Source organism: Helicoverpa zea, chromosome 29, assembly GCF_022581195.2.
Source record: "Helicoverpa zea isolate HzStark_Cry1AcR chromosome 29, ilHelZeax1.1, whole genome shotgun sequence".
NCBI lineage: Eukaryota > Metazoa > Arthropoda > Insecta > Lepidoptera > Noctuidae > Helicoverpa > Helicoverpa zea.
Window position 1 is genome coordinate 2,188,080 of NC_061480.1, and position 101,506 is coordinate 2,289,585.

General features: G+C 38.5%; 3 protein-coding genes across 8 annotated transcripts; 2 read left to right on the forward strand and 1 right to left on the reverse strand.

The window, feature by feature from the left end:
- Positions 1-9,715: 9,715 nt before the first annotated feature.
- LOC124644062 (pantothenate kinase 3) lies at positions 9,716-50,422 on the reverse strand. Of its 6 annotated transcripts, none has more exons than XM_047183265.1 (12): positions 50,251-50,422; positions 43,121-43,221; positions 22,286-22,377; positions 21,710-21,822; positions 20,453-20,631; positions 19,738-19,911; positions 18,578-18,709; positions 16,567-16,718; positions 15,867-16,043; positions 15,313-15,448; positions 11,438-11,553; positions 9,716-10,377 (listed from the first exon to the last, which is right to left on the reverse strand). In XM_047183265.1, the coding sequence occupies exons 3-12, from the start codon at positions 22,375-22,377 to the stop codon at positions 10,287-10,289; spliced, it is 1,362 nt and encodes a 453-aa protein (XP_047039221.1). In that variant the 5' UTR covers positions 43,121-43,221; positions 50,251-50,422; the 3' UTR covers positions 9,716-10,286. The 6 variants fall into 6 exon arrangements, with proteins under 6 accessions (XP_047039221.1, XP_047039219.1, XP_047039220.1 ...); XM_047183263.1 differs by having other exon boundaries at positions 18,566-18,709; positions 50,251-50,421; XM_047183264.1 differs by lacking the exon at positions 50,251-50,422 and adding an exon at positions 44,053-44,071 and having other exon boundaries at positions 18,566-18,709.
- A 252-nt stretch (positions 50,423-50,674) lies between these two features.
- LOC124644259 (charged multivesicular body protein 7) lies at positions 50,675-66,389 on the forward strand. Its single transcript, XM_047183516.1, has 11 exons — positions 50,675-51,081; positions 54,372-54,591; positions 55,409-55,583; positions 56,041-56,207; positions 56,688-56,824; positions 59,627-59,714; positions 60,275-60,422; positions 60,852-60,995; positions 61,883-62,068; positions 65,214-65,358; positions 66,049-66,389. Exons 1-11 carry the CDS (start codon positions 50,810-50,812, stop codon positions 66,197-66,199), a joined length of 1,833 nt encoding a protein of 610 aa, XP_047039472.1. The 5' UTR covers positions 50,675-50,809; the 3' UTR covers positions 66,200-66,389.
- A 10,331-nt stretch (positions 66,390-76,720) lies between these two features.
- Positions 76,721-100,385, forward strand: LOC124644275 (endocuticle structural glycoprotein ABD-4-like). The gene is made up of 5 exons (XM_047183544.1): positions 76,721-76,971; positions 92,935-93,043; positions 93,488-93,594; positions 94,985-95,485; positions 100,350-100,385. Exons 1-4 carry the CDS (start codon positions 76,945-76,947, stop codon positions 95,123-95,125), a joined length of 384 nt encoding a protein of 127 aa, XP_047039500.1. The 5' UTR covers positions 76,721-76,944; the 3' UTR covers positions 95,126-95,485; positions 100,350-100,385.
- The last annotated feature ends 1,121 nt before the right edge of the window (positions 100,386-101,506 follow it).

Sequence of the window (101,506 nt, forward strand, 5' to 3'; positions counted from 1 at the left end):
AGTGTCAGACTCTTACTGACTAAAAACCGTCGTGTTCCGTCGTAGGCCTTTTATGTACCAGAACTGCGGTATCTCCTTCGAACAACCCGCAGCCCCGGCAGGCCTTGGCACTACTGGGCCCCGCTGGGGTTGCTGACATCTCTTTGAGGAGCGCGTGGAACAACGCGCGCCGTCGACACGGGTCTGTCGTCTAAGTAGACAGAGGGACGATGAGCCACGCCTATAACGGTGGCCGGGAGTCGTCTCCCGACACCCGGCGCCTGTATTGTCTACCTGGTCCAGCGGCCGGGATGAGAGGTGCGAGCTCTCTGTCGTTCCGCCTCCTCCTTCTCGATCATGACTGCTTCGCAGAAGGATGCGAGGGCATCCCGTTCCCTCTCGCTCCGGACCATGGCCTGAACCAGGGCCGGACGCGAGAGGTCGCCGCCGCCTAAAGCCTCGACGAGGACCCGGCGGTGCTCTTCCCACGCAGGGCACACCTGGACTGTGTGGTCCACCATGTCCTCGGGGCTGTCCGCACAGTGTTGATACTCGGGCGCCTCCTCACGACCAATTCGATGCAGGTACCTCCCGAAACAACCGTGTCCAGTGAGGACCTGCGTCATGCGGTATGGCGCCGTGACTCCTCCCAAGCCACTAGTCAAAGAGAGGAGTTACTGCCACTATGGTGGCGTACTCTGCACTGGGTTGCGACAGTCACTCCCTCCAGGCCACCATGAGATCGCGCCGGAGCTCCGCCCGCTGCGCGACAACTTGCCGCGGCAACGGGGTTTCCCCCCGGCGCTGATCCTCCTCGCGCCAGTCGTACAGGCGCAAGAAGACTCTCGCCTCCAGATCCCACGGTGGCAGTCCGGCGAGTAGGCCAGCTGCTTCGCGGGAGATCGTACGGTACCCCCGGATTAGCTTAATGGCTATCACCCTTTGGGGCACGTTCAGTTCCAGCGGCCAGCGAGGACGAGTCCTAGGTACTTCATCGCCCTCTCGACGAAATAACCAACCTCTCAAGTATGAGTGTAGTATTAGTTCGATTCCAGATCAGGAAAATACTAATGCAACTTGTCTAGCTTTATATGTACTTTCTAAGTATATCTTGGACACCAATGACTGTGTTTCGGACGGCACGTTAAACTGTAGGTCCCGGCTGTTATTAAACGTCCTTGAGAGTCGTTACGGGTAGTCAGAAGCCAGTAAGTCTGACACCAATCTAACCAAGGGGTATTGGGTTGCCCGGGTAACTGGGTTGCGGAGGTCAGCTAGGCAGTCGCTCCTTATAACACACTCAGCTGCATCCGGTTAGACTTGCTCTCTTTGATCTCGGCACGTATCAAATCAAACTAGCCCGTAGTTATTATGCTGAGCATCTAGTACAGGGCTTATATAATATTGAAGTGTACCGGAAGCCAAAAATCTTCTTAGTGACTACATCACAGAGCACGACGTTTGGCTACTACGTGCCCAAATACAATCAAGACATGTAAGGTCCAGAAAATATTATTCATACATTGTTGTTGATTGACAAATGCGCGGACGACAAGCTTTGGCACATTACTACTGCTCATGTCTTAGTGGAAGGCGGACGTTGGGATGCTGCGCACATGTTATGTGCGTGGTGTGGTATTTAGGTTGGGCTAGAAATCAAACTGAGGAGATTCGGTTACCCGCAGCGGACTTAAGTGTGATTTAGACCGAGGAGTAGGCTAAATAGTATTTTCCCCCTATTATGTTATATTCCTAGCCATTTTCCCGTGGTTTCAGCTGTGTATTTTAGAAACCGTACCGGGATTAATATAACCCACATGTTACTCGGGAAGACTGTACCTTTCCAACACTGAAAGAATTTTTCTAAACGCTTCAGTAGTTTTGCAGCCTTTAGGGTATAAAAAACAAACAAAAAAAAATGTTTCCTATTCATTATTAGTTAGTTTATTCATTTCAGAGATATTTTAGTTTATTTTATATGGAAGGAACCTCAAACTTGTATGTAAATAAATAAAAATCAATAGAATGTGCATTATTATAATAATGTAACATTTTTTAGATCATCTAGAACTGTTATTTTACCATCCTTCACCATTACTGCATTAAACAAAGGTGTTCTTACTGAATCAAAGTACTGAAAACGTATGACAACAAAAACGTATTTTTTGGGGGTTTGAAATACCCCACGGGGATAATACTTCTACACAGTAATAACAAGACTAAATAAGATCAATAAATCATAAAATCATCGCTGGCCGCTGATAGCCCAGGCTCCATACAAATTTGCCCATTGTCCTTTAGTTCGTTTTAGTTCCTTAGGGGTATAAATTTACACCGGGTATAAAACACCTTCATTATTTTGAAACCGACTCACACTTGACCATTTTCAGATTTTTCTCTTTACCCTGACATAAAGACCTACCTCCATGCCAAATTTCAAGTCAATACGACCATTGGAAGTGGTCTAGGTTTTTGATGAGTGAGTCAGTGAATAAGTGAATCAGTCAGTGAGTGTATAGTAAAAAAAAATAGCGATTTTCTGACGTCAATATCTCAAGACCTACAATAGGTATATTAATGAAATTTTGTATTTTAGATAAGTGAGGGGGTCTGAACAGATACTAGAAATTTGATATGCGTAAATAAAATAGATTTTGAGTTACAGGGGAGGGGGGTCGAATTTGGCCCGAAATGGTTCATGTAATATAACCCACGGCCGGTGTGTCGCTTTTTTTGCTCGAACTTGGCGGACACACTGCCGTGTGTCTAGATTCTTAGCGCTGTTGCTGTGTTCGGAAATATTGAAATCAAATCATTGGTAAAAAGATATTGTATTTTTTTTAATATTACGTGATAAGTCGCTCGATTTGCCGCCCCCTAGGACGTGCCGCCCGCGTGCGGTGCACGCCTTGCACGCCCGCTTACGGCGGGCCTGGGTTGAGGAGGTCAGATAGGCAGTCGCTCTTAGTAAAACACTGGCACTCGGCTGCATCTGTTTAGAATGGAAACCAACCTTAACATGTGTACGTTACCCAGGCCAGATGTTGTCGAAAATGGTCATTTTAATCTTATAGATAATTAGTTGTGCGGCTTCTGTAATTGTTGCACACATTTTTAAATTTGTTGCGCTTAGGCGTCGTCCTAATTGGCAGCGATCGCGCGATGGCGCGACGCCTAAGACGTCGTCCTAATTGACAGCGATTGTACGATGACACGATGCGTTCTCGTCGTTCGATAAGTTCAAACATACAGATTTCATCAGAGTGTCCTATTTGAACCTCGCAAGTGAGATAGTGAGATGAAAAACGCATCGCGCCATCGTGCGATCGCTGCCAATTAGGACGACGCCTTATAGTTTTTTAATTATTTCACAAAAACATTTCCTGCTGGCGTAACGTTACCCCAGCCAGACCTTTTTCTTTCTAATGGGAATATTTAAATAAATATTACCTATAAAATTAGTTGTCTAGATAAAGTAAATGTTGTGCCATATTTTGTATTTGTTCTTTTTCGGTTGCGAAGTTATTCGAGATTTTGCTGGGGTAACGTTTTTGGTTTTGCTAGATCTCTGAAATGGTTAAGCGGATTCTTATCATATTTTGTACATGACTTCCTAGGACTTAGTTTAAATTTGTTCGGCAATTATAAAACCAAAATAATGCATATCTTAAAGGTTATTTCGTTAAATGAAAAATCATTTCAATTGGTCCCAGCACTCTCAATAAGAAGTCTAAAGACTTACTTTAAACGTTATTTTAAAGCTTGTAATTGCCTTCAAATGTATCTGAAGTTTCATTAGCATCCTGTAAGTATTTAACAAGTTATGATGATATTCAGTTCTTCACGAGCACGGTCTTGATGCGCGCGGTATTATTTGGCCACTGGATTGGATATATGAACCGAATGTTATGTCAATAATTAGTTATTTAGATCAGTTGTATATCAGTAAAATTTCAGCTCAGTACATTGGATAATTAATGAGATAATACGATTAAAGTCATTAGGAAGTGAATGACCGTGGTAACCCGACCAAGTTTAGGTGGTTACGAAAAAGCGAAAAACAGAACATTATGGTACCTTCTAAAATATGTAGTAGTGTTACAAATTTAGTACAGACATGTACAAAAGTAAAAAACTAAGTACATGATTTTTTAAGATTTTTTATTGGCAGGTAAAATAATCATTTCAATTGAACTTTTAAAGTACCTATTATTATACTTATACTTAAAAACAATCACAGATAAAAATTACAGATGGTAATTTTGCTTTTTTTTTATTTTCTATTATTTTTACTTAAATTATAGATTTCAGTATGCACAGTACACAGTTGCCATTTTCGACAACATCTGGCCTGGGTAACGCACACCGTTCACAGTGTAGACGAACGCTGCTTATTATTTTAGTGTAAAATGGTTATTATGCACATGATAAGGCCACTTTTATTTTCTAGTTAATTGTGTTTTAAAAGATCTAACATAATCCATAAAAACATTTTAAAAATCCATGACATTTTATTTCCATATTTAAAAAATAATAACAGCATTCATGGACACTGCGAACGAACGAAACTTTTTTTTCCCGATGGTCAACAGTGTTGACGAAAGGGTGTTACCGAGCGGGAATAACCCAGTCTGACAACCAGTCTTATCAAGAGGGTATTGGGTTGCCCGGGTAACTGGGTTGAGGAGGTTAGATAGGCAGTAACTCTTTGTAAAACACTGGCACTCGGCTGCATCCAGTTAGGCTGGAAGCCGACCATAACATAGTTAGGAAAAGGCTAGCAAGTACCCAAAAAATAAAACACGAAAATTATAATATCATATATTTATTTCTAATCATATAAAATATTCATCAGCCCTTAATATATTTTCTACTCCTCGCACGCATTAAAACATAACTCAAAAAAAATAATATTAAAATACTGCGATCAGTGAAGTTATTGTAAAAATAAATATTAAAAAACAAAATGTAGACCGCAGAGAAACTTGGAAGCTTAACGTAACCCCGAAATACGTAGAACTGTCAAATTTGACATTTTTAAGACTAAGTTCACCGACAACACAAACGTCAGTTTTCTTAAAACCACTATTTTCTACGAACTTTCCAAGTAAACAATTGTTTTAAGAAAAAAAGACTCATGTTGTCGATCAGATAGGCAGTCGCTCCTTGTGGCACACTGGTACTCAGCTGCATCCGGTTAGACTGGAAGCCGACCCCAACATAGTTGGGAAAAGGCTAAGCAAATTATATGTTGTCGGTGAACTTGAGGTCAAGTGCCAAGTTCCTACAAATTGGGATTACGCTTCGCCCCCATATTGGCCTATAGATTACAACAACTTGGTCTAAAATTACCAGCTTTTTATACAGGTATGACGAAACATTATCAATATCTATAACATTGTAATTTTTTAAAGACAAGAGCAAAAGATATTACTCGTTTGTCACATAATTTAAGACAGTTTTGACAACTAAAGTAACATTTAAAAACAATATTTCGTCAAAACAACCAGTTTCTTTACAAATTACACAAATGAAATAAAATGTATTTTGTGTAAAAATACGATTCTTTTGCGCTTTCTAGAGTCTTAAAATTCAAGATATACGTTTCACAAGTATACCTTACTTTTACAGTAAGTTGCACCATTTAACTATAACGATAACCAAACCATTTCAGTTGTCAAATCGCCGATGTGACCAATGCGCGGCAAGTATACGGCTGGTTATGGTTAGGTTATGGTTATAGTTAAATGGTGCAACCCACCCTTAGTCAATTGGTTTTAGCAACCAAAGTTTGAGATTTTGTCAATCAAGGAATTGCCATTTATCAAAAAATGTTGTCACAAACAAAAATAGTATCTAAAACTATGATATTACCCCTCCTACCCAGGATAATATTCGTAAAATCATAATTTGAATAATCATATCACAAAAATAACTTTAAAGAGCTCGCATATTATTTAAAAAACTTAATTTCTTACAAAAAAAAAAAACATTTTATTTAAATAATGTAAATGGGTTTGATTCCAGGTCAGGCAAGTACCAATGCAACTTTTCTAAGTTTGTATGTACTTTCTAAGTATATCTTGGACACCAATGACCGATAGATGACAATTTTTTAAATAATATGTGTGCCCTATTACATATTAACAAAAAAGTCATACCCACCACTGATTTAAAAATAAACATAATTATATTAAATTAACATTGAAAAACAATTAAATAAACTCCTAATCACTATTCGATAAATACATGTACATAAAATAATAAATAATAATGTTTGTCACTGAAAATAAATTATAAATAGTTACATACTAGAAACGGCCATCTTGAAAAAATAGACAAGTATGAAAAAGATTCAAAACCGAATTCGAATATAAAATATTAATCTAAACATTTTGTGTTCTCAACATATTTTTAATAATCTTCTAAATAGGACATGTGTTTTTTTTCTAAACAGAAGAAAAAAAACTGAATAAGTAACATTAACATTTTTACACTAGCAACCCAAGCGTCAAACGCAAAATTTCTACTAACACAAAAACACTTGCATACAAAGAAAATAATATATTTAGGTCCTATTTTTCAATCACCCGATAACTTTTATATGAAAAATAAGTTTCGAAATTTTGACAGCTTTTGTATCGAAAATAAGTCAAACCGCCATATCTATTCCTCAGATAGAAGTTATCTGATGATTGAAAAATCGGCCTTAACAAAAAATACAAAAAATTATTTGTGCCAGTATATTTTTTCTTTATTTCTTGCAACATTGCTTACAAAATTACTAGCTTTCACAAGCGGTTTCACCCGCGTCTCGTGGGAACTACTGCCCGTACCGGGATAAAATATAGCCTATGTTACTCGGGAAGAGTGTAGCGCCCCAACAGTGAAAGAATTTTTCAACTCGCCCCAGTAGTTTTCTCTACATTATATAGTATAGATATTCTGTAAGCAATGTTTACAAGTCAGTCCAAACAAATTTTCACATTCAATAAATTTTAGACCTTATTCGTCGTACCACAAAAACATTAAAACGTCCGTTGAACACTTGTCTAAAAAATGACAGATTTTGACGTTGAAATAAGATCCGTTTCGCAGCCACACTTTCTAGACAAGTGTTCAACAGATGTTTAAGTTTTTGTAGTAAGTCAGTATGTGTATAACAAAAAGTCTAAATTTGTTAGTCGAGACCTACACAGGGGTAAAAAATACTAAATAAATGCTATTAGGAAGCTAAGGGCCTGAGAACAATTCGGGAAATACGAGTTCACAAAGAATTAATAGGTATTATTAACACATATTTATTTTATCTACATTTTATATTGAAATATGTTAGAGGGAAAGGCACGTAGCATATTTCTTTCTCTTTCAATGTTTGCATCTAAGGCCCACAAAATTAGTTTTTTAAAGGCACGTCTAGACGGACTATATTTGTATGCAATTTGTTGCTAAAAAGTCGTGGTGGCCTAGTGGGTAAAGAACCAACCTCTCAAGTATGAGTGTGGGTTCGATTTAGGTCAGGCATGTACCAATGCAACTTTTCTAAGTTTGTATGTACTTTCTAAGTATATCTTAGACACCAATGACTGTGTTTCGGCCCGCCCAGGTTGAGAAGGTCAGTTAGGCAGTCGCTCCTCGTAAAATATTGGCACTCAATAAAATTATATAGCACAAAAAATACCCCGTCTATACGCGCCTTAATAGGAATGATAGTAAATATCAAACTACCACAAAAACTTTCAAACCTCAGTTTAAGACTTGTCTAAAAAATTTCAGATTATGACGTTGACATATGGTTCACTAGCTTTTGCCCGCGACTTCGTTCGCATGATATAGTGACTTCCGGCATATTTTTGGTTTGACCAATAGATGGCGCTATATGTCCGTAATAAATTTTATTTTTTATTTTTATATTTTTTTTTTTTGAAATAAAAACTATCCTATGTCCTTTCTCAAGTTCCAAACTATGTCTGTACCAAATTTCACACAAATCGGTTCAGTAGTTTAGGCGTGAAGAAAAGACAGACAGACAGACAGACAGACAGAGTTACTTTCACATTTATAATATTAGTTAGGATTTTGCAGCCACAATTTTTTTAGACAAGTGTAAAATAGACGTTTAAGTTTTTGTAGTAAGGACGCAAAAGTCTAAAACATCCGGTCAAGTGCGAGTCGAGCTCGCTCACAAAAGAAAAACTGAAGGAATAATTGACATAAAAAAATTGAAAACTACTAAAAAAAGATTATCCGTATTTTTATGCTATTATCCTAAAACACTGATATTAAAAAAAAGACATGATATTTATTGTCATTTCAAAATGGTATTAATTTAAAAACAGTTGTCTGAAAAAATTAACGTAAAGTCAAACAAAAACTTTATAATTAAAGTTGCTTCAGCGTGTATATTGTCGCGCGTTTATAAAAACGAGTTTCACACTAGCGGAATTCCCGCTCGATTCATCACATACTAACAACTCGGTTTCACCCGCGTCCCGTGGGAACTACTGCCCGTACCGGGATAAAATATAGCCTATGTTACTCGGGAAGAGTGTAGCTTTACAACAGTGAAAGAATTTTACAAATCGGTTCTTTATTTCGGCGCCTTAACATCTCATATTATTAGATTATATTAGGTATCTGCCGCGCGGCAAATCCGCTAGTGTAAAACCGCTTATATTTTTTGAAAACCTGATTTTCTATAGGAACCAAAAAATAAATTAAAGGGCTGCAAAATAATTCCCTCCCGTAACAACAAGTCTTTGCAAAAATATAAACAACCGTCATATTCGAACTATTTTAAATATATATAATAAGTAATAATAATAATAAATATCTATAAAAACTGCTTTCTAGGTAATAATTATAATAATATAATATGATTTTATCATTTAATTTATGTTTAGAAAACACACTTTTTTCGCTTTTCCGTTTTTAAACCGCACATTACATTACAGCCTATAATTGTTTTACTGCGAATTTCAATAGGCAATCCGTCGTTGGCGATTACAGATTGAAATTTGACATAATTATAAGAAGCTTATGTCGAAATTCAATCGCCAATCGCAAAACAAGCGATGGATCGCTTATTGGAATCCACAGTTAGGACCTATCCTTCAATTGCCAGATAAGTTCTATCTGTAGAATATGTTTGACATTTCTCATGGCTTTCGTATAGAAAATATGTCAAACCGCCATATTTATTCCTCAGATAGAAGTTAACTGATGATTGACAAAAAAATCGGCCTTTAACAATAATATTTTCAGCAGCTTTCAGTAATTTCACACTAGCGGATTATTTGCTCGGTTTTTTGGCTCAGCAAAAATTGCGTCGTCCTTCGAACGGGTAAATGTCAATTGTTTGCTCATACACAGCCTGTATGATCCGCGTTGCCGCGCGGAAAATCCGCTGGTGTGAAAATTTTGTTACAGTGCGTTTAGTTAGACAATGGAGAATGAAAGATGAGCGCAGATGTCATAATACAGGTAGGTCAGATGCCTTTTTGAAGGTCAAATTCGTACGATGGGCATGACCAAAACGATCAGTTAGGAGTAAACTAACGAGATGTTATTTATATAAGTCACACATTCATGGTCTTACTACAAAAACTTTAACCCCTGTTTTACACTTGTCTAAAAAAATTTTGGCTGCAAAATGAACCATATGTCAACGTCATAATTTGACATTTTTTTAGACAAAGCTTAAACTGACGTTAAAAAGTTTTTGTGGTAAGACGGTTGTTGTTTAAAAAAAAATGATTGGGTCTTAAGGCCCTTGCCCCCGCATGTTGTCGCGGTACTTTCTTACAGCTAATTTCTTCATCAAGAGTAAACGATCAAATTTGTTTCATCTATTAGTTTTGCTGTTACTGTTGCCTTGAAAAAAACGAATTTGACCGTTACTTTTACTTTATGACATTAATTTGGCTTTTATATTTGATGAAGAAACTGGCTATTAGTAGATATTGCGTTATGACATCTCTGCTAGTCATTTAGTTTTCCATAGTCAAGTCACATGTAAAGCACTGGTACTCAGCTGCATCCGGTTAGACTGGAAGCCGACCGCAACATAGTTGGGAAAAAGGCTCGAAGGATGATGATGGTCAAGCTACATTGCCGCGGCGCTGGTACATACGCGGCCTACGACGGAACACGACGGTGTTTAGTCAGTAAGAGTCTGACACTCCCTCACCGCGCGTAACCCACAGCGGGAGGGGACATTTGATGATTTTTGATGTCGTCACAAAGTCACATGTTAGTTAGTTTGTTTGTTGGTTTGTGTGTGTGTGTGCGGTATGTACGGTGTGTACTCAGCTGTGTGCGGCGCCGTCAGGAGCGGCGGCCTTGCGGCGACGCGAGCGGGAGTCTAAGTGTAGGAGACAGCCTACGGCGCCGAAATAACTGGAAACAATACAGGATATTAAGTCTACTGTTTATATTAAGTATATAGTAGTCTATTATTCGTGGTTATTAGTCGTGGTGGCCTAGTGGGCAAAGAACCAACCTCTCAAGAGGGCGCGGGTTCGATTCCAGGTCAGGCAAGTACCAATGCAACTTTTCTAAGTTTGTATGTACTTTCTAAGTATATCTTAGACACCAATGACTGTGTTTCGGATGGCACGTTAAACTGTAGGTCCCGGCTGTCATTGAACATCCTTGACAGTCGTTACGGGTAGTCAGAAGCCAGTAAGTCTGACACCAGTCTAACCAAGGGGTATCGGGTTGCCCGGGTAACTGGGTTGAGGAGCTCAGATAGGCAGTCGCTTCTTGTAAAGCACTGGTACTCAGCTACATCCGGTTAGACTGGAAGCCGACCCCAACATAGTTGGGAAAAAGGCTCGGAGGATGATGATGATAGTCTATTATTTATTTCAACTATTTACATTAGGTCGCGGTTAAGTCTAGATCGTTTATTTTAAGAAAGCGAGTGAGCTTGTACTTAATACATGTGCTTAACATATTGTTATATATTGTAACTTATATATGCATGTTTTCTTGCTCAAGAGCGCTCGTTAGTGGTTAACTTCACACATATGTGGCTCAACCGCTTTCGTGAGATAAAACATTTAGAACACCCGAACGAATTGTTTCATCATAAGATTAAAAGGCAACACCGAGATTTTTCGGTTTGTAGATGGGTAACTATCTTGTCATAACCAGTTCCTCCGTACTTCGAAGGGCACAATAAATTGGTGTCGGATGTCATTTGAACATCTTTGACAGTCGTTTCGGGTAGTCAGCAGCCAGTAAGTCTTACCAAGAGGCATTGTAAGACCGGGTCACTGAATTGAGGAGGTCAGCTATGAGCTAGGCAGTCGTTCTATGTGGCACACTTGAAACTGACCCCAATATTAGTTGGGAAAAGGCTAAAGACAGTCCATAGTCCGACAGTTTTAAGAGCATATTTGCACTATATAATGTGCTGGCTTTTTATATCTTCAAGTAATGTATAATAACTTACCCCTCATGTTCTAAAAACAGTGCTTTGAGCGCCCCCCGCGACCAGTACGACATCGCGTACGATAACAACTTCATAGAGAGAGGGTTCACCCGCAAGAAGTTACCGCAGAACACCACCTGAGAAGACAAAACATAATATGTTATTTTTGGGGGATTATTCATGGGTATGGGTATGTGTGTACCTTCTAAGGGTCCGTTCAGATAGACCGGTTCGGAGAGCATCGGCGCGCATTTTTCTTTTCACACAGACCGGGGCGGATCGGCTGCGCGAGCATTAAAGAGCATGCAATCGGAGCCAAACGTCAAGAAAAATTACGCGATCGGAGCCGGTCGGCTCCTCTTATTATTTCACACCGAGCGGCTTCGAGCATTCTTAATGATAAAAGCAGTGCGCATGCAAAAATAAACCTTACTACAAATACTAAGTCGTGGTTAAGAATTTGCTCTGCTCTCCGAGCCGGTCTATCTGAACGGACCCTAAGTATATCTTAGAGACCAATGACTGTGTTTCGGATGGCACGTTAAACTGTAGGTCCCGGCTGTCATTGAACATCCTTGGTTAGGGGTAGTTAGAAGCCAGTAAGTATGACAACCAGTCTAACCAAGGGATATCGGGTGATCAGATAGCAGTGGCGAAGGGTGGTTTAATGAAATAGGGAAGTCGCAGCAAAAAAAAACTGGGGGGGGAGTACTCAGGGATGGGGGGGAGAGGTAATGGAGGTAATTTCTCAGTCCACCTTTTAGCACTGACTGAGAGACTGATAGTTTGAACATGTTTTCTCGAGGAATTCGGCAGATTATTAATATCTATAAAACTTTATTATCTTTAGTTAGGTATATTAACTACTAGAATCTACGAAAAGTTGGCACTAGAAACAATACATTTTAATTTACAACGGCCTGTTAGCCATTGATATTTATCGTAGGTATATGTTTCATAAATCCGTCAGGACGTTAGTAATTTTAATATTGACGTATTATTGGTAGGTAATTCACCCGAGCGGCGTGCCCGAGTTTTATAACACGTTTTTATTCTCAAAACTTAACCTTGAAAAATAAGTTCCTTCCTAAAGTTAATAATCTGTCGGAAAACAGTCTAATGCGATAAATGCTATCCTAGTTAAGTTTTAAAAGTAGGTACACTAAAAAGAAACCTGATGCAAACTGTCTACGTATCAAAATAAATAACTCATTTCAACGTAGGTCTTTCTATTTTCACTACACACACTGTACTCGTACTGAGTACCAGAGTGCTTAGTGCGAGTTTTCGTGAATTTTTTTACGGACTCACATGAGAGCGCGTATACTAAGATTTGTATGCAGTGTTGCCAACTTAGTGGATTTTCCACTAATACTGGTGGTTTAAGTCCCCTATTTATATAGTGGCGAAATGTTGAAAGTACTGCGGGTCAAGTAGCAAAATGTAAGTTTTGTGGTACAACTTTAAGGAGTTACTATGGAGATTTGAAGTCTCACGGAATGTCAAAAAAGCATCTACAAAACAAAAAGGTGAACGACTACTATATAATTATATTAAGTACTCATTCATTGGTCAAATGCGTAACTAAACAATTTGTGAAACTACTACGCCGATTATAATTTGTGAAGGATTCGGATCGGGTCGGATGAATTGCTAAACAGATGTAATGCTTTGTCTGTTTTAATTTTCTATCGTTGCCGAGTTACATCTTTGGATGATTAAATTGTTTTAGGTTACAATAAAATATAAACAATATTTTTTTAGTGGTGAATTTGGTGATTTTAAGTGTGGGATAAATTTTTGTTAGTGGTTTTCTGGTGGTTTTAAAAGTTGACTCTGGTGGTAAGCTTCTACAACTGTTGGCAACACTGTTTGTATGGAACAAAAACAGGTTCCAATTTTTGACACTAGGTGGAGCTGTTTTTGTTCCATACAAATCTTATAGTTCGGCCATTCAGAGAATGCGTTCCTGACACGTCGCGATTGAACTGACGACGTAACTTTGCAATGGCGTTGCAGTTACGATAAAAATATTTTTGCTGGTTGTTTACCGTTTTAACAATTGAGGAGCATTAAAACAACATTATTATATCAATAATCAATGAATGTTATAATTTTGTGCCAAACTGAGTGTCAAATAACTTGGTAAACAATATTTTTCTAAATCTATACTGCGCTATTACAAGGTTATGTCAGCGGTTTATATTTTGTAGTGCTGTGCTAAAAATAACAGGCAAGTATCGTAATCTGTTCTTATACAGTTATAATATAAAATAATACGTTTTGATTTTCTTTTTAAGAATTGGAAAATAATGGACTATAAGACTTAATTATAACTTTTATGAAAAATAAAAATAAAACTATGACCAAACCGCATTTTTATACTTAGATTAAAAATGGTAACCCCAAATGGCGTTATGGGCCGCCATTTTGTGACGCTAAAACAGTCGTCCGTTGTCGTTTCGTGCGCATAGACCACGTTTTTCAAGTGTTTTCGATCTGTTTTTATTTGATTACCCGGCTTTTGTTAGACCGAGATATCAGGATTGATTCTGTTATTGATAATAATATACTTATACATGTAGGCGAAGATGATGATGAAGACACCACCTCCTCAAGCAAATAGGAGTCTGATTAATATTCTGGTCGCACATTCAATTCAATGTACTTGTAACAAAGAATAAATAAAACAATTTTATTATATGAATATTACCTTTTTTTGGTTTCCACTTAAATAACTAAAATATAAAACAAATGATTCCGCCAATTTAAAACGAAAATAATCTTAAAATAATGCGGCGGTTCATTTTGAAGGAACGGTAACGAACTCAGTGTTATGTTGTGTCCATCACTAGTCGTGACTAACTGATAGGTGTCAGGAACGCATTCTCTGAACGGCCGAAGTATAGTATACGCGCTCTCATGTGAGTCCGTAAAAAAATTCACGAAAACTCGCACTAAGCACTCAGGTCACACTGGTCACAGTACGATCGCGGGGATTAGTAGGGAGTAATGATACTGCCAACTACTTAATAAAAATAAAATAAAAATTATACAGTTGGCGAATACAAGAAATTATAAATTCCCAAGTAGGGTCATTAAATCGCGGAGAATCTTAACTCCGCGATTCAGGATTTGCATAAAAATGCACAACGCCATCTATGTTGACATAATGTAACAACACTTAAACTAACATAAAATATTGTACACACACGAACTATGTTATTTCCAAATGATACACACACCAATAAATTCAATTAAGTAATACAAAGAAAAAATTGTTAATGGTATTATCTAAAACAAAATAAGAACAATGAGAGTGAATTTGTCTGATTTGTTTGTTTACATGTTTGAGAGCTCTAAGCGCTATCACTCGCGCGTAGACAGATATAGCTACTCTACTCGAGCCGGCTTACCGCTCGCCCATATGCCGCGAACATCGCGCGGCGCGGCGTGGATGACGTCACGCAAGCGTAGTTTTGTATGGAGGAGGAAGCCGCGGCTTGTTTAGTAGGAGCAAAATGTTTCAAGTAATTTATAGACAATTTTTTTACGGTGGTAGGCGTTTTGTTATACCTACATATTTCAATTGTGTGGTTTAAATGATTATATTAATTATACCTATACCTATATTATAACTTATACCTATGCTTCTTTCTTGAAATTCGAAAGGGAAGCCGACGGGAATCGGCTTATAAGGACGCCTCGCCACTGTCAGATAGGCATTCGCCTTGTGGCACACTAGTATTCAGCTGCATATTCTTAGACATAGTTGGGAAGCGGCTAGGCGGATCCTCTCGATATGCTCGTTGGAGGCACAGAGGCGGGCGATGGAGCCTATGTTGTTGGTGATGGTGACGGCGACATAGTTGGGAAGCGGCTAGGCGGATAGTTACCCTCTCGATATGCTCGTTGGAGGCACAGAGGCGGGCGATGGAGCCTATGTTGTTGGTGATGGTGACGACGCATGCGCGGGCGAGGTCGGCGCGGGACACTTTGGCTCGACGCTCCGCTGAACACATTTGGCCGAAACTGTAAAGAAAAAATAATTATATATTTTGGTACATTTTATACAAAACAAATATTAAAACAATATCAAATAGTAAAGTGTGTATATTTCTAAAGAAATTACAACTATAATAATTTGTATTGAAACAAGTCAAATTGTAGTTGTGTTCTTTGACAAATCTGCAGCCATTGGTATTACAGTTTTTGAAGGAAAATTCAGACTGAAAAACGATAGCTGAATTTTAGAAGCCTATTCAAGGATACCCCCACAATATATTAGATCGATATTTAGTTTTAACATTCAGTCCGAATTCAGCTATTTAATCAACATATTTTTTGTTTTCTGTGACTTATTTACAAAAGTGATGTAACCCCAAAGCAGTATACATTTAAAAAACTTCTTTTTACATTCAATTATCCGCCTAGCCGGATGAGGACTCACCTGCTGGCCACCAGGTCGCCGGGCAGGCCGAACCTGGCGTAGTCCCCGCCGTATATATCTCGCACCAGCTTGTCCACCGTGGTGTTGTCTCCGGAGGCAGCTAGCTGGATGGCTTCCTCGAAACTGCTGCAGCCGGTTAGGAGGCAGCAGAGACCGAGGAATGTGCCGCCGCCGAGGCTGGGGAAATAAAGAAAGAAAAATGAGTTTTTTGATCATATTAATATTTAAAAATTTGCGGGTCATGATGAGGTTCGGAAAACTAATGACTACATATTGTATGTACAAAGTGCCGTACCTGATCACATTAAATCCTATCACATATACTTTATGATATTCTATGGCGAATTGTAAAAAAAAATAACCTAATCCATTCAGTGGTTTAGCCACAGGAGTCATTTTTCGTTTTCATAATTTACAACATCATGAGTAAAGCTAGGAGTATCGAATGTTTTGACCAGTTGACAGCTGGGAATTTCAGTTGTTTGTAATGACTGACTCTGGTGTTCTAATTCTCGCACATTTTAATTCTATTTACTTTGATTGAATTTTTTTTTTTTTTTTTTTACATATTTTATTTTCTCTTTGTGCTAATTGACATATAATAACCAGTATATTAACGTGTTTGATTTAATGTGATTAGGTACAACACACCCGATATAATCAATATATTAAGGAAGCGGCTAGCCAAATAAAGACCTACCTGGTCCCGCTGACACGATAGTAGTCATCAGGCGCGTTAACCACCAGCACGGAGACTCCACTGCCGATATTCACGAGGAGGAACGGATAGGGCTCCGAGAAATCGAACGGCTTACGAACGTAGACGCTTAGGGCTGCTTCCGAGTAGGGGGGCTGGTAAGAAGAAATAATATACTTGGATGTATAGTTATCGGCACGAATCTTGAGCGCTGACCTTCATTTGTGCAGAAGTGATTTATTAGCAAAGAACTAATCCCGAGTGACGGCTATGACGCGATGCACTGCGGGCCAATCACCGCTTTAGCGCGCCCCCGCGCCTCACTTCATACCACAAAAGGGACCCAATAAATTATTTCTGCGCAGGTGAAGGTCAGCGCTCAAGATTCGTGCCGATGATTATAAAAAAATATTTCCAACATGTATATAAATAAAAAAAAAATATAAAAACCCTTCTCCAGAAAGCAATCAAAAGCAAATAAAAATGTTTAGGGGCATAGGTCTAAAAGTCGGTGCCTACTGGATGCAGCTATTTATATTTTGCCAATGAATTTGCTTTGTATGCGGAAAACTTTTATAAAGTTAGTTATAGAGTTTTATAATATAAGCACAATAGACTGAAAGTGCCGCGGTTTTTTTAACGACGTCAAAAATCATCAAATGCCCCCTCCCGCTGTGGGTTAGCAGCGGTGAGGGAGTGTCAGACTCTTACTGACTAAAAACCGTCGTGTTCCGTCGTAGGCCGCGTATGTACCAGCGCCGCGGTAACTCGCAAGAACAAGCCCGTAGCCCCGCGGTGACTATCTTGTTTTAACATGTTTCTCTGTGCTTCAGAAGACAGAATAAACTGGTGGGTACTGGTTGTCATTTGAACATCTTTGTAGTCAGAAGCCAGAAAGTCTGACAACCAGTGATATCAACAATATCGTGACCAGGTAACTGGGTTGAGGAGGTCAGATAGGCAGTCGCTCCTTGTGGCACACTGGTACTCAGCTGCATCCGGTTAGACTGGAAGCCGACTCCAACATAGTTGGGAAAAGGCTCGGGAAATGAGACTGGTCAGTATGAAGAGTTACAGAGAGGATATTATATTGCACCGATACCAAATAAAATTGGGAATAGGACAGGAGAAATTAGCTGGAATAATTGCGTGAAAACCGGCTGTCATGGTATAGGCATGTGATGAGGAGGAATGAAAGTCATGTTATGAGGAAAGTTTTGAGCATGAACGTGGACGGATATAGTGGAAACAGAAGACCAAAGAAACGATGGATGGCCGATGAATTGCGTGAAAGTCGATCAATCCTACGAGCCTTTTTTCCCAACTATGTTGGGGTCGACTTCCAGTCTAACCGGATGTTGCTGTGTTTCAGTGCTTTACAAGAAGCGACTGTCTGACCCCCTCTACCCAGTTACCCGGGCAACCCAATACCCTTAGTTAGACTGGAGTCAGACTTGCTGGCTTCTGACTACCCGTAACGACTGCCAAGGATGTTCAATGACAGCCAGGACCTACAGTTTAAAGTGCCATCCGAAACACAGTCATTGGTGTCTAAGATATACTTAGAAAATTGTGAGAAAGTCGATATGGTTAGAAAGAATGTTACTTGTGAGATGACGGCAGATAGAAGAGTATGGAAGGAGAAAACATGTTGTGCCGAGTACAAATAAAATTGGGATAAGTCGTGGTGGCCTAGTGGGGTTCGATTCCAGATCAGGCAAGTATTAAGTTTTTTTTTCTAAGTTTGTATGTACTTTCTAAGTATATCTTAGACACCAATGGCTGATAAAAAAAAGGTGAAGGAAAACATCTTGAGGAAACCTGCCACCAACCCGCATTGAGCAAGCGTGGTGATTAATGCTCAATCCTTCTCCGTGTGAGAGGAGGCCGCAGCCCAGCAGTGGGGCGATAAAAAGGCTGTAACAGTAACAGTAAGAGCAGAAGGATCATAATGATGATGATATTGGTGATGGGAGCAAAGCAGTGAATAATAAAATCTTACCGAATCACTAACATGCGTATGTACAGCGTGTTCATCTGGCGGCGCCCAGTAGTAGCACTCCTGGGAGTTCATGCCGTCCACGAATAGGACACCCGCTATGAGAGCGTCTAACTCGTCCATTTTGCTGAGACGCATGTTTACTTCCTGTGGAAGAGGAAAAAATAAATTAAATTTGGGTTTTTTGGAAAAAAAAAGTAAAAATATCCGATTTGAAAACCTGTGAAAGTCGGTTAAAAATGATCCAAAATAAAAAAAAATTTTGTATCCTCTGAAAGAGTTTTAATAAATAAATAGCGATTTATTAGTACTCATATTATAAAGCTAAAGTTTGTTTATTTAAACACAGTCTCAATCACTGGTCCAATTTGACAAATTCAGTACTAGAAGGGGTACAGGGTTCTATCCAGGTACGAGAAATAGTCCCCAAGTGAATCCGCTGGTGGAAACTTTTTTTCTGTACCTACTAATATTATCCATCTGCGAAGAAAGAGGAGTGTTCTCGGTACCTAGAAGACCACTTACCTTTGTAAAATCATCCTCAAACTTGAAGGAACACCCCCTTGTGGACCTTGTGGGTAACTACAGATTGTCACGTTACCCACATGCAAAGACACGTCATCCATCCTCCGAGCCTTTTTGAAAACTATGTTGGGGTCGGCTTCCAGTCTAACCGGGTGCAGCTGAGTACCAGTGTGCCACAAGGAGCGACTGCCCTATCTGACCTCCTCAACCCAGTTACTCGGGCAACCCAATACCCCTTGGATAGACTGGCGTCAGACTTACTAGATTCTGACGCGTTCTCACCTTAATAAAGTCCTCCTCGAACTTGTAGGCGCCGCCGCCGGTCGCGTATATAGTGTTGACGAGGTCCGCCATGCCTTTAGACCTGGCCAGCTGGAGGAACGCCCCCACTTCTGAGGTTGGGAACCTTATGAAGTGTATTGTTACGTTACCCATCTGCAAAGAGGGGAGTTCTCGGTACCTAGAAGACCACATAGCTTGTCCTTAGTACTTAAATGACCAATTACCTTGTTCTTGCCACCTAGAAGACCACTTACCTTAACAAAATCCTTTTCAAACTTGACGCAACCCACCATTTCTGCTGGAGAGAACCATATGAAATGTTACCCCGGTATGTCACGTTACCCAGCTGCAAAGAAACGTGTTCTCACCTTAATAAAGTCCTCCTCGAACTTGTAGGCGCCGCCGCCGGTCGCGTATATAGTGTTGACGAGGTCCGCCATGCCCTTAGACCTGGCCAGCTGGAGGAACGCCCCCACTTCTGAAGTTGGGAACCTTATGAAGTGTAGGGTGCCGCGGCGACCGCGGATTGTTACGTTGTCCATCTGTAAAAAAGAGGTTGAGAATGTTTATAAAGATGATACTGGCTTAAGCTGGCGGTTTCATCGCCCGCATCCCGCAGAAACTTTGTGCACTCGTATGAAAAGTCGCCTATAGATTTCTTTGACAAAAAGGTTATGTAGGTAATATAACACTGTAAGATAGTTTTCAAATCATATCGTTCATGTTTTTTTAACTGCCACCAATAGGCATGGAATCCATTATTACAACTTAAAAGTTGCCAACAAAAAACTGGAAAAATAGGAAACTCTATAATATTAAACAGAAAACTTTGTCTGCCTACTGAGTCTGCTGGATGACTGAAAAATAAAAACTACTTGACCGATTGATGAATAAGGGTCAATCCCCACTGAAAGAGCAGCGGCCGGCAGCGGCCGCAAATGCAAGTGATTGAGCGCGAGCGCGGCGCCGCGCTCTTACATTGTCCGTGCTCTTACGGCCGCCGCCGGCCGCTGCTCTTTCAGTGGGAATTGACCCTTATTCATGAAACAAAGATCGATATTTAGTTTTAGAAAGTCTACATACCTGTAAATGTACATCCCGTCTGCCAGTCTTCCCGTACGCCGAGTTCCTCGTAAGATATCGTCTGATATTCTTCAGCACTTCCGTTTCCTTGTCCAGCTCGCGCCGGTTCGTCTCCCGAGGCTCGAAGTAGACCAGCTTCGTGAGGGTACCGCCGATGTCCATGCCGAACCAGGGCATCGCTGTGGGAAATGATAGATAAACATATTTACATGTTATTTAGTAAAATTATACAGCAAAAGACAGGAAGTTCCTACTCAGCTATGTTCTATTAAGTAGGAACTTCTTGGGAAATAGGCTAGGTGGATAATGATTTGTTTGAATTTTTCAACTGGATCGATTTCAAAATATCTTTCACTTTTGAAAACCTGGACTATCACCGAGTAGGTGACATGGGCTATATTTTAACCGGGAATGTAGTTCCCCGGAACAGCAAGTAATATTATAAATAGGAAAGTTTGTATTAGGTTTCACGAGGCTCAAAGTAGACCAGCTTCGTGAGTGTACCGCCGATTTCCATTATTTCAGGATATTTTTTTCTTATGCATGCATAGAAGTTATTCATCAAAGAAACAAGAATATTAAAAGTGATTTTTTTTTGATGAATTTTGGCAGTCACGTGGACATTTGTAAATCTGATGACCAGTCTAACCAAGGGGTACTGGATTGCCCGGGTAACTGGGTTGAGGAGGTCAGATAGGCCGACGCTCCTTGTGACACACTGGTACTCAGTTGCATCCGGTTAAGACTGGAAGCCGAACCCGACATAGTTGCGAAAAGGTTTGGGAGATGATGATTTGCCCCCTTACACCCCTTGATGATACAGATCATCATCCTCCGAGCCTTTTTCCCAATCATGTTGGGGTCGGCTTCCAGTCTAACCGGATTCAGCTGAGTACCAGTGCTTTACAAGAAGCGACTGCCTATCTGACCTCCTCAACCCAGTTACCCGGGCAACCCGATACCCCTTGGTTAGACTGGTGTCAGACTTACTGGCTTCTGACTACCCGTAACGACTGCCAAGGATGTTCAATGACAGCCGGGACCTACAGTTTAACGTGCCATCCGAAACACAGCCAATGGTGTCTAAGATATACTTAGAAAGTACATACAGACTTAGAAAAGTTGCATTGGTACTTGCCTGACCTGGGATCGAACCCGCGCCCTCATACTTGAGAGATTGGTCCTTTACCCACTAGGCCACCACGACTTTTTCGATGATACAGATGACTGACTATAATTAATTTTCGTGTTACTTACGAGGAGCATCGTTGTCCGGCGGCGTGGGGGGAGCGTCCTCCATCTTAACACAATTGTCTTTACTCATCGGGGCGGTGTACGGGGCGCGGCGCGCTCGGTTTAATATTTTACTCCTGGAATTAAGAGAACATATACGATGTACCGATGTACGATAACATGTACATCATTTCTATATGAATGTGAACATACAATAAATTCTTATGATTATCACTCCCAAAAGATTCAAGTCTACAATTAGTCTAGGAGCTAACTTCAACATTTAGGGGTAGCCGCATAGTCATCTGACTAATGTCGTGGCTAGGTGGATAGTTACCAGGCTTAAGTCCTGGGTAAAGAAGATGCGACTTATTAGGACGGAGCTAGGCGGATAGTTAATTGACTAAAGTATTCAATAAGGGAGGGAACCACATTTTAGGATGAGGGTTAGATGGATAGTCGCTTGGCTTATTTTGAGACTAAGCGGATAGTTACCCAGCTAAGATCCGGTAAAGGACCGGGAGCTCTTGGTACATATTAGTACATAGCTGGCTAGCTGGATAGTTCAAACGCTAATGTCGAGGCTAGCTGGATAGTTACCTGGCCAAACTCTTGGGTACGGTAGGGAGCGGCGTGGAGCGGCGTTGCCGTCCGCACGCCGCTAAACAGCCCTCACACCGGTGCAATCGCATCTGAAACAATAACATTGTCAACATAAATATAAGAAAGATATACTCTTTATTATGCACAACACTTCAAATAAAAAATATTTTACTTGGCGTTAGATTAACGCTCAATCCTTCTCCGTGTGAGAGGAGGCCGCAGCCCAGCAGTGGGACGATAAAAAGGCTGTAACTAACTAGTTTAGTTGGCCCAATAGGCGGTCTTACAGACAACCTTTGGATGGATTGAGATTGAGACTCAACGAAATATCTGTATACAGTGGCTTAATCAGCACTTTTCTAGAAGTTTCCAGAAGAAAAGAAATTAGTCCATCTTTAAGATAACCCTAAAATAATAGACACGTATTTATTTTTCTCCCCCCTCAAAAAAACAACGAATGTACAACACGACTGAATTTTGTGTTAACTGTATTGAACACTTCTAATGTTAAAAAAATTACAACAAATGTAGATGAGGAGTCACGACCACTCTCAAACTTTGTTGTGTTGAATCTTAGTAATATTTCTTGCTCATAGGAAAAAACACGGATTAATACAGATCACTATTTCTTAACACTCCTAGTAAATTAACACCTTTTCACGTCAAATTACATTGGACAGTATCCCCAAGAACCGAGCCCCCCTTTCACCACTTCCTAGTGTTATGGCTGAGAAGAAGAAACGGTGACGAGTGCTAGTTAAATTCGGGCGAATTGACTACTAACCCTTGATTTCGTAAACTGCCTTTCCTTTTTAGACAGCATTTTCATAAATATTTAAACACTATAACACCCACAGAACATCACCGAACAAAAACAAAGACTTATTGATATTACGTATTACATAAAATATAATATTAGTATCTTATCTGTCGAACTTGAAAATAAATTGTAGCTTGTAAAGATAATATAGTTGGGGTTATATTAAAGTCCATAAAATATAACAACATATTGTATAATTGTTTTATCTGTGACGACGAAACACCTGTTTTTAGAATGTAGATACTAGATATAATGGCGTCCTAGCCAATAGTCGGTCACGGCGGCTGTTCTCATATAAGGAGATCAGTCAGCTGCGCAGGACATATTATAGTGTACGAGCATTTGCGCAGACACAGGTGCACTCACTATTCCTTCACTCTCATAGCGCGATGGGACGGCAATCCGACACCACCGAAGAGTTTCGAAATGGAGATATATTGAGAACGCTAACTGTCAATATGGGATATTAGCTGTTCCTGCATGGCAACTACACCCGGATAAAAACTATATAAGTCTATAGCCTTCCTCGATATATGGGCCATCTAACACCGTAAGATTTTTTTTTTTAATCAGTCATGTTGCTTTTGAGGTTTGCGCGTTTCAACCAATAAAAAATCTCTTCAGTTTTGTAATATTAGTATAGATAGATAACTGGCATCAAATGGCTGACTTTAAGGAGGCAGAATTATTTGTCATAAACTGTATGTAAGTGAAACCGAGGGGAATACGTAATAGTGTGTGTTGTTAGAGGTTTAGGACATATTCATTACATAGGACATTAACTGGGTTATTCATAAAGTAATAAAAATGTACAACAATGAATGGTCCCAATTATTATGAGTGGTGTAGGAAAAATAGATCAGATTACATTTTATTCACGGCTCGTGGCTAATGAACAACCGCTAAGTTAAGCAACGCTTGGCGCATTCGGTCAGAGGATGGGTGACCAACATCTGCCTAGCCTTTTCCCTACTATGTTGGGGTCGGCTTCCGTCTAACCGGATGCAGCTGCTGTACCAGTGCTTTACAAGGAGCGACTGCCTATCTGACATTCTTAACCCAGTTACCCGGTTACCCCTTTATTAAGACTGTTTGTCAGACTTACTGGCTTCTGACTACCCATAACGACTGCCAATGGTGTTTAAATGACAGCTAGGACCAATTTAACCGAAACATAGAGGAACTCATTATGACATAGATGGTCACCCATTCATAAACTAATCAACCCCAGCTTTGCTTAATCTTTGATTTATCAGTGGGGCCGTCACTTAGCCACGAGCCATCCTTTTTAAAATATGATTAAGGGTGCTATGTTCATAAGGTACACGACCTCAATAAAACAACAAATTAATGATTTGCCTTACAATGTTAAAACAATTGACAAAGGGTCGATGACCTTTGACTGTCTGGTCAAAAGTTCACTTGAGAACAATATAACTTTTAATTATATACTTTTTTTTTACAGGACTGCACACTGTGGACTAAACACTCGGTCCGGTACCGGCTAAATACCTGATCATTGTAATGTGCGCACTCCCATACATCTTTTAAGTACAAAGATGTATGGGAGTGCGCACATTACAATGGGCCCTGGGAACCCCTACTAGAGCCCTGGGAACTTCAGGGACCATAATTGTGACTATCATTTTATAATTTTCTAATGTACATTATGGAATGCAATAAACGATATGATATGAATGCTTGACAAACGGTGAAGACAATTATTATGAGGATGACCTGGACTTTCGAGTCTGAAATCACCAATGCGCCTTACGCGAGTATTGTGATTAACTATTATTCCTTCTCTGCATGAGTAGAGGCAGCTACAATAAAAATGAATACATCCTCAATATAGGAAAAGGCTAAGCAGATATTAAAAAAAATGAGGAAATTATTATAATGTCCTCCTAGTCGATTATCGGTCACGGCGGCTGTTCTCATATAAGGAGATCAGCCAGCTGCGCAGGACATATTATAGAGCACAAGCATTTGCTTGGACACAGGTGCACTCACTATTCCTTCACTCCCATAGCGAGATCCCGGTTAAGGAAATAGATATCAGATTGCAAAGATACGGTATCATTGTACAATGATGACCAGTCGTATGTTAGTTGTAAAAAAGATAAGTTATATAGGCATTCCACGATTATCTTACTTTTCACACTCGCCTTATCTAGAGATACCACACCCGAAGATATAACCAGGCCTCTGTCACTCGACGTACTTGCGCGCGATAAATGCCTACCGCTCGCTGGGTTATCGGTAGCCCCACGCGGCTCAGGGTTTTCAATAGTCACACGCGCCGCGCGCGCTCCAATATTATTATTTTTATTTCATGGCATGTTATGCTGTTGGTTTTTATTATGTTTTTTAAGCTACCTAACAAACTGATGGATTATTTTGAGTTGTGTTGGTTTATAGGTATGCGACTATTGTAAGATTTAGAAACATTTTATATTTATGAACATCTAGTAATTCTATTTTTTTAAAATAAATTAATACTTATCAACTTTATGATTTAAACAACAGAGATCATTAGGTACTTATTTTACTTTAGATACCTACTTAGTTATATGAACTGTATTGTGAGTTTTGTAGCTCAAAACACATCTCAAGTGTAAGTAGGTATAGTTCTGGTACAACTTAATGACGACTCGGAACATTACGCGTGTCGCTACGCAGAAACCAATTTTAGGTAAGTATGTATCAACACTCGACGGAGTTGTACCATATGGGGTATGGCACTTGTGCTCGAAAATAGTTAAAAACCGCCTTTGATTTTGACGAAAGCTTTGCTTAAGTACTAACCTATGCTTACGTATTAGGTAATATTTAGTAATATGTAGCCATACTCCATTTTAGTAGGCAATACAATAGTTAACTAAAGAAAAATATTCTTGATATTACTTTTTATTTAAAAACTCAGTTTTAAAAAAGGCTATCTTAAAATAAGCGTAACTTTGTTTTCCTACTTACATAAATATTAATAAATTGTAAGAAGCAACCCTAAGCGCGGCCACGGCACGGTTGCGGTCACTGAACTGTGCGCTATCGCATTGGAATAACAATCAAGCGCTCGAGCTTTTAAGGTTCATTTTATAACGCAGCTAGGAATTTGTAGGTAGTTGGGGAACTTGTAGGTGCTTATAACAGTAGGTATGGACTTTTTTGTATGGAGTGATTTATCTGTTACGTAGTAACTATTATATAATCTGTGATATAACTAGTAAAATTGATGTCAGAATTCCAAATAAATTCGTGAAAAGTTCGCTGAAGCTAAAATGGGCATTACACTAACACTTAGATTTTAATTGTTTTTATTTTTTTATCTATTAGTTTATACTTATTGTAATGGTAATTATTATTTATGTATTGTATTTCTATAGGCCATAGTTGCCTGAATTAAATAAAAAGGAGGAATAAATAAAAAAAAAACTGATTTGACTTATTTGTTGCCAATATTACTTCGACAAATATTTATAATATGTAGGTGCACCAACAACAACATATAACAGAAATATAAAATCTTAATAATATTACACAGCTATACTTGCCCATTAAAGGTGCACTCAGCACTTAATAAAACAATTAATTATTAAAAAGTTTCCTCAATAAAATAAAATCAAACGAATTTTATGATATTACTGACAGACTACTAAGAACGTACTATGTACCTAGATTTTTTTTCTAATGTTTTCAAGTAAAGTCTGACAACCAGTCTTACCAACGGGTATTGGGTTGCCCGGGTAATTGGGTTGAGGAGGGCAGATAGGCAGTCGCTCCTTGTGGCACACTGGTACTCAGCTGCATACGGTTAGACTGGAAGCCGACCCCAACATAGTTGGGAAAAGGCTAGGCAGAGGTAAATTTGAATTTCAACCTTGCCGTTATTATACTTCGACCAATATAAATAGCTTCGTAAGTATGTGTAAGAAGTATTTAAGTCGTGTTTATAAGTACAAATGGTAGTATTATAGCGTCTTATTATCTCAAGGTGAATGCCAAGGTCAGCATAAATGCCGGAAAATTTATTATTTTTATTTGAAAATCACTTAAACAGTACAATGTATAATGTGTAATAAATGTTAGACAGTATAACAATTTTATAGCTTAAATAAAATACATAGTTAAAAAACTAAAAAACACGCTTTTTGTAATGTTTCTTAGCTAGTCATGTATTGTCATCAGAACGCAGAGCGTGTGCAAAATTTCATCCTAATCGAAGACCGGGAAGTGGGTCAAATTAAGATTCGAAGATTTTCTTACATACAAAATTACAGGTAAAGCTCATATAAGCGTGTTCATAAAAACAACAGAACAACGCGCATTTACATAAACATACATAAAAATCATTACAAGACATTTCTAACAAGTCCAAACACAGCTATGATACGATGTTCCATCATGAAGTTCCAGTTCATCGGTTCCATCATCAGATCAGTTCGACAGTACCATATTATTGTATTGTCATCAGAACTACATACAGCTGCCAATATTCATGACGCTACGATCCTTGGAAGATGGTTTTATTAGTTATCTTAGATTCCATTACATAGTTACATACAGGTGGACCTAATGACAGCTTATTTAAATATAATGTAATTAGCTAGCTTCTGCCAGCGGTTTCACCCGCGTTCCGTGGGAACTACTGCCCGTACCGGGATAAAATATAGCCTATGTTACTCGGGAAGAGTGTAGCGCCCCAACAGTGAAAGAATTTTTCGAATCGGTTCAGTTGTTTGGGAGACTTAAGGGTAGAAACTAACAATAAAAAAAAAACATATTCCTCTTTATTTTATACTAGCTTTTGCCCGCGGCTTCGCTCCCGTCAACTGACTTCTCTACTTTACCCTATTTTTTTTTTCATAAGAACCTTCTCCTGACAATAACAAACACAACAAAAAAAATAATTAGCCAAATTGGTCCAGGCGTTGTTGAGTTATGCGCTTACCAACACATTTTGCGATTCATTTTTATATTATAGACTAGCTGACCCGGCGAACTTCGTACCGCCTTTTCCTTATTTGCTCACCGTTTAGACCTACCCTGGACTACGACAAACATTTTAAAACTAAAATCAGCTCAATCGGCCCAGCCGTTCTCGAGTTTTAGCGAGACTAACGAACAGCAATTCATTTTTATATATATAGATATGTCACCGGAAAATAACAAGATCCGTAAGTTTATAAATTTCCTAGTAAATTTATAAATTTCCTAGTCAATTTATAAACTTACGGATCTTGTTATTTATTAAACTTTCGTAAGATTCTAAACGGGAGATAAATTGTAATATTTTACGTCCACATTTTCGTAAATTTATAAACTTACTGAACTCACTCGTAAAATAATAAGTAAGCAGTAACGAAACGCTACGCGCGATCCGATTGGTTGGCTGTCACGTGTCACTTCTCCTTCCTCGCGGCCGCCCTATGGAGACAAGCATTGCCACTATGAACATTGACCAATCAAAGAGCAGTGTGTTATTTTACGTATTTCAAAGATCGTATATTTAAAAGAGTTTCTGTGATTGGTCGAACCATATAAAATCTTACGAATAGATAATCGTTAGTTTATAAATTTACCGTATGACGTCGGAAATTGATAAATTTACGAAAATGTGGACGTAAAATATTACAATTTATCTCCCGTTTAGAATCTTACGAAAGTTCATAAACTTCCTAGTAAATTTATAAACTTACGGATCTTGTTATTTTCCGGTGACATATAGATTAGTATACTTAATACCTATGTATTTGTATTTTTGTCCATCATTAATCGAATCGAATTCGTGGTGAGTTATCAATAATTTTGGTACATTGCCAATATATTATGCAATGTCCGCATAGCAATTTTAGGAATTTTATAGTGCATATTATATGCAATGTCACATCTTTGTGTACTTATTTATAAATGGCCACGATTATTTATTTTAATAATTGCATCTTTTTATTTCGGAGCTATTGTAAAAGATTGTATTTATTAGGATTCCGAACCCAAGGAGAAAATCGGGACCCTATTTCCAGGCTGTATATCATGCACTTTGATAGATAGAAGTACAAATATACATATATAGAATAGTAGAATATGTACTGAAAACTACAATAACGTAAATATTTTAGGGTGCTTTCATACAACAAACTTGATATTTTCAGCGTTTTAAAACTCGGTCTTTTTTTAAACGACGTCTAAAATCATCAAGTGACCCCTCCCGCTGTGGTTTAGCAGCGGTGAGGGAGTGTCAGACTCTTACTGACTAAAAACCGTCGTGTTCCGTCGTAGGCCTTTTATGTACCAGGGCCACGGTAACTCTTTCGAACAATCCTGCAGCGCCGGCAGGCCTTGGCCTTGCTGGGCCCCGCTGGCTTGGTTTTCTGATTTTAAGTTTTTACGGCCGTTCCCAATATATCTATCTACTGCTTTGCTTGCCTACTGGAGCTAGGCATTTGACATTACGTGTATGGGGCTAATGTCAAAATATTTTCTCTAGTGAGCAAATTAACAGATAGAATATTGGAAACGGTTTTTAGCCACATTCATAATCATCTTCCTGCCCTGTTCCCAAGTCATTTGAAGTCGGCGAAACATGTCTTTTTCTTCCATACCTCTCTGTCAGACGTCATACTTACATCCACTCCCTTCTGCTTCATGTCCTCTTTCAGACAATCAATCCATCTTTTCCTCGGTCTACCTCTGCCTCTCCATCCTTCCACATTCATACTTATTTGTTAGCCCTAATATATTTCATTATTTACAAGTACAACTCCATCCATTAAACTTTTTGATAAGTAGTAAAAATTTTCGACGTCGCGTCGCTGTGTATTTGCAATGATAATTTTCAGTAAATATAAATATTTAACAGCTTGAACAAAGGGGAATAAATCATTTAGAATAAAGACTTTTGAATGTGACGTCAAAATGATGTTATAATAATATTTGATGTTATCTCATTTCTGAACAAAGGTCTCTTTTCATACATAGCCCAAGAGCTAGCGACTGCAAAATGTATTTTATAAAGCATTTCATCATCTCCCGAGCCTTTTCCCAACTATGTTGGGGTCGGCTTCCAGTTCAATCGTATGCAGCTGAGTACCAGTGTGCCACTAGGAGCGACTGCCTATCTAAATGCCGAATTGAAAAAGTCTTTCAGTGTTAGATAGCCCATTTATCGAAGAACACTATAGGCTACTTTTTAACCGGGCTCGTGCAGTTCCCACGGGATGCGTGTGGAACCGCTAGCGGAAGCTAGTGTTGCTAAAGGTGCATGTAGCGGAGCAAGTTAACATGCGCAAGTGACAAGAGCACGCGGGTGGGTATTTTGCTTTGGTACATGCGCGAGTCGCTGGATCCGCACGTATTTAAAACTAGCTTCCGCCAGCGGCTTCGCCCGCGTGGTGTGTTGATAAAAAGTAGCCTATATGTTAATCCAGGGTATCACCTATCGACATACCAAATTTCAACCAAATCGGTCCAACCGTTTTTGCGTGATTGAATAACAAACATACATCCATACATTCTCACAAACTTTCACATTTATAATATTAGTAGGATGCATGTAACTTGCGCATGTGCCTCAACATGCGCAAGCTACTTGCACCGTGTAGACGCACCCTAACAAATAGTCGTAATGTTTGATAGTAACGTCATATATGGTCATGAGGTGATGTTATATTTACTCATTATATGTATTGTTTAACTTAATGGTTAACTCAAAGTTGAAATAAACATATGTGAGAAATATTATCTGTTCCGGGTTCACTTGATTGTTTATCTATAGCTTATAATCTACACTAATAAAATAAAGGAAACTTTGTTTGTTTGTACGTAAAGGCTCCGAAAGTACTGAAGCGATTTGAAAAATTCTTTCACTGTTGGAAATCTACACTGTTTCCGAGTAACATAGGCTAAATTTTATCCCGGTACGGGCAGTAGTTCCCACGGGACGCGAGTGAAACCGCGGGAAAACGGCTGTCTTATTGTATGTCTGACTGTACCAATTTGATAGAACTGGCATACAAATGATATCAGAAAAAATAATTTGAGCTACTTTTCGAGGAATTCCAAGAATTCCTATGGCGTATTAAATTTGCCTAAATATTTAAAGCGACATAAACCGCTATACAGTTATAAATTAAATTTAAATCCAAAAATAAACTCACTTGATGAATAGTAATCACTCCTGCCTGTTCCGTCGTCATTTTGAATTAAAACAATTAACTAAATCACACTAAATATCACAGGTTGAATAAATAAATAAATTAAACTAAATTGTTCTTGTAAAATCACAGCATTTTCACATCAATCATCTTCTAAGTCCAAATCCCATAGATTCGCGATACCACACAACAGTCTACGCAAAATAGAGTCGACAATTTTATTTAAAAATATGCAGTAATAAAATAATATCCACCAACATTCGATTAGAATACGAAAATCCGTCGCGATCATGGACAGGACCGTCCCGCGCGGCGGTCGAGCCTCGAATGAGGTATTTAGCGTACTTTATTCGTATTTGGAAGCGGCGCGCACGCATGTATGGCAGCGGTTATCAATGCTTAACGTGACGATCACGAACACATACTAGTTCTGTGCATTCGGTCAAGACAGCGATGCATGACTGGTTTGACATAACTATTCTTTGCGTATTTTTTTTCAGCAGATTTAGGCCGGGTGATAAGGTATATCTTTTTTAGGGTTCTGTATCGAAAAGGTAAAACGGTGCCCTCGTATTGCTAAGAATTCGCAGTTCGTCTGTCTGTCACGAATGGTGATACTTAGGCAGTTAAAATTTTCGAGTATTTCTGTTGCCGCTAAAACAACAAATAGATACCTTAAAATTCGTGCGCGAAACTGTCTCGCATTTGGCCGATATTTTATTTCATTTGTAAAGGCTTCAAACCAATTGAATACTAAATCATCATCTGCCTAGCCTTTTCTCAAACTATGTTGGGGTCAGCTTCCAGTCTAACCAGGTGCAGCTGAGTACCCGTGTTTTACAAGGAACGAATGCCTTTCTGACGCCCTCAACACAGTTACCCGGGCAACCCAATACTCCTAGGTAGGGCTGCCATCTCGAATTTCGCCAAACCCGGACAAACGTTTAAAAAACCCGGACATTTGGCGTAAATCGCATTTTTCCCCCGAACATGTACGATTTTTTTTAAACAAAATAATACCTAATTTGTAATCCATTTACTATTGACATACACTTAAATTCAATGAGGAGCTTCCTTACATGAAAAGTGTCCGGGTTTTCCCCGGACACTTCTTGAAACCCCGCCCGGACGGCCCCCGGACGGCCTCCAAACGAGGACAAATCCGGGGAAACCCGGACGGATGGCAGCCCTACTCCTAGGTAAGACTTGTTATCAGACTTACTGGCTTCTGACTACCCGTAACGACTGAGAAAGATGTTCAACGTCAGCGGATACAAAATGATTGTAAAAAGTCGTCATTCATTAAATATTTCAGTTTTAAATTGTCACCACCTTGCGAGTACTTTGCATAGGTAAAGAGTTGAACTCTAGACCCCGACGTGACGCCGAGTAGGACGTAAGTAATTCACTTAGTTTATATGTTAATGTATTGATTCAGTACTTAAAAGCAAGAGATACAACGGGAATTTTCGAAATTCTGTTACCAATTTTGAAACGGTATGAAAACGGCTGTTATTTGATCATCTTTAATAGTCGCGACGAGTTCCTCCGTGGAGGGGCACATTAAATTGTCGGGTCCCGGCTGTCATTTGAACACCTTTGACAGTCGTTACGGGTAATCAGAAGCCAGTAATTCTGACAACCAGTCTTACCTTTGGGTTGCCCTTGCCAGGCAGGGTACTGGGTTGAGAAGTTCAGATAGGCAGTCGCTCCTTGTAAAACACTGTACTCAGCTGCATGCGGTTAGGCTGGAAGCCGACCCCAACATAGTTGGGAAAAGGCTCGGTTGATGATAATTTAGGATAGCCACACAGGTTAATCTTAGAGCCAAAAACCGGCCTTTTATTTGGTTTACCCAAGACGTGGGTAAAACCTTGAGGAGCAACTAGTTTGACTACATATTTGCTTCAGAAATATCGTATTACCGGTATTTTTACACTAATTAACAGCAATTATAACTAGTAGAACTGTCAAGAAGCGCATTGTGCAAGGAAAAACAAAGAAATCAATAGTGACTGGGGTGTTTTCCCAGACCCTATTTAAAAACCCTGTCTTTATTGGCCGTATGTTCAATGAAGTTAAAAATCCGGGAAACCCGAATGACAGCTCTAACCTTTCCGAGTTCTACACGAGTATTTTGTTTTGTTGCGACGTCGTGTCAGTCGAAAGACGTCCACTGTTGGACAATTGTCTCCGCCGAGGTACGCCACTTTACTCGATCTTCAGCAACCCGCATCCACTGATGTATGTACATATGTTTGTTTTATTGAGAGCATGTAGTAAATAATACCTTTCTGACCACTACAAAAAACTTACTTCGTCCTAACTTTGACAGACCATCAAATGACTCTTTCCGTTGCAAACATTTTTACGCTATGTCGCGAGTTCATAGCTAGCATGTGTTCGCACACAAAGGTTGCAGTTGCACGGACATCTTACAAAATGTTCGCGCGCAATGTGTCACTATTTGCTAGAGCGAGTACACCAGAAGATACATTCGTGTCGCATGCTAGAGGAACCTCGCCTAGAAACTACTGAGATCTATCCATGTTCCTTCTGGGGCCCTTTATGAACCAGGGTCGCGGTCACTGGCCCGTAGAACTCTTCAACCCTGACCGATCTCTGAGGTAACATCACGTGTTTAGCAGATAAAGTTTTGTTCTAAGCGTGTGAAATATCTAACATCACGTGAAGATATCGTTGAAATTATCTATCGTCTATAATTGGATACGGGTGTAAAATCCTAAGGTGGTATAGAGGTTAGGTTAGCTCAAGAACGAAGAGGTGAAGTCAAAAGGTAACAAGGCCATTGACGTTTTTCAAGCCCATTATTGAGAGCATGTTTTTATCAATTTAAGAAAATCTTAACCTGGACTAGAATCAGTATTCTCATTGTTTCTCTACGGCAGTCTCTAAAGAGATCAGCGACCCGTACATGACATTACAATGCACAAGCATTTGCGTGGACACAGGTGCACTCACTACTCCTTCACTCTCATAGCGCGATGCGACGACTATCCGACACGACCGGAGAGAGATCAGGCACAGGACCGACATTAACGTGCTCTCCGATGCACGGGTGTATCAATCACCACTAACATGCAATCGAAGATTGGCTGCTTCTCAAACAAAACCCACAAAGCGATTCGACTAACCATTTTTAAGTATCAACGGGTGGCTGAGGTCATCATCTCCTGAGCCTTTTCCCAACTATGTTGGGGTTAACTTGCAGTCTAACCCGATGCACATGTGTGGGTGGCACACTGCAAGCGCGGTGACTGAAGCCTAGGCGGGCGCGGCGAGCGGTGGCGTGGGGTGGCCACAGTGAAGGCGCGAGCTCTTGTAGCGGTTTGACGTACATCAGGAGTGCAACACCTTCACTTCCAGGAAATTGTTCTTTTATTTCACTCCATAACTTTCTTGTTATTGTGCGATTATTGTGGTGTGGATGTTTGCTTTGCCAGATCGGTGGTTTAGATTGAATTGCGCTTATGAACGATTCAGTATTCACAGCCATTTTTTAGACAAACAAATATAAACGCACATACGCCGAACGACAAGATCGAACTGGTTTGTTACCCCCGCCGTCCGCGCATTGGGTCGCTCGATGACTCTAGGCCCGTAGTGTGGCCAGAACGCGAAGATAGAAGCGTTTGAAACTTACGCGCGCTGTCTCGCTCAGTCCCATCGCACTAGGCTTCCGCCTTAGTCACTACAATATGGACGCAAAGGCGAGTTTCATATGTTTGATACTTCGCGCCCGTCGTCGCAACCGCGCTAGGCTCGCAGTGTGGACCCACACCATGAGTAGCAGTGTTATACAAGGAGCGACATCCTATCTGACCTCCTCAACCAAGTTACCCGGTCTACAAGAAGTTAGTTGCAAAATATACTCAGTTTCATCCTAAAGTACGGAAGAGGCTAGGCGGATAATTATAGTCATGGTTTATCTGATATGACCTCAACGATGTAATTTCAACAATTGTTGAGATACTATGTTTAGTTAAGCGTCCAACAACAATGTTATTAGCATACGTTACATAGTTCAAATATACTAATAGAGCATAATAATAGAACGTCGAGTAAATAAATATATTTATTTTTAACCAAATTCCCAAAAGGAGGTTCTCAATTAGGATGTTGGTTCGCGCAAAGCTCCGGCTGTCATTTGAACATCTTTGGCAGTCGTTACGGGTAGACAGAAGCCAGTAAGTCTGACAACCAGTCTTACCAAAGGGGTATTGGGTTGCCCGGGTAACGGGGTTGAGGAGGTCAGATAGACAATCTCTCCTTGTAAAACACTGCTACTCTTTATCTGGGTACGAGAATTAATTCCCACAGGACGCGGGTGAATCCACTGGCGGAAGCTAGTCAGATATCCTACTTTTATTATAAATGTGAAAGTTTGTGAGAATGTATGGATGTATGTTTGTTATTCAATCACGCAAAACGGCTGGACCGATTTAATTGAAATTTGGTATGTAGATGGGTGATACCCTGGATATACATATAACACATAGGCTACTTTTTATCAACACACCATGCGGGCGAAGCCGCTGGCGGAAGCTGGTATAATCCATTTGCACAAATATTTGTCTTTTTATGGGTGTGTCTTATGACGTAGAAAATCGTGTTCCATTCATTAATATACGTCATGTTGTCAATTTGATTCTTGCAAAATATTTGCACAGACATGATGACCGATTGATCTGATAAACAAATGCCTTGTAAACAGGAATTCCCAATGACTGAAAAGTAGGAAAATAAGCTGTTTTCCGAGGGTATTTTAACGATGGCAAAAATCATCAAATGACCCTTCCCGCTGAGAGTTAGCAGCGTATGGGAGTGTCAGACTTTTACTGACTAAAAATCCATCGTGTACTTTCGTAGGCCTTTTATGTACAAAGGCCGCGGTAACTCTTTCGAACAATTCCGCAGCCTTGGCGCGCCTTGGCCCTGTTGGGCCCCGCTGGGGTTGCTGACATCTCTTTGAGGAGCGCGTGGAACAACGCGTGAGGGGTTCATATTTAAAAAGGGATAGAAGATGCAGCATGGGTAGGCCCTACACTGAACGGATGAAATGAACTATTTTGATAAAAACCTTATTAATCGTATTCACACCGGTTTTATTGTTCAAGCAATGAAAATATTGATGGCCTACACTTTTACGGATAAGGGTAATTAAAGTACTAATTATAGGCTCATAAATTGGCAAAGAATTACTTCATAGACAAGCATAATGGAATAGCGCAATGTGCATATTTTTTTATTTATGCTTGTATTTATAGAGCCTTTCGTAAGATATGTTAATATTAAAGTAACAGCCACATGCGTTGATCGATCGAACTCAAAATCATTTATTCAAACTTGGCTGCAAAACAGCACTTTTTGAACGTGTCTTACAGAAGTCAGCCCACCCTTCACCACTTCCTATGTGTTACTGCTGGGAAGAAGTGGCGCAACGAATTCCACAGCAGCACATATCTTTAGGTTAGAAGAAACTTTCAACGATGCTTTGATATACAAAGAGTGTATTACTTTATACAATATGCAATGCAATATGTAAATTCTTTTTAATAAATATATGAACCAAGATGCTATAGGGCAGGTCAGACTCCTTCTTTTAGCTAGAACAAACAACGTATGGTAGGCGTGCCCAAACTATAAGTAAACTAACGATTTGTTCGGGTTCCTTGAGACACCTGTCTTGATTTGTTGGTGATTTGGTTCAGAAAATGGGCGCGTTCCAAAGGCGTGGAGTATAACGTTCAGCGTCCCCCGAATCCCTGAATTTTGGTGACGCTACTTTCTTAGGAAATTGTCCAATACGACATCTCCGCACCAATGCCCAATTTCTCGACTTCAAAAATAGACTATGCCAATGACCAATGGGGACCAAAAAGTTCTCCAGTTCCTCATTATCATGACCCTTGAGAGCCACCACGTGATCCTGACCGTAAGGTTACCGGTTCAATCCCGTTTGCATCACGTTTGCTACGCATGTGTGAATGTGACTTCTGACCTTACCGTATCAGTTATATACATCATCACATCTGGTAATAGCTGATTGATTTATTATGTCAGATATCTGTACCTACATAATATTATAAAAAGGATTTTTTTTTTGTATCCTGTTTAGAAAGTCGTGGTGGCCTAGTGGGCAAAGAACCAACCTCTCGAGTATGAGGGCGCGGGTTCGATTCCAGGTCAGGCAAGTACCAATGCAACTTTTCTAAGTTTGTATGTACTTTCTAAGTATATCTTAGACACCAATGACTGTGTTTCGGATGGCACGTTAAACTGTAGGTCCCGGCTGTCATAGAACATCCTTGGCAGTCGTTACGGGTAGTCAGAAGCCAGTAAGTCTGACACCAGTCTAACCAAGGGGTATTGGGTTGCCCGGGTAACTGGGTTGAGGAGGTCAGGCAGGGCAGTCGCTCCTTGTAAAGCACTAGTACTCAGCTACATCCGGTTAGACTGGAAGCCGACCCCAACATAGTTTGGGAAAAAGGCTCGGAGGATGATGAGATATCTGTACCTACATAATATTATAAAAAGGATTTTTTTTTGTATCCTGAAGGCTCCAACCTCATCATCCTCCGAGCCTTTTTCCCAACTATGTTGAGTCGGCTTCCAGTTTAACCGGATTCAGCTGAGTACCAGTGCTTTACAAGAAGCGACTGCTTATCTGACCTCCTCAACCCAATTATCCGGGCAACCCAATACCCCCTTGGTTAGACTGGTGTCAGACTTACTGGCGTCTGACTACCCGTAACGACTGTCAAGGATGTTCAAACCGGGACCTACAGTTTAACGTGAAGGCTTCGACCTACTGAACTCAATTTGAAAAAATCATTTAACTCAAAATATGTACCTATTTGTTTGTAAAGGTATTGGGCCAGATTACTGTAACCTGTAGTTTTAGAGGTTGCAAATATGAGGTTTGTTCACTATTGCGTAGCTATAATATTATCCCAGAGCGACATAGGCTACCGTATTACCCGGGGAAGAAAATCAGTTTCGGCAGGACGCAGGTAAAGCCGTGGAAAGCATCTAGTTGGTTGCAGCATTTGTTGGTCTAACTGTGCACGGTGTCTCGGGTTCGATTCACGAATCGGGCCGAAATCACGTTGTGGCTCTTAACTTTCGCAAAGCAGCCCGGAGTCTGGAAGTCGGTGATCGATAGTTTTGTCATATGTTCGTCTTGAGAGTCTTTACGGGTAGTCAGAAACCAGAAAGTCTGACAACCAGTCTTACCAAGGGGGTTAACTGGGTTCAAGAGATCAGATAGGCAGTCGCTCCATGTGGCACACTAGTACTCAGCTGGATGCGGTTAGACTGGAAGCCGACCCCAACATAGTTGGGAAAAGGCTACGCATATGATGTTCTGTATTTAATACCTTCTAGATTATTACTAAGTACATCTTTATACAGATAAGGAGCATAAAAATATATCTTATTTCTTCTTGTTTTGTCTGTAAAAATTGTTTATAATTTTATCAACAAAAAGTAGGTACGTGATACATATTTTTTGGGCGTTGATTAAATATACCCTTGACCTAAGATCATTGACAGTATTTTAATTTAAATATCAGTATTCGATTCAAGTACACAATCCTACTAGTAATATAAAAGTCTGCCTCATTGGTCCCATAGCGCTATGAGAGTGAAGGAATAGTGAGTGCACCTGTGTCCAAGCAAATGCTCGTGCACTATAATATGTCCTGCGCTGTTGGCTGATCTCCTTATATGAGAACAGCCACCGTGTCCGACGATTGATTGGGACGCCGTTATTATAAACGTGAAATATTTCATGTAAGGATGTTAGTTTCTATATTCTTCTAACTATTGGATGGAGTGTAATGATAATTGATCGTCCTGTCTAAATTTACATACAGACTGCATCACCTACACCAGCGGTTCCCAAATGGGGTTCCGCGGAACCCTAAGGTTCCGTGACAGGCCCTCAGGGGTTCCGTGGAAAATTCAAGATTTCCATATGGAAAATCGTTTCACTTTTGACAATACTAAACTATTATTAATTTTCAATTAAATTGTATTAAATATTGCATTCCAAAATTCCATTTAGGCACCATGTAGGTGGGTACCACTCGGGAGTGTAAGTCTCGTACTTTCGCGACAAGTGGCGGGGGAAGGCCACGGCAGCAGATTTTAATTCCGTTTTTTACAAATTGTAGATTAATTTAATACCTCCAGGTCTTCGGCAATCGGCAAAAGTAGGTAGCGAGTAGGCCAAAAATCACCGCATTTTTTGGGCTTATTTCATCGCCAGGATTATACGTTTTCATACATTTGACAGGACGTGAAATGACACGGCGTACGAGTATTTCCAGTGGCTATTTTTACCATGAATCAAAGTGTGACATTATTTCCAATTTTTGCACCTCCGCGAATCCGAAAATTTCGCCATGTTACGTGTCATGCTTTTATGTTCGTTTAATTGCTCAAGTATCCAACACCAAAAAAATTTCGCGCTCTTCCGTCGAGGTTTTCTTTGATGTTTATTTTTTATTCCTCTGGTTCAGAAAAAGCAATAGCGCTTTCTTCGCTAGCTGCTTATTCATTTGCATTTGCTTTTTGTGTGGATATTGTACTTTTTGAGACCTTATTATTTTACAGTGGTTTTGTTCATTTTGTGTAGGTACTTAAACTAAAAAAAATTCGCGCTCGCTTCGCTCGCGATACCGGCTACCACTGGATATCTTTCAATGCTAGCGGGTGCTTGGAACTTCTTCTTTCAGTTAAAAAAAATCGCGCTCGCTCGCCTCGCACCTGTACAAACCCAATCTATTTCTTTTTGCGTTTCCTTGTCAGTCTTCAAACTGAAAACTATTCACATAAATAGAAAGTCTAGGGCGGCTAAATTGGGCTGCGGGTTGTTCGAAAGAGATACCGCGGCCTTGGTACATAAAAGGCCTATGACGGAACACGACGGTTTTTAGTCAGTAAGAGTCTGACACTCCCTCATTGCTGCTAACCCACAGCGGGAGGGGTCATTTGATGATTTTTAACGTCGGAAAAAAAAAGGGCGGCTAAATTGTTTTCTGGACCGTGTGGCAGATAGCCATGCTACGCCTGAGTATACTGAATATGTCTCTAACCATATAACAATTTGGTGCGCTACCACGCGCCACGAGCCGTACCTAAATTTATTTACGTCTTTAGTTTACTTCTTACTTAAGCTAAGGTTCCGCCGAAAAATTGTGAAACGAAAAGGGTTCCGAAACCAAAAGAATTCGGGAACCGCTGACCTACACAATGCAAGGGCAAGTTTCCTAACTACAATAAAATATGGTACCAACAATATACACTATCATCGAATCAAAATACTAAATACATGTCATGTAATACATGTTTCAGCTCACGAAAGCGGGTGAGCCATACTTGTGTGTGTGAGCGACATTGTTACGAACGTTAGTACGTAGTTTCACAACTGTGCGTATAGTTATCGGCACCAATCTTGAGCTCTGACCTTCACCTGCGCAGAAGTAATTTATTGGGTCCCTTTTGTGGTATGAAGTGAGACGCGTGGCGGGCTAAAGCGGTGATTGGCCCGCAGTGCATCGCGTCATAGTCACTCGGGATTGGTTCTTTGCTAATAAATCACTTCTGCGCAGATGTAGGTCAGAGCTCAAGATTCGTGCCGATAACTATACGTAACTGCTTGTATATTTACACACACGAGTTTACGTCACCCGCTTTTATGAGAAGTATTAACTACAAAATAAAGGTGAGTTCTCACAAGGCGCACTAGAAGACAGACAGAGTTTCTGGCGGACTTCAAACTTCTAATGTTTCGGCCCGGAAAGCCTGCGAGAGAAGGATACAGGATATTACAGGAAAGATAGGAGAAGACTAGGGCACTATAAAAGATACAAACAAACTATGCACTATATTCATATTTGATTATTTGGGCAACTAGAATCAAACTTAGTTATATTTTTGACGTTCAAAGTGCTTGTAAAGGTCTAAATGAAAATAAATGATTTGACTTTGACTTTAATGGCCTGAATCGACAGCGGGGAATGCATCGACTCTTTTATTTTATTTTTAACGATAAAAAATTGTGATTGTAATTAGTCCACATTTTAAAACGGCGAAAAATATTGTAGAAGTATTTTTTTTTTATTTTAACAAAACATAAAATATTTTCTAAGATATAACGCATAAAAGATTGAGAGTGGGGGCTCGTGACGTCACGTCTATGTAAAAAATGCACTCTACACGAAACGAAACTTTTTAAAGAATTTTTTTTTTTTGTACTAGTAACGCCATCTATTGCCTTATGTGTGAATTATAAGCTGATAAACTTATAACATATTTAAATATCGAACACTATTGTATGTGTATATTACATAAACGTTACTCAAGACAGCGCCATCTCTGAATCAATTTCGGAGTTTTTAGGAATTATAGCGAAAATCTAAGTAATGATTAACAAAATTACATATTAGTAATTTGATACGCAACCTTGATCAAACCAATTCCCAATTATCTTGTTATGAATTTCTTTGTTTTCCTATTATTATTATTATTCTATGTCAATATATATTCCGTTTTACGATCGAACCTTAACATTAACAGAACTAAATGTTCTGCTGCTAGTGTAATAAATACGCCGGCTGTTCTCATAATAAGGAGATCAGTCAGCTGCGCAGAACATATTATAGTGCACAAGCACTTGCGCAGACACAAGTGCACTCACTATTCCTTCACTCTCATAGCGCGATGGGACGACAATCCGACACCACCGGAGAGAGATCAGGCGCAGGACCGACATTAACGGGCTCTCCGATGCACGGGTGTATCAATTACCAACTGACTGCTTTGTGAGTTTCTTTCTAAAGTCCTAAAAACGACTTCCAACCTGACCCGGGAATCGTAACCGAGACCAAGTGCACAGCAGTCGCGCAATGCGACTGTTGGCCCAAAGATGCAGATTACTCTACCGTCAAATCTGTATTTTTAGCCCCAAATTCGTCAGTTTTCTTAAGAAAACCGTTTACTATCAATTTTTACGTTACATTTTCAATATAAACAGTAATTTTAAGTAAAACGAATGTTTATATTCTCAGTGTACTATGGGCCTTAGCTAAATATATTCATACTGTTTTTTTATCTTTATTATTGTAGGAAGAATGCTACCTACGATTTTTGTACCCACCTTTTGCTATCTTTATTTCTTACTAGCTTTTGCCCGCGACTTCGTTCGCGTGGAATAGTGACTTCCGGCAGATTTTTGGTTTTACCCACATAGTTCCCGATCTCGCGGGATTTAAGTTTCAATACACTAAACTCGTGTAACGATCGACACCATTGCGCGTAGTACTAATAGAATTATCTATACTCCGTTAGAGCATTTTCTTTGTAGTAAAACTTTTATTATATTAATATTATTTTTTTTTACACCTTTTTACTGTTTATTTACATTTTTCTGATGGATTTTCCGATGAATTAAAACAATAACATGAACCGAACACGTGTAAATGACACCATTGCGCGATTAACGCCATCTATCTACGGAGCATAGGAACAGCTCGACATTTGACCAATAGATGGCAGTGTATGTCCGTAATAAATTGTATTGTTTATTTTTCATTTTTTGTAATAAAAACTATCCTATGTCCTTTCTCAAGTTTCAAACTATGTATGTCTGTACCAAATTTCACACAAATCGGTTCAGTAGTTTAGGCGTGAAAAAAAGACAGACAGACAGACAGAAAGACAGACAGAAAGACAGACAGAAAGACAGACAGACAGACAGAGTTACTTTCGCATTTATAATATTAGTTTGGATTATGTACATTTTGTTTGTGCTGAATAATAATGAAAACTTACCTAACACCATACCGGGCGTAGTCCGCCACAGCAGACCGGTTTGACAGTTCTTCTTGGCTGTCAACTGTCAATGTCACCGCCTCGCTGTCATCCTGTGTGACCTGGGGGAGAAGGTGGAACATTAGGACCTGATACCTCATCATCAGCCTAGCCTTTTCCCAACTATGTTGGGGTCCGCTTCCAGTCTTACTGGATGCAGCTGAGTACCATCATGATTAGGTATACTAAATTCTCGTTAAATATCGACCAGTCCAACGTTAAAGGCTGGAAGTAAGTTAAATATACGAACACAAACAAAATACTGTTGCCAAGCTCAAGACCGCAAATGGCTGACTTCAGAGTGGCAAAGTTATTTGGTGAGATCTGTTTTGTAAGGCTTAATATCGAAGGAGACACGCTGTCGGGATTCCTTGGCAGTCGTTACGGGTAGTCAGAAGCCAGTAAGTCTGACAACAGTCTAACCAAGGGGTATTGGGTTGCCCGGGTAACTGCGTTGAGGAGGTCAGATAGGGCAGTCTTTCCTTGTAAAGCTCTTGTATTCAGCTACATCCGGTTAGACTGGAAGCCGACCCCGACGTAGTTGGGAAAAAGGCTCGGAGGATGATGACAAGCTGTCGGGAATTGACGATTTCCGTGCGTAATTCGATAGGGCTGACCCGGATGCGGAGCGAAACTGATAACACCCTTGTTAAGACTATTTCTCAGACTTGCTGGCTCCTGACTACCAGGACTGCCAAAGATGTTCCAATGACAGCCAGCAACGAAATACGGAAGAACTCTTCGTGATAAGGTCCATGGACTTCGTCCAGAGATGTTTAACCTTTTGACAAGATAGTTTCCTACCCTTGCTTAACTTTATAATTGATCGACTCATGAAGCTGTTAATTAGCCACGAGCTCCTTTCTAGAATACATAAATTTAGAAATACTTACAAGGAAAAAACTATATTTTTATATCCGCTTTTCAATATCACAACCGTCTCAGCTAAACTTTAAACCACAAATACAAGAAGATACGCCACAAAAATCCTCACTTTTGTTTGGAAACACAAAAAAATATCTAAGAACCTATTTCGAGCACTATTTAACATAAAAATTAAAATAACATTCTCTTCAGTACCGTCTTTAAGACGTTTCTGATTGAAACACAATGCAACACTGATATACTTATTTACGATAACAAAATGTTGTTCTAGTGATCTTCAAAATAATCTAAGTGGGCCCAAGATTAAAAACTGTGACATTGAATTTTACATGTTAACTGTGTACCTACTGAAAAGTCGTGGTGGCCTAGTGGGTAAAAGTCCAACCTCTCAAGTATGAGGGCGCGGGTTCGATCCCAGGTCAGGCAAGTACCAATGCAACTTTTCTAAGTTTGTATGTACTTTCTAAGTATATCTTAGACACCATTGACTGTGTTTCGGATGGCACGTTAAACTGTAGGTCCCGGCTGTCATTAAACATCCTTGGCAGTCGTTACGGGTAGTCAGAAGCCAGTAAGTCTGACACCAGTCTAACCAAGGGGTATCGGGTTGCCCGGGTAACTGGGTTGAGGAGGTCAGATAGGCAGTCGCTTCTTGTAAAGCACTGGTACTCAGCTGAATCCGGTTAGACTGGAAGCCGACCCCAACAGGATTGGGAAAAGGCTCGGAGGATGATGGAACTGTGTACCTACTGAGTTCATATAGGCGGTCGATCCTTGTAAAAGCATTTTTTTTCGCCATCTGCTCAGATCAAATTTTCGGAAGGCACGATAAACTGTAGGTCCGGTTAGACTGGAAGCCGACCCCAACATAGTTGGGAAAAGGCTCGGGAGATAATGACGACGATAAACTGTAGGTCCCGGCCGTCATTGAACATCTTTAGCAGTCGTTACGGGTAGTCAGAAGCCAGTAAACTTACAACAACTGTTTACTTTGAAAATTGAACGTAAAAATTCGTAAAAAATTGTTTTAAGAAAACTGACGTTTATTTTGACGGTAAACTTGGGCGTAAGTATACCATTTTTTAAATTTTAATCCTAAGATTTGTAAGAATTAAAACATTAACATTTGTTTAAATAACTCGCCTATATGTGATCTACCTTATTTCTGTAGTCATAAAATAAATAAAAAGGAGAAAACGTATACCTACCTGCATATACAAAAAATATTTGTACGATTGAATGAAATGTCACCTCTGCGTTTAAATTGGTCATTGACATAGTTAATAATTCATACCATTTTCATTGATTTTAGCGGTCAATGATATACTCAGAAATAACTTAATTGTGTTCTATGGAAGGAAATAATCCTTTTGGCTAATATTATAATGTGAACGTAGCTCCGTTTGTCTGTTTGTCGCACTCTGTTCAATGTATGGAAAAGGCAATAAAATTCTGCTAATACATACTCTATAATAATAATTGTAGAAATAAAATAACTTTCATAGTTAACAGCCCATACATTTTATTTAACGTAAAAAAAATCATCAAATGACCCCTCCCGCTGTGGGTTAGCAGAGGTGAGGGAGTGTCAGACTCTTACTGACTAAAAACCGTCGTGTTCCGTCATAGGCCTTTTATGTACCAGGGCCGCGGTATCTCTTTCGAACAACCCGCAGCCCCGGACATAGATAGAGTTGACCTGGAGAAAGAACATAGGATAGTATTCATCCCGAACTTTTGAAGAGTTCTCTTGGAAACGCGATATAACCGAACTCTACGCGGGCGAAGCCGCGGGCGGATGCTAGTACTGTAATATGATAAGTGTAGAAATAAAATAACTTTCATAGTTTTGTTCACATCAAGATATGATGAGGAAAACAAATATTCCAGAAAATGTTTATCAGACTAGCGCGCTTTTTCGCGCGATTTCTTTTTTTTTAACGCGTGTCAAAAACCTATTGCGCTGTTCCAGGGGTCATCAAGAGAGGCAAGATGCTTTATAAATTGAATGATGATGATGTCCTCCTAGCCGATTACCGGCTACGGCGGCTGTTCTCACATAAGCAGATCAGCCAGCTGCGCAGGACATATTATAGTATTCCTTCACTCACAATTCCTTCACTCTCATAGCCCGAGGGGACATCAATCCGACACCACCGGAGAGATCAGGCGGCTGATAAATTAAATACTACATAAAAAACATTATTCTTTGACGCTACCCGAATTGTTTGTAAACAGTAAACACCTATGCAATGAAGGATTTTTTTTTTTCCTAGCTGATGCCTAGACAGACGACCTTATAAAGGTCGCCGTCGACGCTGGATGCAGGACGCCTCCAACACGTATCTGTAGAGATCTAAGGGGGAGGCCTATGTTCAGCAGAGACGTCCTATGGCTGAGATGATGATGATGATGTCTAGATGGCGCTGATCTTGGTACGTGACTGCAAGGGACGGTTCGTAATTACTTATTAACGTTATATAATTTTCAGGTCGTATAACGAAACGTAATTCCGCAAGCTTCCGTAAGCTGAATCCGGTTAGACTGGAAACCGACCCCAACATAGTTGGGAAAAGGCTCGGGAGATGATGATAACGAAATGTAAATAGTTTTTTTTTTTCTTAAAGAAAACCTCCCAATTAAACACAAAACAGTGTCGCTTCCATGGGCGTAGCCACACTGGGGCAAGCTGGGGCACTTGCCCCACCCTGGGCCCTGGCTCTGACCTATAAGGTGTCTGATTAAAAATTTTTTTTTTTACTAACTCTAACTAACAAAATCAACAATCATATGTACTATCCGTAAGTAATTGCACAAAAAAATTGTCGACTTTGAAAAGAGCGCGATCAAAACAAAATACACGTTCGAGTTCCCTAACGTGCGCGGTGCAGGCGTCATTTGAAAGCGAGCCGTATTCCCTAAAAGAATAGTTGCTATGTGGCGTAGCGAGCCGAGCCGTCCATCTAATCCAAAAAATAATGCATTGAAAGAGATGAAATGGTAGACGTGATCAAAATTTCGGAAATACAATTTTATCCTAGTGTAAAAACCGCGCTCGCTATTTTGCTTGCCCAGCCATTTACGACCTGTACAATAGAACGATCGTTTAGCATAGTGGTTCTTAACCGGTGGTCCGCGGGCCACTGGTGGTCCCTGGAGGCATTCCTAGTGTCCGCGAAGCTTAAACTGCATCTACGCTAGAAGAGTCGAGCACGAGCGGAGCACGAGCCGAACAAAATTCGTCTAGAATGGACCGACTTACAAGCCTCTAACGACCACGCTCCGAGCATTTCGTTCGTGCTCGGCTGCGTTCCGCCTGTTGTCGGTTTTGCCCTTGTGACGCCCGTTATAAAAAGGGCTTGGTTGGCTGCAATAGCAGCGGCTACTGCAATATTATTATATCGTCCATATTCGCCAAGAGCCGCGAAATTACTGCGGAAAACTACGTTCGAGAACAGTGATCGTTGTAGGTTCGTTGTACGTCCACACTTGACGCCGCGAACGACGGCTCCGCTTGTGCTTCGCTCGTGCTCGGTTCGTCTAGCGTAGACCCGCCTTTAGGTATCTAACTTTATTTTTATCGACTTATCTATGCGAGCGAGGGGGTTTTCGTATGGACGTAAATCGGGTGTGTCGTACCTAGTCCCCCCATTCATGAAAATGTACATTTGGGCGACATTTTACGTAGTTTTTGGTTATGAGTCTTAAAAAATAATTAAAATTTCGCGCTCGCTTCGCTCGCGTATTCAAAAACGATATTATTTTTGTATTTGTCAAGAAACCAAAAGTTAAGTACGTTTGGGCTAAATTTTACGTAATATTTGGTTTAAGTTCGATAAAATTTCAGGCTCGCTTCGCTCGCGTATTCAGAAACTATATTTTGCATTTGTCAACAAACAAAAAGTTAAGTACGTTTGGGCTAAATTTTACGTAATATTTGGTTTAAGTCCGATAAAAATTTCGCGCTCGCTTCGCTCGCGTATTCAGAAACTATATGCCCTTATTTTTACATTTGTTAACAAACAAAAAGTTAAGTACGTTTGTTACGTCGTACGTTTTTACAATTTCTTTATTTAATCTTTGGCCTTTGTTATAGTCATGTGTGTACAGAGATCTGATTTGTAGATAAGATACTGTTCAATATGTCACTGTTATACTATGTTATCTCTAAAAATAAATGTGTTATATATGTACTAGAAACTACGCTTCATTTCAGTACTGATAAAATTAAGGAAAAAAAAATTGTGTTTGTTTCAACTACCAAGATTATGTATTTTCCAACTATGTTGGGGTTGGCTGCCAATTTAACCGGATGCAGATGAGTATCAATTTTGCATGGAGCGACTGCCTATCTGACCTCATCTATCCAGTTACCTGGGCAACGCAATACCCCTTCGTTAAGGCGGCAACACACTTAGATACGTGTCGTGTCGTGGCCTGACGCGACTCGTAAGTGTGTTTCCGCCTTTAGACTGGAGAGGCTAAGGCATCGAAACTACTGAAACAATTTGAAAAATCCTTTCACTGTTGGAAAGCTACACTCTTCCCGCGTAACATAGGCTATATTTTATCCCGGTACGAGCAGTAGTTCCCACGGGACGCGGGTGAAACCGCAGAAAAGCGGCTAGTATGTTATAAAAGTATGAGTAGTCAGAAAGATAAAGAATATTTAGTTTATGATGAATAATAAAGTATGACTATTGATTTATTTCTGAACTAGAGTTAGTCTGTGACTTTGTCCACATAAAATATTTACTGTTTCCCTGTGTTTTCTCCTGTGTCCTGTGGGAACTCCTGCCTGTACCAGGATAAAATATAGCCTATGTTACTCAGGAAGAGTCATATCATCCTCCGAGCCTTTTCCCCAACTATGTTGAGGTCGGCTTCCAGTCTAACCGGATGTAGCTGAGTACCAGTGCTTTACTTGGGAAGAGTGTATGTCCCAATTGTAAAAGAATTGTCCAAATCAGTTCGATATTTTCAGAGGCTTAGTGAGACAAACAAACAAATAATGTTTCCTCTGTATTGTATTAGTGTAGATTTGTCATAATATGTCATCATATCTGGCATTATTCATATCATGATTAAGTACTATTAGAGATAAAAAATTAGATTTGACCTGGGGGGCATATAAAATGCTTTTACAATTGACAGATTTGTGGGCTGTTACTGTTACAGCCTTTTTTATCGTCCCACTGCTGGGCTGCGGCCTCCTCTCTCACAGAGAAGGATAGAACGTTAATCACCATGCTTGCTCAATGCGGGTTGGTGATTTCAGACTTTATAGTCAAGGTTTTCTCAAGATGTTTTCCTTCACCTTTTCTTTCAGATTTGTGTGCAAAAAAGTTTATATCTAAATGAAAGTTAGATAGTGTAAATAATATGAGTTTGACCTACAGATCCTTTGATAAAATTAAACCTTTATTTTTAGGACTATACTGGTTGATTGTAGTCAGGGTGGCCCAGTGGATAAAGGATCAACCTCTCAAGTATGAGGGTTCGATTCCAGGTCAGGCAATTATCAATGCAACTTTTCTAGGTTTGTATGTACTTTCTGTGTATATCTTGGACACTATTGACCTGGGTTGAAGTCAGATAGGCAGTCGCTCCTTGTAGCACACTGTTACTCAGCTGCATCTAGTTAGACTGGAAGCCGACCCCAACACAGTTTGTAAAAGGTATAGAATATAATATTGTGTATAATAATGGTGCTTACCTACACTTTGTGTAAGTAATATTTAATAATAAAAAATCCATGAAATGAAAACAGGTCCCAGAAAATATTTGCAAAAAGAAAATCCTTAACAAACTAGTCCACTATGGTAAAAAAAAAGTATCTAGAACATCAAAGGAACTTATCTTACAGTCCAAGGTAACATTCATTCATCCTAATGTCGTTTTTATCTGCGAGAATAACAACCCGCCACTTAAAGTAGGTACACACTTATAGTAATTACTTAAAGTGCTCAGTAAAACCAGTTTCGCAACTCTCGAACCGAACAAATATAAGGATAAATAAAGTTTTCACACACTAACGTGATGTAATATACCTACAATGCCGACAATACTACTTTTTAAGACACGAAACTTGGTCAAGCAAAGCAATTTACGTTCAAGATGAGACTTTTAGATTATGTGTGTCGTGACCAACCAAATCTTATGTGATTTTCATTGAAAATATTTCGGTGTTTGCGTCTAAAACTTACCGGCAGAGAATAGAAGATAGTTCGCTAAGTTCACTAGTAACAACGGAACAGTAAAACAATGAGGATATATTTGGGAAAATAAATACCGTTTCCCGAAACGAATAACGCTGCGCGAAATAATCACGAACGCAGACACAGATAAAAAATGGTCCAAAATTTCGAATGTATCAAAATTTGTTGACGTTTCTTGTTATTGTTGCAAGTTGTAAATATAAACTTGAGTAGTATTTTTTATGTCAATATGATTTTTTTAAATCATTATTTAATGAAAATTAATTAAGACTGCATTTGTATTTTTGGATATTTTTAAGCCATTTGGTTTTCAATTAAATAATTAACATAGGAAATGGAATTTATTACTTCTACTGAAATTCATGCCAAACCTAAAAAATAAAATATTGCTTCTGTGGTGTCTGGCATCCCTGCTGATCAAACGTCAAAATTTTTCGCACGCCATCCATTGTGTGCGGAAGTCACCCATTTTTTTAAATCACAAAAATCACAGGTTTTCAACAACAAAATCAAAGTATAACCGTCAACATAGATTTGTTAAACAATAATGGGTCTACCAGGTTGTGGAATACCGGAGGCTGACCTCCCGCAGTGCTGGACTGACGACGTTCGTATGAACGCTTTATTCGCTCCGTTTCGTATTAAAGCTGCGAACCCTGAATCTTGGGATATGAAGATGAAATTCTGGTCTGACATGCTGCGGCAGTGGTGCAGGAGTAGGAAGGATCCTATAGTATCGGCTGCTGACGCTAAGACAGCGTTTAATCGGAAAGGGCGAACCCCAGCATGCTTGGACATAGTCGTCGAAGAATTGTATCGGTAAGCGTGTTTTTTTTTTCTTCAAGTTTTTTCAGCCAGTATTAATCCTCTAAGCAGTTTTTCGTACCATTTTGCCGCGTTTTTCGAGCTATGACTAGCTTATTACCAATGTAAACAAAGAATGAAAAATCTTGAAAATTAGTATTATTGATGTATGTTGCAATAAATGGTAATTATATTTTAGTAGTCTGGCTTTTATTCATATTCAGAATGTCTAAACTTTAATTTTAGTCATTTGTGACGTCGAAAACGTGACCATGACAACTTATAGTATTTTTAACCGACTTCCCAAAAAGGAGGAGGTTCTCAATTCGTCGGGATCTTTTTTTTTTTTTTTATTATTTTTTATGTATGTTCACCGATTACTCAGAGACGCCTCGACCGATTTGCAAAATTTTTTTTTTGTTTGATAGGGTTTACCTCCCAGGTGGTCCCATAGTCACCAGGTCAGGATCTGATGATGGAAACCCTGAGAAATCGAGGGCAACTTTCGAAAATCGTAGGCATACATAGGGTAAAAACTTGACACTAAGGCGCATGTCTGATAACACTATGCAATGGTGAAGGCTTGGAGCTGACCTGATGATGAAGACCAGAGAAGGTCGAGGGAACTTGAACAATGAATGTGTAAAAATCTACCTCGTGTTTGGGCTTATTTTGTTCGTATTGATGAGAACTTTCCACTGCGGATATGACATGCGGATAGTGACAACTATGCTTGTCACTGAAAAGCTAAAAATAAAAAACTTTTAACAAAAAAATAAAACCGACTCCCAAAAACACTGAAAAGCAAAAAAAAACTATTCTTAGGTGCATCGGCCTAGAAGTCGGTGGCGTTATAAACTTAGTTACATCCATTAGACACCGACTTCTAGGCCGATGCACCTAAGAATAGTTTTTTTTTGCTTTTCAGTGTTTTTGGGAGTCGGTTTTATTTTTTTGTAAAAAGTTTTTTTGTGTGATCAATATTTAAATGTAAATAAGAAAATCTGCATTATTTAGTATCTCACAGACATTATATATGATATCTTTAGAATAAGCTAAAGCTAGGAGGAATAGGAAGAGTCTATTATTACTACCTATACATTTATCAATCCTATTACTAGGTTTGCTATTCTTAACCAATTTTTTAAAATATGTCTTAACTGCACTGTCTTATGCACGGCAATGTAATGCACATATGTATCTTTTGGTCTACTCGCTATAATTGACTGCCTCGTTGGTCTAGCTGTCACTAGTGCGGCTGCTGAGCACGAGGTCTCGGGTTCGATTCCCGAGTCGGGCCGAAATCGCTTTGTGGGTTTTAGAAGACTTTCACAAAGCAGCCCGGAGCCTGGAAGCTGGTGATTGATACACCCGTGCTTCGGAGAGCACGTAAATGTCGGTCCTGCGCCTGATCTCTCTCCGGTCGTGTCGGATTACCGTCCCATCGGGCTATGAGAGTTAAGGAATAGTGAGTGCACCTGTGTCTGCGCAAATGCTCGTGCACTATAATATGTCCTGCGTAGTTGGCTAATCTCCTTACATGAGAACAGCCGCTGTAGCCGATAATCGGCTAGGAGGACATCATCATAATAAACTGTAACTAGTTATGTGCAAACATTACTAAAATGTCTAGTAATTGCAACCTTTGTGGATGAACGCATTCTAGCAGAGGATGTAAACCAACGCATACTCGTTTTATGTCTGTGAATTTGATGGAATCTTAATTGATTTTATTTATGTTTATTGGGTTACTAGACTCTGTCCCGGCTGTCATTGAACATTCTTGGCAGTTATTACAGGTAGTCAAAAGCCAGTAAGTCTGACACCAGTCTAACCAAGGGGCATTGGGTTGCCCAAGTAACTGGGTTTAGGGGGTCAGATAGGGCAGTCGCTCCTTGTAAAGCACTGGTACTCAGCTACATCCGGTTAGACCGGAAGCCGACCCCAACATAGTTGGGAAAAAGGTTCGGAGGATGATGATGGGTTACTAGACTTTTGTTGCTGACTGTATTTTTTTATATTTTAATAATGAAAACCATTTATTAATAATCAGAACATAGAAGTCACTGTACTTCTAAATCCTATTATAATGAAAACCATATAGCTTGAATGACATAATATTTTGAAAATACACCTTATTGTTCTATATTCACACAAATATCTATTGGAAATGGACATACATGTCATTGTTCAAGCAATAATATAAAATAACATTATGCCCTTATGTACTTGAAGGTTTCTATAGCTTATGGTACGTTCACACGCACGCGTTCAAATCGACATTCAACGGGCACAGTCACGTTCACGAGCGTGTAAACGGTACGCCCGAGCCCGTGAACGCGCCCGTGCCCGTGAATGCCGCGAATCGGGCGAGTGTCGGTTTTTTGGCAAAGTTCAAAGGATGAATGTGCGGGCGCCCGGCGACTGTTCACACGCGCGCGGGCAGTCAGTCTCACCTGCGCTTTCGCGACGATTCAACGTTCTAAGAAAGTCGCTACGATCGGAGATAACAACATGGACTAATGGTCAACGTCGTTCATCATTTTTTTTTCTTTTTCCAATAAAAATAAGTTAAGCCAAAGACTATGACAGCAACAACACCGAGATCCTCGCTGCTCGCCATTCTTGCACTGACTGACTCGACGGCGCGCGTGTGAACAGCTTGAATGTCCGCCTGCCCGCGACGGGCTGCACGCCGCGCAGCCCGCCAGGCTGCCCGCCGGGCTGCGCGGCGCGCGTGTGAACGTAGCATTAGGTTTCCATTTTCTAAGTTAGACGGTTATTGTATTTCCTGTGTCCGGGTAAAAAGCAGCTTAAGTTACTTTTTGTTTAGTTCTTTGCCTATAAAAAAATGTAATTTCAGAAAATAAAAAATAGCTTTGGTGAATGTACTAAATGTACATATAATCCATACACACAAACTTATGGTTTGCGATCATCTTATATATAAAAATGAATTGCTGTTCGTTAGTCTGACTAAAACTCCAGAATGACTGGATCGATTTGGCTTATTTTAGTTTTAAAATGTTTGTAGAGGTCCAGGGTAGGTTTAAATGATACGAAGTTCGCGGGATCATCTAGTTTTACAATAAAAAAGATGGGGAAAAAAGACAAAACCAATATATTTTGTTCAAATTACTAGGTTTTTGTATTCACTTAAATGTCTGGTTCAATTTAAACAACTTTTGCAAGCAGTAGATTTTTTTATACAAAATTGTTGAGTCAAAACTAGTACTAACATTTAAGTTAACCAACCTCACAACAACATTTTTACATTTTTTCATCATTTAATGTCTTTTCCACAGCAACGGAGACCTCTGCCCCCTATCAAAATACCAGCAGATCCTTCACAACGGACCAGAAGGTTGGGTGAAGTGGGGTGCCCGGCTGGCGTTCAGGCCGGCAGCCTTCGCGCTGACAGCGGTGGCGTCGCTCATGCCGGCGCGACAGACTGTGGACAACGACGGCCTGCCCAGAGCCAGCATCGAGGCTACGCAGCGGTTTGTGCTGGAGAGCGCTGTTAAAGTGAGTAGCATCATCATCATCATCTCCCAAGCATGTTGGGCTTCCAGTCTAAACGGATGCAGCAGAGTTCCAGTGTGTTACATGGAGCGACTGCCTGTCTGACCTCCTCAACCCAGTTACTGAAGCAACCATCAGCGTTTTGTCGTTCCACCGCTGGGGACAGACCTCACATACAGACAAGGATTTGAGCGTTAATCACCTTGTCTGCTAAATGCGGATTGGTGATTTCAGACTTTATAGTTAAGGTTTTCTAGAGATGATTTCACTGTTAATCAGTCATTGGTGTTCTAGGTATATTAGAAAGTCAGTATAGTAAGTATCATCATCCATCTTTTTATCGTCCCACTGCTGGGCTGCAGCCTCCTCTCACACAGAGAAGTACTAAGCATAGTGTTAGTTAATGAATTTGAGATTGGAGTAAGCCAGCAAAGTTTCGGTATTTCAGAAGTGATGAGATTTTTTTTTTAGTTGAACATGAACATGTTTTCTTTGCATGTAGACTATATTAAAAACTGCACCTACCACTGCTATTTCCCCACCACCCAAAGGTAGACTGTGAGAAAACGCCTAAGGCGTAAAGTCCGCCATTGTACTGTTTGTGCAAAAAGTAATAAAAAAATAAATAAACATGTTGATGGTAATCGAAAATATATTTTAATGTTAGATAGGATAACGTTAACATATAGCCTACATAGATATATGGGCTATCTAACGCTGAAAGAATGCTTCAAAACTAATTATTAGCTTAAAAAAAAGCTCTTTAACTTTTTAAGTAAAGATTCTGTGATCTAACTAACCTTCTCTTTTATTATTGCAGGAGCAAGCAACAGAATTCCTTCAAAAATATCCCCCCGGTGTAGAACGTATGGGTACCATCGAAGAGCTGATGAGGAACACAGACTGGGCACACGGCAGGGAGACGTTTGAGCTGATACTCGGGTACCTGGTTGCTCAGGGAGCTGCTGTTAAGAAGGGGGATGTCGTTAAATTGGGTAAGTTGGTTAAAAAGAGATATCTGGGTGTTGTGCACTGGATATCATAAGGTATATTTTTTCCGGGTGAGGGAAGTCGTTCCCTGAGAACCCAGGTGGCACCGATTGAAATATTTAGTGTGTAAAAATATGTAGTGTCAAGAAGTAGTAACTATTAAAATGAACTCTTTTCTTTCTCACCTATAATATTAAAGGCCTGTTTCACTGTCTGCTAGTTATCCGATAGTTAATGCTATCTACCACATAAAGACTAATTAAAATTTCTGTTAGAAATTGCTATCCGAGACCTGCAAAACCAAACGTTATACTTTAACTGTCAGATAAGTTCCTGATAGGCTATCAGAGACTTTATCAGTATGCAAATTGGCTATAACTAAACTATATCATTTATTATTTACTTACCGTTATAAAAAGTACATTTTATATACTATAACATAAGCTATTTCATCTCCAACAGCGGAACCCGACAAGAAAGTATCCCCAGTGACGGAAACAGACGAGGCTCTCGTCAAGCTGATGTGCGCGGAGACGCGGCTGGAGGGCGAAGCCCTGCGCCTGGCGCGGGACGCGGCGGCCGCGCAGGCCGATGCTAAAGCCGCGCTTACTGTGGGGAATAAGTTGGCTGTGAGTATCATCATCTGCCGAGCCTTTGCTCAACTATGTTGGGGTCGGCTTCCAGTCTAACCGGGTGCAGCTGAGTACCAGTGTATTACAAGGAGCGACTGCATATGCGATCTTCTCAACACAGTTACATGAGCAATTCGAGTCTTGGTAAGACTGTTTATCAAGCGTTCTGGCTACCCATAACACCTGCTAAAGATGTTCAAATGACAGCCAGGACCATTATGCATTCTGGAAAATGGTCGCCCATCCATAGACCACCGCGTCAAGCTTTAACCTTATGATCGATTCATCCGTGTGGATTTAGCCATGAGCTCTTCAGTTATTTTATTTGTTTATTAACAGAATTCCCAAAAATTAATTTTTCAGTATTTTTAGGAGTTTGTTTGTTTAAAAGCTACGTTACAAACATACACACATAGCGCTCAAACTTACAACATTCCTCTTTGTACATTAGTTATTCAAAAACCTTCTTCCTTCCAGGCCAAGAACCATCTCCGTCGCAAACACAAGACAGCACAACGTCTAGAGCGTTGCAACGCGGCGCTAGAGAACGTGCAACAGTTGCTGCAGCAGATGAGAGACGTGCACGTTAACGCTGCTATTGTGCATACTTACAGGTAAACAATAGTATCTTCCTCTGAGCCTTTTTCCCAAACTATGTTGGGGTCAGCTTCCAGTCTAACCTGATGTAGCTGAGTACCAGTGCTTTACAAGGAGTGACTGCCTTATCTGACCCCCTCAACCCAGTTACCCGGGCAACCCAATACCCCTTGGTTAGACTGGTGTCAGACTTACTCCCTCTTATTATAAAAACTACCGCAAGGGTTGGTTTAAACCAGACTGGAGATGTCTTGGTTTGTTACGGTACTTACGATAGTCTTTACATCCTTATTACAAAACGTAGACTAAGAGAAGACTGTTTGGTACTTCGATTTGTCTGTGGTTCAAATAATATCCACAGATTATAAGCAACAAATATTTAAATCATTCGTTCAATCGTTCCGAATTCTATGCGTATCCTTTTTACATTACTTTATTAAGTGCATTTTGATGAAAAATAAATAACTATGATAATAAAACAAATATCTATGCGATTGAAAATATTACGTTTTATTATTTAAAGGTAATTTTATATTTCTAGTATCTTTTAACGATATACACGATCCAATTATTCTCTTTTAAACAACTATCGAGTTTGCGCGTATAACGGAACGTCAGTTTATTATGTTTTGTTTTTAGGTTAGGAATAACTTGGATTACTTTCATCCCGATTTAAATGATTAAATAAGACGTTGTGCATCTCATTAGAACCTCTTCAAAATTAAATGCACAATAACTTATAAGTACACAGTATATCGCGAGCATTAAATTACCAAAAAAAGGAAACAACATAAAAGTAGAAAACTATCTTTTATTCCGATGTCTATTTATACAGTCAAACGCACTGATACATGTTGGAAACACAATCACACAATCTTGATCCGAATCTTGTTCGTATTATTTCGAAAAACGTAAATCGATATTTATATCGAAAATTGTCGTCAGGTAATTTGAAGAGATTTTCTCGATGACGCAATCTGTTGGGTCCCCGGACACTCTCAATAGTATTCTAACACATCCAAGTATTCCAAATCACACATATTTATATCCACTTTCGTTTTTTTCATCACAAAACAAATAACCTCAAAAGTAAATAATGTCGGAATTTGACGTTTGTCGACTAAGTACTGCAGTTAAACTAGGGGGCTCGATGGTTTATCTTTTGTACTACAGATAGTAATAGGACTTGCGATAAACTGCGTTTTGTAATAACGTTTTTTCAAGGTCGTACTTAAAGCTGGATTAAAGGTAGTACAAAAGCCGATACTTATTTGATACCGCGTTTTATAATAAGAGGGACTGGCTTCTGACTAACAGTAACAACTGCCAAGGATGTTCAATGACAGGTAAACAATAGTATATAATATATAATACTAGCTGAAGTCTGACACCAGTCTTCCCTGGGTAACTGTGTTGAGGAGGTCAGATAGGCAGTCGCTCCTTGTAACACACTGGTGCTCAGCTGCATCCAGTTAGCCTGGAAGCCGACCCCAACATAGTGGTGTTAATATTGAAAATCAGGGGTATTAACCTTTTGGTTGTCGACCTCCGTAATGTGCTGTTACGTGCAATGTTAACGCTTTTATGAATAAGGCAATAACGTTAGGTAGGCCTTCAGAAAAAGGAAGATTATACCATTAAATCGATAATAAGAAATTATAAATGATACCTTCCCGGAATCCTCATTAGTTTTTCTATCTAACAAAACGTAAACGTAGTGAAATAAAACTGACCTGACATTCCTGTGAGTTGATATGTTTTCATTTTAATAATATTTATTCACATCACCTTCGCACTTTATCACAATACGTCGAATCCACAAATATATTCACTAAAATTACACTATAATACGATGGCACATATGTTTACACATTCATAACATACTAAATATCACTACTAAATACACTACACAACACGACACAACAACTTATTCTGTCAACCGATAAAAATTCTGCGAACGCGGCGTGCGCCGGCGGCCATACGCCTGGCGAGTAACGTTAACGTTTTTACGACTTTTTCTCTTTGACACACAATTATGATGTCAATACGTGATGGTTTAAGTATATATTGCTTTTATTTTTTTTTATAGGTAAATATGCTAACTACTTAAATGTATTTCAAACTATTTACGAGAATTTGTAGCAAAACATGTCATAACACGACGGCCATTATGGAAAAAAAATGTTAAGTCTAAACTTTCGTTACTTTTTTCGCCTATATAATCATCACTTTCATCATCATCATTCTATAATCATCATATCTTTTTGAAAAACAATTACTAAATACGGAATCTACACTTATTTTTCAGTAATTCTATGTAGATTTTTATAAGAAAACTTAGCGTCTACTGCCTCTATTCATTGTTTATTTCGCTGTTTGATTCGCACAAATTTACACTCTTTGACGTCGGCCGTGACTGGAATGTCAGATGAATTTATTTATTTTTTAGTTCGTTCAAAATTATGTTGCTGCTATTGAAAAATATAAAAATTAAGAGTGAATGAACCATTTCTTTCATATAAATACAGAACATATTGCTGCTTGCAACACAACTACAGATATTTAGCGACCAATCCTGACCAAGCCCTTAAGTGTAACTGTCCGACTGAAGACATTTGGAGCATTTTTTTCTTATGTCGCACTGTGTAACATAAGACATTCAAGAGGTTAAGCTAAAAATACAGGGTGTATTATGGTGGAACAAGGTTTTCACCCGCGTCCCGTGGGAACTACTGCCCGTACCGGGATAAAATATAGCCTATGTTACTCGGGAAGAGTTTAGCTTAACATTGTATAAAAAAATATTGTATTTGTTTCAGATCCAGTTCAGATGCAATGAAGAAAAATTTGAAAGAAAATGGTATGGAGGAAGACGCTGTCCATGATACCATGGATGATTTGAAAGAGGTCAGTTTGTACTGTGCAATTATAACATTGTAATGAAATAATTTTATATTATTTGATAGACAGAACAAAGAAAGAAAGAAAATAAATTTTATTGCACAATAAAAGACACATACACACACTTAAAATTAGGCACATACAGAAATAATAATAGAAGGGGAAAATATGCGTCCTAAAGAGCGCAATATATTGACAGCTTTGTGGGTCACGGGTGGGTCCAGTTCTCGAAAATAGAATGAGCATATTGGATGATATATGGATTAAAATTCACATACTTAAGAGAATATATTTGTATAGGGCCTATAGGGGTAATACACAAGAGTAGATAGAAGATAAGAAAGAACAGGGAGAGTACATAAAGAAGTAAATAGGGGTTGTACATAAGAAAGTGACTAGCGGCAGTACGTAAGCGATTTTATAAGGGGAGTACATGGGGAGATATATCTATCAAGAAAACACTTCAAAACAGTATCATTTACAATATTTGACTTGCTCAAAGAAAATTATACAACACAAATAAAACAAAAAAAGTTACTAACTACAACATTAACTCATTTCCCTAGGTAATGGAGCAATACGGTGAAGTAGAAAAAGCCCTGGGCACCAACATAGAAGATTTCGACGCAGCCGAGCTGGAGGAGGAGTTGCAGGAACTCCTGGCCGGCCCCGGGGGGACCGGTGGAACTCCTGGCAAGGAGGAGAAGAAAGAAGGTAGGTAATCATCAACAGCCTTTTGGTGCAGCTGACAAATTTGACAATCCTCCTGAAAACTGACAGCTGTCAACTGCACAAAATATTTGTTAACCCTTTATATGATATTTCGAAAAGTGGTCTAGTGGTGTCTAATATTAATTTGATAAAATAGAATATCACTGACTAATTAATGGAAACTTATCACTATTGAGCCAGATTTTACAAAACTTCACCCCAATGGGGTAAAACAGAGGTTGGAAGTTTGTATGAATATCTCATATTTTTAAAGGTCGAATTGAAAAAAATCTTTCGTTATCAGAGCTTTGCGAGCGTGTAGCTCACTTAGTAGGTTTTTTTTACGGGTTTTTTTAATTACTTTGACATATTTTTCACCGAAAAACTATAACTAGCTTTTACACAATTTTAACTTTTTATTAATATTTCCAGCCCCCAAGCTGCCAGTAACCCCGTCTCCTGCCCCCGGACGCAAGATATCGGAGCGCGAGTTCGTGTTCGACGGCGAGGCTCGCATGCTGGCCGAACTAGAACTGCTGGATGATGACGACGCCAGGCAGGCTGATGATGCACCAGGTACTCAAATAGTGATGATTTATTTATTTTAATTATTTATGTACATACATTTACCATTACCGGTTACCCCTATGCGATAAATGCGCCTTAATTACACATAAATTATTTATACTCAAAACTAATATCTATACCTACTGTATATAAAGATAAAGATAAAGATAAATTTATTCGCAACGAATAAATTGTATATAATTCGTTTCATTTCTTGTGAATTCACTCGGAGAACAATAAAATAGGTTTCCCTAGCTATGAGGTTGAGCATGCGGAGTGCAGGCGTCAGAGACCTCCCTTGACAGGTCAGTCCGAGCGCGCGGCGCCACTAGCAGTTGCCTAGAAATGATGATGTCCTCCTACCCTCCTAGCATTTGAGCCTGAACGTGGACGGATATAGTGGAAGAGGACGACCAAAGAAACGATGGATGGATTGTGTGAAAGTCGATATGGTAAGAAAGAATGTTACTTGCGAGATGACGGCAGATAGAAGAGTATGGAAGGAGAAAATATGCTGCGACCACCATAACTAAAATTGGTATAAGGCCACGGCGGCTGTTCTCATATAAGGAGATCAGCCAGCTGCGCAGGACATATTATAGTGCACGCACATTTGCCTGGACACAAGTGCACTCACTATTCCTTCACTCTCATAGCGCGATGGGACGGTAATCCAACACCATCGAGAGATCAGGTACTCATAAAACAGTAGAAGAATTTTAAATTCTCAGAATGATATAAGACAGTAGCTTTTTCCTGCATTTTCATTCGTTTCTATTGCACCTCATATTATTTGTAATATTTTAAATGCCCGTTTTTTTCTTGTAATTAAAGACGTCAATCCAACAGATGGATGGATGGATATTTTCAAATCTCAAAATATTTTTTCTTTTCAGCACAAAAATCCAAACCAGTAGCGATCGCGGAAACAGTCCCGACCCCCGCCGTTACAAAGCCGAAACCTTCTCAGCCTTGGTACCCGGCCGCGGGAGAAGGTGTCCGCAGTAACGCGTGGTCAGCCAACAACAATGTGGATATCGCGAGCTTCGGTGAACTTAGGCAGGACGATAGGCTGCATCCTGGTAAGTGTTTTGACGATTGCTTCCCATATTTGTAAAGAATTGACGTCAGCAAGCGTTACGAGTTATTAAGTGTATATAGCTGTGATGTTAACGGGCTGAATGCCGAAATTGGCTTGTCTCAAACATTTTTTTGGCCAAATCTATACAGTTTTTGACAGCGAAAAAAATGTATATTAATCTTGAACATATTTCTGAGAACCCTGTTAATTTCAAAACACGTTTTCGAAAAGTTTTCTCGATACAAACATTTTTTAAACTTACCTCTAAAATGATCTTCCAACAAAAATATCTTAGTCCCCAGGCCGGCGAACAAATTTTTTTTTGATACATACACATTTAAGACTTTGTGAGTGCCTTCCGATCCTTGCGATGAGTCCGACAAACTTTTCGAATGCGCAAATTTTGGTGCCGCTGCGTTTTTTAATGCTTGACTCCTGGAATTGTTGATATGGCGTCACTATGACTTCGTACATACCTGTTTCATTTTTTGAGATTCGTTTAATAAATTTAACTAGAAAATGGTGGTCAACTTGTCCGATAAAGATCGTGCTGCGTTTGGAGTGTCCACCATCTTAAAAATGTCGATATGACGTCACTATGACTCTTCGTACATACCTGTTTCATTTTTTGAGATTTGTTTAATAAAGTTAACTAGAAAATTGTGGTCAACTTGTCCGATAAAGATCATGCTGCGTTTGGAGTGTCCACCATCCGAAAAATGTCGATATGACGTCACTGTGTCTCCCCATACATACATGTCGGACAAGAATAACAATGATAGATAACATTATTCTAAATGCAAATATGGACTTGTCCGACAAATACATTGAGTTATATTATGTTAAGGAATAATATCCCACATCTATTAATGGACTATATATCAATCAAAAGGTCTTTTTAAGCGCAACATTTTGTCTCAACATACCACTTATCAATCCTTAGTATTTTAGAAGATATAGCCCAAATAAGGCGCGTTATCGATAGGTTTTACTATGTTAGGGAATAATGTCCCACCTCTAGGTATGGACCATATGTCAATCGAAAGATCTTTTTAAGCGCTATATTCCGTCTTAACATACCACTTACCGATTCTTAGTATTTTGGAAGACATAACATACCTAAGGCATATTATTGATACTTTACATTGTGTTAAGGAATAACATCTCACTTGAAGTTATGAGCCATATTTCAATCAAAAGATCTTTTTAAGCGCAAGGTTGTATTAGCATAACTCCGACAAATTGTTAGTACTTTAAAAGCTAGAGCTTTTCTAAGATTATATTATCGGTAGGTTCTGTCAAGCTAATCCATTACTTCTTTAGTAACAAATTATATATTATTTGAAAAACCTTTCCAAATGAAACATTTCGTGTTAACATACTTCCGACAAATTGTTAGTAGTTTAGAAGCTAGAGCTTATTTAAAATTATAATTATTGATAGATGTTTTCAATTAAATAAATCCCATCTCTAGTAATGAGTTATACATCATTCAAAAGACGTTTTTAAATGCAACATTTCATATTAAAAAAACTTCGGCGAATTGTTAGTATTTCAGAAGCTAGAGCTTATATAAGATTATTTTATCGATAGGTGTTTTCGAGTTCATAAATCCCTCCTGTAGTAATGATACATATATCATTCGCAACGACTTTCTAAATGCAACATTTACTATTAACATACTTCACACCAATTGTCAGTACTTTATATCAAATCTTAAAATATCTATATTTTCCGGACGGTGGACACTCCATATGCAGCATTAAAAAACGCAGCGGCACCAAAATTTGCGCATTCGAAAAGTTTGTCGGACTCATCGTAAGGAAGGCACTCACAAAGTCTTAAATGTGTATGTATCAAAAAAAAATTGTTCGCCGGCCTGGGGACTATCTGTATTACTTATCAACGTACATTGATCAAAGGAGATGGCCAAAAAAACACCCAGAGTCGACAGAAACTTCATATGTACGATTGGATTCAGTATAATGTAAGGATTAAAAAAAGTATTTCATATCATCTAAAAACCATGGGGTTCTCTTTTTATAACGTTTTTTCGATCATGATTTTAGTTCACAGAAAAGTTTACTTTTACTGTTTCATGTTCATTAGAAGTTGAATGCAGACTCGTGATTGGACCGTTTTGCATCGCTAAGTCATTTGTTACATTTGACAATGTCACATGGCACGATTTTCAAAGACAATTTTTAAAAAGACGTTTCATAGCCAGTTGTGAAGGTTGCATATAACTGCGAAACCTTTCCAAGTAAGTAAGGTCGGTGCTTTCGTGTTTGGAGTTGTTAAATATAAGACCTTTTAATCTCCAATCAATCTCAGTAACTATGGGGATATTACTGTTGGCTAGTATAATCTTAGTGTACCTACATAGATTTTTTTTTATGTTCCTTGATGTAAATGATCTTTAAAATCAATATAAATTCAACGACCTATTTTTGTGAAAATATGATATAGCTCCTATACCCCATGGATTTCAGGCTGGAGTTTTTGGCACCATCAAAGGTCTATCATAATGAACCTATTGGTAAGCATTTCATTGCTGTCGATTCTGGGTTTTTTTACTATGAAAATTTGGCCATCTCCTTTGTAACATTAACTACAGAACTTGGTTAATTTTGATTTTTGATTTTATTTTTGATTACGCAACTCACTAAATTTTAAAGCTATTAATAAATATGTATGTCACGAACGTTACGACTGCCGCGTCAACAGACTTCTCTCTCTCTCGTACGAGAGTGTTTTGGGAGCATTCAGCCTCTTAAAGGCAGGTTGCAAGCAATCGGAAAATGAGGATATCTTGACCAACGTTGACAGAATGCTAGGCATGACAGATGGTAGTATAAAGTTGTGCTGTAGGATATTGCAAACTTGTAAGTCTTTATTTTGTGCTATTTACAATAGGACATTAATTTCGCTATTATTATTGGATGCAGTGTGAGGGAGTTTCAGATTCTCACTGACCCTTTGCATCCTAAGTAATTCTCGGGACAATCCCGCAGCCCCGGCATGAGCCGAGGTATTCCATTTGACATTTATAATTTTCCTTCCTCCTTCGATCCTCGCTCCTCCATCCTTATCAATTCGGGGATTTTTATGTTTTTTTTTAAAGATTTATTATCTATTGTCCCCAGGCCAACAACTGAACGTGGACTTCACCCGTCCACCCCGACTTTACAACAGCGACTTCCAAGTGCAGGACCACAAGCTGTCCGGCGGCGTCTGGCTGTACAGCAGGGATAGCAACAGCAATGTGGACACCAGCACTGACTACTTCAGGTGAGTCAACTGCCTAGCCGCTTCCTGTGTAGGAGTCGGCTTCCAAGTGCGGGACCACAAGCTAACCGGCGGCGTCTGGCTGTACAGCAGGGATAGCAACAGCAATGTGGACACCAGAATTGACTACTTCAGGTGAGTCAACTGCCTAGCCGCTTCCTATGTAGGAGTCAGCTTCCAGTCTCACCAGATGGACGTACCAGTGTGCCACATAGAACAACTCTGCCAGTTTGATCTCCTCTACCCAGGTGCCCAGGGAACCCCAAGTTAGGTGAATGATCATATCATCTTTAATGATCATATGTTGGAGTCGGTTTCCAAGTGTAATCCGATGGAGGTGAGTACCAGTGTTTTAACATGGAGCTGGACTGTCTATATGATCTCCTCAACCCAGTTACCCGGGCAACCCAATATCCCTTGGTTAGACTGGTGTCAGACTTACTGGCTTCTGACTACCCGTAACGACTGCTAGAGATGTTCAGATGACAGCCGGGACCCACCAATTTTACGTGCCTTTCGAAACACGGAGGAACTCATCATGATAAGATGGTCACCCATCCACAGACCGGCCGCGCCAAGCATTGCTTAACCTTATGATCGTACGACCCGTGCGACTATTATTTTGCCACGAGCTCTCTGACAAAGTACACTCAAATTCGAAACTTGCTTCTAACCAAACTTTTTTGTTTTCAGTGCCGAAAGTCCAACAAAGTCGACGACCGCCACCGGCTTCCAAATGGCCCCCGGTGGCGAAAGACGGAAGTCTACGACTGAACCCACTTCTAAAGACTCCGTTGACGAACTACAGAGGAGGCTGGACAACCTTAGAGGTTTTAACTTATAATATTAGATTTTCTTTTTAATATTTAAGGTCATTTTGTTATAATTCTTTGTCAAAAATGTAGTCTACAAAGTTCTGCCAGTGGTTTTGTGACTAAAACAATATCCTATGTACGTTTTCCCGGGTCTAAACTCCCTATCTCCCCTCTTTTCAGCTGAAATGGTTCAGCCATTCTTAAGTTTTTACAGCCAGTTTCTTCATCAAAAGTAAAAGCCAAAGTAATGTCATGAAGTAAAAGTAACTGTCAAATTCGTTTTTTCAAGGCTACTAACATAAAAACTAATAGAAAAAACGAATTTGCCCGTAACTTTTACTTTATGACAATGCTTTGGCTTTTACTTTTGATGAAGAAACTGGCTGTTAGTAGTGAAACTAACACGACTCTCTTTTATATACATAGACTATATAAGCAAACTCAGGCATACATACGAATTGCATAACTAGTAAAAATTTTGACGGTTCAATAAAAGTATTGAATTTGACAAGTTTTTTTGACAAAGAATTTTAATAAAAACTTATTTGTAAGGTCATTATTAAATAAAATAACCAACGTTTTAGATATTATCATGAATCTTTGTATTGTACAGTTAGTATAAAAATAGACAGTTATATGCACGTAGACTCGCGTTTATATCGGGTGTGTCGTACTCAATCACATTAAATTACATACGTTAACACGTTCGTGGACAGTACTATCTCATAGGTTGCAGCTACTGAGACACTACTTTTTTTCATACATTGCCCACGGGCGTAGTGTCACAACGCATGGTTAAAAAAACCATATGATGTGACAGAACGGATGTAGGCGTAAACGTCGTAAGGCGTTCTGTCACATAGAATATTATTATTTCGTAGGGATATGACAGTACGGTCTTAGGCGTATACGCTTATACCCGTAGTGTCATATTTACGTTGCAAAAAAGCATGCGTGGTGCACTTACGCCTTCAGGCGTCAGTGTTGTGTATGATAGAAAGGTAATAAAAAGAAGATTTAATTAATATACTGGTTAATATATGTCAATTAGCACGAAGAAAAAAATATAATTTCGACAAAGTAAATAAAATAAAAATGTGCGAGAATTATGGCTGGTTTACACAGTACGAGTTAGCGTGCGAGTCAGCCTGCCGAGTAGCTGCACTGCAATAACTCGCACTGTTTGGACGTCACTTACGAGTAACTCGCAAGTGCGAGTTGGACAGTAGCCCGCATCCGAGTTACTTCAACATTTTTTGACTTCAATCGCCTGCTCGCCTGGCAGCAACTCGCACATGACAGCGACTCGTGCGTCGCTCGCATCGTTTGGACGCGTTCGGCAGTAGCTCGCCAGTGCCAGCAGGGCAGTTGTGAGTGAAACCCTTGTTTTTTTGTGTACTAAATCGAGTTCGAAATGGCTGCGGATAGATGAAGAAGACTCTGACAATAATAACTAGGTGTCGTGTAGACAGCAAAGGCAACCCGAGCTACTGGCGTATGAGTAGACAAACCGAGTAGCTGTCTACTGGCCAGGTAGCAGCTCGCACTGTGTAAACGAGCCATTAGAACACCATATAAAAGTCAGTCATTGCAAACAACTGAAATTCTCCCTTGAAAACTGACAGCTGTCAACTGATCAAAACATTCGATACTCCTAACTTTATCTCTGCTTTACACATGATGTTGTAAATTATGAAAACGAAAAATGACTCCTGTGGCTAAACCACTGAATGGATTAGGTTTATTTTTTTACAATTCGCCATAGAATATCATAAAGTATATGCGATAGGATTTAATGTGATTAGGTACGACCCACCCGATATAAATACATAGTTAGGAATTGACTATTGTCTTTGACATTTTAAATTAATTATCTTCCGAATACTGAAACGCTACTCAATTTTGAAGACTGCTCAAAAGTTCATTAACGTTTGAGTATTTTTAGGTATATGAATTATTTCTTCGAAAAAAATAAGTAGGTATCTCTTTAATTGGTATGAAAAAAATTGCCATATACCCAGAAAAAATTAAGACAAGGATTGCCATTGAAAAAAAAAATCTAATATAATCGAATATACTGTAATTTATGTCTCGAACTTACGCATACAAACACAATGTGTAGTTATGTCCATTTATAACACACACAAGTATGTTTCACCCGCTATCGTGAGAAAACACTATACTTATGATGAGCATCAACTAGTAGGTAAAATATATATTATACAGAAAGACCCAAAAGAGTCTAATGCCCGTTATCACCAACAATCTCTTAACGTTTCCCTAACTAAGTGTCACTTAGAATAAGTGTTCCCCAATAATAAAGGTTATAAGGGACACTTAAACGTTGGTTAAAACGAAATTCGTATTAAGTGTTCCCTAAATGCTCTTAGGGAATCCTTAAATCTGGGTATTTGTTGGTGAAAATGGGCATAGCTAGTTAAAATCTAACCCTTTAGTTAAATGTAGTAGTTAAACACCCGCCATACTAGAAATAATGAATTCATAAATAAATAATTGCAAAAATAACAAAAAAAGTTTGGTTTTTTTACAAAAAAAAATGTAATAAAAATATTATTTTATGTGTTTGTAAATAGGTTGTGTATGTAAAAGTAAATAAATTTTAAAATAATGATGATATTGATAAATGGCTGGTCCCATATTCATGTAATTTTAAAATATTTCATAAATGATGTAAATTTTGTAAATACTGCAAATGATTTAGTTAGTTTATTATAAATTAAACTTTTTATAACGAAAATTAGATAGGGTATCAAAAATTTTTGGAAAAAAATACCAAAAAAAATTATAATTGAAAATGTAAAAAAATTAGCTTATTGTAGCTATGATTGGGGTGAAAGGGAAAATTTTCGACTGTGTTAATTTTTTACCAGCCAAGTCGTGGTGGCCTAGTAGGTAAAGAACCAACCTCTCAAGTATGAGTGTGGGTTTCGATTCCAGGACAAGGCAAGTACCAATGCAATTTTTCTAAGTTTGTATGTACTTTCTAAGTAAAACTGTCTCGCTGTCATTTGAACATCTTCGGCAGTCGTTACGGGTAGTCTGAAGCCAGTAAGTCTGACAACCAGTCTTACCAAAGGGTATTGGGTTGCCCGGGTAACTGGATTGAGCAGATCAGATAGGCAGTCGCTCCTTGTGGCACACTGGTACTCAGCTGCTTACGGTTAGACAGGAAGCCGATCCCAATATAGTTGATAAAAGGCTAGGCAGATGAGAGAGGATGATGAAATTCTAAAAGTACCATAGCCGGAAATTTGCCCTTTCCCAGAATCACTCTAGGTTTGACATAAATTATAACTATAATACTTATCCTGGGTTAAAAGTTGCGAAATAATTTATAATTTTATATATTTAACTCATTTGTAGTGACTATAACACCTCTTTTTGTGATAATGTTAAGTGCCTTTTATGTGTTTTTTTTTTAATGTTAGTAGTTTTTAGAATAATGCTCAGCTTAAAAACTGCCTTTTTGAGACCAAGTCCCATTGACGGTAGAGCAAGGTATTTTTAATTTTTAGGCAAAGAATTTATTAATATGGTAATAAAGTTGTTGGCCTGAAATTTCGACTTTATTTCCATATTATTAAGTTATCTTTTTCTTTGGTAAAAATGACTTTCTTTACCATCAGTGGGCACCAGGTCTTATCTCATTTCGTTGTGTCATTTCTCTACTAGGGCCGAGTTTCAAATCGCTCGATAACTTCTATCTGTAGGATATGTTTGACGTTTTATCAGCGTTTGAAAATATGTCAAACCGCCATATTTATTCCTCAGATAGAAGTTAACTGATGATTGTATCGGCCCAAAATTATTAAGTTAATATATTTTTGTATTTATGATAGTGTTAAATACTCTGAAATATTTGTGTTTTTTTTTAAGTAACTATAACGACCTAAATTTAATGTGTTTTTTTTAACATTATTTTTAATTTTTCTAAGGCGTTGTGCCAAACTTTATTTTTTGTAGTAATTTAGTAATTTTTTGTTGTTTACTGTCTTTCTTAAAGATTGTTGAAAAGCAGGATGAAGTTTATCCATAGATTGAAAATGACAGTTCGTATTCAGTCAATGTCGTATGCTCAACTGACTGAGATTTTGACCCAAATTTTTAGTTTCACTGACTGTCAACCGCCGAATGTGAGCGGACATTACGCAGATTGTTGTATTTCCAACATATTCACATTTTCGTTAACATCTGACCGACGATACGTTATGCATAGACGCTGACATTCGGCGGCAGTTTGGTTTGAACGCAGCCTTGTATCAAATCAAAGAAAATAGATCAACCGGTAAATTGTGACAAATAAGAAATAGCTTACCTTATCGAAAGAAAATAATCATTCGAACATGTTTGTTTACTCAAATCGAGCCGGATGATCAAAATATCAATATGTATTTACTCAAATTTATCTAGTTTTGCAAATACGGAATTTGCAAATCTAGAATATGGTCTTTTTTACATTATAAATTGCCTAAGTAGCGCCTTATAGTGTAAAATTCTTTACTCTATTTGGATAGATATTTAACTAAAACTATTTGGTTAGGCGTTTTTTTAAAAAGTCACTTTGAATATAAAATGCATAATAAAATCGTAAATATAATCAATACTAGCCGTTTTCCCGCGTCCCGTGGTAACTACTGCCCGTACCGGGATAAAATATAGCCTATGTTACTCGGGAAGAGTGTAGCTTTCGAATGGTGAAAGAATTTTTAAAAACTGTCCAGTAGTTTTTGAGCCTATTCATTACAACCAAACAAACTAACAAAGTTTTCCTCTTTATAATATTAGTATAGATAACCATTTTTTAAAAAACAGTATGTGATTTTTCCAACATGTATTTGGGTAAAAATTTCTATCAAGATTATCTACCGTTAGTAACATACCTACCCAAATGGAGTATAGTTCACTAAATCATTCGAAAAACGCTAAATTAAAATGTCGACTGAATAATGTAGATAAAATCTATGCGATAAAAGGGATGTAAAGTGACGTGACATCTGTCAAAAGTAATGTTTCAATTGACCCTTGTATTATTTGACCCTTTATTCTTTTGTGAAATCTGGACTTCTATATACTTGTATAGCAATAATTTAGTGCTTTATATATACGTGTTATTTTATAGTTAATTATTAACCGTTTTCAATATTCTATCTATCTGTTATTTTGGTTACTGGAGATAGGAGTTTCACATTACTTGTATGGGGATAATGTAAAAATTATATCGAGTGTGTCGTACCTATTCATATTAAATTAAATGCGTTAATATACTGGTTATTATATGTCGATTATCACAATTATTTTTTCAAACAAAGTATGATAAAAATAGTATATATGTAGATAAAAGTAGGATAAAAATGTGCGAGAATTAGAACACCATATAAGAGTCAGTCATTACAAACAACGGAAATTCACCCTTGAAAACTGACAGCTGTCAACTGATCAAAACATTCGATACTCCTAACTTTATCTCTGCTTTTTGTGAAAATGTCTCCTGTGGCTAAACCGCTGAATGGATTAGGTTATTTTTTTACAATTCGCCATAAAATATCATAAAGTATATGTGATAGGATTTAATGTGATCAGGTACGACACACCCGATATATCTAGTATGCAAATCAATAAATAGGTAGAATATTGAGAATGGTTTTAAGTTTTGTATCGAAATGTTATTTATTAATCTAATTAGAATTTGTTACGCTATTGTGTTCAATGTAAATATAAATAAATATTGTAAATATAATGTACGGACGTGCCAATTTTTTGTTTTATTTCAATACTTGTAAAGCACTGGTACTCAGCTGCATCCGGTTAGACTGGAAGCCGACCCCAACATAGTTGGGAAAAAGGCTCGGAGGATGATGACAAATTTATTCACTACTCGCTGTTGATCAAGGTTCTATCTGGATCCCGAGGACTTCCCGTAATCGGGTAATAAGTAATCTGTCATTTCTAAAAATGAAATTTTCGACTTCCAAAAAATTTCAAAAAAAAAAAGGAAAAATATATCACGCTTGATGTCGGTGTATCCAGTGTTTTTTCAGTTTATTTTAACCTCATCAAAATCTTTTAAGCCTAAAGCCAGATGATCGCTGGAAAACGTAGGTATGTATGTACACAATACAGGGGCCCGATTCTCTTAATTTTACTTAAGCTACATACAATTTACGTTCGACTCGATTCGACTGAGATCCGATCCCGACTCGATTACGATTGAAGTGTATGTGGCATTCCGCTATTTTTTCTTTGAAATAAACGTTTTTATCCTTTTCTGTCATTCAATAAGGAATCATTTTGTATGCAAATGATTTACGATTGCAAAATGATTGTACAGCAAACTGCCGTATAGACCAAAATCACCAAAATAGCAGACCAATCGCACACCAATCAAAAGTCAATCGAATACGATTGGTCTTTTATTCGTAGCAGAATGCCCGATATGGTTAAAACTGCTATTGCGATCATATTGCGATTCGATTTCTATTCGATTTTGACATTATTAACTTAGGAGAATCGGGCCCCAGGTCGAATAGGGAATCAATTCTTTTGAAGTCAGTTAAAAAAAACAACTTAGGTACGTTTTGTATAGACACTTAAATACGGCTAGACCCACTCTCTACAGTCTAGACAAAATCGCGAGACAACAAAACAAAAGCTATTTTTAGTAAAAATTAAATATTGTAATCGATAACCAACCTCAAGTACGAGGGCGCGGGTTCGATCCCAGGTCAGGCAAGTACCAATGCAACTTTTCTAAGTTTGTATGTACTTCCTAAGTATATCTTAGACACCATTGGCTGTGTTTCGGATGGCACGTTAAACTGTAGGTCCCGGCTGTCATTGAACATCCTTGGCAGTCGTTACGGGTAGTCAGAAGCCCGTAAGTCTGACACCAGTCTAACCAAGGGGTATCGGGTTGCCCGGGATACTGGGTTGAGGAGGTCAGATAGGCAGTCGCTTCTTGTAAAGCACTGGTACTCAGCTGAATCCGGTTAGACTGGAAGCCGACCCCAACATGATTGGGAAAAGGCTCGGAGGATGATGAATCGATAACTGGAGTTTCAAGTAAGAAATTGATAATTGTACGTATTACCACAGATTACCATAATAGTTAACTAAAAATATTTCCTAACGCTTCTTCAGTTTGACTAGCTTGATGATTAATAAGAATGACCTATAACATTGTTATATGCATAGATTTAGGATAATTCAGTCGCTCCTTGATAAGGAGCGACTAGGTAATCGGCTGCATCCGGTTAGACTGGAAGCCGACCCCAACATAGTAAGGAAAAGGCTCGAGAGATGATTATGCATAGATTTAGGATTCCATTAAGTTACATTTTATCTTTTATTGGAATATCAAATGATTACATAGTAGGGTAATATGATATATGGAAAGGCGAGACGAGAATATTCTTAGCTTCACAAAATAATCTAACCACGGAGCAAGGAAAGATGAGCGGTGATGCCATACCACCATAATGCTGGTAGATCAGGCGTCTTCTAGCTCAAATTCGTACGATGGGCTTGATCAAAACGATCAGTTACGAGTGAACTAACGAGGCGTTTGGGTTCTTTGAGACATCTGTCAACGATTTTTGGTATTACAAAACATGGTCCGGGTTGAAAAAAGCCGTAGGTACAGCTTGGCAAAAAAGAGTCTGACGCAGTGACAGTTGGAACTAAAAATCAAAATCAAATAAAAATTGTTAACATCGTTAATACTGGACATTGAAGTGTCCAAGGGACATCGCCTACTTAGGATTGAATATCTTCAAAAATAACAAATATCAAAATCTGTGAGTCGTAGTACTCCGGGTTGCCACAGGTGCGATAGCGCTGACCTCATTTATTCCACACTCTTTTTTGCCAAGCTGTAGGTACCTATAAGGGCGAAAATAGTAACGTTCCTCGTCACCCGCTCACCCGCATGTTGTCGCGCTACTTTCTTAGGCAATTTTCCGTTATGGCACCTCCGCTAGTCATTTTGTTTTTCATGACACTAACCATTTCAGACTAAAAATAAAATAAAAAAAAAACATTTTTAGAAAACAACATAGGTCAAATTCTTTATACTTAGCTACCTATTAGTCTACTACCTACTATTCGGTAAGTATGTAAAATGGGCACTCACGTTTTGTTTCTTTATAAAATTATAAATTTAAAAAACCCCCGACCCAAAAAAAGCACTCAATTATTATGACAAAAGGCTAAAAACGCTAAACCCTATAAAAAGCAAAAAATAACTTTTAACACTACGTAAGTACCAACTAAAGCATGTCAGACTAAACTAAATTTTGTCGTGTCGGGGGACCGCTCTAATTTATTAGCCTAACGTTAGAAGTAATTATATACTACTACATTACATATACTTCTTATAACTTTTTATATAATTTTGTTTAGATACGTGATTTTTTTTATACGAATGTTGTAATTAGGTAGGTATCATTTGATTTATGTAAGTATTTTAAAGGTAAAAAGCGGTCCCCCGACACGTCAAAATTTAGTTTAGTCTGACATGCTTTAGTTGGTACTTACGTAGTGTTAAAAGTTATTTTTTGCTTTTTATAGGGTTTAGCGTTTTTAGCCTTTTGTCATAATAATTGAGTGGTTTTTTTGGGTCGGGCGTTTTTTAAATTTATAATTTTATTTTATTTCATGCTTTTTGAAGGAGCTCCTTAATTTTTCCTTCTTTCATTTAATTTATTTTTCATCCCACCATCTCGGAAAGAGTAGTTTTACCCTTTGATATCTGAGCGCAAAAGTCGTTTTTATCCTCTAGAGCGGCAAAGTGATTTGAATTTAGAACATCGTGTGCAATACTCCATTTGTGACAATCTTGATAAGACTTTTCAAACAAATACATATTAAATAAATAAAATACTGCTTAAAATAATTATTCAATTAATTAAGTATTTTTTATTATTGATTTTACACAGATTTTTAACGTCGTTTCATTTTTAAAGTGAGTTTTCAAATATGTTAACTTTAATAGGTACATCTTTTTAATTTGATACTCGTATGTGCGCGCCATTTTGTTTTTTTGCATTTAGTAATTTCCTCGATGAGGTGGGATGAAAAGTTACGTGTTGCACTCGAGTGCAAAGATTTTTCACCTTGTGCTCTTTTGATTCCCTCGCTATCGCTCAGGATTCTAATTATTGAAACACCTTCGCTTGCTCGGTCATCAAAATTGAGCTCGCGGTTAAAAAGCAACTTTGCACTCTTGTATAACAAATAACTATTATTTTAAGATGGGGTCGCTATATGCGATCTCGGCCAAAAGAAGCTGTTTAACAATCCTCATGACAAACTGGCTCTGGGAGAATTGCACAGATTGAGAAACAACAAAGATTAACCTTTGGTCATTCTAGATTTTCAGCAAAAATATAAATCGGTTTATCCGTTTCATTCCGGCATTCCAGGGTTTCATCCACCACGTCCCATTTCCAGCATCAGGTTCTCGTCAATCAGAAACATGAAGAGAACTCGTCAAGACAAATTCAACGAGCCCAAACTCGATGGGTTTACTAAGAGGCAGTTCAGGGTTACGTCTCCTATCTTCATGTCCTAACAGCAGACCAGCTCAGTGGTTCTAGAAGACATTAGTATTTCAAATTTCAGATCCCACATATGCTTGCAAGTAAACTGAGCGTGTAACATTCCTATCACACCTAACAAACGAGCTGATGACCTTGAAGACCTGAACCGATTTCCACCAAACATAGCTAAGAACACTCCCGAATGACATTCCTTTCAAACAAAAAAAACCGCATTACAATCGGATCATCCGTTTGGGAGCTACGATGCCACATACACACACACACACACACACACACACACAGACACGTCAAACTTATAACACCCCGTCGTTTTTGCGTCGGGGGTTAAAAACTAGATGCAATGGCGTATTTACCTTATGTACGGGAAACCCCAAAATTCGCTCCCGGCTGCCGCTGTGGTTGTAGAGAAATTATATTTTATTTGTTCTATTATTTCAGGCTACTAGAGCCCATGGAAAATATATAAATAAATAATTAACGTTATAAAATTTATTAGGTATGTAATACGTACAAAATAAAAGTAATTTTATATCAGATTTTTTTTGACTAAACTTTTTTTTTAATCAGAAATATACATTTTTTTATAAATCGTCCATAAATCCGAAAGGGTAATGAGCAATATGAACTCCTTACAACAACAAAAACCGCAAGTTTACCTAATAATATACATAAAACCTTCTCCTAAATCTGACAAATACCATGCTGAAAGCCGCATCAAAATCAGTTCAGCCGAACATGAGATAATTTCGCATAAACACACAGGTCAAACTGAGAACCTCCTTTACTTTAAGTCGGTTACAAAAGTATCGGCATGACATTGACCCTTTTAAATACTAAATATACCTAAAAGCTTGAAACGAATTGCCAAAATCTCGCACCTTCAAATTACATAATGAAAACGGTTCCCTTTCTAATAAATAAACACTGAACAGCACAATAGGTCAGAGGTCATCACAATTCATGGCAAATATACAACCTGTTACAACCTCCTTGCAGTCAGTCGCGTTGCGAACGCCGCGCAATCAATTCCTGAACGAATTGATAACTGTCATTTATTCGCGGGAAAACGAGCGCGTGTTATTTTTTTTTTAATATTTTTTTTTTGTTAGAAACTTGTGATTTTTTGTAACGAAAAAGTTTTTATTCCTACTTAGTTTATTTTTGGATTTATTTTTTTATTTTGTAGAATTTTTAAAATGAATTTCACAGCAACGTTATTAATGGTAAGTAATTTGTACTTAAATGCTAGGTTCGTTAATTTAAGATCTTATAACAAAGTTATTGCCAAGATATAAGCTTAAGTACTTACTTAGTACTTACTTAACCCGTTGATAATTTAGTTGAATGGTTACAAAATTTTACGACTGCCTTGTAAATTCCTAACATTATTCAAACACGACCTACCAGTGTAGGTCTACGCACAAATGGTCAGCGAGTTCGATTCCCAGTTGACATCTAAAACACATATAAAAAATATTTGTATTTGTAATATTAAAAACAATATTAATTTCTTCGAAAAAAAACTAAACTTAGGTGCTTCCTAGACGGTCAATATTATTGCACAATATTCGGTCTAGAGACCATCTTATAAATAAATAGGTGATAGTACCTAACAGGCGTAAAAAAATAAAATAGTCTGACGAATTGAGAACCTCCTCCTTCTTGGGCGGTTGGTTAAAAATGACACTTATCACTGTAGCCCGGTACCAAGGTACCTTAGTATAAAAAAAAATATTTAATTTAATTTTAGATGGTATAAGGTTCTCTATATTAGGATAGGTACCTATGTATCATAATAACGTAGGCCTATTTGAAATAAAAAAAATTGAGTTTGAACACTTAATAATGTATGAAAGTCTAAAATGTTATAGCTAAGTATACCTACCTATCCTGATAACTACCTAACTTCTCTAGACTAGAATAGAATTTAAAATGTTTTTTTTTATTCACAAACCATACGCTGCTTGCATACCTAAGTACCTAACTAATTTTACATTTATACCTAGGTACGTGACGAAATTACTAAAATTTGCGAAAACACACAAATGACTTCTAATATTAAACCGGCCAAGTGCAAGTCGGACTCGCGCCCGAAGGGTTCCGTGCCATTATTTATAAAATTTGCAAAAAATCACGTTTGTTGTATGGGAGCCCCCAAAATATTTATTTTATTTATTGTAGTTATAGCGGCAACAGAAATACATCACCTGTGAAAATTTCAACTCTCTAACTATCACGGTTCATGAGACACATCCTGGTGGACGGACGGACAGAGGAGCGAAAACAATAGGCTCCCGTTTTACCCTTTGGGTAGGAACCCTAATAAAGGGGAAAGACTGTTTGACATGAATAGGCTCTGATAGATACTTGACCGATTTAAAAAGTTATTTGCTGGGAAGCTACACTCTTTCCGAGTAACAGGCATATTAATCGGTACGGGCAGTAGTTCCCACGGGACGCTGATAAAACCACGGGAAGATGGCTAGTTATCAATAAAAATACAACTTAAGACAGACAGTCAAGAGTTTCCTAATCCTTCCAAAAATTGCGCCACAGACACTAAAAAATAAATTTCCTCTGCATTTATTTGAAGTTTATTAATGCATAAACCACACCTTACCTATGTGAAATATTTAACAAATGTTGAGTAAATATTAAGTCTTTTGACAGCGGTTTCACCCGCGTCCCCTGGGAACTACTGCCCGTACCGGGATAAAATATAGCCTATGTTACTCGGGAAGAGTATCGCTTTCCAACAGTGAAAGAATTTTTCATATCGGTCCTGCAGTTTGGGTAAAAAAAAACAAGTGTTTCCTGTTTTATTATATTAGTTTAGAAGACTATGATAGATAGGCGTTGAAATTTAAGTCATTATAGTTCGGCCATTCAGAGAATGCGTTCCTGACACGTCGCGATTGAACTGACGACGTAACTACATTCATTGATTATTGATATAATAATGTTGTTTTAATGCTCCTCAATTGTTAAAACGGTAAACAACCAGCAAAAATATTTTTATCGTAACTGCAACGCCATTGCAAAGTTACGTCGTCAGTTCAATCGCGACGTGTCAGGAACGCATTCTCTGAATGGCCGAACTATAGCGTGTCAGAGTATCAAAACTAATCGATTATTAATTTATTACTGGTTTAATAGACAAAAAATATAATTCATCTTCAACTAATAAATGGTTAATACTAGTGATAACCCGCGGTTTTACTCGTCAATATGTTTTATCACTTCATTGTCCTCTCCACTGCCTCGTGACTCTTGCGACGGCCTCGTTGACCTAGCTGTCCCAAGCGCGGCTGCTGAGCACGAGGTTTTGGATTCCCGGGTCGGGCCGAAATCGCTTTGTGGGTTTTAGAAGACTTTCATAAAGCAGCCCGAAGTCTGAAAGTAATACATCCCCGTGCCTAGGAAGATACCTAAGTGTCGCCGGCGTCCCCGATGCTACTCAGTAGCAGTCGTTGTAACAATTCCACGTCAGAGGCCGTCAGGCGGACACCACCTGACTTGCTAGGTGATTAAAATCTGCAGCTCACTCGATAAGAAGAATGTCGACGATGCAGTCACAAAAGTTTAACAATCTGTGTGTATCACATATGACTTCTGGGACAGGGAAATTATTAAGTACAAAACGCTCGTTGGCTAAGTAACAGCCGTAGTCCATCGATCATGGATCATCTTTGGCAGTAGTGAGACTCCAAAGTTTGGCAGCCAGTCTTACCAAGGTGTTGCCCGGGTTACTGGGTTGAGGAGGTCGGATATGTAGTCGCTCCATGTATGTAAAACACTGGTACTCAGCTGCCGGTTAGACTGGAAGCCGACCCCATCGTAGTTGGGCAAGCTAGGCAGATGATAGTTTCGAAGATTCTAAAGCATGGCTCATTTTCGAGTTAAAGATTAACAAACACACTTGTTTAAAATGTATAGTAGGCTTGTGTAAATCATTAATATTTTATATCAGAGGCGCGTCTCATACATAAATATATAAGTATTGATTGATGAATAAATAAGTACTTTATATGACAATGGCCGTTTTGACATTGTAAAACTATAATGATGATGTCCTCCTAACCGATTGTCGGTCACGGCGGCTGTTCTCATGCAAGGAGATCAGTCAGCTGCGCAAGACATTATAGTGCACAAGCATTTGCTTGGACACAGGTGCACTCACTATTCCTTCACTCTCATAGAGCGATGCGACGACAAGCCGACACCACCGGAGAGAGATCACAAGCACCACCGACATTAACGTGCGACACGATGCACGCGTGTATCAATCAATGACTTCCAGACTACGGGTACGGGCTGATCTAACATTTAGGTCAGTAGGTACTACATCATTCTAACTATAGTCTGATTTTTAATTCGAGTCAGTAAAATGACATTTCCAGTGTTGCACAGTTTAAAAAAAATAGGGTCCCAAATAAATAGTAATGTGGAAAATCGAGATTTATAAATCGAGAATTAAAAGTTAGTCTAGATTACATTCATTTATTTATTTGTACATACATTACATTTTTTATTAATATCAAATTGGCTTTATATTAACATAAATATGTAATTTACGGAAATTAAACTGAAGACATGTAATTAAATATTACGTAAAATACTGTTGTTATATTTTTTTTTGTTATTGGCAGGTCTAAAATCATGACTAAACTTCTAAGTCGATCGATTGTGGAACATCACTATTGTAGTGGGTCACCCTTTTTTGTGAAAGTGACAATTGCACTTGTCATTTTACTGACTCGAATTAAAAATCAGACTATAAACATATTAGGTACTGCCAAGTTTCATCAAAACCCATCCTATGTTTTTGCGTGGAAGAGGAAAAGACATCCATACATACCAAGGTACTACTGTAGGTTTGTACTACAAACTTTGTGTTTATAATATTATTGCGATAAAACTTAAACACAAGTTGAGGGCATGGGCGTAGCCACACTGGGGCAAGCTGGGGCACTTGCCCCACCCTGGGCCCTAGCTCTGACCTATAAGGTGTCTGATTAAACAATGTTTTTTTTTCTAACTCTAACTAACAACATCAACAATCATATGTTCTATCCGTAAGTTATTGCACAAAAAAAAATTGTCGACTTTGAAAAGAGCGCAATCAAAACAAAATGCACGTTCGAGTTTCCGAAGGTGCGCGGTGCGCGCGTCATTTGAAAGCGAGCCGCATTCCCTAAAAGAATAGGTGCTGTGTGGCGTAGCGAGCCGAGCCGTCCATCTAATCCAAAAAATAATGCATTGAAGGAAATGGAACTGGTAGATGTGATCAAAATTTCGGAAATGCAGTTTTATCCTAGTGTAAAAACTGCGCTCGCTATTTTGCTTGCCCAGCCATGTACAATAGAACGATCGTTTAGCACAGTGGTTCTTAACCGGTGGTCCCTGGAGGCGTTCCAAGTGGTCCGCGACGCTTAGCTGCGCGACGTTGCTATACGTTATCTAACTTTATTTTAATCGGCTTATCCATGCGAGCGAGGGGGTTTTCGTATGGGCGTAAATCGGGTGTTTCGTACCTAGTCTCCCCATTCATGAAAATGTATATTTGAGCGACATTTTACGTAGTTTTTGGTCTAGAGTCTTAAAAAATAATTAAAATTTCGCGCTCGCTTCGCTCGCGTATTCAGAAACTATATTGTTTTTATATTTGTCAAGAAACAAAAAGTTAAGTACGTTTGGGATAAATTTTACGTAATATTTGGTTTAAGTCCGATAAAAATTTCGCGCTCGCTTTGCTCGCGTATTCAGAAACTATATGCCCTTACTTTTGGCTTTTGTCCTGTGTGATTGTTTATTTTCTGTACCTGATAATATAAACCTCTCAAATTAAGAAATTAACAAGTTTAAGGGCTCAAGATACAAAAAATCGGAGGGCCCCCGCCCTCCCCCGGGGGATAGGTTGACTGCTGCCCCACCCTGAGCCCAAAGGTGGCTACGCCCATGGTTGAGGGGATCAAATAGGCAGTCGCCTTGTAAAAAAATGGTACTCAGCTGCATACAACTAGTAAGTAGACTAAAAACCGACCCCAACAAAAAAAAACCTCCAATAGTTGGGAAAAAGGCTCAGAGGATGACGATGAGAACTTTTAAACTGATCACAAGATCTAAATTAACTTATTGAATTTACATTATAATAACATAAATAAATAACTTGGATTGGGTAATCGTCAAATACATATTTGAACTTGAAACTCAGTTAGCATACGCATCAAGTTAAATACATAATTCATATTTATGATATTCATATTTAATTAGTGAAAAATAGATTCATGCGTAGATATAAAATACCACCAGTTTAACCAAGGGGTATTGGGTTGCCCGGGTAACTTTGTTGAGGAGGTCAGATAGGGCAGTCGCTCCTTGTAAAGCACTGGTACTCAGCTGCATCCGGTTAGACTGGAAGCCGACCCCAACATAGTTGGCAGGGAAGGGCGTAATAGCGTTTTTTACCCAGCGACAACAAAAAACAATGGAAAATTGGGATATTTTTTATCCCATTAATGGAAGGAGTTAACTCGGGATGCGGGTGGAACCACGGGCCGAAGCTTGTTCGAAAATAAATTTTGAAATGAATGCTAAACTACTTTTTTTGTTCGTCTTCTTCTTATCTTATTGTCACTTTTCATTGCCAAAACAATAATAAATGCGTTTTAGTGTTGAAATTGAGTAATAATCTGAATATCTCTTAATATTCTTGTTTCGAACTCATTGACCTGTAACCTCTATGGTCTGTTTGATGTTGCCAGCTTTTATGAGTTTCCCGCCTTTATTATATAGTTTTAGTTTTATGTCGTTAAATATTTTTAATGGTTAAATGGCCATATTTGATGGAAATAAATGCCAGAAAAATAACTTTGTAAGATTGTATGTTACGTTTAAATTACGTGAACTATTTGGGAATTATTTTATTTAATAAAAAAATATAAAAATAGGGTGCTTAAAAAAATGATTTAAAGAAAGTACCTATTGTTCTCAATTGCAATGATAGCCTCATTACACTGTTGTATAGGTACGAAAATTCCCACTAGGTACTAATATTATAAAGCTGAAGAGTTTGTTTGTTTGAATACCATAATCTCAGGAATCACTGTTTCAGATAACTCTTTTATTGAGGAAGGCTATAGAGACCTTTTTTATCCGGGTGCGCGAAGTATTTCCCACATGTAAAGATATACGAAAATATTCTATTATGTTGGCAGATTTCAATCTATCCATAAATTCATAATGTTATTAACAGTTATAAAATAATAATCTGCATAGAAACAGTAGAATTTTTTGCTTAAATTCACCATTATTTATATTTTATATCTCTTAAAAAAACACTAAACAAACGATTTTTATCTATACTTACTATAGTAAAAATAAATATTTTTTTGTTTGTTTGCACCCTAAAGACTCCGAAAATACCGAACCGATTTGAAAAATTCTTTCACTGTTGTAAAGCTACACTCTTCCCGAGTAACATAGGCTATATTTTATCCCGGTACGGGCAGTAGTTCCCACGGGACGCGGGTGAAACCGCGGGCAAACGGCTGCTTTATAATAAAATAATCTTTTTTGTCTTTTCGTAACATAAGATTAAGTAACATTATATTTAAATATAAGTATTTTAATGGGAAAACTTGAATTAAACAAGGTCAAAGTTGACGATTAATTTTAATTTATTTTAAAAACAAGGTTTTCCTCACATACTACAAGTATTAAGTTTGACAATGCTTGAAAAATTTGTGTCAATTTTTCATCTTGCCTTTTCAACGGTTTGAAGACACAAACTAAAAAAAATAATTAAAAAAAAATCTATGTTTGCGTTATTGTCGAGCCTTTTCCCAACTATGTTGGGGTCGGCTTCTAGTCTAACCGGATGCAGCTGAGCACCAGTGTGTTATAAGAAGCGATTGCCTATCTAACCTCCTCAACCCAGTTACCCGGGCAACCCAATACCTCCCAGGTAAGACTGGTGTCAGAGTTACTGGCTTCTGACTACCCGTAACGACTGCCAAAGATGTTCAAATGACAGCCGGGACCTACAGTTTATCGTGCCTTCCGAAACACGAAAGAATTCGTTATGACAAGATGGTGCGTCGATGGATCCACGCGGTTTTGACTTAGCCACGGTTTCTTAGCTCCAGAACAATATACAGGCATTTTAAGCCCGTTTGTGGTAAGAAGTTACCCCCAGAACACGGGTGAAACCGCGGGAATACAGCTAGTACCATAATATAATGATAATGATGCGAATTGAATACGAATGTTAACAATGCTAAATATTTTATAGCCAAATAATATTTACTAATTAAACAATAGTTTATATGTTTAATTAAAATTCTTCGAAAGGACATAAAAAGATTATTTAGCAATGTCAAGAGAAGTATTTTTATGAATTTTAAGCAAAAATAAGTCTCTTTTCCGGGTCCTAAGTCTTACCTGAATTCTTAATTATATTATAACTAGCTTCCGCCCGCGGCTTCGCCCACGTAGAGTTCGGTTATATCGCGTTTCCAAGAGAACTCTTCAAAAGTCCGGTATAAAAACTATTCTATGAGCCATGCTTGGTGACCGACGGACGGATGGACGGACAGAGGAGCGAACAATAGGGTCCCGTTTTACCCTTTGGGTACGGAGTCCTAAAAAATACTGAATCATATACCTATTCAATCAATAATTTTATCAGTATAAATACATCAGTATTTTCTTTGAGATGGGAGAATCAGCTAGTTTGAAATAATCTAGCAAGTTTTAATCATGACGCGTGGAATTGATGATTTACAACTATTACAAGGTTTTGTCATTGTGTCTAGACGTAACTAATTATTAACCTACTTTGGAGTTAAACCTAATGACGTGGTCACAAAGTCACTAAATGCGTAGCTAGATAGACGCTTCTATAGTCTGTTTTTTAATCTCGTAGACTAAATTGACATTTGCAAAATGTGAAACTTACAAATAATGTTGCTAGCTTTTTTTATGCAGTGTTGTACTTACGATACCGGTTTTTTGAATCGTAACTTTTTATCTATAATAGACGAATTTAATATTCATTCAAAGTTTTATATTTACAATTCACGTACGTACACATGGCTGCACGACGTGCTACAAACTGCCAGGGATATCTGACTATGCAACGCCATGCGTAATCATCAAGAATAAGCCCTTTATTTCAGGATGACTTATTGTAAAAAAACGATACTTGATTTTATTAACGCTAACTTTTGGTCGTGCCACATCACTATTTAAGAATTTGCCATAAACTGACAACACTCGTAATGTCAGTTTAAAAAAAAGACTATAGATGTACCCCCGGTCTCACCCGCGTCCCGTGGGAACTACTGCCCGTACCGGGATAAAATATAGCCTATGTTACTCGGGAAGAGTGTAGCGCCCCAACAGTGAAAGAATTTTTCTAATCGGTTCAGTAGTTTTGGCGTGAAAGTGCGACAGACAGAAGTGTCATTTTCGCATTTGTATGTAGTTTTAGAAGTTAGGATTCATGAAATATGTAGCTCGTGGGTAATTAGGTAATGAGAAGTTTTCGGTTCAAAGATTAAATGTCGACTTTTCAAAAACATATTTGCTTATTTGTAAATACAGTTACCTATAATGTATTTAGTATTTACTCAAATAAGTGTGCTTTTTATTACGATGTCAAGTAGGTACCTCCGTAAGTACATATCTAAAGATGAGAGTCCACCAGTGTGTAGCGGTGTGATGCACAAAAATGTAGGTTTCTTCTGCTACTCAACTTTGGTGGGCAGTTGCTCCCACCGTTTATTCTTCCCAGCTAAAGCACATAGTAAATGGTAACGAGTGGGCGTTTGAGGTCTGTCTTTTGTAAACTTTTCAGCCTACTTTGAACAAATGACTTTTTATCTACTTTCTTCAAGTAGCAAACAGTAAAATTGCGTGCGAACATTTGTAGAAAGTCCGCGAAACTGCAATTCTTGTGCCCTGACCACAAGTTGCTAACTGTGGATTCGCGACATCGCTTAGGTAAGTATAGTAACTTCAAAAGTAGCTGAACAAATATTTTTTTTTCAAAACCGCTAAACACGTCGTAGTCGATAACTAACCTTTAGTGTTAAAAAAAATTAGGACCATTTACTTTGCTAAGCACTTTTGTACATTTTGATTTGTTCAACTACTTTTGATTCTAACCGTACCCTATTTTTAGTTCGCGTACAAATGTGTGCGAACATTTCGGTGGAATCTCAGCTTTAGAAACATTTAACTAAGTGATTACGTAAAACGAAGCGTTACTCTTACAAGGCCGTTGCAAAAATCCATTTCAAAAACAAGTGTTTGCTAAATACTTATCTTTTGACTATAATTGGGCATATTACGTAATAACCTTTTTGTGAAGTCGGTTAAGACATTGCAAGTGAATAAGGATGATCTAAAAGACTTCAGAAAAATAAAATAATTATGATTTCAAATACTTATCTAAAAGGATACATATACATTATGACCCACTTTTAAGATAGGTAAAGCAGTCCAGAGTCTGGTAGTTGTCGATGTTACACCCCCGTGCCTGGGAGGGCACGTGTCGCCGGCGTCCCCGAATGCTACTCAGTAGCAGTCGTTGTTACAATTCCACGTCAGAGACCGTCAGGCGGATTTGAGAAAACTCTGACACTAGGGCTCACTCGATAGTGCAAAGTAATGTTTGGTCCTGTGTCGGGTGTCTTTTGAATATCTTTGGCAGTCGTTATATACGAGTAGTCAAATCGACTATCCTATGTTCTAATTTTCCTTCTCCGTGTGAGAGGAGGCCTGTGCCCAGCAGTGGGACGATAAAAAGGCTGTAACAAAAATGTTCTACTTTTCAGTAGTCTACTTTTATACGGGTGTGAGAAGTAATTCGTTCGGGACACGAGTGAAATCGCGGGAAAACATCTAGTAGCCTAAAAAATCTGACTTTAGAAAGCGAGTGACGCCGTGAGAAACAGCTTGTCAGAAATAAATCTTCATATTGACAATTTCGTGAGAATCGAACAACATTTGAAGTTATGTTAAACGGTTTAAATGTCTTAAATGTATTTAAAGGTTTAACCCAAATGTATAAGTCTTATGTACACATATTTACACAGCACTTAAAAGTAACTTAAAATACCCTTAATAATCTGGTTGACACTTCCCGGGACCCAAAGGCTGGCTCTTATTTCGCACAAAGGTTGAGCATTGCCATCCAACGTGGCAATGCTGCCAGCCTTTTGGGTACATTACCCAGTGACAGCGAAGAGGAGCAATTTTTTGATGCAATTTATTAGTTTTAAATTGTCTTTAATTGATTTATTAACGGTTTGCCGCAGTTCTATGCACGTCCCGAGGAAACTGCTAACAAAAAATATAGCCTATTCTACTCTGGAAGAGTGTAGCTTTCCAACAGTGAAAGATTTTTTCAGATCGATTTATTAGTTTCAGAGCCTTTACAGAACAAACAAATGAAAGATGTTTCATCTTTATTATATTTGTGTAGATTCCACAAACAATGCATTTGATCGTAGGCGTGCTATGCAAATAAGAATGACGCCCCCAAAATATTTAGGCTCTCAATATTCAATGTTAAATGACATTAAATAATACAACATAGGTATATCAAATTGTTCTACAAAGGGCAGACAGACTGCCATTCACGATTCTATTGTACTATTGTTTTGTCAACGTTTCCGAACTGACGACATTTTGCCGGGAATCTTGACATGTAGCTGTCAAAGTATGCGCCCTTTTGAATTTCGAATTTAGGTTGAATGATCTCAGTGGCGCCAACCAGGGCCAAAGTCTGCCGGGGTTGCGGGATTGTTCGCGCGAGTTACCGCGGCGCTGGTACATAAAGGGCTTAAGAAGGGAAGGAACATGGTGGGTTTTAGTCAGTAAGTCTGACACTCCCTCACGCTGCACCCACAGCGAGATAGAATATCGGTTACGGCAGTAAGCCGTTTTATTCATTGATCATAAAATAAATCTATTACAGGTTGATGATTGACTTACCAATACCGCCGGTTTACAACGAAATAAAAACTTTTAACTATGATATGGTTATATTAATATAAATTAGTGGCAACATTAATACCTATACGCACATCAGTTTCGATCGTAAACCGTGAGAAAAATAACTATGTTTAATTAAGATAGGTAATTCAATATCCAATTAGTCTTTATTTTGACTTCTAAAAAAAAACATTTCAAGGTGAACGTTTAAGTTCGGGTCCGATAGACACCGTAGATTTTTTATGAATCGCTAAGTACGCGAAATATCAGCTGAATTCTGAGGAAAATTAAGTCAACAATTTTCGAGCGCTAAAACAAAAGACAGCTCCCAAAACGCCCACCCTTCACCACTTCCTATGTGTTATTGCTGAGAAGAAGAAGTGGCGCAACAAACTCCCCAGCAACACATGTCTGTCTGTCAGTAAACAAAAAAAATATTAAAAAGAAAACGTTTGACCTGAACTTCTTTTTATGTACCTAAACAAGGAAAGGTTGAATGATAAAATTAGATATAAGTATACCTATGACATTTTATCTACTAATTGATTTTTCTATATTATGTAATTGTAATTAAATAATAAGGTAAATAACCTATTGTATTTTCTTTTTATAGTATGTTATTATAGAACTTCGAGAAAATACTTATCTATAAAATGTCAGCTTCTAGTTTAACCAGATGATGGAGACAGATAAAAAGTTGGATAATACAGACCTTTTTTTTAGCGACGTCAAAAACCATCAAATGACTCCTCCCGCTGTGGGTTAGCAGCGGTGAGGGAGTGTCAGACTCTTACTGACTAAAATCGTCGTGTTCCGTCATAGGCCTTTTATGTACCAGGGCCGCGGTATCTCTTTCGAACAACCCGCAGCCCCGGCAGGCCTTGGCCCTGCTGGGCCCCGCTGGAATGTAAACAATCTTGATTAGACTTTTAATACAAATGACAGTCGTTACGGGTAGTCAGAAGCCAGAAAAAGTATGACATCAAGTCCTACCAAGGGGTAGGTATTGGGTTGCCCTGTTAGGGTTGAGGAGCTCATACAGGCAGTCGCTCCTTGTGGCACACTGGTACTCAGCTGCATCCGGTTAGACTGGAAGCCGACCCCAACATAGTTGGGAAAAGGCTCGGCAGATAATGTATTAGTAACCTTTATAATATAAGCGGATCAGAGTGAACATATTACTTTCTAAAACAACTAGTTGTACACTATGGCAGGTGACGACCTTAGGTATGTAACCTGTAGGTCAAATTAATCATCACTGCTTGAACTTGGTAACTTTGTCCAATCATTTGAGTTACATAGAGCAAACTGCAAACTAAACAGTTGACCGACAGTTGAGCTGATAGCTGGCAATAGGCATGATGACAAATTTTTAAATTCCTTTGTATGATGTAGGTATACGTCTATTTTATATGAAAAATTATTAATTTTAAGAAAATGCGAAGTTTTTTTTATCAAATAATTGCATTTTTCTCTGTCCACTTTGAATCCGGCGCGAAAACGCTTGTCAGTGTCATGTCGTCACTTGTGACGTCACGACTGAAATTACAAGACGCAAGTAAACAACGCTCGAACAATAATTATAGTTCGGCCATTCAGAGAATGCGTTCCTGACACGTCGCGATTGAACTGACGACGTAACTTTGCAATGGCGTTGCAGTTACGATAAAAATATTTTTGCTGGTTGTTTACCGTTTTAACAATTGAGGAGCATTAAAACAACATTATTATATCAATAATCAATGAATGTAGTTACGTCGTCAGTTCAATCGCGACGTGTCAGGAACGCATTCTCTGAATGGCCGAACTATAAGTTTTTTGTGTTATTAAATATGAATTCGAAAGGGCATAGGTGTTGTGGGGTCCCCCAGTGTAAGAACACATCCAAAACAACTCCGGATAAGTTATTTGTGTACGTTCCTCACAATAAAAAAATACGAAACAAGTGGCTTAAACTTGCAAGGCGAGGTTCAAAAGCAATATTGCCCAGGGTACAACTTTATTTTTGTGAAGATCACCTTGATGTAAGTTACTACATAGTTCTCTAGATTCTAGCATAGTTTATAATGTAAATAACTATTTCGAGGTTAGGTTTCATCTCTCATTGTTTTTTAATTAAACTAGTATACTTACATGGAAGTTTTAACATTTCTAAATTCAGCTGAACAAAAATCTTCATTTGATGCCAAAAACTTTCCCAGCATTATGATATCAATTCTAGGCAAATTAGCGCTGTTTGCCTTGATAAATCCGGGCTCTATAACTCGTGTTATAAACAATTAATTAATTAAAAACAAAGATCGCAGTGGAAGTTCACAATAACGAAATGTGACGTTCGCGCGCTTTCGCGCGAGTTGTTTTGAGAAATGACGTCACGAGCTCTGATTGGTGTTCAAGATATCATGGCGGATTGCCTTATTTCGTAATTTTATTTTATAAAAATACATATTAATCACATTATTAATAAAGAAAACAATGCGCGTTTTATATTCCAAGCTTCAAGTTTAATTTAATAAATATATTATTTTAATGATTTTTGATTACTGTCATCATGCCTATTGTTTTTTTTAAGAATCTTGATTCTAATCAAAGTCTTCAATCTGTCTAATACACCTAATTACGTCATTATCCTACCCGAGCCTTTTTCCCAACTATGTTGGGGTCGGCTTCCAGTCTAAACGGATGTAGCTGAGTACCAGTGCTTTACAAGGAGTGACTGCCCTATCTGACACCCTCAACCCAGTTACCCGGGCAACCCAATAGCCCCTGATCACCTAATTACGTGATCGTTGTAATGCACGGCCGGTGTGTCGCTTTTTTTGCTCGAACTTGGCGGACACACTGTCGTGTGTCTAGATCATCAGGATCACCAGTTTAGACCATGACCTAAATACAATTGGTTACAATCCTCGCTAAAACATTAATATACTGGCGCATAGCAGATAATTTAACATTCCAATTAAATATCAGGCTGTCATAAATAAACTTATCATCATAAACAATACGATTTATAATCTATGTTAATATATTTCCTTCATATAACTTGTCATATTTAAATTGCTAAAGTTTATGTCTTCAATTTAAAAGGTTGTTGACGGAAGAGTTACACCAAAGTTAATTTGCCCTTTTACTAATATTATTACAAAGAAGATACAAAATTATGCTTTTTGTACTTTTAAGGGTCCGAAACTACTAAACCAATATGAAAAATTATTTCACTGTTGTATAGCCTACACTATCCCCGGGTGATAGGTGGGCTATATTTTATCCCAGTATGAGAAATTAAGTGCTGAGACGCGGGTGAAACCATGGGAAACAGGAAATGTCGATGAAATTGGCTGATAATGACCAGGTTTCCACGAGAAGTTCTCCTTCACCTTTAATCAGTCATTGGTTTCCAAGATATACTTAGAAAGTACATACAAAAGTTGCATTGGTACTCACCTGACCTGGAATTGAACCCATCATACTTGAGAAGTTGGTTCTTTACCTACTAGGCCACCACGACTTATATTAAGTAGATAAATGTAGTATGCAATAGCTCTTAATGATAATCAGATTTCGAATCTATTGACTCTATTCTAAGCCAATCTTTTGCCTTCAGGCTATGCGCGTCAATTAAAGTCGTTATACAAATAAAATAAACTTCCATTTATTAGAAAAAAAGCTATTCAACGCGACGCGTATCATCTATCTATAATACATTCGGGTTTTGCAACCAGTTGCTTTCAAAGATGTTTACATGGTTTTTCTCACGGTTTAGATAATTAAATTACGAAGTTGTTTTTTTATATTTACCGTGTATTTTTTTGGTAATATGTCCAAATAATATTTATAGTACAGATGAAAGTGAGTAAATATTGAAAAATCCGCCATTAGGTAGGATTTCGATAACCTAATATTTAACCAATGGGCGAGAGGAAAAATGAACCTATAATTCAAAATCAAAATCAAAAGCCATTTATTCAAATTAGGCTGCAAAGCAGCACTTTTCGAACGTCAGAAATCTACAAAAGACAGCTCCCAAAACGCCCGCCCTTCACCACTTCCTATGTGTTTTTGCTGGGAAGAAGCGGCGCAACAAACTCCCCAACAACACATGTCTGTCTGTAGGTTACAAGAACCTATTAACAATTTTTATAGTGCAGTATTAATATATATAAAATATTAATATATATTAATATATAATTATAGTAATTTTATAATACATTTTGTATAGTGCAGTATACATAGGTACAATATGCAACCAGCACATGCTAGGCATCACTCACCCTACATACTTAGTAACTCAAGCATTTAATGAATTCCTTGTTCATAATTTTTCATGAGACCCCGATCTCCTGATGTGTTCTAGCCGACTTTACAGCTTCTAGGCTTTACAGCGCCCGCTAATACTATGCAATGATTATGATATCAATCGTTTGACCTTACTATTACTTAAAAGTGGTTAAAACTAATTCCCACTTCACGTAACCACTTCCACGCCATCTTGACAAATCGTTGACAAGTTTGACATGAGCTGTCAAATCTACCGCTCACTTTAAAATGTAGAATTTGAACAATTCTTACGCAATTGTTTTGTAACTAAGTTGCGATATAGGGCCGTTTATTTACACTAATCTTATTTATAAATATACTTATGGTTAGGTGATAATGAATATGAATTTGAGCAATGTTTTTGGCGTGGTTTTAAATGTCATCAGTCTATTTACAATAGACCTCTTTCCATTTTATGGAAGTTATGATAATAAGCTAAATTCAACATCAAATAGGCAATCTGACCATTTTTTAACAAAAAACATATACCTACCTACTTACAGAGAGTTTTAACTATTATGTCAAAAACTAGGCATGCCAGTATCCTTGGGTTACAAAAAACACTTGCAGTATCCGTGAACGAATTCCTCACTGTTTCGGGGACCACGTAGTTTGACAATCTCTACAGATTGACTATATTATGTAGAGACTGTCTGACTAAGAAGTCTGACAATAGGTTTATTAGGGTGTATCGTGTATGTACCTAATACGGGTAACTGGGTTGACGAGATCAGAGGCAGTCGCTCCTTGTAGTGCTCGGCTGCAACTTAAACTAAAAAGCGACCCCAAATTAGGTGGTAAAAGGCTACGCAGATGTCTGCTAAATAAAACTACATATTAATTTATTTAATGTCTTCTATTTACAGATCCTGGCTGCAGCATCATTGAGCTGGTGTCAGAAAGATGATCAGATAGTTCGCCAGGACTTCGAGGGACCGAACGACGATGGCTCATATAGATGGGCTTTGCAGACGTGTAAGTAAATTATCTGGGGGCACAGCAGTGCCCCAGCCAAGCCTCGAGCAAAGCAGGCTTTAATACTTTTATTAAGACATGCTTATTTTAATGCGTTGTGGCGTTGTTTTCCATCCCTGAGGAAAATATCCTCAGTGTCTTTTTTCGATAAAACATGCTTATATTTATGCATTTTTGCTGTGTCTTGCAAGTTTATTCTCAATCGGTTTGCTAGTTTTCCCTAGGTAACATTATTTTTCTCTAAAAAATAATTTTGTCATACCTCTGTTGAAAATTCGATTTTATTTCAAATCTCAAAAGTGCGTCATTCTTTCTAGCCATAACGACTTTCACACAATGCATCTATAATTCTATGGTTACTTTCTTTCTAAAAAAAACCTCTTTTTTGTTGAAGACCATCCACACAACACCATATTTATATTCTCTTAACTCTCCTTTCCACAGCGGGCGGTATCTTCCACGAACAGAAAGGCAGTCTACAACCTGACAGCGCAGGAGAGCCCAGCCTACTGGTGCAGGGGCAGTACCAGTACACCGCGCCTGATGGACAGGTATAGCCCTGGGGTGACTTGGGAGCTAGTAGAATAGTCGTGGAAGGTAGTTGTCTCTAAGGAAGTATGAAGAAGTTGGTACATGAAACTGCCACAAAGTGCAAGCAAAGCATACTACGTTCGTAACAGTTCGCCAGTTGCCTATCTGACTTCCTTGACAAAAAAAAAAACATGAATTCAGGAGTTACTTTGCGTATCTATACAGGGTTATTGGTAAAACACTAACAACCTCTCAGCACCAAATTACTAATATCATAAACTAAAACTTTTGTTCTAGGACTTTTAATAATTCTCAGATTTTAGAGTCATCAAATTTTCACACAAAAATTAAAATATTTCAATTGTACGCTCTAAAATTTACGAAGTCTATGCGAAGCAAAAGAAAGTGCTAGTTAGGTAATCAGTAGTACAAAAGACAGCGGAGGGGAGCGGGGCTCAGGCGGCGGCGGGGGAGCGTTTGAACTTGACCTATTAACGAGCTGCCGTCAGTCGGTTTTATGCGCCCGCGTCGCGTCATACGTGTCCTTGTAGCGAAATACGGTAGTGCGAACGTAATTGGTGGCATAATGGCATATCGATATTCAAATGTCGAGTACACGGAAATGGTGCGAATGCTTGCTAGATGTGATGACAATGCGCCATACGATTCCCAAACATCCCTACACCTAGCCGTTACAATGCTAGCCGCCACACAGTGCGCGGGAGGCGTGGGTAGATAAAGATCTTGCATTCATTCTAAAAATGCAAACCCTCCACGAAACGAATTTTTTATAATGTGTGATAATCTTGACTCGTCCGCATCCTCTAAGGTCGACTAATCGCTCGACTGGTCTCGATCGGGCCTTTAGTTGGTAAAGAAATGGTAGGGGCGTGCAAATTTTATGTCTACAGCAAAATAGAGTTGAAATGTGTTAGATAGAACAATGAAATCTTGTATGTTTGTTTTTGGCAAATGTATCATGTTTTATAAAAAGTCATAGAACAAAAGTTGTAGCTTATGATGTTAGTAAAACAGTCCTGCAAGGTCGTTAGTGTTTTACCAATAACCCTGTATATGTAACTCGGGCACCCGCAGAGTCAATAACTCCTAAAGAAAGGGGCATCTTCAGGAGATGTGGCATCTTCGAGGCGAAACACGTGTCGAATATCCGAAGGACCGAAGCCTCAATTAACTGTCTCGCGAAAATTAACACTGCATATATTGCAGTTACCAGACAACCCTAAATGAAACATCCACAAATGACAGTCGGGACCTGCACTTTATTCTGAATCTTCTGAAAAATGGAGAACCTCGTAATAGCTGATGAATGACCACCCGCGCCAAGCGTTGCTTAACATTATGCTTATGATACTTAGCCACGAGCTCCTCTAATTTATCTTCTCATTACAGATTATAAACGTCCTGTACACGGCTGGAGAGAATGGCTTCGTGGCTCAAGGAGATCACATCCCAACACCCCCGCCCATACCGCCGGCCATACAACGAGCACTGGACTACTTGGCTACCAAACCGCCTTCCACTGACTATTAGTTTTTTAAGATTCACTTCTGCCAGCGGTTTCACCCGCATCACGTGGGAATTTCTTCATGAACCCTGATAAAGAGTAGCCTATAGCCTTTTTCGATAAATAGGCTCTCTAACGCTGAAAGATTTTTTCAAATCAGACTGGTACTTCCCGAGATTAGCGCTTCAACTTTTAAATAATATTAGTACCTATTGATTGAGGTGCCCAAGAGTACCAATCCACCATCCACTGATTATTAGTTAGGTACTTAAGATTGGGGAACAAGTTCATCGATAATTCATCATTCAGTCACGATTTTCTTTAAAAAAAAAACAACCATCATGGGCCCGATTCTCCTAAGATAATAATGACAAAATCGAATAGAAATCGAAAAAGTCGTGGTGGCCTAGTGGGTAAAGGACCAATCTCTCAAGTATGAGGGCGCGGGTTCGATCCCAGGTCAGGCAAGTACCAATGCAACTTTTCTAAGTCTGTATGTACATTCTAAGTATATCTTAGACACCATTGGCTGTGTTTCGGATGGCACGTTAAACTGTAGGTCCCGGCTGTCATTGAACATCCTTGGCAGTCGTTACGGGTAGTCAGAAGCCAGTAAGTCTGACACCAGTCTAACCAAGGGGTATCGGGTTGCCCGGGTAACTGGGTTGAGGAGGTCGAATAGGCAGTCGCTTCTTGTAAAGCACTGGTACTCAGCTGAATCCGGTTAGACTGGAAGCCGACCCCAACATGATTGGGAAAAAGGGTCGTTCGTCGTTTCGCCCCACAAGCGATTGGCACCGCGGTGCCAATCGACGAAGTACAATTTTTGAATGGGTCGATTCGCCCCGCGGTGCCAATCGACGAACTACACATTTGGAATGGGTCGATTCGCCCCACAATATGAAACAGTTCTTTTTTTGAAATTGTGATTGTAGTCAGAGGAGATAAGCAGTTTTTATTATAACATTTTCCGTGTAGTATCATTACCTACTGAAGTTTTATCCATACTTCAAAACCGAAAAAAATGCATTTTTGTATCTGAGTTTTATCTTACGATGTACCAGGACAGCATAAAATACTTGAAGTTTAATATAAAAAAATACTTGATAAAAATATTCTGAATAACTAGCTTAAGAGGGCTTAAGCTAACTCAAGCGTAATGAATTTAATGAAAAGAAAAATAGCCTCCAATTATTTATAATAGGATATAAGGGAGTGCCCACCTACATGTGCTATAATGTACAACATGGATGAAACGAATATAGTAAATTAGGCCACTCAGCCAGGAACATAAAAAAATATATATATAAATGTGTTTACATAATTACTACTTATATAGTCAGTAAGACGACCAGGCACCACAAGCAGCACCTGTTCACGAGCTTAACGCGAGGATCAGCCATCGCCCCCCTCGCACATTTTTGAGGAAGGGAGGCATTCCGACCGCCGACGCTACCGCAAGCAGTGCCGTTTAAGGGAGCAAGACGTACTCACTGCTACACAACTCAATATCAAGATCAATTATTATCAGATCTCGCTAAGTAGTGGTCCTATAATATATTCAAGGCAAAAGAATTTATTAAAATACAATGCATGTATCTCGTCAGTAATCAACGACCACTATATTTGAAGCGGGTGGAACAGCTAATTAGTCAGAATATTTTCGAAGTTCGCATAAATTACTTTCTCTAATATTCGGGTTGTCGGAAGCCAGTAACTCTGACACCAGTCTAACTAAAGGGTTGTCCGGGTAACTGGGTTGGGGGGGTCAGATAGGGCAGACGCTCCTTATAAAGCACTGGTACTCAGATACATCCGGTTAGACTGGAAGCCGACCCCAACATAGTTGGGAAAAAGGTTCGAAGGATGAGGATGAATTTGTCTAAAATGCTGAACTCCTAGTACCCAATATAAGAAAGTTAAAATAATCTCAATTTTGATGCAAAACGTAAATATAAAAAAAAAACTCATTTTTTATTAGGTATTTACACAGTAGTAACAAAGTTTATATTAAGAGTCCATTATTCTAGACCAAGTATTTTGCTTATAATATTTTTGATGAAAATTATGAAAAAGATCTAAGTCTTTGTGTCCATTTCGACCGCGCGGCCAACTCATAATATTTGATGAAACTTTGCCAGGAATTAGTAGTAATTTGTTACTTTTCACTCCTCTTTTCCTGAATTTGTTACAAAAAAAATCAAGAGGCTATGACAAAGAATAGTTGGCCGCTACAACCGCCACTTGCCGTAGTCATCGCCCGTGATTACACAGAAACTATACAATGCAGATAGACGAATGATACATCAAAAGAAAGGTCTTAATTTGTATAATTTGTTACAAAAATAAAAAAAGACAAAACGTAGATAAACAAAAAGTTATGCAATGTTTAGTTTTCAGGTTATGAGTATGTAGGTATATCACCTTAGGTGTCAAATTAATAGAAGCTAATGTGTATAGACAATTAGTCTTTAATTTGTTACAACGAAAAAAGACAAAAAAAATACTAAAAAGTAGGTTCAATAATATGTTAGAGTCGATTTTAGTTGGCCGCGCGGACGGCAATATGCCTAAAATACAATTTCGTTTATCTCGTTATTAAAAGTAGGTTTTAGCTTAATTAGAGTCCTAGTCGATGGGTAACGTAACCTAGTTTGAATAAATATAGCGAATATAACTGCAGCATTCATATTTTAGAAGATATTTACAAAAATACAGTGGTATGAAACTGTATGAGAGTAGGGTGTCCATGTATTTTCACATATTCGAAATTTTCGATATTCACTTCTTATTTTTTTAGGGAGAGTGCATACTAGTAGATGCATGATTACATTAGTACAAAAACATATTGTTAATTTTGTATTCTGACCGAATATGCGGTTCCTTTTGCGGTCTTTAAAGAACCCATTTACTGATAAAAATTTCGTTTCATTGACTTTCCGCAGGTGTTTTATGATGGGAACGATTCCAGAAAAAATATTTCTTTGTTTTCAATCTATTGTTAAAAATATTTGTCGCAAGCTGTTTAAAAAGCGATAATTTTTGATGCAAATAATCAGTAGCGGCGTAAGGGGAGGGGGGGGGGGCGGTCCGCCCCTGGTACCACATCTCGGGGGGGGTGCCATCTCGGTCGGCACATATGTGCATGACCAGGATGGCGCAGGCAGATGGGACAAGTCACTAAGGGTGCCATTCTAATCTACGAAGCCTAAGTTCACTACCATTTACTGCGCGATATTTAAATTTTAAACATAACTACAACAGTGAATGCGCGAGACGTTGAGGCGGGACTGAGAGGGGTGGCACCCCTCTCATTCCGACTGTCACCCCTCTCTTGTATTTTTGCTTTTACCTGATTACTTATCCGTTCGCTTCGCTCGCGGTTTTTTATTAATTTCTAATTTATTCTGCGCTTACTTTTTGAGTCCTCAATCTAACAAAAAGCTTAAGCACCGAAGTAGCAAAAACAACTGACGCTAGCTTCAGTCACGGTTTCTTTACGCCGCCACTGCAAATATTACCATTGAAATTACATTAAAATGTGGCAGAGACTTCATGAATTTCATGTCATTTTATATATATGGTACTTAATAATTATAAGGACGTATTACAGTTTATTACTTTATACAAGTCATCATAAAATGGTTAAAAATAAACTTACCGCAGTCGATTTGGATCCCTCTGCAATACACTTTTTGGTGGTGAGTTGAGTTCCAACAAACAGTGGGCACAACTGATAACTAAGCACTTTTGGACACTTCTGGATTTGGAATGATAATTTTCTCAGTAACTTAGTAGTATGAAAATCACGGGAATTAAATACGAGTATACACTTCAAAATTCGGCACAGGAATGATATTATATGCATCAAAAAATTTCGCTTTTTAAACAGCTTGCGACAAATATTTTTAACAATAGATTGAAAACAAAGAAATAATTTTTCTGGAATCGTTCCCATCATAAAACACCTGCGGAAAGTCAATGAAACGAAATTTTTATCAGTAAATGGGTTCTTTAAAGACCGCAAAAGGAACCGCATATTCGGTCAGAATACAAAATTAACAATATGTTTTTGTACTAATGTAATCATGCGTCTACTAGTATGCACTCTCCCTAAAAAAATAAGAAGTGAATATCGAAAATTTCGAATATGTGAAAATACATGGACACCCTTCTCTCATACAGTTTCATACCACTGTATTTTTGTAAATATCTTCTAAAATATGAATGCTGCAGTTATATTCGCTATATTTATTCAAACTAGGTTACGTTACCCATCGACTAGGACTCTAATTAAGCTAAAACCTACTTTTAATAACGAGATAAACGAAATTGTATTTTAGGCATATTGCCGTCCGCGCGGCCAACTAAACTCGACTCTAACATATTATTGAACCTACTTTTTAGTATTTTTTTTGTCTTTTTTCGTTGTAACAAATTAAAGACTAATTGTCTATACACATTAGCTTCTATTAATTTGACACCTAAGGTGATATACCTACATACTCATAACCTGAAAACTAAACATTGCATAACTTTTTGTTTATCTACGTTTTGTCTTTTTTTATTTTTGTAACAAATTATACAAATTAAGACCTTTCTTTTGATGTATCATTCGTCTATCTGCATTGTATAGTTTCTGTGTAATCACGGGCGATGACTACGGCAAGTGGCGGTTCTAGCGGCCAACTATTCTTTGTCATAGCGTCTTGGTTTTTTTTGTAACAAATTCAGGAAAAGAGGAGTGAAAGTAACAAATTACTACTAATTCCTGGCAAAGTTTCATCAAATATTATGAGTTGGCCGCGCGGTCGAAATGGACACTAGTCTTTTGGCCTCCTGACGATTTTGAGCTGTGAAAAATTTCACAACTACCAGATTTCAGGAAAAGCATTTCAGTGGGTCGATTTACCTACGTTACTTTCTTCTCGTGGTAATCTGGCCCGTGCTTTTCAGGCCGAGTTTTCCCAACTGTTAATATTCCTAGAGTTTTACACAATTCACTCACATTTACACTTCTGCTCTCCTGGTAGATGATGTCAATTTTCGTATCGACTGTACAAATAAATAATCGGAATTGACGATATTTGAAATGAGTTAACCAAATGTTTTACTGCGTGGTGCGAATCGACCTATGCTTAAGATACCTTGGGCCATTCGCCCCGAATAAAACAAAACTGTGGTGCCAATCGTTTGTGGGGCGAAACGACGAACGACCCGGGAAAAAGGCTCGGAGGATGATGAATAGAAATCGAATCGCAATATGATCGCAATAGCCGTTTTGACCGTATCGGGCATTCTGCTACTAATAAAAGACCAATCGTATTCGATTGACATTTGATTGGTGTGCGATTGGTCTGCTATTTTGGTAATTTTGGTCTATACGGTAGTTTGCTGTACAATCATTTTGCAATCGTAAATCATTTACAGACAAAATGATTCATTATTGAATGACAGAAAAGGATAAAAACGTTTATTTCAAAGAAAAAATAGCGGAATGCCACATACGCTTCAATCGTAATCGAGTCGGGATCGGATCTCAGTCGAATCGAGTCGAACGTGAATCGTATGTCGCTTAAGTAAAATTAGGAGAATCGAGTCCCTGGCCAACTTTCACTCGACTGTTTATAGTCTGCAGTAAAAAAAACATGCAAAGGCAAAGCTTATTTGGAAGGTTTTTTGACAATACAATTCTGTTAAAGGACCATGAGTCAAATTGGGCTCATTGTCCAACAGAGTTATAGCATATGCCGTTGTGAAGGTTTTTGTTTGTACTAAAATTGTTACTATGGGCACTACCTTCAATTCCATGGCAAAAAAAAGATATGCACCTAAATAGGTTTACATATTACGTAGGTATACATTCTGGTTAACAGAAACGAAATGGGTCGAGATGCCATCGCTCAGTATTACTGCTCGTGTCTAACAGGTAGACGCTCAGTAGGAAGTTGTGCTCAAATCATTTCAATAATATGGTATCTAGGGTGAGGCAGGCACTCACAATTTAATCCACCGGCAGGATATTTAGACGACATTATTATTGATATTGATTGAAATGTTAACAAAAATAATTTTAACTGTTAGCAGCTGTTTTATTTTTTATGTATACATTAAACCTGGAATTAAAACTAGTTAAAGGTGTTCAATAACAAAACCTAGACTGCCATAACAGCACTACTTTTTGCAGAATATTAGTTTATTTATGGTCGGAGAAAAATATTTATAGCAAAATAACCCCATGGATTCTTCGCAAAAATTTAAATCTTTATATTTAGTGCTTTACAAGTATATTCAAAGTGGTCTCATCTCTGTTGGTGGGTGAGCCCAGGCTTCATACATTTTCGCCCATGGTCCTTTATGTAAGAATAGTACAAAATTAGTAATTATTTTAGTATAAGATTTTCATA

Excerpts from the sequence above, each read along its gene's own strand:
- LOC124644062 (XM_047183261.1), bottom strand. The coding sequence starts at position 31,303 with ATGACGACGGAACAGGCAGGAGTGATTACTATTCATCAA. Across the intron at positions 20,632-21,709 it reads GCCGGACAACGATGCTCCTC|CGATGCCCTGGTTCGGCATG; the intron begins GTAAGTAACACG and ends CATTTCCCACAG. Across the intron at positions 16,044-16,566 it reads TATCGTGTCAGCGGGACCAG|CCTCGGCGGCGGCACATTCC; the intron begins GTAGGTCTTTAT and ends TTATTTCCCCAG.
- LOC124644259 (XM_047183516.1), top strand. The coding sequence starts at position 50,810 with ATGGGTCTACCAGGTTGTGGAATACCGGAGGCTGACCTCCCGCAGTGC. Across the intron at positions 55,584-56,040 it reads GGGGGATGTCGTTAAATTGG|CGGAACCCGACAAGAAAGTA; the intron begins GTAAGTTGGTTA and ends CATCTCCAACAG. Across the intron at positions 56,825-59,626 it reads GCTATTGTGCATACTTACAG|ATCCAGTTCAGATGCAATGA; the intron begins GTAAACAATAGT and ends TATTTGTTTCAG.
- LOC124644275 (XM_047183544.1), top strand. The coding sequence starts at position 76,945 with ATGAATTTCACAGCAACGTTATTAATG. Across the intron at positions 76,972-92,934 it reads TCACAGCAACGTTATTAATG|ATCCTGGCTGCAGCATCATT; the intron begins GTAAGTAATTTG and ends TTCTATTTACAG. Across the intron at positions 93,044-93,487 it reads TAGATGGGCTTTGCAGACGT|CGGGCGGTATCTTCCACGAA; the intron begins GTAAGTAAATTA and ends TCCTTTCCACAG.